The sequence below is a fragment of the Erpetoichthys calabaricus genome, chromosome 11, assembly GCF_900747795.2.
Source record: "Erpetoichthys calabaricus chromosome 11, fErpCal1.3, whole genome shotgun sequence".
NCBI lineage: Eukaryota > Metazoa > Chordata > Cladistia > Polypteriformes > Polypteridae > Erpetoichthys > Erpetoichthys calabaricus.
Window position 1 is genome coordinate 73,244,614 of NC_041404.2, and position 144,179 is coordinate 73,388,792.

General features: G+C 38.9%; 2 protein-coding genes and 1 long non-coding RNA gene across 8 annotated transcripts in view; 1 reads left to right on the forward strand and 2 right to left on the reverse strand.

Annotated features, from left to right (window-relative positions):
- Positions 1-19,885: 19,885 nt before the first annotated feature.
- On the forward strand, positions 19,886-20,421 carry LOC127529595 (uncharacterized). The gene is made up of 2 exons (XR_007936212.1): positions 19,886-20,032; positions 20,172-20,421. It is a non-coding gene; the product is annotated as an uncharacterized LOC127529595 (long non-coding RNA).
- Positions 20,422-22,482: 2,061 nt separating this feature from the next.
- Positions 22,483-104,329, reverse strand: fam120c (family with sequence similarity 120C). Its single transcript, XM_028813350.2, has 16 exons — positions 103,205-104,329; positions 72,717-72,963; positions 72,360-72,442; positions 71,897-72,025; positions 71,556-71,658; positions 69,979-70,061; positions 69,137-69,492; positions 61,951-62,209; positions 61,668-61,839; positions 49,391-49,640; positions 40,671-40,785; positions 40,231-40,440; positions 34,857-35,058; positions 30,989-31,124; positions 27,142-27,205; positions 22,483-24,807 (listed from the first exon to the last, which is right to left on the reverse strand). The coding sequence occupies exons 1-16, from the start codon at positions 103,715-103,717 to the stop codon at positions 24,523-24,525; spliced, it is 3,207 nt and encodes a 1,068-aa protein (XP_028669183.1). The 5' UTR covers positions 103,718-104,329; the 3' UTR covers positions 22,483-24,522.
- A 16,234-nt stretch (positions 104,330-120,563) lies between these two features.
- Positions 120,564-144,179, reverse strand: part of si:dkey-151g10.3 (serine/threonine-protein kinase WNK3) — a 343,184-nt gene continuing 319,568 nt past the window's right edge. For 5 of the 6 annotated variants that reach the window (XM_051933579.1, XM_051933582.1, XM_051933581.1 and 2 more), the window contains exons 24-26: positions 137,442-137,656; positions 128,817-129,016; positions 120,564-124,806 (exon numbers count right to left, since the gene is read on the reverse strand). In XM_051933579.1, the coding sequence (XP_051789539.1) occupies positions 124,447-124,806; positions 128,817-129,016; positions 137,442-137,656 (775 nt within the window). In that variant the 3' untranslated portion in view covers positions 120,564-124,446. Of the gene's footprint in view, positions 124,807-128,417; positions 128,474-128,816; positions 129,017-137,441; positions 137,657-144,179 lie in introns of all 6 variants that reach the window. The other variant, XM_051933583.1, reaches the window with a different exon arrangement.

Sequence of the window (144,179 nt, forward strand, 5' to 3'; positions counted from 1 at the left end):
GATAGCCTCCAGCTATGACTACATTGAAAAAGTGGAGGTGTAGTAAATATTACAATTTGAAAATGTACCTCCACCAAGTATTAAGCTGTCTGGTGTGCATGTAGTTTCTCTGAGGGAATAAATAATACTTCAAATGACACAACGTTTTCTATTTGTTTATTTTATAAATTATTTTTATTTAACACTGACAACTCACCTCCCACCTGCTATATGTAGATCTGTTAACAGGAGACATATATTAAACAAACAATGACAGATAACATATAAGAGAGCAGTACTGTACTGCGTTCTGGCAAAACAAAATTAAAATTGTAAAGAAAAGTGTGATCAACTAACATATTTACATGCGCTGTGATAGTGACTCGTAGGAAGAAGATCAGGTGCAGAATGCAATTACCGCAGTCCTGACTTAGAGCAAATCAAATGAGTCCATCACATGTCATCATGCCGCTGGGTAACTAGCCAGTGTTAAGTAATTAATATGACTCTGCTGCTATCTTAGAAAGCTAAACTATACATTCCAACAACCTTGAGTTTGTTTTATTGCTAACTGCTCTATATCAAAATAAAAAATACAGTATACTTACAGTAGAAATGTTTATCTGAGATGACTTACAATATTAGAATGCATCAGCAACCTCTCCAGGTCCTGCAGATATCTCCTTTACAACATTAGGAGAATCCGCCCCTTTCTCACTACAGAGGCTACTCAGCTTCTCGTCCAGACCTTGGTCATCTCTAAGCTGGACTACTGCAACTCTCTGCTGTCTGGACTTTCACTAAAGGCAACACGACCACTTCAACTGATCCAGAATGCAGCTGCAAGACTCGTTTTTGATATTCCCAAATTCTCGCACACTACACCTCTGCTGCGGAACCTGCACTGGCTCCCTGTGGCTGCCCGCATCAGGTTCAAAACCCTAACACTTGCCTTTAAGGCCAAAACTGGAGCTGCACCACCTTACATATCAGCACTGGTCAAGCAGCGTGTCACTTCTCGCTGTCTCAGAACATCAAGCACTGCACGTCTCGAACCACCCTTACTTAAAAGAAGAGGACGACATGCATCAAGACTCTTTGCAGTGTTGGCTCCTCAGTGGTGGAACGAACTTCCTCTTGCTGTACAAACAGCGGAGACCCTCACTGTCTTCAAACGTCGCCTGAAGACACACTTCTTTCAACAGCACTTGGACTAAAGTCCCCATACTCTTTTTTTTCTACCCTTTTTTTTCAAAAAAAAAAAAAAAAATTTTGTACTAACTTACTATTTTCTTCTAGCATGGTTTTGTGTACAACTTGGTCAGCGGTAACTTGTTTAATGACAGTAGATTTAATCCTAGCCTTAAAGACCGAAGAACAGTCGTAGACTACTAAGCACTGTTGTAAGTCGCTCTGGATAAGAGCGTCTGCTAAATGATGTAAATGTAAATGTAATGTAACTAGCTGCGTGTGGTCGTTGGGACAAAAAAACAACCTGAAGACTCCCTAGCAGTTTTACTATACTTTTGCAGAAGCGTCAGCTAAGTGGGCCGGGACAGGTCATATCTTGTTTGACATGGACGTGTAGTTGAGCACAGCTGTGGGACAAATTGAGCAGGAGAGGCTGGAACCTGCAAACGTATGGTAGCTCGTTGTGTGAATGTACAACATATACAGTATGTACCACAAAGCGGAGTTTGTCTGTTTGGGTTGAATGAGAAGTGAGGTGCATGCAAGCACTGAACACATGCGCCATCTAGTGGCTGTGGTTGAGCCTGAGGAGCACGGACTGCTTCATACAGACACACACACATACACACAGGTATTTCTTTTATATATGTCTGTAGTACTAGAGTGCTGTACCGTGTGTTAGCCACTATGAATGTAGAGAAAAGTCAAGCAAAATGACACCTTTTATTGGCTAACTAAAAAGATTACAATATGCAAGCTTTCGAGGCAACTCAGGTCAGGCCCCTTCTTCAGGCAAGATCAGGCAGAAGGGGCCTGACCTGAGTTGCCTCGAAAGCTTGCATATTGTAATCTTTTTAGTTAGCCAATAAAAGGTGTCATTTTGTTTATACAGTATATGTCTAATTATTTACATAGGTTAGTTTACAATTGGGACACAGGCAGGTTATGCAATTTACCCAAGATCACATAGTGAGGTGCTCGTAAGGATTAAACCAGCAAGCTTGTGGCTTAAACTCCAGTTTCCCGGCCATGAAATTAGCCCTCAAAGTATGTAATAATAATAATAATAATATTTGACAGCCAGTAAGGGGGTCAAAGTGAAGAAGTGTGTATAGACTCATGAAGTTAGTAGCTTCTGCAATGGTGCCTGTTATGTAAATTTTAAGTAGAAAGTTAACACATTTGTCTTGTTCTGAATATTTGTCATTTGTTTCTTTCTTTAAATTGTCATGCATTCATGTGTTGCTTAAATCTGATGCTACTTGTATAGCATCTGGAACCAAGATAGACAGTAAATAATCTATTAAAGTGTAGGTTTATATTCATGAATTGAACTTCAATGTCTGTTAAGTTGCTTCTCTCATATACCTTATTCAGGGCAGTAAATTGTAGTAGTCATCATAATACTTGGAAATCTGATATTGAGATATTTTCCACATTTTGATAGACCCTTTCTGTTTGGTCTTTTGCATCAGACAAATGAACTGAAAGGAAAATTAAGAGAACAGTTTTGAAGCATGGAGCCCAAGGTAAATAATGACCCACTGATACACCAGGTTGAATATTTTACTTTACTTGTGCCTGTATTGTGACCCTGAATTGGATTAGCAAATTTAAGAATATCATTTTATGTTAACAGCTTTATATTACTCTTGTCTGCATTTTACTAGCTGTAAGTTTAACTTCATTCAAATGAATTCGAAGCGACCTTCAGTAAACTAGATCTGTGAAAAGTTTTCTTTCTTTTACAAAAACAGCTGTAAATTGTAAAACCCAAGTCATTGACTCCAGTGAAGTAATCTTTTTACATTGTGTCTAGCCTTCTGATATTTTATGAAGTGTTTTGGACATTAACATTTTTGTCCCAAACGGACAGCCAGGGTGTCTTATACCAACCACTGTGGTTACCCATTTAAAGGCTTTCCCTGTATGTAGTAAAATAAAAGCAATTTGGTTTTGTGTGAAGACAAAGTAACAACAACAAACCTTATTTAGGAATTCCGTGCTAGAGTCTGTGTTAACAGACTTCTAGATGGCCAGAATGCCTTAGGTGGCCATTCTTCTTAACCTCTTTATATTATTTACTTTTATAATGGATACTTACTTACTTATGCCCTCCACCCCTTCCGGGGTATGGGCCGCCAAAGGTAGATCTCCAGAGGTTTCTGTCCTGAGCCGTTCTTTCTAGTTAACTCCAGGTGTAGCCCATCCTTGTGATGTCTGCCTCGAGGTTGTGTCGCCAGGTGTTTCTTGGATGGCTTCTCTTCCGCTTTCCTTGGGGGTTCCATCTGAGAGCCTGTCTGGTGATGCTGGTTTGCGGTTTGCGTAGGGTGTGCCCTATCCATCCCCATCTTCTCTTCCAGATTTCTGCTTCTACTGAATGTTGGCAGGTCCTTTCCCATAGATTAGTGTTACTGATGGTGTCTGGCCAGCGAATGTGGAGGATCTTTCTGAGACAGGTGTTGATGAAAGTCTGGATTCTTCGGGTGGTGTTTTTGGTTGTCCTCCAGATTTCGGCCCCGTACAACAGTACTGACTTCACATTTGTGTTGAACAGACGGATCTTGGTGGTCAATAATGGTGGTTTATAATGGATAGATTCCCCCAAAGTGTCTCTGAACAGGATGATTAGAGCTTTTAATTTGACAACATCTAAACCCATTGCAACATCAGGATTTATCGGCAAAATAAATTCTAATTCCTTGCTAATTCAACTTATAAATACAGCAGAGAAACATTTTTTTGCAAACTGCAATAAAAAATCATGTTTTTCCCATCTTGAATTAGCCACAAGAATTTTTAAACCAGTTATGAAGTCCGTAATGGATCTATTCCCTTGTACATTGATTACTTTGATTAACTGAGCATGCAATGGCTTTAGTTTGATTTTAGTTATTGTATATTGATTTTCAGAAGCAGCATAGTTTGTAACGCTGCTAAAGACTTACTGGACCTCTTTACAAATACCATGGGTAATACAGTAAGTTAGTACAACCTGCTCACAGGTCCAGTCATTGTCTGTGTGGCTTTTTCTCTTGTATTTACGAAGACATACAGGTTATGTTAACAGGCAATTATAAATTGGCCATGAGTGTGTGCACAAATGGTACTGTATTTGGGGTTATTTCCTGCCTTTTGCCCAGGGATGCTGGAATAGGCTTAGCCCTCTGGGGACCCTAACCTGGATTAGGCAAGTAAGTCTGAGAATGTTATATAGAGTATCTTAATGCTTACTGTTGCAGTGTTTGAATCCTGACATGTTGTTCTCATGTTGTTTTTCCTCAAGTCCTGGGGCTCCCCATTCTCCTCCTTGTACCATGTGCAGCAAAAATACGTTTTGGCTGCCTGAAACTCTGATTTGGATTGGTATTAGAGTTCAGAAAATGGATGGATGGTATGTATAGTTTCATACAGAGGAAACCAATCTCTTTTTTAAGCATTCTGCTCTCAAACTGACAGTTCTGTTCATTTTATATTTATTATCTGAATTTTATGATGTATCCAATGAGCAAATAGAAAGATGGAAATTTAGAACATTAATTATGCTGTGAATTACAGGACAACTGAAACATTTGCTGTATGCCTTATATTCAGAAACTTAAAAATCAAAGATCGCAAAAGTTTCTCATTTTGATTATGTATATTATACTAAACTAACCCCAATTCAATTACTGTTTATTTGGCTTTAACCGTATGGTACGTATGATGACAGAGGTCCATGGCAGTGTGAGTTTTGCTTAAAGCAATGTGCTCAGCCTCAGAGGGGTAGAGGTCCATGTAGTGGTAAGCATATACAGTAGCCCCAGGGAATTGACGTGTCTACATTGATATGCAAATGCACATGGTCCAGCCAAATTCTATATAATGCTCTGGGGTGTGGAATTAAAGCAACTGCATCCCTAGAAGTTTAAAAAGGAGCCTGAGTAGAGAGCCAGGGAGGACTGGAATCAGACTGGAAAAGAAGCAAAGGCAGAATTTGGGATGTGAGCCAGCATGGTGGAGAGGAGGTAGAGCAGCTGTTGGGCCTAGTTTCATCCCTGTGAGGGAGTGAGAGGAACGGTTCTCCAAGGGTGGGTCACTCATGCTGAGCACCACGGAGAAGTGGGGAGTGACTGAGTACTCCGAAGGATCCAACAGATACTGAGGCAGGCAAAGGGGAGACAGAGTCTGGCTCCAAGGGTCCCAGCAGACGCCAAAGGAGGCAGTCAGGGCAAGAGCAAGGAGTATGAGACCACAGCTGTCGGTGTCACTGCGCGGCTGCAAAATCTGATGGGTGAGCTAGGGGAGACAAATGAGGAAAGATGTGCTGGGCTGACAGGAGGTAAAAGAACATATTTAACACATTGTTATGAATTATTTAATAGTACATTTTGGCTTATCTTATATATATATGGATTGCAGCGTATTTAATTTTTGTGCACCACATGGCACTTTTTACATGTTAATGCACATATAGTATGTCTGTATGTGTACAATGTAATGTTGTAGTGCCGGTTTTGGGGACTGCACCTAAATAGGCTTGTAACTTCAAACAGAAAGTGCTTTAACCTTTTTTTGTGATTATTTATTTTTTTATTACATGGAATTTAAGAAAAACAACAATCCATTACCCAGAAAAACTAATTCGGTCCCAGCTTAAGCTGAGAGGTAAATATTATGGAATGACCCAACACCCAGAGAAAATCATGGGAAAGGAACCACAACAGTACTAGGCAAAATGAAAAAGAGGATCTGTTCCAGAAAACAGTATCAGGGGACTACAGCAAATCAGCCGTGGGCAGATGTAGTCCAATGTTGAACTGAATTGCTAGAAGCACCATTAATCTCACCATTAATAAAGATACAGTCAGGTCCATAAGTATTTGGAGAGTGACACAATTTTCATAATTTTGGCTCTGTACACCACCACAATGGATTTGAAATGAAGCAATCATTATGTGATTGAAGTGTAGACTTTCAGCTTTAATTAAATGGGTTTACCAAAAAAAATCATATGAGCCATTTAGGAATAGCAGACATTTTTATACACGGTCCCCCTATTTTCAGGGGCTCAAAAGTATTTGGACAAACTAAAATAATCATAAATATTGTATAATGATCATTTGCAATATTTGTTTGACTTCAATGACTGCCTGAAGTCAGGAACCCATGGCCATCTCCAAGTGCTGGGGTTCCACCCTAGTTATTCTTTGCCAGGCCTCTACCGCAGCCGTCTTCAGTTGATGTTTGTTCATTGGACTTTCTGCCATCAGTCTTGTCTTCAGCAAGTGAAATGCATGTCCAATTGGGTTGAGGTCCGTTGAATGACTTGGCCTTTGAAGAATATTCCACAACTTTGTGTTAAAAAGCACTTGGTTTGCTGTCACAGTAGGTTTTGGCTCATTGTCCATCTCAACTGTGAAGCATTGTCATATCATTTTTGCAGCATTTGTCTGAATCTGAGCAGTCAGTACAGCCTTATAAACTTCAGAATTCATCCTGCAATTTCTGTCAGCAGTCATATCATCAATAAACACTAGTGACTGACTTCACTGCCTTGCATGATCATGCCATAAAACTGCCTCCACCATGTTTCACAGATGATGTGGTATTCATCAGATCATGAGCCTTTTCTTTTCCATACTCTTCTCTTTCCAACATTCTGGTATATATTGATCTTAGTTTCCTTTGTCCAAAGAAAATCATTCCAGAACTGGACAGGCTTTTAAAAAATGTTTTCTGGTAAAGTCTAATCTGTCCTTCCTAGGTTTGAGGGTTATCAATGGTTTGCACCTTGTGGTAAACCCTCTGTATTTCCTTTCATGAAGTCTTCTCTTGATTGTAGACTTTGGCAATGATAGGTCTACCTCCTGGAGAGTGTTTTTTGCTTAGCTAAGTGCCATGAATTGTTTTTATTCACCAAGGAAATAATTCTGCAATCATCCGGAACAGTTTTCTCCCTTGATTGTCCAGGTGTTCTGGTGTTCCTGAGCTCACCAATGTGTTCCTTCTCTTTAAGAATGTACCAAATGGTTGACTTGACCACTCCTAGTGTTTCTGCTATCTCTCTCAGGGGTTTGTTTTGTTTTCTCTGTTTGGACCTCATATTGAGAGTTCACGACAGCTTCCAAATGCAAATTTGGCACTTGGAATCAATTCCAGACCTTCTACCTGCTTAATAGTTATTGAAATAATGTCCAAATACTTTTGAGACTCTGGAAATCAGGGGGCCATGTCTAAAAATGTCTGTCATTCCTAAACGGCTTATACAATATTTTTGGTAAATCTCTTAAATTATAAGATGAAAGTCTACACTTCAATTACATAATGATTACTTTATTTCAGATCCATTGTGGTGGCATATACAGCCAAAATTAAAAAAATTGAGTCACTGTCCAAATACGTATGGACCTGACTGTAATTGAAGTTGAATTAAATTATGGAAGGAGGACCACCAATTTTCCACAGTAACATGCTCCAGAGCCTTCCAGTGGGAGACAAAAATTTGTTTGCTACCAGAGTATTGAGACAGAATAATCTTTTTTGATGGGGGTTATGTGGAGGCATAGAGATATCTAAAAGATGAAAGGTTTGAATCAACAGTATTTAAAGAAAGAAAAGAAATAACAAGTGACATATGTGAAACTGAAAGGAAGAGATAGGTGGGCAGTGCCAGAGTATGTGGAGAAAAATACCAGAATTACCATGAGGATATAATTGGCACAGAGAATAAGGGGTGATGCCCTTCAGATGGCGCTTACAGGGAGTAGAGTATAATCTGTGCAGAATTCAGATTTGGACATGCTGGGAGTTGTGTTTTTTGGAGCAATATCCAACACTGTGGAATATACTGTAGTGGATTGGGGGTGTGGGGCTTGGTCCGTGGACACGCTGGAATGAAGGTCAGAGGTCTCCAGGGCTACCACTTGTATTAATAACTGTTTAGGAGTATTTTGATAACTTTCTTATTCCTGAGTTTTTGATCCTTTGAGGTGGAACAGTTAGGGATGCCAAGTCACAGCTTGAAGAGTTTGTGTTCAGATCCTGACTCAGTCACTTTCTGTGTGGAGTCTGCATGATTTTTCTACAAAAAGTAAAAATTGGTGTGAGAAAAGGAAAGAAACTGTTGGGATTTTATGAAAGAATGTAACGTAACCAGTTCTGATCAGGAGAGATTAGTAATTTTCAGTCTGATTTCTTTGGCGTTTTTTTTTTTTTTGTAAATAATTGTACTTTTCATTTTTGCTAAAATTATGACTTTAAATTTGCTTAGTGTTTGGGAAATCCTCATGTGTGCCATTTAAACAAGATTAAAATGAGAACTAAAGGTTGTTTGTGAAAGATGGGCTCCAGTTTACATAACAGACCTGTACTTCCATGTACTTTAATGTTGCCTTGACAGGCTCTGCCACCCAGCCCACCCATTAAGTTGGTTAAGGGATGGATGGATTGGTGGTGACGTTATTCCAGACTCTGGAATCACCAAGGGAGTGTCAACTACATGTTAGACATTTAACACAAATGAAGTATGCACCTTCTGAAGTATATACCTTTTCTTTCATTATTTTTATGGACAATCACAAATCTGCCTTTGTATGAAGAATAAATTGGCCTTTAGGCACCCAACTCAGCAGGAGTTTATATATTTGGAGAACAAAACTCCTCCAACTGAAAGGTGGGCTCTGTTGGTCACAAAGAATTTAAAACAGTGACAATAGATGGCAATAGTGGTTATTTAGACAAAAAACAGAAATAGGCTGTTTCTAGAAGTGAAGTTGCCAAACAAGATGGCAGTGTTACTTAGTGACATTCAGAGTAATGCAGCAGTGTTTGGAGACTTTTGAAAAGTTTACTTCTGCTTTGAATCAAATGCACCTTTGAAGTTAGGGTATGAATGTGACAGTTCTTTTCACGGCGTTATACAGGGGAGAGGGATTGTTCAAGGTTTAATTTATGAGCTGCATGATCTGCTCTTCCTTTTTGTATGGTAATCTTAGCAAAGGAGCAGGTGAAGCTCCTACGCTAGATCAGCTTCTTCTCCAGATTGCAGTGTGCTTTGAGTTTTTTTTTTTACCATTGATGATAGGATTAATATGGATTGACTATATTATTGTATACATGTCATCAGGTCAAATTCCGCTCATGTGGTAACTTAGTGTTCAGTCAGTGATGTCTTTACTTGTGCAGTATTGGCTGATGCCAGCAGATGAGGTGTGTTGAATTCAGTTGGGTGAAGGTCAAGAATAAAGATTTAAATGGCCTTGGACATGGCATAGTAATGGACACTAAATGGGTATGAATTTGTCAGAAACAGCAACCATGTTGACATTTCCAAACACAGTAGCATCATTAGAAGTATGAAGAATGGACAACTGCCACTTACCCAGACAATGCTATAAACAAATCGTTAATGAGAGGGCCTGACAGACATGACTAGAGTGATGCAATGTAATCTGACAACTAACAGTGGAGTGCACTCTGGCACTGAAAGAGGCATGTGAGAAGTTGTTGGACTTGGTCGTGTTTTAGGGTGTGGCATCTAATGAACCAGTGGGGGGCACTGATCTCAAACTCCTCTCTGATGTGAAAAAAAACACAGAGCAACAATCTGGTATTTTATTATAATGGCTATAATATTAGTGGATGTGTGAGGATGCCAGAAATATGAAGAGATCTGTACAATTTATAAACAAGGTTCATAAATTGAAGAAGTCTACAGTAAGTAACTTTCACTTTCTCTGTTGTGGTTAGGACATTATGATAGAGTACTTTTTAAACAAACTCAAACATGTTTGCTGCAATAAATCAAACAATATATTTTATTCATAACATAAGGATAACAGAAGATGGATATATGCAAGTATATATAAATACATGAAGTATTTAGATTTATAAATAAAGGACAAAAACAACACAAAACCTAAAAATTATAATAGCTTACTTCTGGGGTGTCCAACTCCGGTCCTGGTGGGCTGCAGTGGCTGCAGGTTTTCATTCTAACCATCTTCTTAATTAGTGAGTTGTTTTTGCTGCTGATTAACTTGATTTGCCTTAGTTTTAATTGATGTGACTCAGACCGCTTAGTTTTTTTCTTTTTCCTTAAAGAGCAACCAAACAATAATGAGACACAAAACAAGCCACCACTTGACCAGCTAACCTGAAAATAAAGAAAGCTGAAGGTCTCAGTCGTGTTGGTCTGCTCAGGTCACCAAAACATCTTGAACAGTCTGCTGTGGCAGAATGAGAGCAGCAACAAGTCTCGATATTCAATAGCGGCTTTAATTAACTTCAAGAATTGGCTTCTCATTAAGAAACTGTTTGAAGTGAAATTGGCTGGAGTTTGACTTTCCAATTTAGCTGGTCATCTGTTGGCTCGTTTTCACATCTCATTTCTGTTTGGCAGCCATTTAATGAAGAAACGAATCAAGAGGACTGAATCCTTAAAAACAGGGCTATAAAAGTGAAGGGAAAAGGAGTCAATTAGCAGTGAAACTGCTCGCTGATTAGGAAAAGGTTTACAGTGTTTCCCAACCTCGGTCCTGGGGACCCACTGTGGCTGCAGGTTTTTGTTCCAACCAGGTTCTGTTTTTAACTGGACTCCAGGGGGGTATTTTTCGTACGTGGATTAGTCGATTTGGCCTGATCCTGGACCTGTCGGTTTTTCGAAACTCTTGCTGGATGTGTTGTCATAGCAACACACCCTAATCCTCAAACCTGCTTGGAGCAGGTTTGTTCTACGTAAACAAGGATTAGCTCACACACTTAATCAGTGTCCATGCAAGGAATTCATTCAGTCATGGCTTTACCGTTCATGAATGAGCAACCAATTGATATCGGTGCGCAAATTATAAGATGAGAATTTCATATAGAGAGAGTTTTGCGTGATCGGCAAGATCCTTTATTGCTCCCGGAGGAAATTCTTTTCGAAAGATACCGCTTTAGCAGAGGGGGAATATTGTACCTCAAAGATTTATTAGCACCTTATATTCAAAGTCGGGCTCTCACAACCACACAGACAGTAGGCATTGCTTTGAGGTTTTTTGCAAGCGGCACTTTTTCTATATACTGTAGGCGATGCGGAAAATCTATCGAAAAATGCAGTTTGCCAGGCAATTCATAAATTCTGTTTGGCTCTGAAATATTTCCTTCGGGTTTTCATAGTGTTTCCTGGACACCTGCGTGTGCAGACAATAAAAGAGGCGTTTCATGCCATTGCAGGTAGGTAATACACAGGCTAAAACACCCACAGTTCCATGAAGAATCTCAATCAGCCTAACATTCTCATTACCAGGATTTCCAAATGTGATTGGGGCACATGGGACTGATCAGAGTGGAGTTTGATCCAACATTATTTGGAAAATGTACCTCTCCTGATGAATAATCAGACACAGTGTCTTCCTCAAATATTTGACCTTCGTCAATATCTCGTTGGTCAGATAAGTTATAGGGATATGACATTCCCTGCAACTGACCCAACAAAAAAAGAGGGCTATATGGAACAATGACCATCCTTAACTGAAATGAAGTGACCACTGCATCCTGCCACTGGTTCTGAGGAGGAGCTTCCCCCTGGAATGCCCTCAGAAACAGGGCGATGGGCATTTTGCTGGAGAGCCAACTCTTCTGCAGGGATTAGGTCTGGACCTCCACTTGTTTTTTGCTTGTCTGCCTCCTTATTAGCTTTAAAATTAATGTTTTTTTATATTATATATGATTCTTTAAATAGTTATATACCAATATTTACCAGTTTGAAGTATATTCTTGTACTTCACTTTAACCTGTTCCCATGTTTGATCTGGAATTATGACATATTAAATAATAATTAATATGACACATAGGAAATGAAACGCTGCATTCTGTAAGTACAATGCACACTACTTAGCGTTTAATTTGACGGCCACTTTTTGCCAGCCGTCTTTTCTGGTCTGGGCTGCTTTTGCAGTGTTACCCCTTGTGCATATTAAATCTTGAAATTCTTCGTGTCCTTCGAATAAAAGGTCTTGCGCCGCGTGTGTGAAAAAAAAATGCGCCCGTTCTTTCGTCATTTTGTTACAGTCTATCAAAGACTTGCTGATCATGTTTTCTAGACTCAATATATATGGGCTTTTCACTCAGCGCAGGCGTGCGCATTCATCTTGGATGATTAGATCCAGGTCGACTAATCTACTAGACCGCTGCGTTTGAAAAACCAACTTATCTGGATGAGTTTCACTGGCATGAACTCATCCAAGATGAGGCATCTGATCTCGGATGATTTAAGCGACGTACGGAAAATACCCCCCTGGGTTAATTAAGTGATGTGTTATTTCCCAAGTTCTGTGTTTTGGTAACAATATAGAAATTAGAAAACTAAGTTTGGCTAAAAAGAATTATATATATATATATATATATATATATATATATATATATATATATATTAAAATGTACCAAGCAGTTATATGGGAATAATGTATTTTTTTCTTTTTAACAGTATTTTCGTCTTGTTTTTCATTCTACTTTTCTAGGTGTTCTAATTGTTTAATTAATCCATTATTTACTGATTAGTGGGTCTGACGCTAAAGTAGTTGCAGCCTTTGATTATTCAGTGTGTTGTTTGCCTGCATGTCTGCTCTGCTCATTTTTAATTGTCATTAGTAAGATACAACAAAGGGGAAAAACTGCACAGAGAAAGGGCAAAATATAATGAAATCAACAAAAGAGAGTTAAGCATTTAAATCAATAGCAAAAGCAGAAATATTTCTAATGTCTTATAAATGTAAAAATAATGCTGCTGTGCTTTTCTGAATGTAGAATAAAAGAAAAATAATACCAGCTAATTAAATGAGATCAGTGTTATCAGGCGTTGTCACTGATTAGGAATCTGGTTGGAACAAAAACCTGCAGCCTCAGTGGGCCCCCAGGACCGAGGTTGAGAAACACTGGTTTAGAATGAAACCCTGCAGCCACTGCGGCCCACCAGGCCCAGAGCTGGATAACCCTGGCTTACTTGAACTTTTTTCCCCTATAGAAAAAAGGCACATAAATTATGAATTCTATCAATTCATTTGATCAAAATGTGGTAATCCGCCTGCCAGATATAACCAATTTAAAAAAACAAGTTTTTAGAATAGTGTAAAATGACTTACACTTAGTAAAATAAAGGCACTTACCTTTATTAACAGTCAAAGTGAAAGTGTGTGCTTCTGCAGGTGCTTTACTTTTGCTCGGGCAGGACCACGCTGTGAGATGCCAACAGCTTCACATACGTGATTCAGGAAAGGCCTACCGGACTTCATGTGTGCCTGGTCAAAACACGAGAGTTTTCATAGCTACCTGTCATGGCAGAATAAGAAACGTGGACTGTTAGTTTCAATGCATGCATGCAGTATATTCTTGAAGGGGATCCCAAGAGAAAAGTTACAAAAAATACAACTTACTAAAGCAAGTCCATAGGATAGAGCGACATGTTGTGGGTGTGCTCACTCATGCATGCAAGACCACCATGTAATTTAACACAGGCCTTGCAGGGGAGGGACATAACATGTAAGCAGAACCGCAATTGGAGGAAGGAGGCGGCGTGATGGAGGATTGGTTGTAAGTTACACTCCCTAGTATAAAAGGTACTTCCTGCCAGCAGGAGTCATCTTTTGACTCAGTCATGGTGGTGAGCGAGAGTTTGGTGTAGTTTATTCCTTATAGTACATCAAACATCACAGCTTGTGCCTGTTTTTGTATAAATTTACTTTTTGTATATATAGTTATAAATTTATAATATAGTTTTGATGGAGGTATTTATTATGATATAGGTTTGTGGTGCACTTTTCGGTCTTTCTGTATATTCACTGGTTTTTCTCTTTGTAAATATTTTTTTGTGGATCATATTATTGGAAGTACTGTGTTTTTGTGTAGGACCTTCCTGATTGTATTTTAATTTAGGAAGAGGGCCAAGTTTTTATATGTATGCATGTATTTTTTTTCTTGTTATTTATTCAAAGACTTGCTGCACTCACTGTAAATATTATAGTTTCACTGTGTTTTGTGTGTCAGTTGCAGTGAGGACTTTGTGAAAAAGTTTTCCATGCCCATGAAAATAAAAGCCACTTTTTTTTTTTTTTTTTTTTTTGGCAATACAATCTTTTTGAGTCTGTGTTTCCCTTTCTAACGCCTCTCTATTCTCATCCTGATATGTACTAAACTACAAGACGCAGTGTAGTCTGGTGCCATTCTTCCCTCTTTCCTTTGGTTTCTTAGGTGCACATAAGCCCGACCTTTCGGCTGACAACGTATGCAAAGTTTTGTCTGTCAAGGTTGCTAATCACGGAGATGTGGCTTAGATGGTGCATCAAGTAGATGTCTCAGGGTTCCTCCCCTGGCTGGGGCTCAAATTAATATTTTAGGTCTCAATTGTTCATTTTTGATACTTTGATTTATGTTGTTTATGTGTATCATTCTTTTTATTTTTCTATGTATTAAAGCTGCCTTTGTTCGGTTACATGTGTTTTGTAGGTGGTCCCCCAAGAAACAGTACCACCTGCCAATTACCACGAGGAACTGACATTCATCCTATAAAAGCAGAGGGTCTCCCGCAGTTCCTGTTGGTTCATTTTGAACATGCCTGGAAGTGGTGAATTTACTTGTGCCTTATTCCAAGTGTTTTGTGAATTGCTGGATTTTAGATCTATTGCTGTGTATTTGATTACATCTTTGAATTCCATTTTGGGACTTTGAGAGCTCAGACTACTTTGTGACCTCATAATGATTATTTATTCTTAGCAAAAAGAAATCCAAAGATTCAGTGTTTGACCTTATGGTTGGCCAGGGTTTGACAGGGATATCATTCTCTAGTGGACATTTTTGGGAGTGCTTCAGGAATTTACATGCTATGTGTTTCTAAGTTACAACAGTCGCTTTGTGATTGATGATTTATCAGATAAGGCGTAGAGACTGCATTCCAGAGAGACCTGGTAAGGAGAACTGACATTTGAGCTGGAAGGAAGGGTGTCTGACAGTTTGATTTTTAGAAAAAATGGGTAATGTCAGTCTGTTCCACAATATATGTGACATAATGCAGTTTGTACCCTAAAAAAAGGAGTGGTGATCGTGTAACCATATTATGTTGCATCAAGTCTACACATACCATATCCTAACAGAAAATAGTCAAGTCATGCGCACTGAAGCAAGAAAACAGTGAGAAAGAACTTATTACTTTACCTTCAGTTCTCCTCAGTTTGTTTTGCTTCAAGCCAGCCAATGAATTCAGCTGGTCAAAAATACAATGACAAAGGGCATTAAGAGGAGCAAAGTGATGAGGGGTAGAGAGACAGATCGTCCAAAGAATGTGGTGGGAAAATCACACAGAGTCAGGAACATACAACATGGGTGAATATTTATATATTCAAATCAATGTTTTCATCTCACTTTATTTTAGTTGACAATATAGTCACAGAAATGTTTAATTGGTGACTTAATTCAGCCTGAAACAAATTCTCTTCCATTTGGTATTTTCCCACATTTGACTGTCATCTCTATTCAATAACATGAAGCAGTGTGAAAAAGTGTTCAAGTACGTTTGCATTCTCAAGATCAATGTCACTAATCAAGCCACATGGAGTTGTATATTTAGAGACGTTAGTAATCTTAACAACGGCTTCTTGTCTGGCACTGCATCAACTTTTACTGCTTTAAACTTATTTTGGATACCAACAAAACTTCATTCAAGAACGCTCACTTTTTTTTCCTCCTTGAAAGTTTGTTCCCATCTTTAATTTGATGCTGTGCTTTTAAGATCACTGAAGCCAATGGTTCCAAATGTGATTGGTTTCTACTACAAACTCATTCCGACATTTTCTTTCATTTGCCTCAGCCCGTGGTCTCTTGATACTTTCAGCACCCCATTATACTGGAGGTATACAGATGGAGTTGACATAGTTTCCAAGTCCCCCAACTGACATTTCTGTCAATAATAAAGCGTTATTAGTTCCTGAAGTTTCATTTCGGCTACTTCATCTTTTACCTTCAGTTCTCCAGGCGTCAGTCAGCATCTTCTCTTCTAAGCCATCTTTTCTTACAATGTGAAGAAATATTTAGTCTCATAACGGCAATGTGTCCAAGTCAGGTTTGGTGTGATCTTAAGTGAGCTGATTTAGGTAATCTCCGCTAGATCCTTAACTTCAATGCAGTTGATTTTCTCCCTGCTAGTCTTTCTTGTTGGTCCAGCTGTTGCAGTAATGTTGAAAAGCAAAGATTGATTTATTTAAACCTTTCTATCCAGTGCAACAGCTCTGTATTTGATAAGCCTTTTGAGGCTTGAGACGGCTTTTCCTAGGTGTAAAAATAATGTGAAAAAAGTGTTTGCCCCCTTCCTGATTTCCTCAGTTATTGCAAGTTTTTGACTCTGAAAGAATTTTGTTTAGATCGTCAGTTATTTAATGAGCAAAGCTGTGCAACACCAGCTGGCACTGTGTGAAAAAAGTAATTGCCCACTTACACATAATTGGTTGTGCCATCTTTATCTGCAGTTACTAAAATGAAAGTGTTTGGTTTCCAGTATCAATCTTATAGATCACAATGGAAAAATCCAAGCCTATCTTTCTTTCAGATCTGCTTTAATTCATAAACTTTAGAATGTTCTGGAGCATGAACTTCACTTTTCAGGCCTTGCTACGAGATACTGATTGAGTTTAGGTGTAGACTTAAGAGTACTCCAAACTAAAAATGTAATTCTGCTTCTTTCTAACATTTTGATGTGGACTTGCTTGTGTGATTGAATCATTGGCTTGCTTATCTTTTCACACAGTGCCAGGTGGTAATAGATAAATGTGTTCATTAGACAAATTAAATAAAGTTCAAAATAAGTTATTTATTCACATAAGTGAACATCATTCAATATTAGATTTTTGTTGAAGACCTGTAAACATTCAGCATTAAACTGAGTAGTTACAGAAAAGTACAGGGAAAAGGATGAACCCTTCTTCACTGCACTGTACAGTCCATTGCTACAAAAAATTGATGCATTAAATTTAGTGTGTTTAAGAGTAAAGGGAACCCAAAAACTACGCACACAATTTTTTTTTTTTTTTACTAAAAGAATAGAATTTTAATAAGCACTGTAAGTCACTTTCCAACAGCAGAAACAAAACAGCAAACACATTTTGCTGAATCCAACAAGTTTAAAACATTCCTTAACAGTCATCTTCCTTCCACAGATATAAAATCAAATCTCTTGCATTCTGAGATTTCCCCAAAATTCATGAAGTTCCTTTCTTAACTTACATCAGTAATCTATCTACGGAGCTGTTGTGTGTGTGTGTATATGTGCTGGGGTGGGGAAAAGGATTTAATACAGTATCAATCCACTAAGAGGGAGTGGGGGGCACTGACAGCAAATAATAAGGGAACTTATTAAAACACAATAGAGAGAGATAGAGAGAGAAAAAACAGTAGAGACTTATCTTGGTTTATTTCTTAGGATTACAAGAAGGGAGCACTGCTAAGCGATAATCAAGAGAAAAACTGAATAATAATTATAATATTAATATTCTAAGAACTGTAAAATAAAATGCTTATCATTTCCAGGTGAAAGATTATAAACTACGTATTTCTTTTTCTTGCATTATTACTTTGCTAAAAAAAAAAAAACAAAACAAAAAAAAAAAAACATTGAGACGATTCAACACAAAGTTAAAAGAGAATCAATTTTCCAAAGTCTTTGCAGGTGCAGATGTGGTACAGGACAGGGTAATAGAAAGTCAAACAAACATCTTAAAAATCATTCCTGAATCAATCTTGTAGGGGTGTGTTTTTTTTTCCTTTTTTTTTTTTTTTTTTTTAATGCATTTCATTGAATAGATTTTTTTCACAATCACAAGTTTTAATAAAATTAAAAAGCAACACGGCTACAGTACTGACAAGTGCCACATATGCAGAGCCACGTTACAGGCAGTTGTTTAAGGGATACGTCTGGACTATTAACAGCTAACACTGCCAATCCTGTACCAAAGGCCACAAGTCCCACTTTCCAACTTATCAGCAGTGGTCTGAGGTGTTTACCAGGTGAGCTCCTCAAAGCAGCACTTCCTGCTGCTGCTTTACCTTTGATTCAGTAACGGCAGCTACCATGGCCATTGTTCAGCCTGTGTCATCACTGATCCTGGCCACATCCTACATGATTCTCGGCAAAATCCTGTCACCCTGGTAGAGCCAACAGGTGAGCAGGCACAATGAAAAACAATCAATGCAATTTGGGTTAGCAAACAGTAAATTATATTTCTTTGCTCACTAGTTTTATGATTAACAACAGTATTAATATTAATAAACTGGCTATTTTGAGTAGAAAGTTTAATAAGAAAAAAATGCTTGAAAACTATAGCAATTTAGAAAAAGTGATTTCTATTTAGTCCATTTTACTTACTCTGGTTTGGTTATGTGCCAGATGTAGCAAAACCAGAAATATATTTTGCCTCTCTGATCTGTGATGTTTGACACATGCACCTTGATCAAAGAAGAATGTCATCACATTTCTGTAATACCAAATATAGGAAAAAATATTACAGAAACAACTCCAAACTGAAATCTTAAATGTATTGATTCAAGCAACCAGCTGGATAATGAAGAGGGTTTTTAGAAGAAAGAACAACAAAATACCAGAAAAAAAAAAAAAGTCACATGATCAAGCCGGAAAAGGGCATTTGTAGCCTAAAATCAAAACTCTGGCAAACTCTAGTTAACATGGACTGTGGTGCTCTTCAAAATATTGCTTCCTTATAAAAATGAGCACAGGCAAAAGCTGAATAAGCAGGTTTCACTCCCAGGTGGAGCATGAACTTCTCTCCTTGGTCTGACTGCTGGTTTGTTAAGGAATTCTAAAAGTTTTCATTTTAAGAGTTTTGTTAAAATACAAATAGAATCAGATACCCAGCCCTCTGTTCACAGAATTTAAGGGGGAGGGGGACGGAAACAAATCGGGAGTAAATTCAAAGTTAGCCAACATGTAGGATCAGAGCTCTCCCTTATACAATACATTCAAGACAAAATAGACTCTTGAACATGAAAAACATTTTACTGACAAGTGTTAAGTATGTTAAGAGCTAAAGGGAGCCAATCTAAGTAATGACAAACACCGGGAATTCCTAATTCAGTGTAATACAGAACTGACGCAAGGTGGTAACTGCAGAGTTGAAGAGTGAACAGGGGGCAGAAAAGGGGATTGGAGAAAACTAAAACAAATGACACCAGCCAAAAACCAATAACAAAGAGTAGAACAAGCAAGCTTAGGAAGCAGTGCATCTCATTACTTTGACCCCAGCAGAGGTGTGACTAAAGAAACATTTACTTGTGTTTGAGTCTTAAAGTTATATACCAGGTCAATGGGCTATCAGTTCCCAGTAAGACAGAGAGACAATCTTTTCGAACTACATAGGACAAGTCGTGTGCAGCCAAATCAAGAGCCATCACAAAGATTAATGATTCATGAGGTGGACGGTTGGGGCACAGCCTGCAACTGGACTGTACTTTAACATGTGACTGCCCTTTGCACTTGAGCAACAGTCCTCACTACCTCATTTGTCACATTTTTAGAAACTGAAGACATGACCCTTTGTGTCACATATTGGTCATTCTTTGCTGCAATATGGAAGCACTGAAGTCTGGAGGATGAACACAGTTTGCACATTTTGGCTATTATGTGCACCACTGTGTCCTAAAGGACTTCCATATCTACCTACAGGGAGAGCCATCAAATCATTTATAAATGAGTGTTGCATCATGTGGCATATCATGTTTGTTCTTCCATTTTTTGTTTAATGTACAACTTCCTAGGAATGGTATTCTACTTGAGTATATACCACACAAACTGCGGGATTTTTGTTTTGGTCAGTTTGTTTTTCCAAGTGTTAGTCAACTGCAGGTGGGTTGGCACCCTGCTCGGGATTGGTTCCTGCCTTGTGCCCTGTGTTGGCTGGGATTGGCTCCAGCAGACCCCCGTGACCCTGTGTTCGGATTCAGCGGGTTGGAACATGGATGGATGGATGGATAGTCAACTGCAGAAAGCCTACAAAATGGAACTGCTGACATATTAAGTGAGCTTTAACATGATGATAATGTGACAGCATGGTATACAGGTGAATAACCAGTTAGTTCTCAAGTTACAACTGGAAACGTATTTAGATAAGTTAGTTGTTCTAGAGGAAACTGGAGTAGATGTACTTCTTTCAAAATCGAATAAAACAAAAAAAAAATCATCATGCTCCTTGAATCTCTGTTGCCTTTGATTAACTTGAAGTCTTTTAGACAATTTGCGGATTTCAAAAATGTACCACCTAGTATTTGGAGTACAAGGTCAACCACAAAAGCAGATGCCTCCTTTGGTACTTGGTAAGCAAAGCACATAATATGGCAGTATCATGGCACTGACATTCTGAAAGGGTGCAAACAATCTACAAAAAATAAAGCGCCTCTTTATTCACATATCACTCTTAGTTTCTGTGACATTTTAGTCAAAAAACAAATGCAACCCAAAAGGTTTATAAAATGTTCAATTTTCAGTCACAAGTTTTTAAGTTTATGTGTACATGTCTTACCACAATAAAATATAATACTTCACCATTATTTCATATAAATGAACTCTTACTGGGGAGAAATGTGTAAGAAAGGTGGTCAGTTAAATTGTTCAATCCTAAAATGAATCTCCTACTTTTACTGACTGGGTTGATTACTCTGTTGTTGCTGTTTAATGGTATTTTTATTTGCACACCTTGTTTTGAGTAAAGGAATGATTCTTCTTACAAGACAGTCCAAGAGAACATAAAATTAGGTCTCTAAAGTAAATGTTTAAAACTAAAATTAAGGCACACTCAATTGTGTATGTGTGTGCCATTTGTCCCTTTTACGTATCATGGATGTAACATTTCAGAGAATCTTCCCTGACTATGTGCTCGGTGCAAGAAGATTTCTACTTTTAAATAGCTGTTATAAATTTGCCCCAAGTGAAGTGCTTTCAACACAAAAATAAAATTGGGGAGGATGAGCAAAAAAGTTGGGTTTCCTATCACTACATGAACTTTTTTTCCCTTGCATTCATTGCTGAAACTCTTTTTATTTAAAAAACACAGTAGGCAAATACAGAGAGATGCCAATTAGAGACAACAAGATTTCCATATTGATTGTCAAGCAAATTACCAAGGCTCCTCACTGTAGTTGGCACAGAGGCAAATGTTTCAATATTTAATTAAGGGGTTAAAAACACTTTCCATAAGAAAGGATCTGAGTGCTCAGAAGACAGTAATTTAAATTAGAAGATCCATCCTTGAGAAGTCACAGGTAATCCAACAGAATCTGCAACCCAGTCCTCAAAGTGTGGACCAGTTTGGTGTCTAGTTTCATCAAAAAAGAAGACACTTGAACAATGACTGACTGACTGACAGACAGACAGACAGACAGACAGACAGAAGAAAGGAAGGAAGAGGTCTTTCTCTGGGAATCTAGTTATAATTTATCTCCAGGGTGTGAGATTTCTATCATGACCTGATAGATTACAACTCTAAAAACCTGTTTAATTTCTACCTATCCAGATTAAAGAGACAAATTCAAAGGCTCCAAATACTAATTAAACATACATATCTCTAGCTCATCTGCTACCTCTAGGTGCTTGGGCATCACACTTGCCTCCACATAATTAGTTTGTAAATATATACGTAAATTAAATAAAAGGTGCTTATAATGTGGTTTTACAATAAAACAGTACAGTTCTATTAAGGGAATCTCCCCTTCTTAGAAACCAGTGATTCAGTTGGGCTAAAGCTACTCTTGAAGAATGAGGGCTAAAACCGCCAAAACCCACTGGAGTTTTTAACAAGTGAAATAGCCTGATTAAAGATTATAAAGGTATGTCTTGATGCCCAGTAAAATCGGGAAAGATCTCATACACTGCTCTGCCACACATCCTGAACACTCAGAGAACTGCAGAATGCCTGGGAGGAGGCTGACTCCATCTTAAACATAAGCCATTTTTGTTTTGTTACCTAACTAGTGTGTGTGTTTTACTTTATATATACACACACACACACATCTATATTTCCTAACCAGTATTACTGCACTTGAAGCCAATCACATTTTTCTAACAGTGTTCATTTCAGTGATGGAGTGATCTTGGATTCTGCAGGTTTAAAACATTCTTGAGTTAAAATGTTACACAATAGAATGTCAGCGATAAGATCAAAACTGAGTGGAACAGGCGTCAGCAACCTGCAGAGCATTCACTCAAATCTCATTTGTCCAGGTGTTTAAAGCAGAGCATTATTTTTGTTTTTGTCCAGGTTTATATCTAGCTGTTGTAATTTATATATGTATATATATATATTTATATTTATATATAATCTTCTTTGAGATAAAACTTTTTCATACAAAAGAAAAGGTTAATCATTAAAAAAATTACCTCTCCATATGTTGTTTCAGATGTAAAATCTCTTAAATTTGATGTGCTAAGAACACATTCAGAAATTTTCAGTTCTTTTTAGAATGTTTCCTTAAAGAACAAAAGTCCAGAAATAGAGGCAATTCAGTTTTAAAGGAAATAAATCCAAATTTAAATAAAAAATGAAAAAGGGGAAACAAAACAAAGCATGTTTTTCCTTTGAGCCAGAGATGTAATAAGAAGCGACAGCACCATGGCCGGGGGTGACCCATGCCCACAATATTCTGTAACATCAGACAAGGCAAACGGAAGTCAGCCTGCCAAAGTGTTTGCTTCTCTTGCTCAAGGTACTGGAGCTTTTTGTTCTTTTTGGTTGTTGTTTCGTAAAGAGAACTTTAAATTTTGGACTAGTATACTAACAGTCACAAAAAGGTGCAAACAGGACATTTTCCAATTGTCTTCAATAGCCTGAAGCAAAAGTTGCCCAAGAAACCAGATTAACTTTAAAGACCGTTTAAAAAAAAAAACCAAAAAAACAAAACAAAAAAAACACCTGAAAATAGTACCAAAATACATTAACCACATGTGTACAGATTCTTAAAGCATATGCTCAGAGACCAAACCTACCACATATACACCTGTGCATTAATTCAAGTTCCTCTGGTTCTTTAAGAAAAGAAAGAAAGGAAATATTTTTAATAGGTTGTGTGCACTTTAAAGGACAGCAACAAGCCAGTGTTAGGAGGCTGTTAAATATACTAGATGGAAAAGAAGAACAAGAAAGTAAATCCTTGATAGTCATTTTGGTTTTCGTAATAGTAAGGCCGAGTTAAATTGTTTGGGTCTTTGTAATATTTCATGTAAATCAACAATACCTCGGCCCATCTGGTCACACGAAAAAGTCTGTTTTAATTGAACTGGATTCAAGACTAAATGATAAAGTTAGGAAAACCAAATCCATGGAGAAGGAACAAAAACATGTCCAGACCTTTGAAGGCTGAGGCAACAATGCATGCAGTTGCCTGCGGACTGAAACAGTCAGCTTTTCAGATTCAAAATGGATCCTCTTTACTGGGCTCAGTATGCTTAATATGTAGTAGGTTCATCTTTCAAGACTAAAACCTGGCCTGGAGTAACTTTTGCTAAAAGGCTGAAGCCTTCCCACCCACTCCCCCTAATTAATTCAATTCATTTAAAATTATCTTTATGATCCGTTTAATCTTTTTTTTTTTTCTTAATTTAAAGACTTGAGCTGCAGTTTCTAGTCCCTGAATAATGTGTTTTAGGTATTCGGTTTGATCCTGGGACTGGCCAGCAGCTGGAGAGTTAACACCAGCACACACTTCACCTTCATGTTACTCACATTCGAGAGCAAAGGCAGGAAAAATCTGCCCGTACAATCCATGTCCCGCTTAAAAACGCTGGACACCACATATCAGCCAGAGACAGAGGGGGACAAGAGCAGTTAAGGAGTGGGAACATAGACCTTCTGCATAGAAGTGCAGGGATCTACTAAATTATGAATGTCAGTAAAAACAAAATGGCAAGCATGAAAGAGTGAGCATTATGCCAGTTGAAGGAAATGCAGTAAGGCAGAGTGAGGTACAGGAGGCTGGAAGGCAGTATTTAACAGGCCAATATTTCATGGTCCTGACTGGCTTTGGATAGAACAGGGCACTGCTTTCATGGCTTAAGTTTAGTAAGCAAGAACTTGCCTAAGTGGGGAGGTGGCATAAGAAGAGAGATTAAAAGCAGTGCTTTGTTCCAAGGAATGTTTTATGGATATTTAAATGTCTCTCTTAACAAACCCTTTAAGCATCCAAAGCTCAACTCTGGCAAAGTATTCCAGTCATCCTGATCAGGCCCAAAAATATATGGAACAAGCCTTTAAAAACAGTAATATTCAGCACCTGTGTCTCACTATCCCCTCACTGCTCATACCCCCCACCAGACCCTGGCTGCATTGTGTATTTTTTGCAGTTTAATTACTCCTCTTTTTGCAGGGCCATCTTTGCCCCTCCAAGGCGACTGTCCTGACAGTCAGACAGGTCACCTTCATTGCTAGGCCCGTCAGCCCCAACTTCACTGTCTTTAGCTGTTAAGGCACGATTATGAGGGTGCGACTGTGGAGATTCTTCCTCTGTGACGGCAGGGGGCACTGTTGCCAATGTTGTATTCCCATTTAGCTGTTGAATTCCATCAGTGGAGCTTCGAACTTTGGAGCCATCTGTATTTTTTGGGGTTCCATTTGAGGGACCCGGAGAACCAAGCTGAAATCAGAAAGTGGGACACACTATCAAAATGAACGTAATGCAAAAGTAGCCTGCCCCTATAACATGACAAAGTGTTGATCTATGGAAAATATCCCTGCCTAACAACAAATGTCATATATAAAATATATAGAATATTTGTGAATTTAATTTTTATGTACAGTGATCAAAACGTTTTCAACCTGATCCATTAACAGAAAAACTAATAAATTCAAGTAATTTTTTTAACATAATCCAAAGGAACACAGATACACTTATTATACTATTCATAGAGCCTTCCCTCGTGATCACCTGTCCTGACGAAACAAGTGCAATCGTCAATACTTTTCCTTCCTGGTGAATCAAGCACGATTGTCAGAGTGGGTTGGGGATGTCGTCCAGGACCAGCTACGATCCACCTGCAATGCTGCTGCTGTGAATTGAGTGCAATCAGCACACCCATTATGCACAGACATTCCTCAAGTTTAGATGTTAATGAACAACGTAGCCAAATGACTTGACGACTAATTCCTGAATTGTCTGCAATCACAAATAATGTCATTCTTTGAGTCTTCATTATGACTTAAGAGACATTCTGCTAACATGACTTTCATACATCACACTTGACAGACATACTGCAGAAGATGGGTGGATGGTCCTGATAAAGATTAACTACGTATGAATTAACCCCTTATTCCCTTAAGAGTTTTTTGACATATTGCTCCTAAATTACATACTAGAAAGTAATTACAGTATATGATTAAAAACCTTTGTTTACATCAATATCAGCTAAACAAAAAAAAATGGCACTTTGTACAAACATACATTTTCAATGACCTTGCTGGCAGCCCTCGGTACAGGGCAAGAAACAGCCTTGGACAAGGCTCTATAGCTGCTCAACCAAATCACAAATATATCAAACCAGTGTTTCTCGGCCACTTTTGGGTCACAGGTGACTTATGCTTGGTTGCTAGCACATGCTTCAAAGTATAATCTGCTCCCACTATCCTCCCTCAAAACATCCCCACCCCCCAAGATATTACAGGGATTGACAGAACTATGTAAGGAAATTTTTTTTTTAAATCCCATATCTGACTGTCCTTGCTTCAACCCAGCGAGGCCACTCTTTGACTTTCTAATTGCATTTGTTTCTGCGGGGGCCTGTATATAGTAGAAAAGGCTCCACCCCCACCCGACCAAAAAAAAAAACGACTGACCAATTACAGACAATTAACCATCACTGGAATGCTGTGAACTTCGGCTATCCAATGGTTATGAGTAACTGTATGTGGCTCGACATTGGTGGGATCTTTGATAAAAGTACATTCACTCAGCTCTAATGTGCTGCTTACCTTGGCATATACATTTGCAAATCACATATGTTAGTAATGAAATAGAGCAGACAACATGGAAACTTACGATTTATTTGGAAGAAAACACTCTTGGGTATGTAAAAATAGCATTACTTTGATTAACTTGTGGGTTTTTGCAACATACACAAAATATGGTGTGTATATGTGGATAAGGTCTCTTTCTTCTCTAATGTTAGACATTGAATTATGCCAAAATGTTTAATTTTGCAGCTTTTGGCATCAGTGTTGACTTAGTTCTGAAACTAATAACATACACTACAAACAACACATGCTACAACTTTGTAGTTCACATATTTTATCATAATTGGCCACAAGATATAAAAAAAGAAAAATTACTGGTATGAAATGTCACTTTCAGTTTCAAGATCAAAACGTTTTGATCACTGCTCACATAAACCCTCAATACTCAAGTCAGAGTAGTTCCTAAACTGTATCAGCAAATGAGTTAGTTGACTAGCAAATGAGAATGCAGCTGTAACAGACAAATGGCAATTCAAAGGTATTCTAGTTTATCCTAGTGTAAGGTAGCTGGTTAAAGGTCTGTTCTTCTTGAATACTTGATTACAGCTTAGAGTGAATCTACAGCCTGCCATCAAATTGAAAAATGTAAAAAGCTACACCCTGGTACACTTACAGTCTGAATATTTCTCATAAACCTTAAAAATACTTAAAGATCTACAATGAAATAACATTTGTATTGTACATGTGTATTTAGTTTGCATGTAATTTGTCAAAATCTGGTTAATGATGGTTACTGTTAAAATAATTTCCCATGTCTTTCCCAAGACCAATTATATTGATATAATCTTGTTTCCTGAAATCAGGATGACAGCAAAATCCAATATTTGAATTGTAACTTAATAAATGACTATATCGGGGACCGATCCAGTGTGTGCTATATGCAGCTGTAGTCCATAGACAGAAACTTATAAATACAGAAAGAGTATTAAAGGTAAGAGAGAGGAAAAAAAGTTTATACTACCTGTGCTCTGACGGTGGGAACTTTTTTGCAGCCCCGTGATTTTCCAGTCATATCTTTTCCCCGTCTTTTTACAATACAAAAGAGAGAGAGAAAGGTTAAACATTGCAAAAATTGCATTTACAATACCTTATTTAGAAATATTTAAAGTTACAATTATTCAATCTAAGACAATGCATCCACATCATCAAATGAAGAGTTTGTAAGAGATAAAAATGTATGTATCACGCAAAAGATAAAAAACAAATTAATACAATCTCTGTAGACCTTTCTTTACAAACACTAGTTGTAGTTGACTTGTATTGAACCTGGCTCAAATGATTCTTCAGTAGAACCTGTCCTACATTCACTAAATAAGCCTGATTCCGTTGCAAATACACTGATGCATATTTTGTTCTTTAACAGATCTGCAAAATGGATATAAAAAAAAAAGAATCTTACCCAAGTTAACATCCAACTCAAGCATACTTGCTATAACCACAAAATCTGTCAAGATCTGTTTTGACATGCTTTTATCACAATGGTTCTCAAAGTGTGGAACAAAAGGGAAGGGTGACAGTGTGCTGTACAAAGGGACATGACTCCTAAGTATAGCAGTGGGATGTAACAGCGAACAGTGCATCAGTAGCACCTGGTCACTTTAATAATTTTATTCTGCCAATCTATAGAAGATGTTTCTTCAAATTCCACCATTTGCTTATTTTCACACCCATCATTAGTTGCATGCTTAGTACTTAATTTGGAAAAGTGACTCATTTAGAAATGACTCTGCATACCATGATCTAAAGTATTAAAATATTATTAACTCCAATACAGAAAAGGTAAAAAATAAACAAACAACCGGATCAGAAAACGCCCATGCAATTACAGTGAAACGTGCAACGATATGCTTTACAGTGTTAAGCCCAAACAAGTCACAGGACAGTATTTTATATTCTGCCATCTAGTGAATGAAATAACATCATGCCAAAAAAAAAAAAAAATCTATGCTTTCTGCCACTATATCATAACTCTAAGGTACCTCATCAATATTCATCAGTGGGACAAAGTCACCAACAAAAAACAATGGCAAATAAAGCCGTAAAGACAGTTTTAGCATGAACTTAAAATGAACGATTTATCAAATCAAGCATAAACAATGAACGTGTTTTGGTCATCAGACGCTGACATGGAAAGTGAAACTGATGCATGATATGACACTGTACGACCAAACCACAGTGATATGCCTGGTGAATTTAGTCCTGTGAAGCTTCACTGTGACAGTAGCTGTATGACAAAAAGGCAATCGGACTGCAAGGACAAGCAAGATGTTAGCTCCCAAAGCACTGCTCACAATGTTTTAACTGTCAATGTTCATGTCAAGGGAAATGTGGAAGTCATAAGTCTTGCGCTGTTGTAGCCTACAATAACAGAAGGAGCATGTCAGCCACTGACATTAATTTTACCCTCTTTTATGCAAGTAACAGGTAAAAATAAAGTGTGCAAAGAAACACGTTTTGTACTGTACCGACCACAACATCGGGCTGTATGTTGGTGGCTGTCTCAAAACATATCACATAAAGGACGTGTACTAAAAACCTGCATCAGTACAGCAGTGGACACTAGCTATACTATATTTTTATTGATGTTTTGATATTTACATGTTTCTGTTACACTTAACATTTTATGATGTAGAAACATTTTTTTCAAAAAATAATAACTTTTTGTTCTACTTTAATTAAGATAAAATTTCTTTATATAATTTGTTCAGGATGCTCCTGAACAGTACATTCTGTTTTTCTTCCTCACAAAAATATAATCCCATCTATGGCAAAGCTGACATATCAGTCAATAAATAGTGAAGGTTGAAAGAGGGGTCTAACAAGTATAACCTCTGTATGTACTAGCTTTACAAAAGAGACCGCTAAATTAGCTCAGCTAGGTAAACTGCACATTATTCACTATGTACAGCATACAGTATCTTAAGAAGCACTTTGCCTGAATCTAACCTTAAGACTTCCACTGCCCATGTAAGACAAGCAGATATTTTGTGCATTTTATCTACATTCATGCTTCCAAAATATTGTTGGTAACAAAAAATCTAAAGAAAACTGACACCCTTTGTGTAGAGTTAGTCTAAATGCCTTCTCCAAATGAACTGTATGTGTGTGCCATTAAATGAACAATCAGACTCACCCTTGCTTAAATCCTAAATAGCAACAGGCTTCCAGTATATCTACCACTAATAAAGCTTGTTCAGTGACTGGATACACAGACTACTATATCATAGAGGAGGCGACGGGTGTCTCTGGGTTACTTCTGTCATATCATGCTGTATGTTTAAGCCTGTGTTTTTTCTGATTACACTAAATTTATTGCACATCAGAACCATAACAGTAATAATGAGTTTAGCTGTTTTTTTCCTGTAGAACTGCCAACCAGCAATACATATATACAAAACAATGTCAGAATGTTCATGAAGACATCTGAAGTTTGTAATAGCCGTTTAATTGTCAGGCTTGCTGCACACTTCTCTTATTCAAATAACGTTCTCAGCCATTTCCCAGGTTTTTCTTGTTTGCATCATAATCATGTGCAAGCAAAGGACATTTTGCATATAGTAAGCCTATCACAATGCCTGGAGTGCCACAAGGTACTGTTTTTCTAAGGAGAACCATTGTAAAGGATTCACTCCTGGACTTATCCTGGGACTGAACACTGAAGCCTGCCTTTCACTCAAATGTTATTAGTGGAAATCTGTTTCCAGAGCTGTTATAACAAGAAATCATATACCAACTCCATTCACATCAACGTATTTAAAAAAAAAAAAAAATAATAAAATAAAATAAAATAAAATGTTTTGCCCTTGCTTGCTTGAAAAAACAAACAAACAAAAAAACACTCACATCTTGGAGTGGAGAACAATTTTCACACTGCAATTAACATTCTAGGCAGTATGAGGATGGGACAAGTAGAGAACTGCAACTTATATATTACAAGGGGTTGCAGGAGAAAAGATTTGAGACATTCTATTCTAGCACGTATGAATGTACATACATGCACAGCCAGTGCTCCATCCCCCAAGATGCCTCCAGTGTTCAAAAAACACAGATACAGGGTTTAGTTTCGGATGTAGGGAGGTTTAAATAAATAATAATAATTTTTTTTTAAGGATTTAAAGCCATAGAACGAAACAGTTACTAACGTAGCATATTCAATGTAGAATTAATTTGAATTAATGTTAAATACTGTTTTTAAAGCTGATGAATGCATATAGATTTTAAACATTCTTTTGTCTAGTAAAACTAACCATAAAGATTTATACCAATCACCATGAGGACTACAGCTCATACCAACAATGAATTTGTAACCCATCTATACCTAACCTATGAAAAGAACTTTAAGGACAACAGAATTCTAGTCCATCATATGTCACACTAACATTAGGTGGTAAGCTGTAGCCGTCAATTTAGAACAGAGCCTGTTTTAGCGCAAATGGGACTCTTTAAAGAAAAAGGACACAAACTTGACATACACATGTAATCATTTTTTTAAAATTCATTTTAAAACAAATGTGCATTTAATTAATTAGTCTTAGACAGAAAGTGATCAGATCATATAAGGAGTTATAGGTTTGCCAATACATAGATCCGAGCAAGGGCTACTGAGAGTGATCCTATGGTTAAGAAGTACAATTCCTTTTGTTTGATAGCTCTCCCCACACAGTCCCAGGTTTGGAATAAACTGATGTTGATATTTTATGAAAACAAGGAGCACAAGAAATGCCTTTATGTTTAGGAATTTTAGAAACTACTCAAATTAGGGATGCAGGAATATATACTTTTAATATGTTTCATAAAATGCTTCATACCCTTTGCCTCCTCCAACTGAAACAACTTGCATGTTGAATCCACCACGCCCTCTAATTGGTTTGTTCCCAGCCCACTGACCTACAACCATTCCAGCAATCTCTAGCTTCCCACCTTGAGGAGGAATAGCCTGAACCCCTGTGAAAGAAATAACAAAAAAAAAATTGAGCTAACATTTGTCCTTTTGTTTTGCATTCAGTAATGAAATAATCCTGAGAATATAAATGGTAGACACAGAATTTAATTAAAAGAGAAGCAGTGAACTTTGTCCAATGAGCCTCTGATGCCATGACCATTCGAAGAAAAAGAAAAAATATGGAATGGGTTTTGTTCTGTTTACATTTTTTTTTATATTTTAAGTTTCAGCCTAAATCACAGTTTTAACAACTTTATTCTATTATACTCAGTAAAATCTCAATTTGAAAGACAAGTACAGATAGTTTAAGATGTTGGGGTATTACATAAAAGTCCACTTATCCTAAAGTTTTTAGTAACATTAGTACTACATTTACAGACATTATGTGTTTCTGTAACAAACCCAAAAGTTAAGGGATCAGCCTTTATAACAAGAACACAGGACATTGTAGAAGACAGATGGAGAGAAAAAGGCTCTACAGATGCAAAATTAAGACACTACTCCTACATCAGGAAGTTCCTTCCTAACAGTGGTAGTTTGTAATGTGGGGCTCTGGGGCGCCACCCCCCCTTCCAAATATCTTAAAAACTCTACCTAAATTAATTAGGTAATGCAAAATAATCATTAATTTATTTATTTATTTTTTTAACACAACATGCCTGGTGTCAGCGCATGTCAACATCCAGTAAAAATTGCATCCGATTTGTTCTTGCTTAATTTTTTTGTGAATACCTAGATTTCCTGCGTGAAGGGTGTGGTATAGCGGGTCCGCGGCTTCCGAAAAAGAGTCTGTTTTTAAATCAGTATAGCCGCGCCGTTCTCCATGGGCGTGATGGCATGACCGCGGGGAGTTAATGAGGTGATCGGAGTGAGTCGCACCTGCACGTGTGGGTGCGGACATTCTTGTTTGCCTCATTGGCTTCCTGCGGCATGTAATTAAGGCGCTGCGCCCACGGAGGCACCTGTGGGTGTGTATATATAGACGGATGTATACGAGCGGAGAAGGAGATAAATCGGAGAGAGAAATCATGGGGGAGGAAAAGGAAGGAAAAAGGTTGATGGAGAAAGAAAAGCAGATGTGGTAACAGGTTCGGAAAAACAGCAGTCAGGTGGAGACGATCCGGCCACCTGGAAGGTGGAAACGCCATGAGCTGGGGCCTCACGAAGGAGCATTATGCTGATGCGCTCTGGGGGCTAGATCGCCCCACTGAATTTATGAGTGAGTGGGGTGAGCAGGAGGGGTGCCCTCCCGAAGGATCTGAGGAGCGACTGCGGGTGCGCGAAGGATCGAGGGAGGAGAGTTGACCTTGGCGGTCTGGCAGTGACATCCTGATAGGGGGCCAAGACGAAGGTTAACTGAAGGAGCTCGTGGTTGTTGGTTCTCCGTGGAGCAGAAGGTGCAATGGGAGGAGGGCTAGAGAGTAAGGAGAGACTGCGTTTTAATTACCGCATATATTAATCTTTTATTTTATGGATTTATTTATTGTTGGTTTTTATCCTCACTGGACCTTTGTTTTATGATTTATGGAATTTTGGACACTGCACTTTTTGATTGTTTTAATAAAAGCACATTTTCACTTTTGGAAATATCCCCTGGCTTCATGTGAGGTTTGTCCCCATTTGTCAGCTCAACTCGGTGACATTACTGATGGTGTTGGGTTCAGGGCTCCCATAAGGACGTTGGGAGCCTGAAGAGAACCCGCATTGTCACAAAGTGTGCTGGCGAAATGAGAGTGTAAGCAGATGACTTGAGGCTGCCCTTCAAATGGTTGCTTTCAGATTTTTCCAGGATGCAGTTCTCTGCGCCCTGGACACTCCCACATTTATTGGCAGTGTATTAGTATTTAAGTTTTTTTTTAATCTAATGTAATTGGACAATTGTCAACAGACTATTTCATGTTCACACCTGCCATTAATGTGGTGTAAGTAATGCCTTTTTTTGCTTTCCCTGTTTACAGCTTCAAAGCGTCAAAGAGTTGTGGACAATGATGGGGGTAACAAGACCTAAAACATCTTTCAAAAAATGCAAGCGGCACGAAAGTAGCCACAGTCATCCAGACCAGTATTTTTCAACCAGTGTGCTGCGGTACAGTGGTGTGCGCCATGGAAATAATAGTGTAGCGCACTTGGGTCTGAACATGAGAGAGTCAAGCTCTGCTGGTGGTAGATACCCGTCTGAGGAGAATACGACTACCTTGAGAAGTTGGCATAAAAGCAGCTCAGCAATCGCCATTTATAGAGCACTTCAGATGTGTCTACAGACTGCTAGAGTCCATCTGCCCTTAGAGTGTGGCTGCCAGCAAGAGAGAGGTGGGCAAAGCAGCTTTGAGATGCCACCAAAGTGCTCATTAAGTGTCAAGTCTGCGAACACTGATCTCAGAGCTTGTCTTTCACTGGCTTCTCCAGTAGTCCCATCCCTTCGGGCAACTGAGTACATGTATAAGATAGAATGTGTTTGTGGTGAGTAAAATAGTGATGTGCCTTTGGATGACTTTGGTTACAAAAAGTGTGCCACTATAGAAAAAAAGGTTGAAAAACACTGATCTAGACATTAGTATGTGGCTAAATTTTTAGCAGGCTTTGTGAAATGATTCAATTTGATCAGAAAGTAATCGTGAAATTTTCAAACCTGAAGGAAAGGAGGGCAAAATGTATGTTTAAGGAAACATCAGTATTCTGATCATAAATGCAGAATAAGATTTAGGTTGGACTTGTCCTATGGGTGTAGTGCAAGGCAGGTTGTCGGGACAAGTCATGTTTTAAGATGTGGTGGGTCTATGGATCTTACAATGTGAACTTGTGCCCAGGTGAGGTAAAGCCTGGCAAACCTGCATAGAACTGGGCTTACTGGCAGCAAGTGTAGAATAAAATTAGGGTGGGAATGACTCTGTAGGTGTGGTAAATAATAAACTGGGATGCAAGACTTGAGACAAATCTGAGGACTAGTGATTGTATAATGTGGATTTATGGAATACAGTGGAAATGCTCAAGGACTAGGCACTCTATTAGCAGAGGCAGGATAAGATTTGGACTGGACTTATGCTATGGATGTGGTATAGGACTGACGGAAGTCCATGCTATTGGAAGACTTTGGTGGTGGGTGTAGACATTATGGTGTGGGCTTTTACAGAATGGGGAACTGGGCAGGTTGGCAGATGACAGGGTAATTTAGAGACAGGTATAGTATAAAATGTGTGTGACAGGTGCATCTGTTCTTTTCCACATCGATAAGGCAAGTTATGGGACACATAACAGGACTGTGGATTTCACAGACTGACGTTTTGGAGCACGGGAAATAGGAAAGCTGGCATTTGACTGGGCAGCACAAGAAAGAGTATAATACATTTTAGCCTAAATTTGTCCTATGGGTCTGGTACTGGACAGGCCACGATGTGCATTGCCACTATGATGATGAAAACATGAGCATGTGGAATTACCAAATAAATGTAGATACATATGAAAGGCACTATATAATACAGATAGATGTGAAATGCACTATATAACAGATAAGTACTGCTTCAGTTTGAAGTTTGTTCCACACCGAAATTTTTTTTTTTTAACCAGCCGCCATTCTTTCCTAGTCTTGCAAAAACTCAAGCATATCTATCTCAACTATTTTTCCCATCCAATAAATTTCAATGGCAATCCATCAAAATATCTGCATAAAGCATGGAAATAGAACAGACTTTATCCATTTTAATTACAAGCAGATCTACACTTAAAAAAAATCTTACCTGGAAATGCACGACTGCGTTGGTGGTTAGGGGTTACATTACTTAGAGGTCGAGGATACAAAGGAACTGGGTAGAAAGGTGGCACCATTGTGGGCATAAAGGCTGGAGGTGGCAGTGGTGGTGGAGGTGGAGGTTGACGATTCAAGTTAAGCCCTTCCAATATTGCCTGCCTCATCTTCTCTACTTTGGCTGCTTGTTCAACCTGTGGACAGAGGAGAAAATGTTTATGCTCACAGCATTTAGCAGCATCTAAATTTTAACATCCATCCATCCATTATCCAACCCGCTATTTCCTAACTACAGGGTCACAGGGGTCTGTTGGAGCCAATCCCAGCCAACACAGGGCACAAGGCAGGAAACAAACCCACACACCAAGCACACACTAGGGACAATTCAGAATTACCAATACACCTAACCTGCATATCTTTGGACTGTGGGAGGAAACCCACGCAGACACGGGGAGAACATGCAAACTCCATGCAGGGAGGACCCAAATTTTAACATATGTAGGATATTAAATTATACACAACATTGAAATGTTAACTTTTTAAGAAATGTGCATCATATCAGATGGCGAGAAGTCAGGACACAGGTTTAATAAATTCTTAAAAAAAAAAAAAATAAAAAAAAAATTAAAAAAGTTTTCCAATTAACCATTTGGACTCTGTATATGTAAAGTAACGACATTTTCAAACTCACTTAATCTAGTTCTGGGTTGTTTAATATTCATACAGTGTCTCTGATATGTTGTCTTCACTTAACCTTCTTAGCATTAGACCCGAGTGTCACTCGGGCAACTGTATAGGTGAGTCTCACATAAAACCCAAGGATTACTCGGGCTGTAAAAGTGCTAACAGTGCTAGTGCCTAGTGTTACTCTGGAAACAATATACAGTGGATATAGAAAAGAATCACCCACTTCGAAATATTCCCATTTTTTTTTTTTGCTTTACAGCCTTAAATGAAAACACACAAACCAAAATTTTTCCAGCTTTACTTACTCAATGCAATCTATAATATCCAAGTGAAAGATATCATAGCTACAGTTCAGAAGAATTAGAAAAAAAATCAAAAACAAGAAATACTGAGATTAATAAAAGGATCACCCCCTCCTAAACTCAATCAGGTGTAAGTTACCACCATTTCCATTGCAGACCATGGTTACTGGCTTCCACCTGTGATCAGTTGTAATCAGTGTGATTAGTGAAACATGAAAACTGCTGTTCCTGGAGCATTCCCTTGCTTGGTAGTGCAACTGACAGCAAACAACTGACTATGGGTGGGAAGCCACTTTCAAAAAAAAGATCTCGGGGAAACAGTTGTGGACAGACATAAGGCAGGAGATGGATACAAAAAAATCTCAAAGGCTTTAACAATCCCAAGGAGCACAGTAAAGTCCATAATAAAGAAGTGGCAAGTGTTTGGTACTACTAGGACTCTCCCTGGATCCGGCCGTTCCTCCAAACTGGATGGAAGAGCAAGGAGGAAACTGGTAAGAGAGGCTACCATGAGGCCAATGGCTACTTTGAAGGAGGTACGGGATTTTACGGCAGACTGGTCATTGTGTGCATGTGACAACAATTTCACAAGCGCTCCATAATTGTGGCTTGTTTGGGAGGATCGCAAGGAAAAAGCCACTTCTCAAGAAAGGCCACATTAAGGTTCATTTGAGCTTTGCCAGAATGCACCTTGAAGATTCTGATGCCAAGTGGAAAAAGGTCTTATGGTCAGATGAGGCCAATTTCGAACTATCTGGCCTCGATGGCAAACGGTACACCTGGCGGAAATTCAATGCAGCTCACTATCCACAACACACCATACCTATAGTAAAGCATGGCGGTGGCAGCATCCTGTTGTGGGGGTGTTTCTCTGCCGAAGGGCCTGCGGCTCTTGTTAGGGTAGAAGGAAAAATGGATGGGGCAAAATACCGACAAATTCTTGAGGAAAACCTGCTACCCTCTGCCACAGAATTGAAGATAGCCAGAATGTTCACCTTTCAACACAACAATGACCCGAAGCACACAGCAAAATTGACCACACAGTGGCTGACGGAACAAAAAGTGAATGTCCTTGTGTGGCCCAGTCAGAGCCCAGACCTAAATCCCATTGAAAATCTGTGGAGAGATTTGAAGATGATAGTCCACCAAAGCTCACCATCCAATGTGACCGAACTTGAACAGTTCTGTAAAGAAGAGTGAATAAATATTGCTCAATCTAGATGCGCAAAGCTGATAGAGAAGTATCCCAACACACTCAAGGCTGTCATTAAAGCAAAAGGTGGTTCAATATTGACATTGGGGGTTGATCCTTTATTATTAATTTTTCTGACCTGTAGCTGTGATATCTTTCACATGGATGTTATGGGTTGTGTTGAGTAAGTAAAGCGGGGAAGAAATATTTTCTGTGTGTGATTTCATTTAAGGCTGCAAAGCAAAAAAAAAAAAAAAGGGAATATTTTGAAGGGGGTGATTCTTTTCTATACCCACTGTAGGTGTATCTTGTGAAAGTGACAGGCCTGAGTATTACCCAGGCAATGGTGCAGACATATCTTGTCCTAGACTCATAATGGTGCCTCAAAGAAACATTTTTTAGCAGCCCAGTTATTGCATGCTCTTGACAGCGATACGAGCAGTGATGACGAAGTGAATCTGTCCTCAGGAAGTAAAATTGAAACAGACAGTATTGAAACGGACAGTAAAATTGAATGTGATCCTGATGAATCCGAAAGTGACGCTAGTGCCACATGTTCAGTGTGCTGTTCAAAAGCTGATCAGTCTGGAAAGAAAATCCACAAGGAATTACACTACTATTGTTCCGACTGTGAAGCTGGATTTATGTCTTTCACCGTGCTTCAAGATACACCACACAAGCGACATATTGACAGTATATACGGTATTAGAATTATTTTTATTATTTGTATTATTATACTTTCTACTCTTCTGACTTGGTACCTTTAGTGTTGTGTATGTTTAATAGTAGAAAGATGAGACTTAATAATGTCATTTTTCAAGCAAAAAAATGTAACGCCAAGCTTAAAGGAATACTCTGCCCAAAGTATATTTTTAATACAGTACTTTCATTTTTGCTAAAATATTTAACACATGCCTCCAGAAAATAACTTGCACATCATAAACAAGAAACACATTCTTATAATACTGCACTTCTAAACTGAAAATCTGTCTCTTCTTCTCATTCACCAAGAGTCCTGTCTTCAGTTCAGAAATGCCATATTAATGGAATGCGTTCCTCATTTACAATGTGTGCCACTTTTCCATAGTATGCATTTAACAATATTTTAGCAAAAATGTGTATTTTGCATGTTTTAAGCATATGACTAGATAACTAATGCATGGATTATGTGGCACAAGTAACGAAAGATTTTTTTTCTATGGATGTTTTTCACATTATTTTCTGTTGTACAGCATTGGTCACGGTTGGGTCCTATTATAACGTAGATGTTATTCCTCCCACTTCCCCGCATGAAAACATCTTTTCAGCTATCACTATAAACTACATGCATTGACCCCTTACACCTTGAGGGCATGTCTCTGCAATCTCCACTTTCTGGGAGGATACCCCCAAAATAAAGCCCTATTATTCAAAAAATAAAGGCAGGACAGTCAAGTTTTCACTAAAACCTGACAGATACTTCACAAATGTTATCCATCCATCCATCCATTTTCCAACCCGCTGAATCCGAACACAGGGTCACGGGGGTCTGCTGGAGCCAATCCCAGCCAACACAGGGCACAAGGCAGGAACCAATCCCGGGCAGGGTGCCAACCCACCGCAGGACACACAAACACACCCACACACCAAGCACACACTAGGGCCAATTTAGAATCGCCAATCCACCTGACATTATACGGAGAAAAAAAAAATTAGGTGCTCAGTTAAATTTTTTTTCAAAGTTTTGTGACAAAATTCATTTCCATATACCAATTATGACATTAAGACAGCACAGTGACACCACACACACACAAAGTTGTGCTAGTTTGCCATTGGTTTACTATTTAACACAGTGCCAGCATGCAGCTGATGGATGTAGGCAAGATACTGTAAATATGCAGCAGAACAGCTACGAAGCTGTCTATGTGTGGCTGCTGCCGCCATCAGACGGCGATTTGGTCTTAACATTAGTCTCAATATATACATTTGTGTACACAAACACACACAAATAAAAACAGCTTTGCTTATACACATAAGCATGTAAAAACAAGAGTATTGCTCACGTATACCCACACACATAAACCTACATAAACAGTTTTATATAAATATAAATGCCTTTGTGTAGACAATTTCATGCAACACTAATAAATGGAGATGGAGCGGTGCATTGTAATATACATACACATTATATATATAATTTACATATTATGCATTATAAGTACATTTTTGGCTGCTTGATCCATCACTGTCAATATAACATTACATATAACACTTTCAAGTAACAACGATCTACACTGATCAAAAACAAAACTAAATACAAATTACACAGAGTAACTGCTTAGCAAGTTTAATTACTCAGGAAACTATTCTTCTGAACTGCTGTCTGTGTCAGACTCAAAACCAGCTAGATCTTTTCGCTGTCTACAGAGATAGCCTCCAAAACTTCGCTCAAAGTGCAATTTGGTCGACAAAGCTATTTTTTCTGAAAAATGATGCTCTTCAATGTTCTGTTTTCTGTTGATGGGCCATGCATCTTTGAGGGACCACATAGTTCCTTATGCACGACCCCAGCTGTATCTCATTATGTTCATATATAGACATCTATGTCTTGTTGGAGATGTCACAGTCGCTGCCATCCAGTGGTATGAACTTTGCCAGCGTGCGAGTCCATACTAATGACCTGGAAATATCAGGTACTGCTTGGGAAAGACGGCTTCGTGCCACCTCTTATTTGGAGGATTCTTCATACAGAATAATTATGATTTTGTCAAATATGTTTTGTGACAATTTAAAAAACACCCTAAGTATGATTTCATACCAAATTAAAAGTCAACTGTAAAAATTTGATTACTAGGAGTGTGAAGTTGACACCTGTGGCTTGGGAACAAGGTATTGTTTGTGTCGGTGTGTGGCATATTTCACATGTTATGATATACTGAAAGATTTTTAAACGATTGGTAACATAAAAAATATATATTTTTGACTGGAGTATTTCTTTAAAGAGCATATGATAATGAGAAGGTACTTTAAGGAGTTCATCACTTGGTATCTACAATAGACTAATTATTCACTTAAAACTCTGATGCAATTAATTTCTAATGGCACCTACATAAGGGTTAACAGTTTTATTTATTCTTGTTACTTGATTTAAACCTAAGAAAAATATGTGAAAGATAATGCCAAAAGAATATCACCAATTGACTTACTTGGCCATCACAAAGCTCAAGAAGAGGTAACCTTTCCCTACTTGCTCGGGAGAGTTTGCTCTGAAATAGTTTCCCATCAAAGTAGATCCATGGACAGCAGTGCTCCCAGGGAATGGGCTGCCCACAAGCATCATTTACAAACAGAGCAGTGTCAACTCCACTCATGAATAAAGCAGCTAGCTGCACTCCACGAGAATCCAGCTTATCAATCTGCAAAAGAAAAAAGGGACTCAGTTAAAACAAACATCCCTTTTGAACAACATACATGCTGTTACACTAAAGGTCTTCAAAGAGATTGAGAAGATGTATAATTAAGAAAAATTCTAGCTTACAATAAGCATTTCATAAATTAAAAAGAAATTTGTATGAGGGCAAAAATCATTACAAATGGGCTTAAATTGCTTGATTTTAAAAAAAGTCCAGCTGGAAGTGTTCCCCACCTTAAGCTCCTGCAACTGATCAAGTTCATACAGCTGGCTGGAGACGGCTTGAGCTAAAAAGGCATCAAGCTCATGTCGCTGTAGTATCCGACCTCCAGGCCACTGCATCATGTATCTGGACAAAAGAAAAAGAAATGGTTTCTTTGTGAAATTAAGGGAGGTTCAAAAACAAGAACAGCCCCCAATTACACAATCTCCATTAAACCCATTTAGCCCTCTTCTCAATCATTCACTTTAACGGAAATCTTACTCCAGTATTTGATGTCTAGTTTTAAACTGTTGCCCTCTTCCTTGACATTCCATGCGTTGACAGTACCTCCCTTGCAGTTGGGCCCATGTTGTACGCTACATTTCCTCTTCCTAGAATTTCACCGTACTCTGACACGTGACAGTAATCATCCTATAAATAAACCTTTAACAAGAAAGCTCTTGCATTATTCTCTCATCAGAACTGTTCAATAAGCATTTACCAGCGATCCTCCTGTGCAGTTCTCACTACCATCCATTTTTCTTAAGCTGCCTCTGATTCTACTACATCTGGCACCCTGTCAGGTATCAGCTCTTGATCGGGCTGCTCCCTCCAAGCCCAAAGCCATACTTATTATGTCTTGCTCTACCTGTCCTGAATTGCTCAAGATTCACTTGCTGCGCTTGGTAAATCCATTTTACTTTAGAGTTCTGCAGTTTGCTGTCTATGACAACAATATTTCCAACAAAAGCCTGGCCATTTATATCGTAAGTAAATGTTTCATTTCTGGAGAGAGGGGGCATACTGCAACAAGATGGTCCTCTTAAGTAATTTCCATTATATGTGGGGCATAACACTTTGCTACAGAACATGAAGCTTAGTTCCCAAAGCTGTTTCCTCATGCTGGCCATTGGCGGTTTAACCCATGTTTATGCATACGAGTATTTGGCCATAAAAAGGATTTAATTGCGACATCACAACTAGATATGTTAGGAATCTACTTTGTGTGCATTGACAAAAAATGACTTAACTTGAATCTTGCCCCTTATAAATAAATTGACATTGACATTATCTGTTCGCATGTGGCAAACCAGAATAAGAGCTTTTGTTCTCATGCACAAGATCTGAATGAAACTCTTTGCTGATGCAGAAAGCAGAATGTAAAGCTAATTGCACTTAGGCTTTACATTATATTCCTAGAGCCAATGCTAGCAAACCACTGGGTCCAAGATTATCAAAATGGGAAGCCTTTGAAATTACATCTTTTTAAAATAAATAAGGAATCCTTATTAATAATTAATAAAATAATTCCAAAATATAAAAAAAGTACAGTAATCCCTCCTCCATCGCGGGGGTTGCGTTCCAGAGCCACCCGCGAAATAAGAAAATCCGCAAAGTAGAAACCATATGTTTATATGGTTATTTTTATATTGTCATGCTTGGGTCACAGATTTGCGCATAAACACAGGAGGTTGTAGAGAGACAGGAACGTTATTCATACACTGCAAACAAACATTTGTCTCTTTTTCAAAAGTTTAAACTGTGCTCCATGACAAGACAGAGAGGACAGTTCTGTCTCACAATTAAAAGAATGGAAACATATCTTCCTCTTCAAAGGAGTGCGTGTCAGGAGCACAGAATGTCACATAGATAGAGAAAACAATCTCTAGCAAACAAATCAATAGGGCTGTTTGGCTTAAGTATGCGAAGCACCGCGGCACAAAGCTGTCGAAGGCGGCAGCTCACACCCCCTCTGTCAGGATCAGACAAAGAGAGAGAGAGAGAGAGAGACAGACAGAGTTTGTTTTTCAGTCAAAAATCAATACGTGCCCTTCGAGCTTTTAAGTATGCGAAGCACTGTGCAGCATGTCGTTTCAGGAAGCAGCTGCACAAAAGATAGCAACGTGAAGATAATCTTTCAGCATTTTTAGACGCTTCAGCATTTTTAGACGAGGGTCCGTATCATCTAGGTGTGCGAACAGCCCCCCTGCTCAATCCCCATACGTCAGGATCACAGCTAGACAGCGCAAGAGAGAGAGAAAAGTAAGCAATCTAGCTTCTCAGCCATCTGCCAATAGCGTCTCTTGTATGAAATCAACTGGGCAAACCAACTGAGGAAGCATGTACCAGAAATTAAAAGACCCATTGTCTGCAGAAATCCGCGAACCAGCAAAAAATCTGCGATATATATTTAAATATGCTTACATATAAAATCCGCGATGGAGTGAAGCTGCGAAAGGCGAAGCGCGATATAGCGAGGGATTACTGTATTTCACTTTATAACTTAATTCTTTTTAGCTACCTTGCTTCTCCCCAGGCTTTTGGTGGAGGATGTCACTATGTTGGTTTCCTTTATGATATTGTCAGAACTTAAAGGTTTGCCTCCTTAGGTCACTTCTGCATTTTGTAAACAATTATGACCCCCCATATATGCAGATGCTGAACTTTGCTACCTCCTCCTCCAAACTGAACCCACTTACTTAATTTGGAAATAATTGTCTTGTTTTAGAGTGATGGCAAAGAGTCATCTGAAGGCTCTATCTCTTGACTCAGAATAGTTTAAATTACTGTTCTTGGACACCTTCATTTTTCATTTTAATATGTCCAAACTAGATTGGTCCTTAAACCAAACAGTCTCCCAATATGCTCTCCATTATTTTGCCAACCCTTCTGTAACTTTTCATGTCTATTACCTCCAGAGTTAAATCCACTTATGTTTTTATGTAAAGTATCTGCCACATCTGTACCATTACTTTCAGTCTGGCAATGTGACATCCCTACTCCTCCACTTATCTTATGAAATTCTATACTTAACATCTCTTAAAAAACAAATATTCAGCATGTCCAATTTATAACCTTATATAGCTTGCACCTTACTTCTCACAAACGTTATGCTATTCTTTTGGCTGTTGATGCCATTTGTCATCCGTGTCCCTTTCTTCACATGTTGAGGGACTGTTAGTCAACTTATGCTTTTAAGCCTGCTCTCTCTAACTGCCTCTTTTCTATTATCTCTGCTATTAATTTATTTTTGCCTGGAATATTTGTTCTTCTTCTAAATCCCTCCTCTCTTACAGTCCATTCTCTGCAAAATTAAAATAGTGTCTTGATGAAAAGACCCATAATCTCTCAAAATAATTTTTTTTACATTCTCTTTCTTTAATCTAGCCTCATAAGAACTTTGAATAATGTGAAACAATGGATCACGAGGCTGCAGTCCACTGTGTGTCTGGAGGAAAGCTTGTTGCCCAGTGCTCTAAGCCAGGTTCTTAATCTTAATGTCTGATTTGTCTCCTTCCATGTATCTCGTCTGGTTTTAGTGCTGCCACATTTCTCATGCCTCTAACCCTCCCTGCATGGGCATCAATAAATAATGATCCTTTAGGGACTTTTTTACAGGATGATTGTAGGTAGAATAAGTGGGCAGTGAGTTACAATTTAAGTTGATTGTTAATATTTGACCTAAATTGGTTTTCATGTCTGATTTCTTCTTCAGCTCTGATACAAATTTTATCACAAAAAATGAAAAAGATTAGTGAGTAAGGGTCTTAAAAAAAGGGAGTCTTTCACAAAGACGACAAATGTTACGGTTAGGGTGCTAAGATTGCGGTTTTCCCATCATCTGTCAGGTGAAAGTACCAGTAAATTTCAATGAGGTGTTCAAACATTTTCTCAGATGATTTTGTATCTGCAGTTACTTTGTGTATTATCTTAGTGCAGGGTTGTTTCGCACCATGCTGAATTTGGAACTTCTAGAAACTGAACTCAACTTAAGGAAAGGGGATTCCGGTTTTTCTTACCTTCATTCTTATCTTGTTTTGTTTATGCGAGTCCATCCATCCATCCATCTATCCTCTTCCACTTATCCAAGATCGGGTCATGGGGGCAGCAGCTTGAGCAGAGATGCCCAGACTTCCCTCTTCCCAGCCACTTTTACTAGCTCTTCCGGGGGAATCCCGAGCCGTTCCCAGGCCAACCGAGAGACATAGTCCCTCCAGCGTGTCCTGGGTCTTCCCCGGAGCCTCCTCCCGGTTAGACATGCCCGGAACACCTCACCAGGGAGGTGTCCAGGAGGCATCCTGATCAGATGCCCGAACCACCTCATCGGACTCCTCTCGATGTGGAGGAGCAGTGGGTCTACTCTGAGCTCTTCCCAGATGACCGAGCTTTTCACCCTATCTTTAAGGGAAAGCCCAGACACTCTACGGATGAAACTCAATTCAGCTGCTTATATTCGTGATCTTGTTCTTTCAGTCACTACCCACAGCTCATGACCATAGGTAACTGGTAAACTGGTAAATTGAGAGCTTTGCCTTTATGCTCAGCTCCTTTTTCACCACAACAGATCGATGCAGAGCCCGCATCACTGTGGACACTGCACCAATCCGCCTGTCGATCACCCGCTCCATTCTTCCCTCACTCGTGAACAAGACCCCGACATACTTGAACTGCTCCACTTGGGGCAGGACCTCACCCCCAACCCTGAGAGGGCACTCCACCCTTTTCCGACTGAGGACCATGGTCTCGGATTTGGAGGTGCTGATTCCCATCCCAGCCACTTTACACTCAGCTGCGAACCGATCCAGAGAGAGCTGAAGATCATGGCCTGACGAAGCAATCAGGACAACATCATCTGCAAAAAGGAGTGACACAATCCTGAGCCCACCAAACCGGACCGGACCCCCTCTACGCCCTGGCTGCGCATAGAAATTTTCTCCATAAAAGTTATGAACAGAATTGGAGACAAAGGGCAGCCCTGGTGGAGTCCGACTCTCACTTAAAACGGGTTCAACTTACTGTCGGCAAAGCGGACCAAGCTCTGACACTGGATGTACAGGGACTGAACAGCCCTTATCAGGAAGTCTAGTACCCCATACTCTCGGAGCACTCCCCACAGGATTCCCCGAGGGACACGGTCTAACGCCTTTTCCAAGTCCACTAAACACATGTAGACTGGTTGGGCAAACTCCTAGTATTATGCGAGTCTTCAAGAGATATTGAACAAATAAGCCTCTTTTCTCTTTTTGCAGTATAAAACACCAGTTTGTTGTCTTAACTTGTCTACACGGTATGCACAGAGGGCATTTATTGGTTGTCAGCCCTAGTACATTCAAAAGACCATCTCTATGACTTAAGACAAATATCAAACCTCTCTTATTTTGGGTTGGGGGGGGGGGGGAATGGGGTTTCACATCAAACACTGTCTGACAGAGTCACCGGCAGCATGAAACTACTCAAATGACGGTCATGGAAGCATGCTGCAACTGCCACCAACTCCTTGAAAATTTTGTGAATAAAGTTTATAACTAAAAATCTCTGGAAAAGCCATACAGTGTGAAAGGGCATAAGTGTTCATAACTGCCATTTTATGGCTTTCTACAATAGTACGTATTAAAGTTTGGCCACCAGAGTAGTTGTACCGTTCAAACCGGCCTGCATGGTTTTTATTAACTGTTTCAAGTTTCCTTAACAGCAGTAGATTGTTTAATGAATTTTACTTCCTGCTTCCCTTCATATTTTAACGAAGGACTGAGTTGCTTTGTTTGTATCACACTAAATATCACCCTTAATCAGAGCTAGCTTCAGTTCACCTGTAACCCTATACAAGCCTCCCAATACAACCCTCTGCTTAATTCCTAAAATGACTAAGGTTCCCTTCTTGACAATTCACTATCAATATGTAGAAGGCGTTAAGAGGTTTATCAGGCTTTCAGTTTTTCCTGTCCTATTTAAAAATTACTGGTAGCATTTATTTTTTGACCATCTTTTTCCTTTTGGACATTATCATCAATGTCCTGCCTAAAAATACCATAAAACTGACAAAGTGCCTTTAGCTTACAACAGAGTCAGTCCTAAGTCATAAATTAGGCTGATGAAAAATTAAATGTAAAACAGATTCCAGTGCCTCTCCTCATGACACACTTTAATATTTTTATTGTGGTTTAGCTCATGTATAAAATACATGTTCTACAATTGGTTTCTCAGATCTTTTTTAGGTATTCTTTTAGACTCAGAGCTGCAACACATGCAGCCAAATGAAAATTTTCAAACCACAACTTCAAGCAGTCTTCAACTATTGGATAAAATTCCCAAGTCAAACACTGTCTAAATTTCTTTCTTTCTGAGATTCTTAAGCTTGTTTATTTATAGTCCCCATATTAACTTTAGAATTCTGAAATCTTTGAGATGTCTTCCATTTTAAATCTGTTTTTGTTAAGACCAGAGTAGAGGTGATCTATCAGATTACAACTGGTTTATTTTACCCTAAAGCTGAGCTTTATTTTTGATACTCTCCATTTTGATGGTCATCGGTATACATTAGACCTGGACAGATAACTTACATTATGTTGGCAACACAAGGCTTTTCTACATTGCCATTGCTGTTATTTTATTCACTAGAGGGCTTCGCCCCCTGCTCGCTTCGCTCGCCCACCCCCGTGTTTGGTTAATTGGATATACAATTTTACGTTTTTTTTTTTGGAATTGTTTCAATTTCATTATTTTGACTTTTACTTTAAAGCTTCATTAAAAACAATATTTTTGGAGACACATTGTGACAACGCAACGTATAAGTGCCCGTGAGTGAATATTGTTTCTGTTTCTGTAATAAATAATCCGAGCTTTTCTGTTTGTCCCTGTGATTTATTGATTGTCATAGCAAAAGTTATTCTCACGGTAAACTGTAAACATTTTATTACGAATGGCATATCACGATCTCCTTTGGTGTGTAAGGTTACTCGCGGAATATATACATCACCTTTCTTTTTGCCTGTTAAAATGTGCATCGCTTCTCTGAGAATATCAATATACAGCCGACCGAATTGTGTACTCTTTGAAATTTAACTTGTCATTCCTTTAACTGTTGTGGGACCACAGATTCTCATAGCATATGGTCCATTATTGTGTAAATCCACGTTTTGTCCATTGAATGATGCGTATGCGAAAAGACTTTGTTGTCTACTCTTTTTTTCAGACCTCAATTTGTCCTGGTATTTTTTCAATTACACCTGGTTCTGATGATTAATCACCTTTTGTTTGTGATAATGCAATCGTTTCTATCTTTTCTTTGATACTGTAGTGACTGACATGATAAAGTGTCAGAAAAGTTTTACCTGAACAATCGCTGACTTCCTAACCCCAAACACAACTTTCTAGCACCCTCTCCAACACCCCCCCCCCCCCCCCATTACCGCATCAAATCAATACCCCGCTATCAGTCCTCCGTGCTGTACTCCGCCTTCCCTCAATCGGACCTAACAGTCACTTAAAACCAAAAAGCCCTCAACCTGGGTGGGACGCTACAATACTTTCGAATTTTACTGCTTTCATATTCTGTACCTTTGTCTGCATGTGTATCGCGCCATCGTTTGTTTGAGCCTTTCGATTTCCACTGCTTTCATAATCTCTTATCTGCCTTTTTTTCTCTCCAATGCCTTTGGGTCTCTATTCTCCGTATTGTCCTTATACGCTTTCTATGCGCTGAGAGCACATGATTTGTGTGTACTATGTGCTTTTACACGATTGATTTTTTTTTGATCGGTGTGCTCTTATATATTCCGTACTCTCTTTGTGGACCTTCGCGGACCCCGTAGTGTCTCAACCCGTGCCTGCTTTGCTTCTGCAGTTTCAGACTGTAGGCGCCTGCGTTCATTGATCTTATCCAGGTGGGCTTGTGTGTGTATCATTGAGCTGTATTGCGTTTGAATTTGGTGTAAAGCGTTCAGCGGTTTGTACAATCCCAAGCAGCACATTATTCCTAACTTCACTCCGCAGTTGTGCCACTCACAATATGCCGGTTGTTTTATTTGCTATTTCCGTTAGTTGAGCTGTACGCGCCTGTGCAGTATGTCTCATGGTCCCATCACCGTGTACCTGCGTCCATGCCATCCGGTTTACCATTCTCGGTTAGTAATATGGATAACATTTACTTGTGTGCACTTTCTGGTTACAGTAGTGGGGTGTTTACAGTAGAAACTTTTAGTGGCCTAATTGTACGCTAACAATGGCAACAAACATTCAGCATCCCATTTTTCAGATGCATTACTGATACATTTCCAGATTCACAAAAAAGATGTATTACTGTATTTCTTTTCAAAATCTTATGCTCTTGCTTTTACACTATGCTTCTGTGATCCTTCTACAAAGTCACGGCAGGGCCTTTTAATGATGTCATCTTTGGTTATAATTCTCCTTATGATTAGACAACCAAACCTCAACCCACTTATATTTGATCTAACCTTCAGAACCCAGAGGTTTTGGGCAAACATTTTCAAGCATTACACGTGTTTATTATATGGAATTAAGAGCATGGTTCAAGAACAAAGCCAGTTTCAAATTACAAAATTTCTTTAATAGTAGAAGCCCTCTTGTACTTGTCGAAAGTTTTTCAGTATCCCTCCTACAACAACAGCCTCCACCTCTATAGTATCCTTATGGTATTGAATTATATTGAATGGAAAGATTGGAGCAGTGATCAGTGCCATCACTCCCCAGCAAACTACAGCAATCTGCAACTTGTTCAGACGAAGGAGTCTAATGCTTAAAAGAACACCCATTTGTAAAATTATTTTTAAGGTCTGTCTGTAGTTACTGAAATCTCGCTAATGAAATGAATCAAAACTCATAAAAGAATTTACCTTCCCTATATATCTTTTATAGCAAACTATATTCCAAAACATTCTCTTTAAAAGCGTAATGTATGTCAATAGATGCTTGTTTGCCTCTATCAATTGTTTCTGGCTCAGCTCCTTACCTCAATACACAGCACATCAAAAGTAAGTGTGTTGGCACATTGCTGGGGTTAAGCATTCCTGGTGTGTCAGATTTGAGGCAGGCCAGAAAAGCTCTCATACGACGGTTCTTGTCTTCAACGGCACGGCCCAACCAAAGCTTCTTAAGATTGGGGCAGGTCCACTCCCTGAATGTCAATGCAGGAACCAGCTCAGGTGTCAGTGGAGATTTTGCCTTACTGGCAGACCATTCTTTGATGAATACAGGAGGAACTGGGGACAAAAGGAAACATTTTGGTATTAATCAATAGAATTTAAAATGGTGGTAAATATTGACAGCAGTAGATTGTTCTATTAGATTTGCCACTTTTTCAATTAAGAAAAATGCTGCTTTAGTTCTGTTTTGCTAGGTAATTCACAAAGAGAGATTACTACAATTTTCTGTACACAATACATTAGTAGTGTTTTCAATCAGATTTTCTCTATACTTTCTTATAGTGATTTTTGACACTTGCTTTAATGCAACAATATACTTTAAAACACACTTAAATGACAGAAATATAAATTGACATGAGAAACATAACATAGATCTAATTTATAAGGGGTGAAAGCAAATCTAGAAAACATGTTTATCAAGCAAGGTCTGGGGAAAAAATATGATAAAATTCCTAAATCAAATGTCACACCGGATAGAAGGAGTTTACATTTGTTGTTAGACCACCACAGTTGCAGCACATCTTTAAAAATGTTTAGCTTAACCTCCCAGCTACACATTACTTTTACTATCTTCAAATTAGAAATTTTGTTAAACAGAACCTGCCCGATTTCCCACACCTTGCACCCTCCACAATGCTGGAAAAAATACTGCTCAATTTCGAGGAAATAAACACTATTTCCGCAATATATAAAATCTTATTAGAGTCCCTACCTTTCAAAGATCCAAGAGGACATTGGGAAGAAGATCTCTTAATCAATATATCAGAAAAGGAGTGGAAGGTAGCAAAGCAGAGAATTCACTCGAGTTCTATATGCGCAAAGCATACAATTATTCAACTAAAAATTATATGTCGAGCTCATCTGTCTCGCTTAAAACTGTCCAAAATGTTTCCAGAGCAGGATCCAACCTGCGAACGCTGCAGCCAAGCTCCTGCCTCACTGGGTCACATGTTTTGGGCCTGCACCAAACTAACATCATTTTGGACAAAAATTTTTAAGTGCCTCTCAGACAGCCTTGGTATCACAATCCCTCCTAACCCATTAACAGCTGTGTTCGGTGTTCTTCCAGATGGACTTGAATTGGAGAAGGACAAGCAAACGGTGATTGCATTCACTACACTTTTGGCACGCAGACTTATTTTGTTAAATTGGAAGAATCCTAATTCTCCTCTTATAAGTCAGTGGGAAACTGATGTTTTATATTATTTGAAATTGGAAAAAATCAAATTTTCAGTTAGAGGATCTGTACAAAATTTTTTCAAAACATGGCAGGATTTAATCAATATTATTTTAGAATAAGAGAAATAACTATTACCGCATTTAACTCCCTTCTCCATCTCTTATTTACATAGATATTTACTTCTCCCTTTCTTTTGTTTAATGTTGCCTTATTAAAAAGCCTTAAGCAATTTTCCTTTAGCTAAGCTCTCCTTCTCAGTGGTGGGGTTTGATTAGTCTTCAAATTTGTTGGGTTATAAATTGATCTGTTTGTATGGAATGATTACAATGAAAATTAATAAAATAAAAATATAAAAATGTTTAGCTTATTGGTAACATTACTGCTATGATTTAACTTTGGTGATCTTTAAGGAAAACGTTTAAGTCTCTCTTTCACTTAAAGAAAATAATAATACTCCGCCAAAGAGCAGAACTTGTGCTTATGTGATGAGGAACAGGTTTTCAGAGCAGGGTATATATGGCTCATGTCATCTTTAGTTAATGTGTTATCAGTTTCATCAGCAATGTCGTCATCTAAAGGGGCGCTTGCTTTAATTTGAAAAAGTCATGCTTCATGAAGCGGGTGCTGCTACTAGTTCAAGAAATTTAAACCACTGACAACAGACTCTAGTAATGTAAATACTGAACCTGACACTGGATTTCATTTTATTACAGCAGACAGAGACCCAGTTTGATATGCAAAAAAGACAGGAGGTGGACTGGTCATGTATGTTAATGAGGAATGTGTAAAAGGGAGAATATTACAGTTACAATTACAGTTAGTAATTCAGACATTGATATTCTGGCTGTCGGAATTCGTCCACATTGTTTGCCCAGGGAGGTAATTCTTATTACTATTTATATTCTTTCCTCTGCAAATGGCAACCTAGCAATGGAAATGATTCATTCTGTCACCAACACTTTAATAAGGACTCACTCCGATCCTGTAGCAAATACATTATGTGGTAACATGTGAATTTGGAAGGAGTATGACAAATTTCTATCAGTTTCTACCTGTAGCCACCAAAAGACTGAGGAAGTGAAGCCTGGAGGCTGAAATGACTGAATGACTGCTTCCAAATGACAGACTGGGAAATTATGTGCTAGTCACATGGGGACAATACTGAAGGACTCCATCACTGCATCCTGGACTATATTAACTATGTTGACACAGTGCTACCCAAAAAGACAGTGTATTGCTTTCCAAACAAGCAGCCCTGGATTTACTAAGGAGCTAAAAGGTCTCCAGAATCAGAAAAAAAAGCATTCAAATTCAGTGGCAAAGAGGCTCTGAAGGATGTGCAGCATATGCTAAAGTAAAAGCTGAGTGAAGGAAAAGAAAGTAAAACACACTCTCAATCAGAATAACATGAAAGATATCTGGAATGGATTGGGTATAATTACAGGACTTAAGCAATCCAGGGCAGAACAAAACTTTTAACACATTTTTCCATTTCACTGCCAACTTCTTCCAATGACCAGTCTCCCAACACCAATTCCTACCTCATCAACAATTCCAACCACTTCAGCTGGAATGGCCAGTGACAAGTCCACCTCTGCCTATCAGTATGGACTGTCCATAGCTGAAGACCAAGTACAGAGAAAACTGGCAACCAGGTACCCACAGGAAAAGCTGTGGGACCAGATGGAGTAAGTTTCAGTTCTTAAGGCATGTGCTGACTAACTTTGTGGTGTCCTCGGTCACCTTTTCAGTCCCATAAGGCTTCAAAAAGTAACACTGCTGTGGAAAACATCCTGCATCATTCTTGTTTCAGAGAAGGTATGTGCATCTTCACCCAACGACTTATGTGTCACTTATTTCTCATTAAGACCTTTGAGAGACTGGTCCTGGACTACACGAGTCCTGTTGTGGTCGACCACCTGCACCCACTAATATGCCTATCAGACAAAGATTGGCATGCAGGATGCAATTATCTATCTGCTCCACAAGGCATATTCTCACCTGCACAAAGCTGGCAGCACTGTTAGGATTATGTTTTTTGATTTCGCCAATGCCTTCATTACCATCTAACCATCCTTGTTAAGAGGTAATCTCAGAGATATGCAGGTGGATGAGCCTATGTTGTCTGGATAATGGACTGTTGGGCAGACTGCAGTTTGTGAGACTCAAGTTTGTGAGCACCATATGGAACAGTCCTGTCTCCTTTTCTCTTCACTCTGTACATTTCTGACTACAAATATAATATTAGATCATGCCATTTGCAGAATTTTTGAGATGATTCTGCACTTATGAGGTATATTGATAAAGGGAATGAGACAGATTATCAGGAGTCAGATGGTGAACTTGGTTTCTTGGTGCAATATGAACTGTCTGCATCCTATCAGCAAAAGTAAGTAACTGGTATTCACTTTTAGGGCATAAAAGAGCCTCCATATCCAGTCACTATTCAAGGAGTGGATGTAGAGGTGGTGCACTTGGGGGTTGGAATGGTCTTAGATCACAGAGGAACTACATAAGAAAGGGCCGGGCAGGCTCCTTTTCCTTAAGAGGCTATATTCTTTAATGTGGGAAGTGATGTCCCTCACTGCGATTTTCCACGCTGTGGTGTGCTGGGCTGTTAACATTATTTTAAGAGAGGCTTGTCAAATCAACAAGCTAATTAAAAGGTCAAGCTCAGTTACAGGTTACACTCTGGACCCCCTGGAGGCAGTAGTGAAGGAGCACATTAAAACCAAACCATCTGCCCATTATGAACAATGCTGCACATCCTCTCTCTGACACAATAACACTAAATACTTTCAGCTAACGAATTACTCAGCAGAAGTGCCTCAAAATGCTATTAGGGCTCCTTTATAGCAGCAATACAGCTGCATAATGCCTAACTGTGACTGGGCTTGCCTAGAAAGAACTTTTCTTTCTTTTTATTTTTCTTGCTTTATAGTGATTCTGGTGTGTGTTCAAGCCAAAGTGTGTCTATATATTTATTAATTTACTTATCTGCTTATGTGTTTATTTATTTAACGAGCTTATGTAAAAATCCAAATTTCTCCATGAGGACAAATACATTTATCTTTTTATATATTTATTTGTCTATATAAAACTATCTATACAGTAATTGCACAGACAGTAGCTACCTCAGTGCAATACATAGAAAACAATTTTTGATATATTAAAATATTTCTAAAGAAATTAGTAATGAAGCTTATACAATGTAAAACTTGCACTCTGTGACTGAATGCTGAAGAATTATTCAAAACAACGTATACTGAAATAAAATAATCGAAGGAAATCTCCTCTTAAGTCCGTTAACTAGATAGCTTGTACCCCAACACTGACACCAGCTAGGATTATACAAAATTTAACTTGAAGGCAGGAATTACACGTATCTCAGACCCATCATTCTTACAGAAACGTTTAACTAACTGCTTCCAATTAGTCATTGAGATATATCGTGATTATGATTCTTCTTTTGTGGCAAGCAGGACTAGGCAGCCTCAGGAGTCCACCTTTAAAACACCTGAAAAGGGATGCTGTAATGACAGGAAAATCAGTTACTATGAGAAATAATAGGCAGGTTAACAGCACTGAATGTGCAATGCTGCCTCCTCACTGAACAATAAAAGTGGTCAACTCTAAATACGATGATATCCTGATATTTGGGTAATGATATGATATGATTTTTAATGTTTTACAATATATTCAGCGGGTTGGAAAATGGATGGATGGATGGATGTAATTTAGTTCAGCAGTAGAATCCAAATCATTTTTTTATTTGACCGAGGTATAGTGGAAATTGGTTTGAAGTATCTTTGAATTCTCCAGATACTGGTAATGTTTCCTTTATCATTAGTGATAATGGAAAATAACTGCCATATTACCGATTTTGGTTTTATTATAATACTGGCTTTAAAATGATCATTTTAAAGACACTTTATTGTCAGCAGTCCTCATTTAGCTACCTCATTTTATGCATAATCTGAGGTAGCTGAAGAATTGATGCACATTGCTTAAAATAATGAGGTGCAATTTACATATAAAAAATGACATATGAAAATATATACTGTATAATCAGGTCGACTGTATTACTTTTTGCTTCCAGTATACAGTGGAGAAATGAGAGAAATGCAGTTGAGTTTAGTTATTCCCTGACCAACTGCTCCTGCCTGTAGCATCGAATTGGCATGCCATGCTGCACATTCTTCTTCTAACCTCCAAATGTGAAAAAGAACCACTATCATAAAGAATATTAACATGAAAAACTATAAACATATTTAAACTACATTGCTCTCCAAAATGTTTTGAGATGATGATACATTTTTCCTTGATTTACTCCTCTCTGCTCCATAGTTTAAAATTATAAATCAAACAATTCAGACATGATTAAAGCACACATTGCAGACTTTAAGGCGATTTTCATACATTTCGGTCACACCTTGTAGAAATGACCACTTTTTATACATGGTCTCCCCACTTCAGGCACCATAATGTTTGGGTCATGGCAATGGTAGCTATTTACACATTTAGTACATTGTTGCATAGCTCTTGCATACAATGACTGCTTAAAGTCTGCGATTCATAGACATCACCAAGTGCTGAGTATCTCCTCTAATAATGCTCTGCCAAGCAATCTTCAGCTCCTGCTTGTTGCTGGGGTGTGTCCACTTAAGCTTTCTCTTCAGCATATGGAAGGCATGCTCAATTTGATTTAAATGAATGGACTGGCTTGGCCATTCAAGAGGCGATACTCATGTGTATGAGATCATTATCTTGCAGTAGGATGAAGCGCCGTCCAATGAGTTTAAAGGCATTTACTGGGCCTTCACCAGATGTTTCTGTACACCTCAGAACTCCTGTCAGCAGTTACATCATTACTGAAGAGAAGTGTGTGTGTGTTCCTGTGGCAGCCATACATGCCTAAGCCATAACACCTCTACCTCCATGTTTAACAGATGAGGTGGAATGCTTTGGATCTTGGGCAGCTCCTTTTCATCTCCACACTTTGCTCTTGCCATCACTCTGATACAGGTTTATCTTTGTCTCATCTGCCCACAAGACCTTTTTCCAGAATTCTGCAGTTCTTTTAAGTACTTTTTCATAAACTGTTAACTGGCCATCCTCTTTTGTGGCTAGTGGTTTGCATCTTGCAGTGTGGCCTCTGTATCTCTGTTAATGAAGACTTCGGTGGATAGTCGTCTGTGACACACACATCTGCCTGATCTGTCAGAGAGGCAATTGGGGCTTTTTCTTTACCACAGTGAGGATTCTTCTGTCTTCAACAGTGGAGGTCTTCCTTGACCAACCAGTCTCTTTGCAATTACTGTGCACACCTATGCATTCTTTCTTCATAATGGTATTCCAGACATTTGATTTAGTCTCAAATGGTTTTATTGATGTTTTTTAGTGTATCAATTACTTCTTTGTCTTTCATTGGCACAGCTCTTGTTCTCATGTTGAGAAATGGCATCTAAAAACTCCAAATGTAGTCTGTATGTTGAAGCAAGCCTACATATCTTATGCCTGCACTAATGAAGCAATGAAACACTTGAATAATCACAAGCATCTATGACACCAATTGTCCAAAACATTATAGTGCCCTGACATGGGGAGACCATGTAGAAAAGTTGTTAGCATTTCTACAAGAAGTGACCAAAATAGATGAAAATATCCTTAAAGTCTACACTTTAATCAAATTTGAATTGTTTGATTTGTAATTTTAAACGGTGGAGCAGAGGGTTAACTATGGCACTATATTTCTGAACATTACTCAAATATTTCCTTACTTTTAATCTAAATATCCAAACCTTAACCTTTTGGCTGATTTAAGAACCCTAGGCAACACTAATTTTACATGGAATACATTTTTATGTATATAATAAAAACCACAACAACAGAAAGGTGATATACCATGACAAAAACTACAGCAGCATATATCAATTTTTCCGCCCATCAATAAGATAGACTAGTGTTTATGTTAAGACAGACCACAAAAACTTGGTTGTCATTCTTCAAATTGGAACAAAAGGTAAAGTTAATGGAAATTGACAAGATCATTTTCTAAGAGACTCTGCTTGTGCCACATGCTAATACAAGACAAGATAACAATTTTTGGGGGCACTAAACACCTTTATTACAGATAGAACCTGTATTGCTGGGATTCCCTTAAATCTAAATTGAAACTCACTAACATACTGGAAAACCACATGTGAAGGTTGTTGTACAGTAATCCCTCGCTATATCGCGCTTCACCTTTCGCGGCTTCACTCCATCGCAGATTTTATATGTAAGCATATTTAAATATATATCGCGGATTTTTCACTGCTTCGCGGGTTTCTGCGGACAATGGGTCTTTTAATTTCTGGTACATGCTTCCTCAGTTGGTTTGCCCAGTTGATTTCATACAAGGGACGCTATTGGCAGATGGCTGAGAAGCTACCCAGCTTACTTTTCTCTTTCTCTTGCGCTGACTTTCTCTGATCTTGACGTAGGGGGATTGAGCAGGGGGGCTGTTCGCACACCTAGACGATACGGATGCTAGTCTAAAAATGCTGAAAGATTATCTTCACGTTGCTATCTTTTGTGCAGCTGCTTCCTGAAACGACATGCTGCACCGTGCTTCACATACTTAAAAGCTCGAAGGGCACGTATTGATTTTTGCTTGCTTGTTTTTCTCTGTCTCTCTCTCTCTTTCTGTGCTCTTGACGGAGGGGGTGTGAGCTGCCACCTTCAACAGCTTTGTGCCGCGGTGCTTCGCATACTTAAAAGCCAAACAGCCCTATTGATTTTCCTCTGCCTTTATGACATTCTCTGCTCCTGACTCCTTTGAAGAGGAAGATATGTTTGCATTCTTTTAATTGTGAGACTGAACTGTCATCTCTGTCTTGTCATGGAGCACAGTTTAAACTTTTGAAAAAGAGACAAATGTTTGTTTGCAGTGTTTGAATAACGTTCCTGTCTCTCTACAACCTCCTGTGTTTCTGCGCAAATCTGTGACCCAAGCATGACAATATAAAAATAACCATATAAACATATGGTTTCTACTTCGCGATTTTCTTATTTCGCGGGTGGCTCTGGAACGCAACCCTCGCGATGGAGGAGGGATTACTGTATAATGGTTTAAAGAAGGGAACGGTAGTTTAAGGCAAGAATGCTTAATACAAGAAATTAAAAAAATAAAACAGCAGAACTGTTTGTGAATGTATGGATGACACTGCAAGAATAACAGAAACTTGAATAAATCCAGGAATTAAAATTAAAATGGAAGACTGAAAAAAGTGAAGGTGAGATTGAAAGGCCAGATACTTAGATGAGTTGTTCTATTTCACAATTGCTATTTTTTCTGTCTGTTGCATGTTTATATGCAATATTTATAACTTTTTAATTTGATATGGTTGCACAAGTGCTGATATTTATTTCTGCTATATCATCATTGTGTTGGTTAGTAATTTATGTCGTCGTCTTCTTTAGCCATTTCCTTTTCTTCTGAGGTCACTATTTTTGACTAAACTCCAACTGTGTCACTATACCTTGTACTGTATTGCTATAGTTTTGTTTAAGAGGAACAATCTTTTCATTATACTGATATGGCCTAGTGAGAAAGTGAACTCAATAAATCGAGGGATTTTAAGTGCAAAAATCTGTAAAAATAAAAGGAATTACACTGAAATACTGATACAGAACACTGTGCATACACACAGTAATGGCAAGGTTTTAAAGCAGCTCTGAATAGGAAGGGCTCGCAGTGTATGCAGGTGGCATGGGGTAGTGTTATATCCTGGTGCTGTGTTCAGCCCAGTTTTGCCTAGAGATACTTTTCATCTCCTTGTTGCAGTTGTTACTTGGACATAATTTTAATATAGCATATGGGTGTATTACATATAGGCAAATCCTGCATTAAGATTAAAATTAACTCATCCATGTCCAATGAGCTACATCTCAATTTACCACGTAAATATAGGATGGTCCAGATCTAACTATGCAACTTTTAATGCAATGCAATAATTGCATAATTAGATCTGGACCACCCTGTATAAACTCTGAAATCTAAATTCATATGAGGAAAATGAGAAGTCATGAAATTATGAAATGTCTGACATCCTGACATAAAAACAACCAACCATACAAAAAGAGTTAAAGTTGACAAGAACAAAGGTCTTATAGTATTCAGGTAAGTTGGTGAGAAAGCACAGTTGTCAGTGTTGCTGCCCCATAGCTCCAAAAACCTGTCTTCTAATCTGAGTCAGTCACAGCAGAGAGAGCAAAGTTTGAAGTGTGAGTTTGTGCATAAGCGTGCACTGAAATGGACAAGTGCAGCATTGACAGATTATCTCTCTATTGGGTGTAATGCTGTCAGGATAAGCTCTACGACTATAAATTGGTCTGTCTGTGCTATATATCAAGGATGGATTTTCTGTCTCTGAAATCAGCAAAAACTAAAACAATTTAGCTTAAAATGTTGGCTTTGAGGAGATGTAAAATGTGTAAATACAATTATGGTTTAGCAGAGATGGGTCAGGCAGGAAAAGAAACTTTCACAAAATACAGGTATCCCAAAATAAGAGGGTTCACATTTTATGAGATGTATCACCTAACAAAGCTTTTTGCATTATACTGTAAGTCATTTTCTTTAATGTTATGAGAATCAATGTGGCAGATTATTTTCAGAGTGGCAGACAGCTATGTAAGGAAAAGACACAAGAAACCAAGGACACCAGCATCTTATTCTTTCAAGCAAGTAATCCACATGCTGTTTCCACTGCTGCTATTACATCTGGGACCATTGCAATGGAAGGGAAAAAGGCAGAAGACACAGAAAATCCAGCAATGGAGTTAGAAGAAATCTATGCCTCTTTCTCTACGCATTTTCCTTCTCCAAAAGCCCCTGACCTGCTGCCAATCTGCCCGCAACAATGATGCCGCCACCACCACCCCTTCCTCTATTTGTTATCAAATGGCTTATTGAGAAGGATAGTGATGGCTTTTTTATTGTTTATAATGTATAGAAACTCTGTTGTTGTCGGCCATTCTAATTAAATCACAAATGCTCTACACAAATACCCTAAGTTCTTGTCTATAAGCCGCGGCTTATCTAAGGAAAAAAGTTGTGAAAATGAAAAAATAGAATAATCGGCTTATACATAAGTCTGGCTTATACAGTAATCCCTCCTCCATCGCGGGGGTTGCGTTCCAGAGCCACCTGCGAAATAAGAAAATCCGCAAAGTAGAAACCATATGTTTATATGGTTATTTTTATATTGTCATGCTTGGGTCACAGATTTGCGCAGAAACACAGGAGGTTGTAGAGAGACAGGAACGTTATTCAAACACTGCAAACGAACATTTGTCTCTTTTTCAAAAGTTTAAACTGTGCTCCATGACAAGACAGATGACAGTTCTGTTTCACAATTAAAAGAGTGCAAACATATCTTCCTCTTCAAAGGTGTGTGTGTCACATAGATAGAGAAAACAATCTCTAGCAAACAAATCAATGGTGCTGTTTGGCTTTTAGGTATTCGAAGCACCGCGGCACAAAGCTGTTGAAGGCGGCAGCTCATACCCCCTCCGTCAGGAGCAGACAAAGAGAGATAGAGAGAGACAGAGTTTGTTTTTCAGTCAAAAATCAATACGTGTCCTTCGAGCTTTTAAGTATGCGAAGCACTGTGCAGCATGTCTTTTCAGGAATCAGCTTTACAAAAGATAGCAACGTGAAGATAATCTTTCAGCATTTTTAGACGAGCGTCTGTATCGTCTAGGTGTGCGAACAGCCCCCCTGCTCAATCCCCATACGTCTGGATCACAGATAGTCAGCACAAAAGTGAGAGAAAAGTAAGCAATCTAGCTTCTCAGCCATCTGCCAATAGCGTCCCTTGTATGAAATCAACTGGGCAAACCAACTGAGGAAGCATGTACCAGAAATTAAAAGACCCATTGTCCGCAGAAATCCGCGAACCAGCAAAAAATCCGCGATATATATTTAAATATGCTTACATATAAAATCACAATTTAAAATGACCGCTACGCGCGCGTGTTGACTCAGCGACACCCAGAGCAGAAAGAACGCACTCCGGCCGCTCCAACCGCGCCATGCGGGGAGTGAGAGAGACGCCAATATCTCACACTCTCTCCCCCCTTAAAGAAATTAAATGGGTGCGAGTGAGACCACTGACCTCCCTCCCTTCTATTAGTTATAGGTTATAGTACGTTCGGCTTATCCATGAGTCTGGCTTATCTATGATACGATTTTATTTTAAAAATTCGTATGATTTTTGGTCTCCAGCTTATACATGAGTCCGGCTTATAGACAAGAACCTAGGGTACAATGAGTATCAAACAGTCTGTTTGATTTGCTGACAAATTAGTGTATACTACAATGCAGTAGCTCCAAATGGGCCAAAAGGGAGCCAGTGAACGGCAGTATTACCGAGTCATTAAAAAAAGGAACATGCTTATTTTTAGAGTTTGTTGAATACTAATATTAAATTAGTTAATTCAGTGGTTAATTTGGTGTCATGTGAGGAAAAGAGAGTACCAGTTTTTTGGACTTGGAAATGCATACATTTTTCCCTGTTGATTAATGACAACCATAGTGTCTGTGAAATTACACAACTTTGCCTTATGAGGGTTTACTCAGGTAAACATTATTCTCATATAGAGGGCAGGACTGTATTGGACATGTTACTCTAGAAATTAGAAACGGTACAACAATTCACACCTTTGACTAAGAGACTTTAATAAGAAAATGGAAACAGCACCGACTTCGTTTACGAATATGAACACTTGAGAGCAATTGATGAAAGAAAACAAGTAAAGGAAAAGATTTCTGCTAACCCAAAATATGACACTTAAAAGCACTTTCAGTATTCGCAAAACCACACATTTTATAAAGTATTAAAAAAGTAAATATGTACCATCAAGTGGAACCCTCTTTCGTAGAGACAATCTCTCCATTCTTCTCTGGGTCTCTGCTAAACTGAAGAGAACACCATACACATATTGACGTGCTGATCGAAACAGTGCAGCAGCAGGTGGAAGATCAGGATTGCACTCATCTTCTATACACACTGCAATCTTAATTTCCCCCTATGAAAAACATGCAAAATATGTTAAAAAAAGAAACAAGCACAACACCATATATGTCCAAACCTCTAGACAAGAGAGCTATTGTTAAGCTGCTTACTTTCACAATCTCACCTTTGTAAGAACATGGTAAATGTAGGGATACATAAGCCCCCTCCTGTGTCGATGCTCTGCTACGCGCAATACTTCTGCACCAACCTCGGGCAGTGGAGGCGTAGTGATGTCCATATGATTGCGGGTTGCCATGGAGAGGAGGGAAGGGATCTGAGGGCTGCCATTCCCATGATGACATTCGCTACTACCACCTACTTTGCCCCGGTCACTCCCAGAATCATCCCAACCTCCTTTTGATTGTGATTTATCTGGGATATGGCTTAAAAAAAAAAAAAAAAACACATGAGAAAGCACGTTATTAGTAATTCTAAGATGTTGGCATAGACCGCATCCTAATTCCTGATGAAAAATATTGCCACTGCATACTACTATATTCAATGAACTGTAAACTAAATAAAAAAAATGTAGCAATAACAAATACTGCATCGCTGTGGCATGTAATTCAGCATAGTATTAAGTGCATAAAATACACTGTAGCAGTGGTGGCGGGGACTGGACATGGGCCACTGGAATTAAATGCAGTTATATCAACTACTCACTTAAATGGATATCTATGTTCAGCCAGTTGACGATCTGACTGCTAGCTTGGAGGATCTTCTTGTGTCAACAGTTCCTCTCTCATCAGCTTTGTGGTGCACGACTAACTGGTTAGCTGTCCCCACAAATACATGCCATTGTACCAATTGTATCCATCAAGTAATTCTCATAGGGTGTCCACCAGATATTGTGACGGCATTTCTACAATATACTTACATCACCAAAATCTTGGTTTGCTTTACTGATGTTGGCCAGTCATTTTCGATTGCTTTTCATCTGACACCAACCTCCATTTCAGAAAGAGAAATGCAGAGCTGGCTAGATTTAAATTAGGAGGTTTAGTTCACCAGTCCAAGGCTTTTTACTTGTTTCCCTACTGAAATTCTTAGCCACACACATTTTTCTTTAACATTATACAAGAATAATCTATACACATAAAAAGATACAATTTTTTTTAAATCACATTTCACAATAGAAAACAATTTTGTCCAAAGCAGAAAGTTAACAAAACAATTTTATGCCACATAGTAATATTCCAAATATTAATTAAATTTTGGTATTTTTATTTTAACTTCAATATACGTATATTAAAAATATAAAGTTGCTGGTGACCGCTATAACAGACAATCAACGACCAAATAAAGAACAATATACTTGGCCATCCTATGCTAGCAAGGGTGAACCCAAACACCTGGAACAATTTTTTAATTTGTAAAGCCCTTCTGTAGCAGAATCACTATAAAAGATGGCAGTAAGACATCCAGGCTTTGCCCCCAGCTGGGAGTGTAACAGTACATTGCCCTTCGTCGTCCCCTGTAACATGTTCTCAGACCCAAAGCTGTGCAGACAATAGCACATTTACTTTCTACTCTTAAGTCGCCCACGCTTAAACCACACATTGTCTCTGGTCTTAACATAAATGAAAGTTTAACAGCTATACAGAGAGCAAACAAAAGCAGCACCCTAGAGTTGTCTTTTTACTGTTGGAGAGGACACTGATATTTCAGAGCACTATTTAAGGAAGCAGCCAACTGAGGATTTGTAATGCATTTGGTTTTCAAACTATAGAATCTGATGTACATATCCTTTTGTTCAGGTGCATATCTAAGATTCTGCTTCTTTTTCTATCCTGATTAGATCCAGATTTCTCTTTTCTCTCAAGAATGCAGTGTGTAATTTTCACTCACTTCATAGTCTTTCACATTACTTCTAGTACCGAAAATACCAAAACGCTGGTACCACATGGTTTTAAAAATCAGGTTTTTTCAGTACCAGTATACCGCGCAACCCTATCATCTGATTTCTCTAATCATATGCACATTCCAAATGTTTTCTCTCATATTTCCTATCCAGTAACTGAAAAGAACTGCTTAATATCAATAATAAAAATTCAAACATTTTTATACTTGTAGTGTTGAGTTAGTGATTTCCAAGATAATTGAGAATATTTTCATTTAAACAAAGGTTTTGTAAAAACATGCTTTTAAAATTTGGTTTGTCAGAGGATCACTCTGGAAAAAATTGGTACATTTGTAACATTTGCTATTTTAAGATCAAAATCCTAATCATTAGCTGGTAAAAAAAAAGAAAGGAGTAATATTTAAAGGATAATCAAATTTTTTCAAATTTAAAATATTTCAGACTCTAGGTGCTTTGATGTTACAAATCTCTCCCCGCCGTTAAAAAAAAAAAAAAAAAAAAACAACATCTCCCAATTTTAAGGCTTCCTATGTGAAATCAATCTGGTCAGTTTTACATGAATCCATCATTTCAGAATTCTTGTATTTAAAAAGGTGGGTTTTTTTTTTGTTTTTTTTAACATGAGTGGTCAGACCTTGTTATTGCTTAGCCTATAAATCCAGAATTAAAAAAATTAACTGGACTGACATAAATTTATTCAATTAACTGTAATTGAGACTGCAGTACATTCACCACATAGCATGTTATTTGTAATTTTACTACGTTATGTTATATTTTAAGGGGTTATACCCATGAATTTAGATTGCATTTAAAAAACAAACAAAATTTAGTATTTGCAGATTCATATTCAGCAATAAAGTATGTTGTTCTGCTAATTATGTCTCTCTTCATGGGTCTCTAACACAGAACATTTCATATTAATTAACACTAAATACATTTTGGTATTAATAAATGAAGCAGGTCTTTTCATCACCAGTGAACACAAGCCCAATAGTGCTTGGCAAGATGGCAAGGATGGCACTGATGCACAATCTCACTAAGAGCGCAGTGCTTGTCTGTCTGCAACATTAGCGCGACATTCACTCCACTTGTATAACTATTTTGATTATAATTGTTCTCATGTTATTTTCTACCCTTTGAAGAGATAGTGTATATGTGTAAAGGTGTGTATGAAAATATAGGTCAAATAGTGTCCTTTACTGATTCAATATGGTATGCAGTACTTTATATTCCAATACAGGACAATTCTGTATTACAAGGAATGTGTGGCGATACTACTGGTGTGTATAGATGATGAGCATTATCAACAAACAACACAGGAAATGATCAAGTGTTATTAGCAAACTTGGATTCATCTGGTGTGGTTTCATTAATTGTGAAGTGCAGTCAAATTTTAGGGTTTGTGTTAAAAAAAAAACAAAAAACTTAATCATAGAGATTCTTAAAGTGTTAACTGCACACACTAACAGTGATTAATCAGCAGCTCTAATAAATATATGCACATATTCACATGTACTTAAACTTTTGTAATCAATGCGCTTGGATTATCTTTTTTCTTTCACATATTTTGTATTTAAGTTACTGTCCTTTTTTACATTATACAGTGTGTGTATATATAGAGTGGAACCTCGGTTTGCGAGTAACTTGGTTTACGAGTGTTTTGCAAGACGAGCAAAAAGTTTTGATAAATTTTTACTTGATAAACGAGCGAGGTCTTACAGTACGAGTAGTATGTATACGCTTTGTCTGCTGAGCGTCATGTGATCACAACTGAGCTGATGGTTCTTCTCTCTCTTGCTACGGGATTGTGGGCAATCATCTCCTATTCTCTGTCCGAGTCGCGTGCCTCACTCATATAGTCAACATCCGTACGAGCGTATACTGTTTACTACAGCATTAGCATTGTGACTGTGTGCACGCGCGCGCTTGTGTGTGTGTGTGTGTGTATGTGTGTGTGTGTGCGTGTCTCTAATGATCTAATGATTTTGTTTCATTACATTTTTTTCTGTTGCTCATATTGTTGGCTATTTGTTATAGTTTGTGATGATCACCGCCGCCAAGGAGATACTTTTTTTTTGTTTAAAAATATATTTTGCCATTTCCCACTTGTCCTCTACATCCTCCTTGTGTTCATGAACTGTATACACCATTCAGAGAACAGACTGATGCTTGGATCGACTTGTGTTGATGTGCTCAATACAATCAGAGAATGAATGCAAAGCCCCTGTTCTGTTTAATCTGCTCCTACAAATGCATGACACAAAATAAAGGTATTACAACTCACATTTGATTGGCCACATCGTTTTTCTTTCATAGCACTCATAAATCAATTTCTAAAGTAACTCAATAATATGATAAAAGTCTATGTTATTTTTTAAATTATTCATGAGTTCTGCTGTTGTGGACTGAAATTCTACCTCGAACACAAAGCACAAATTGCTCCTAGTATGTGTGATCACCCTGCAATGGGTTGGTGCCCTGTCTAGGGGTTGTTCCTGCCTGTGCCTGTTGCTTGCTGAGATAGGCTCCCGCTGCCTCATGATCCTGCCTTGAATAAGCAGGTTTGGAAAACAGATGGGTATATGGATATATCATCACCACTGGGAGCCACTTTGAAGTAATTTGTCTACTTGTCATGCAAGAATGAAGTACTAACTTTCACTCTATACTACCAATACTGTAAAAAACCTAGTGTCATTATGTTTTTGGAATTTTGGTATTGACTTGATACCAAAGCATTGGTTTCCAAGCATTGTGTGGGTATATCTGTATGATGACTTAAGGTAATGAAGCAACTATTTATGTATATTTTAAAAGTTTGCCCTTTTGTCATTGTTGGTTGAAATGCTAGTATGCTTCCATCAACTACACTACATCTCTTATTTTTATGCATGATTGGAACTATGAAAGTTGCCACTGTGGCAGGCGGCCGGGTCCCACACCCAGCTGGGACGCCCCTTCTGCGTATGTTCCGGGGGAGCAACCATGGGCTACTCAGTACCTCCCCCGGGACGCTTGGTGGCAGCCTCCCTGGCTGACGATGGTGCCTCAGTTTCCCACTGGGCTCCATGGGAGATGGAGTTCTCCACAGCCCTGTTGGGATCTGGGGTGGCTGCCAGGGGGTGTTGCATGGGTTGAGACTGCATGGACGGCTCTGCAGCTCCGCACGGAAGTGCAATTGGAAACAGGTGATCAAGTGCCTGGAGCACTTCTGGGTGGGCTATAAAAGGGGCCAGAAACCACCACTCAGGAGCCAGAGTTGGGAGGAGGAGGACGAAGCTAGATGGGAGGAGTGGTGGTGCCAGAAGGAGGTGTTGTGATACTTGTAAATTATTTGGAATGTGTTGTGTCTGAGGGGTTCACGGGGAAGACGTGCCCCTCAGGTGCTTTTAAACGTGCCTCAGTGTGAGTCTGTGCTGGGTCTGGCGTAATATAGCGTCTTATTTACACTACTTTATATTTTTTTTGTTCAAAAATACTTTTTCAATACCACAGTAAACTGGACGGCTGGCTCAATAATAGAATCCATTGACCACAGAATGCACCTACAGTGTTGGTGTGAGTGGGTGGGGAAGTGGTTTTCACAAACATCACTACAGGAGACAGCTGTATTCGATAAAGCTATAAAAATTATTCAAATTTGATTCTTGTAAAATTCCTGCAAATTACAAGGCTGTACTAGAATTGAAGCCTACAATTAAAACTGCCTCATCATAAAATGAACTTGAACAAATGTCTATCCTCAAGAAACAGTAATGCCATCGTCAGTCATTCTCATTCTACCATATGCTGAATAGCAACTCAACATACAATAATGTTCTGTTCCATCACAACTTCTCTCTATTGTATTTACTAACAATATGCAGGTGTACAATGCTGTTGGATCTGTGATAAAACCATACTGTCATCAACTGATTTCAGAGATTCAGTGATGCATAATTTAATCCGGTGTTATAACGTCCATCCATCCATTTTATCAACCCGCTTATAACATCACAAAATATAGACAGTGGTGAGCAAAACAGACAAGTTTTCGTTTGCATACATCCATTCATATTCCAAACTTGATTATCCAGAACAAGGTTGGGGTGGAGCTGGAACCATCCCAGCAAGTTTCAAGAGAAAGGCTGAAACAATCCCCATGTGGAACATCCATCCATCCCAGAATGAGTGTGCGCACACATACACACTATTGACAATTTAGCATTGCATACAGCTTTGCAAAACTTATGGTAAACTTCATTTCACATGCGATTATGCAACGGTGAAACTCATTACTAAGGGTGTTTTGGAGTTTTATAAGTTTTTTTGGGGGGGTTGAAAGAAAGTAACACTGGGTTCGACAACACTGTATACCCCTATTTGACCTATACAGCTACAGAACAGGATCTAGATGAAAATAAACTGGCACAAACTGTATTTCAGAAACGCAACATGGTCAAACAACACACGATGAGACAAAATGATGCATGCTTAGACGCTAAAATTGTTATCCAAGTTTGATGAAATAAAAAAAAAAAAAACACTGTACTTGTGGTCTTAGATATGTGCAGATAACAATGCCCCAGTTTACTTCTGCTGCCTGTTGGGAATTGTAGTACCCATGTCAATTATGGTTTTTAGGTTACAGTGCCCCTCCCTCTCCCTGCCATATAGCCCATATTTTCTGTTAGACTAATCACATGTGCAAAATTGCGTGTAAATTGGTTTAGCTGGTTTGATGCAAAATGGCAAACAGACAAACAAGCAGCTTACAATTTTATTACACACATTGATGCAAGTGGAGAAAGAAAAATTTAATATTCTGTTACACCCTCAGCCCCCCATGACGTGACAACATGACAGGCTTTTGAACTAGTAATAGCGGTTGCCCATCCCGATATTGTTGTAGACTATGATGGTATAATATGCACATCTGTTGTTCTAAGTCACATCAATAAACACCCCTAAAAGAATGGTGTCAACTGCAGTATTTGGTTGCATTATCCAAGTATATATTGTTCTCAATTTAAAGAAATATATCCTCAATTTTAAGCAAAATTTACCCTAAACAAGAATTTATCTATTATGTTAAGACTTAAAATCACAAGGTGTAAATGAACATAAAAGTAATTTTAGTTGGTGGAGTTCACATCCCACATCAGTCTGCCACTGTTCTAAGTTTAACTTGAAAACAGTAAAAGTGTCAAAGCCATTTGAAGAACATAAACATCAACCAGACATTTGCACATAGCTCTGTGTATAGTTGACAGCCAAGACAACAAGGCAGAATCATCTACACTGCTCAAAGTTTAGAATTTTTCTCAGCACTGTAGTATTTTATTAGTAATAGTATTTATTTTACAGAAACCATTGCAAATATAGCAAATTAAATTTTTTAAAGAAAACAACAGTGTAAACCAATTGCATAAAAATCACCTTTGCATTTACAGTCAAAAAAATCTCTTACTTTACGCCTGCACTATTGTGGTCTTCTCCATCTGAAGACGATGATGGCGATGAAGCAGGCCCCGAGGAAGGAGATGGTTTAGTGGCTAAATGATGATTAGGATACTTGTTTCCCATGTTCCCAGATGATGTGTTAGCCATTGTGGAGCCAGAAATACGACCAGCAGTATTATCATAGGGAGCAGACCACTCTGTGAAGGGAATCTTGGATAAACCATCATTACATTCCTGCACAGGCAAATGACCTCCGGGTGCTGAGGATGGGTGTGAAAACATCAGAGCTGGGTTTGGATGGGGACCACTTAGGAAAGATCCTCCATGATAAGGTAGCTTTCCAGACATATTTGGGGCCACAAACTAAAATAAATATAAAAAATAAATAATCATGAAAAACAATGCAACAAGAACATTTTTCACCCAAAGTCAAGTCCCTTTAAATTTAAAGCACTAGTAAAATAGTTACTCTTAAATACACAGAAAGGAATGCACCAAGAAAAAACAATTACAGGAACACTGTTATTATTTCTCTCTCTGTCTCAGGCAGCATACAAGTTTGATGTATTGTGTCATAACTGTCAAGAGTATTTCAATACTGCACAGTCCACCAATTTGAATAATGCTTTTTCTTTTGAAAGAAGATATTTAATAACACACACGCACACATTTAATAAAGTAATAAGACATACAGAATAAAGATTTTTTTATTTAAAATCTGTCAGTCTAACAAACCTCAGGATGAGAGCCAACGAAGCACGATGCACATAAAGTGCCTTCTATTTTAAGTATAAAACATATGCATTTGTCAAAACACAAGTGTTACTTTTTTAATCAGAAGTTTCTCACCAAAGATTTGCCGGGTTGCAATGCTCCAATGTGACCATGAGGTGGTGCTGGTCCTCCAAATTGACCTGGACCAAATCCAGAAACTGCAGAAAACAAAGGAAAACATCCTTTGGATCAACCAACTTATCACACAAAGACTCTGACTACTTTAGTCTAAACAATGTGGGAAATATTCAGCCTTCAGAAAAACTGTTCTAAAAAGGCTAAGGTTTTAACTACACTTTACTATTTTTTATTATTAATTTCTATAAAAAACTTTATAGGACTCAAATGATTTCTTGACAGGTGTCCTAGTCATTTACTTACTATGTGACAGTATAACATTCACACTTTCATAGTCTACATTGATCTTCATTACATTGACTGTGAGGAGCATATTTTGCATGGGAAGTACTAGAAAACTCAAATCTCTTGTAACATCCCTTATTGAAAGGAAACCTTATGTCACTGACAGGATTATATTTAATAGACTCCACTTGCAGAACCAGTGATCCTTTTTGTGTGTTATTGTGTGATTATTTGCAAAACTGTTGATACATAATGAGTCCCACGAGTTGTCTATTAAGTAAAACGTAGAATTACTATAATAAATGAATAATAACACACATAAAATTTGTGATTTGATAAAGGCTATTCTTGGCTGGTTTGAAGATCATGATTATTTGTATTACTTTCTGTTAAAATAAATAAGCCTTGGATTTTACCATTAAAACCATAAATAAATGATGCTGTGTCATGTCTCTCCAAAGTCATTTCCCTCCTATTAGTTCTAAATATGTATATACTATACATCTATATTGTACCTGGTGTTAAGGATGTGAGATAATGTGCTTGGGAGTAAACGTCAATGTAAGGTTACATAAACGTTTCAACAGTCTATAAGAATATAATGTACTCAAATTACATTGAGAGCAGAAACCTAGTTATCCATGATCTATTACCTGCACATAAAATAAGTTGTTTATAACAGTGAATTTAACCTACTATACATCAAAAATGTTAACAAATATGAATCTAGTATCTAAACATATTATGCAAAGCAGCAGTAAATTAATTTAGATATGGGTGACATAGGCAATCGCCCAGGGTGGCATCTTGCCAACAGTGGTAAAGGGCGCCACAAAAAAAGATCCAAAATGGTGATTAGAGCCAGTCAATACATTAGTGGTGCCATTTATGAAATATAAGGGAAGTGAAGGGTAAGTGGCACGCACACACACTGTAAATTCCACAATATGTAAACAGAGGGACACGATTTATGCAAGTCTAATATTGACTATCCATTATGGACGCTGATGAATGCTGCCACCTCTCCCTTCCTTGGGCTCCAAATGTCACTATGGCAAACAACATAATAAGAGACCCAAAAAAATCAAGTATTAAAAGGCTGTTCATAACTATTTTTTTATTTGAGTTAATGGAAAAAATAATGGCCGTATTGCACTGCAATAAGCATATTGCAAATCGATAAATTAAGATGTAGTACTTCATCCCTTAACTAATGCCAAAGTCAGTCAATAATATTTATTTTTGTATTTGATAACCTCACATAAAATACTAACAAAGTAATTACTCACAGATAAATGGTGAAGGACCCATGGCCAATGGTCTTGGTTTGCTAGCAGCAGAGAAATATTCAACTGCTTTTTTAAAGCGTTCAACCTTGTCTTCAGTTCTAGACTAAAGAAATGGCAGAGAAACAATACTAAGCTTTCCATTGGATATGACAGACCAGAAACAAAACCCATAAAGTACAATAAATCTAAGGCGAAATATCCATTAGACACCACATTAATTTCAGCTCAAGTTAACAGCTATCAGAAACATCAGGATGAAACATTCAGACAATCCAAACATAAAGATTACATATAAACAGTGTGAAAAACTTTAAAGATAGTTCTAAATTTCAGGTACATACCTGAGACTGCCGAAACACATCACGTGCGATTGCTTCTAAATTATTAAGGTCCTTAATGGCAGCCACATACTCTGAGACAGCTTTAATGACTACCTCACAAGGGGGCAGAACAAGTTGATGGGCACGCACCTAAAGTGTTTAAAAAAATCAACAATATATTTGTTCTTTATAGTAGAGGTAGATGGAGACACTAGGATTTAATCTCACAAGTGCCTAGCTCTACACAAAGAAGCAAGGGTAAGACAAAAGGAGAATCTTTACAGCCATAGAACTTACAAAAGATCTGGAGAAAAACAAAATGGCGAACTGTCTGCAGTTTTAAATGGAGGAAAGACAGCTATACCATCTAGTATCACAGCAAGAAGACTAAAAGTAAAACCTCGACACAGCTGACAATTTCAAATGATATATTGTCTTTGCTTTCTAAAATCTATAAAATTACACATATATTATCTAGATGTACCTTTAGTGATGCCAGAGGATGCTCTGGCCCCAGAAGACTCCAGTGAAATGCTGCCAGATCTTCATCTGGAAGAATGTGATTACCTGTAATAAATTCATTTTCAATATAAGCATGTTCTTATGAATATGACAAACAGTAGTCGGGAAAAACAGGACATCTTTGTGTGTTAATATGGTCTGAAAGGAAAGAAACTGTTCTGCTTTCACTAACTAGCTTTATTATGTTAACACAGATAAGATCACATTCATTCATCCAGCCAGGTTAAATGTGTTAACATCAGACTAATCAGATTATACATGAACCAATGAAGGGTAAAAAAAAAAAATGGCACAGGTCTGGCAGTTTTTAAACTCTTACCCAAGAGTGCTGCAAAGGTAGGAAATTGTGAAGGTTTCAGTCCCAATTGCTTGGCCACCTCTGCCATTAGATACTGGTTTGTAGTTAGGTTCTTGCCATTCCAGCTGAGTTTGAGAGCATGTGAACTGAAGTAAGCAGGGATATTACAAAGGGCATATTCCGAATCATGAGCAATGAGTCCCTGGAAACCATAGTCCCTGTAAAAAGAGATCACTTCCTGGTGGTGATCCTCCAAACTCTGTACAACCTGAAATAAAAAAAATCAGTTGTAAGAAAAATCAACAAGAGAACACATGAAGAAACAATGCTACACTCTAACACATTAGTAAACCATCATCAGTCTCCAAAAAGACCTGGTTGAATACAAAGAATACCAAAAGAGAGAGATCGGGGAAGAGACAGTCAGAGGCATGTTGTGGATTCAATGGCTTACTTAACAGGGTTCCTTGGTAACCTTTTTGCCTAGGAGCACCTGGTGTTCCTGACTTGAAAACAAGTGAAGCTTGTAGAAACGTTTTCCAGCAAAAATTTGAAAACTTTTTTTTTTTATCCACAAACATGTAATATGCATTCAGTGAGCACACCTAGCACAAATTAGCCTTTTTTTTAGTGACTGAATGATAATAAGTACAACTTTAGTTAACTACGCTATCTCACTTAAGCAGCGAGTGCCTGGTTAAAAATATTGAATTTCCTGAACGTGTACTCTTGGCTCAATCACATTATTTGCAGAAAATAAGCTTTTTTACAAGGGTTAAACTCAAGGCAGAAAAAAGTAAACCACTGTACCTTTAAAAGCAGAATGTCTCCTTGATCCTGTGCACTTTGGCAGTCTCCTCACCCGAATTGCAGTATCATTCTTTAAACCTCTAGCCATTTACTCCATGTCAACTTCATTGTGTCAGTACTCTTGAACATGCGCTGATTTTTGTGGAGGAAGCTCATGGCTCTGCGTCCGATTCCACTGGATTAAAATATCTTTCAATGCTCACCACTGTGGAACTAGCTACCAATTTTGCAAGTCATATTATGCTAGAGTTAAACTAGTAAACCCAGCTGTAGGTTGACTGAGACACATGAAGCCAGGTAACACTCCTCCTGCCTTACAGAGAGTATTGCTTGATTTTTCTCATGCTACATTTTAATGTTTGTGTTTACACATCTCTGGTACAGCTTTTTTCATTACAGGAAAAATGTATAATCACTAAGCTCTAAAATAATGTACAAAAATAAATTTTACCATATTTCATTTTTCTGAGTTAACATCTTTAGGCTTACTATAAAGGTTATTTAAATTTCAACAGACAGATTGAGATATGTTATAAATTCTATTCCTTAACACAGATGTTCACATTTAATCCATTCTGTTGTTGATTTGCTACTGTGTTTCTGGTCATTGTGTAATATTACCAATTAAACTTCATTTGATTTGTCACTGCCCTGACACTCTACTGTAAAAATTGATACAATTTTGCCTTCATTGCACAATTTGTAACAATAAGCTCATCAGAACCTGGGGCAGCCTACAACTATGAGGCTTTAGCCACTATGTTGTACGTAAGGTTGAATTAAGGATTATGTATTGGTGTGCAGTACAATATTCACCCCTCTGCCTAAACCCCTCATGCATAGCATTGTGGTTTTTTTTTTTTTTTTTTGGAAAAACTAGGATGCTGCTTGCTTGCTAGATTTGCTCACCAACCCTCAGGCCTGCGATACACACTAGCCTCTTTGCGTTTCTCCAGCTCACATATGGGGATGCAGATGTACAATTTAAACAAATTTTTATTTTCATGGGAATTGTTACATATGCATAATTGAACTATTTTACATTACAGCAAGTAATTAATCATATTAAAAAATAGCAAAACATAATTCAAAAGTAAATTAGGTTTCATTTTACGTTAAGAGTTATTCAGTGCGTTAATACGATTTTGTTCTGTTTGGCTTTGAAATTAACATGCAAATACTTTTTAAACTTACACCTTTACTGTAAAACTTCAGTAAAAAAATTTTTTTTATTAAATTTTCATCAATATCACATTGAATTTTGATTCTGTGTTTGGAATTTCATTGTAACAACGCAACATATAACTGCCCATGAGTGAATTTCGTTTCTCTCTATTAAATAAAACGACTTTTTTTGAATGTTTGGCTCTGAGATTTGTTAATTTTCTTTATAAAAGCTATTCTAACGTGAAATATATATGGCATACTGTATATATGGAATAGCATATCAAGATCTCCTTTGGTGTCTAATGTTATCCGCGGAAGATTAACTACATTATCTTTCTTGGATACATCCTTCTTTCTACAGTAATTCGTGCAGTGGAAGAACCGACGGTACTAATGTTTGTAGATATTCTTTGACGTTTTCATGTTCCACACGATCACCACCAACTGTTTCAGCACTGATTGTTTGCATTTAACCAATTTGCTGTGTAACCGATCGACATTTTTGGTGTTAATTCGTTTGACTTCATCGTTTCTCTGAGCTAGGATTGCCTGTTTTTACGGTTGAAACCCCTTCGTGAAACAAATTTTTTTTAAAACCTGGCAGGATCTAATCAATATTATTTTAGAATAAGAGAAATAACTATTACCACATTTAATTCCCTTCTCCATTTCTTATTTACCTATATATTTATTTCTCCCTTTGTTTTGTTTATTGTTGCCTTATTAAAAAGCCCTAAGCAATTCTCCTTTGGCTAAGCTCTCCTTCTCAGGGGTGGGGTTTGATTTGTCTTCAATTTTGTTTGGTTATAAATTGATCTATTTGTATGGAATCATTAATAAAAATTAATAAATAAATAAAAAAAAAGAAAACCCTTCGTGAAGAAATTCTTTAATAAGATTTGGACAGAATACGTCGTCTTTAATTGGGAACATAGAGTGAGGAAAACGTTAAAATTTATAAGAGCTGAGAAAGCAGGAACTGTGTCTGTCAAAAGCATTCACACGAATGAGAGGCGAGAGTACCGTGTGCGTGGTTGAATATGGTTGAGAGGAGGGCGTGACTTTAAAAAATCTCATGGGACCTGAAAAAATCTCTTGAAAAAAGTCTTGCCTCATCCCAAGATTTTTTTTATATAATAGATTATTCAAAGTTTTGTCTCATCCACCCACAACACACTGTTTCAGGAGCATTAGGGAATATACAAGATTTCCTCTCAAGACAAAGTTCTATCTATAAAGGGGTCTTATGCAAACTGAAGACTTAAAGCAATGATTCTTTTGTAGTTCAATGGTTTTGCCAGAGGGCTCATTCTATGAACACAGTTCTTGGTCAAACCTATAGTGAACACAAACTTTGCCCATTACAAGAATTTTATGCAGGGCATTTGCCTCCATCATTGCATAGTGTGCTGTTGTTGTGATCTTTGTGGGATACTGACACGTTAGAAGTATAGTACCCTGTACTATTTTTTTGGTTACAATAGGACTTACTGTAGACTTTTCCAGATGTATGCATCTCTACAATTCTTTTTCTAAGGAACTCAGATATTTCATGGTTTACACAAATAGATCTATCATGAGAAGTCCTTGTGTGCCCTTATTTCAAGAGTAAGGCAACTCCAACCCACACTCTTAGTCTCAGCTCAATGTTTGGCATAACTGACTCAAATTAGCTTTTGGAGCAGATACACAAGCTTTTTCTATCCCAGACTGAACATTTAAAATGTTTATTCAGTACTGATAAGAGGAAGAACAAGTGTTGCGTGTTGTTAGTTTAGGCAGACTGGATTTGAGTTTTAAACCAAGTCTTTTCATTTCCTGTGATTTGGTTTAGCTCAGAGCGGATGCATTAGACATCTTTTATCCCTGTTCACAATTTGGACCGAAAACCACCCTGTACATTTGTATATTTTTGTACACCTTGTATGATGGTACTCTATTTGTACTATACTCTTAATTACTGTATGGGATTCTACACTCAATTAATGGTCATTAAAAAAGGTATGTTGCAGTTTAGTAGATTGCATAAACTACATTCAAGATTGCTTCCTTTAGCCACTGCTTAATGTTTTCCAATTGTTACAGCTTTTGTTGTTAAATGAAAGTTGACAAAGCTCCTCTTTATAATTCAGCTTCTGCACACCTCTTTTATAATTTAAAAATGTGGTGAAAAATGACTATGACAGCAATGGTTTGAGCTCTGAATGATATCAGTGACACTAACTTGGTACTATTTTGTTTTTAGTTAAGCAGTTGATATCCGAGACATCACCACATGTTTCATAAGTGCATAGCAAATGCTCAATGTACTGAACACACACACACTATTACTATCTATCATTTACTTGACACTTATACTTTTTAATTGTTTTGATAATAGATCATTTTCATTAATACGAATAAATTTAAAGTAGCAAGAATGCACATTTCAGCCATATCAGTAGTGGCATAACAAAGTGACAGGGGGCAGGTGATCTGTACTGAGATCTTTTAATTTCGACCTAATATCTCTGTTTTAAAAAGACGGATTTCTTCTTAGAAGTGGTTATTTGAATGCTTTATTTTAGAAGTGATCGAGGAAGACCAACTGTAGAATTTTACAATATATCTGAAGATGATTCCAGGCGGGTGCATCAACTGTGTCGTTGATTGTGAATCTATTTGTAAATAAACTTTCAGCAGATGATGCTCAGCACTTCAAGTACAGAAGAACTACAGAAAGACTCCAGGAATTTGACTGTGAATGCAGTACTGAACATTCAAAAAACTGAGCTAGATGATTTGTAAAAACAACTGAAGCTAACACCAGCTTGGGTTAAAATCCATGTGCCTCATTTCAGAAACTTGAGGCCTGGTTCTTTTTCAATGCTTGATTGTTTCAACTAGTAAAGTGACCACTTAATGTATGCCAGCAGGTATGTTAACGAGGAGAATATGGCACAGCCAGATCATTGCAAATACAAAGACACTTCTCCAAAACTAAACGCCAGGCAAAGAGAAGACTCTTCATGACAGCTACCACCCTGAGCACAACAAAAGCCTTAAGGGAGCTGTTATTTCCCTTAAAAAAGTGAACCTACCAGCCTGTATAAATCTAGCAGCAATACATATTTACAGCAGAAAACAAACTTGGTGGTGGCATCTTTATTTTATAGGTCAGAACCTCTGACTAGAGCAAGGGATCGAAGTCAAAATAGAGTGTAAATGAAGAGCTCCAAAGAAGAAGAAGGAGAAGTTTGGTGCAAACCTTTTTGCCCCTTTACTAGAAAACACAGGTTAAGGACTCTTCTTACAACACAGGAACAAGCTGGAGGACACAGCCAAATCAACCAATAAAGATCACTGTTCTGAAACAGCTCAAATTTCAATTTTATAGAAATTCTTCTTTTTGGTGAGGAGCCTCTAACAATTTACCTGACTTCGATCTTTCCCGCAAATTTGTGCATCATTCTTTTTTGTGTTCTGCCTGTTTGCATAGTGTTTAATTTTCTCAAGTTTAATTATGGTACGCTCAGCTAATTTGGAGGCACTGGGATCAGTAGATATCAGGTAAGTCTTTTAGAACAACAGGCCATCACTACCTATTTGTTCCCTACAAAATCCAAAGTTAAATATTCACATTTAAGAAGCATTTAAAATTTCTTTTAGGCACAGAAATCTCAGACAACTTGCATAAACTGTTTTCAAGTAAAATAAATTAAATATTCACTTTTTATTTCATTTACACTTTGGACGACCAAAAGGACTAACTTCAAGTATGAAAAGAAATATTCAACACTGCAAATGATGAGCCATTTTGAATAAATGGCACATAACCACAGTGTGCCTTCTGCAGTTATTAAAAATACTTCAACTTAGCTGAAAAAGACCGGAGTAAAAACCACCAGGCTTTTAAATTTGCAAAGAATCACACTTCCAATTTTGAGTTTTTTTTTCTTGTAATTAAATACTGTACATATTTGTTTCCTTTTATTAATTTATATTTTCTGTTTACTGAAAGAACATTCTACTCACATTTGTTTATGCTAATTTCCTCCTGGTCGCAACAAACTAGACCATTTTATATATTTTTTTTCTTTCCAAATGCATTCATGAACCTGTTTATATGGAAATAGTATTCATCTTAATATATCATTAATCATCCTACAAAGTGAACTCTAACTTTTAACAGTTTATGTAACTCTTTAGACTCCACTCCCATTATTCACAGCTTCTTTCATTCACCAATATTAAGATAATTTGTTAATGATCTTTCTAAAAAAAGCTACTAGCGTTCATTTGTTTACAAAGTGCTATACTAAACGTTCATTACTTTGTGGTCAAACTGGTACACTGCATAAGTCTGTACTCCCCTGCATTGTTTTTCTATATGTGAAGACACCCAAACTTGTCTGTCAGAGCTGGGAGACCCCAGTGCCCATTTGTGACCATATATCTTCAGACAGATTTCGTTTGAACGTTAGGCTTCTACTGTTACAAAGAGGAATGCTTTAGCACTTAAATACTACCAATCATTCTCTCTTATGACGTGAAGATCATGAGATAAGATGAGTATGAAACATTCAAGGTACCCCTAATGATAATCATTTTTAATATCATAGTGACTGGCTAAACCCAACCCAAATCAGATTTCTAGATTCTCCAGGTTATGCCTTTTCAAACGTGGTACAGCTTGTCTAACAACCACCACCTAGTCACGAAATACTCAGAGAACAAGAAGCAGGAAGAGCATGGCTGTGTTTACAAACTTCCACTGAGACAGACAGGCAGACAAAGGAATATCTTCACATGTGTGTGGCAGTGTCTGGAGGAGAATGACAAGAAAGAAAAACCCCCATGATCGAGCCAAGAAGCTTTGAATGTTGTAATAGAGGATAGTGAAAGATGTCTATATCAACTTTTATATCTAAGATACTTTAGTTTGAGGGTTGGGTGGATGTTTTGGGTATATAGTGTAGGTGAGTTCCTGCTTTTCCCAAGTTAATAGGTAGTAAGACTCTGCATCTACTTCCAGTGTTTTTTACAGTGTACATGATCCAAATTACTCAACACTTATAATAATGTTACAAATAAGTAATTTGTGCAATGTGTGTGTGTGTGTGTATACTGTATATTAGTGCCACAAATCTTCATCAGGTTCATAAAAACATTTTATATTGGGAGGTTGAAATTGGATTTTGCACAACTGTTTATAATAAAGTTTTATTTCTCTTGATCAACTTTGGCATATATTGTTACCTCTTCACAGGACATTATTTTAATAATTTTAAAAGCTGTTTAACCTATACAATGCCACTACAAAAAAAAAATATAAACCATGTCATGATGATAATGTTTTTATATTTTAAAAATTTGTTTTTTTTTTCAGTAAAGGCATTTTTCAACTGTGTGCGCCATAATTTAGGAACACAGTGTAAATCTTTCTCCATATGTACAGTCTGAAAGAACAAGATCTATACTTACATTACAAAACATGTGGTTTTATTTTAATTGATCAATAAATTAGAACCCTACAAATTGGTTGCTAACATTCCATAATTTTTTCCAGTAGTGCATTTTGCTTCGTCTTTGTGCCGTTTAGAAGTATATTCCAACAGTTATGACAATAAAAGTAACATTCAATGTGCATTGTTAAGTAAAATGTAATTTCTTCCACACACATAGTTCCTTCACCAGATGCATAAATTCGGAAAGGGCAATGCATTTAAAAAAATCTAGTAATTATGCGGGCGGCACAGTGGCGCAGTGGGTAGTGCTGCTGCCTCACAGTTGGGAGACCTGGGTTCGCTTCCCAGGTCCTCCCTGTGTGGAGTTTTCATGTTCTCCCCGTGTCTGCGTGGGTTTCCTCCGGGCGCTCCGGTTTCCTCCCACAGTCCAAAGACATGCAGGTTAGGTGGATTGGCGATTCTAAATTGGCCCTGGTGTGTGTTTGTGTGTGTCCTGCGGAGGGTTGGCACCCTGCCTGGGATTGGTTCCTGCCTTGTGCCCTGTGTTGGCTGGGATTGGCTCCAGCAGACCTCCGTGACCCTGTGTTCGGATTCAGCGGGTTGGAAAATAGATGGATGGATAGTAATTATGCTTTTAGTAAAATATGATCATAATATAATCATTTAAAGATATAAAGTATTCTTTTGGTGTACAAAAAAAAAAAGTGAATTTTGAAAATCCGCTGTAATATATATACAGGTACTCGTCGACATACGACCTATGCAAGTTACGACTGTTCGACTTTACGACGCGTTTGACTGTTTCCCCCGCCAGCTGTTGGCAGCGCCAGTTTCCCGCACTCTCAAGTCTCGCTACGCAGCAGTAAAAATATACGCAGCAGTGTTGCCCCACGTGTGTTTGTGTCTTGTTGTTTTGGCAATTTTCGATAATAATATAACCCTAACATATAACCCTATAATATTAACACTAATAGCAGCTTTCTACTCAAAACGGCAAACTTGAGAAGCTGCCAGCATCAAACTCAGAAGCTCTTGATTGGGCAGTTCTTAGGATTGCACTACGCAAGCAGTCGCATCAACTGCTTACCGCAACCTGCTTTCTTTTTTCTTCTTGAATAAAAGCGCACTTGTTCTGTTATACTTGTACTTGTGAAAGTGTTTATTTGATATTTGGACTTCAGGCTTCACACCAGTCATTCTCAGTCACACACACCACTCACATCCACATCCACAGTTATCCCAGTCTCGTTCGTGCACAAGTTTTATATACAATCATCACATTCAAATGTTAACAGTTCCCACACACAACTGCTGACTCCCAATCAAGAGCTTCTGGGTTCGATGCTAGCAGCTTCTCGAGTTTACCGCTTTGAGTAGAGAGCTGCTGTTATTGTTAATATTATACAATAAAAACATACATTTGATTTACGTCTGTAACAACCGCTGTAAATTTATAGTGCTTGTCAAAGTTAGCGTTCACACTCGCCCCGATATGACACTGCTCTTTTCAAATAAAGACGCGCTATAACAGAGGTGAACTCAGATCAGAGAAAACAGAAGCCCTCCCCGCAAGAAATGTCGACTCACAGTGTATGAATGGCGTATGGAAGAAGTGTGTTAAGCGTTATGTAAATACTTTTGCTGGATTTAACAGTGAACAAGAACTTGATGAGATTCGTGAAGAAATAGTGAAACTGTCAAAAGACCTTTCATTGGAATGTGAAATGGAAGATGTCGAGGAGTTGCTAGACCGGGAATCAGGTGAACTTATAAATGAAGAGCTGATAGAATTGGAAGAAGAAAGAGTGGCGGAAGAAGAAACAAGAGAATTGGAGTAAGATGAAGAGGAGGAGGTGCCACAAAGAATGTTCACCACAAAGGGATTGTCAGAAGATTTATCTCTACTGAATAAACTCCTCGCTCATTTTGAAAAAATGGACCCAAATATTGAACGATTTGCGAGGATTGAACGGATGGCACGCAACACATTTCGTCCTTATTGCGAAATTTATGAAGAGAAAAAAAAACAAACAATTCAGACGAAGCTCACTATGTTTATGAAAAGAGCAACTCCTCCCATCACCCCATCCGCAGCCTCGCCTGATCCGATGAAGGCGATATCGACAACCCGCAGCCAAGCACCAGTGGTGCCAGGAATTAAATGTACAGTACAGTATTTCTTGTTTTGTACGTTTTCCACATATTAAACAAATTGTACTGTAGTATGCTGTGTTTGTCTTAGAAAGTAAGAAAATGTTGATAAAATATTACTTTAAGATGATTACAATATTATTACCCAGTCTAATATTCTTACCTTAAATTAACATAGGCCAACTTACGTCCAGATCAACTTACAACCAGTCAGTCGGAACCAATCGCGGTCGTAAGTCGACAAGTACCTGTATATATATATATATATATATATATATATACATATATATATACATATATATATATACACACACACACACACATATATACATACACACACACACACACAAATAACATTCTCCAGATGTAAACATTCTGAAAGAAAAATGTCTGTACTTCACTTTGATGCAAGGAACTTGCATATTGAGCTAAGTATGAAGAATCTGTGGCCAGTTAAATCAAAGTAGCAGAAAATAATCAAACTTGAGGCAGAGTTTAAAGGGTTATGTGACAGTCATGTAATAGATCATGTAAAGGATGTTTTACTTAAAACAGACAGCTCTCTAAAGTCTCAGTTGGTTCTTCAGTTTGTCTGATCTGTGCAAATAAATTAGCAAAATAATCGCCACAGACATGAATGTTTCTTGTATAATACAGTGTAAAAACGATTTATAAGAAAAAAGTTTTTTTTTTTTTTTTTTTAAATACAAAATTGTGATTTTAGTAGTAACATGAATCCACATAAATACTTTTTCTAAGGGGACATCAGGTTGTCATCCATTCTATGTGACTGGAAGCGTATGGCAGATAAGCCACAGGACAGAGCTCCATAATAAAAACCTACAGGCTTTGTTCCTGATATTTAACTGAAGTGTTTAATTATTTACAATGCACCAACAGTGAACATGTGGAGTTTGCATATTCTTATTCTAGAGATGCACTAAGTAAACCAGTGACTCTAAATTTGTAATTTGTGATGGATAATATGTCACATGAGGTTGGTTTCTGCTGTGAGTCCAGGGCTCACAGAATAAGCCCCAGCTTTCAGTGACCCTGAACTGGGAAAGAGATTAGAAAATAAATGGGCCAAAAAAGTGGGTGAACACTTGGAAAATGCACTTTGATGTTAAAGCGATACATACAGACAAAAGATATGTTAATTACAAATACAAAATGGACGACACTATTTTATAAGAAGCAATCTCTGAAAATGGTTTGGGGTTTACATTGGCACCATATTCTCATCATCAAATTAATGTGCAGAAAAAAAAAACTAACAAATAAAATGACAGGTTATAGCATTAAAACTGTAGATTATGATGCACAGACTTCTTAATGCACTAGTGAGACTTATACTGAAGTACTGTGTGCAGTTATGGCCACCGTACTACACAAAAAAAAAAAAAAAAGACGAGCACTAGAATCTGTGCAGGGGGCAGCAACCCATCATATCTCAGAACTAAAGGGCACTTCCTACTTGATAGCCTAAGGGAATAAAACCTCCTTAGTGTTGAGCAGAAGGCAGCACGTAATCCAAGGACTTAAAATTCACAAAGACACATTGATAAATTTGATCCACAAGAATTACGCACTTGATGACACTGCTGGAAATCTAAAAGGGAATTCAATTAGGGTTTAAATCATAAAACTCTTAATTTAAGATTCAAACAACTATTTTTGTAAAGAACTACTGAATCAAATAATTGAAGTAGAAACCTTGACTACTTTTAGCTTATTAGCTGACCCAGCAAGCTTGACATACTAAATGGCCTCCTCTTGTTTGTCAAACTCCTTATGCTCTTATTTCTGGGATAGTTAATGTATTTGCCAATTTCAATTCCATTATTGACACTTTATATTTCTTTTATTTATTACTTTTATGCATGCTATTTATATGCAAGTTGCATCCAACGGTTCAACTTGATGAGTGCGGACTACTTAATTGAGGCCAACTTTATTTCCCAGAAAAGTTTTTGACTTTTGCCAATTAGTCTACTTTCAGAAGCAAATCAAATTAAATACATTAATTATTATGTGCATATTATTTATTGCCTGTTTTACATTGAAAAAGGATGTACTTTAACCATTAATTTCAGAGGACTACTGGGTTATGCTCTCAAGCCACTATGCTTGAATGTCTTAGCTTTTTAGAAACAGTAGCTAATTAGGAAAAGGAAAAGCTGCTTGTGATGTAAACGATACAGGATTTTCATCTTTAGCATAGACGTAAGCATCTTACCTGTCCAGGTACGGTTCATTTTAGAGGATTAATTCTTGTGTCAGGATGTGACAATGTGGGTTTGCTGCATGCTCCCATCTTCTGTACGGGAGCCCTTGAACCCGTCACCGTCTGTAATGCTACCGATGAGATAGGCAGTGAGGCAACAACATAGCAAAACAAACAAAGGGGATGGTGTATAAAAGTGCCAAGCGCTTTTATTTAAAAACAACAACAAAACAATGTCCAAATAAATAAGTGCAGTGCTTCAAATCTTCAATAAATAAATACAGTAATCCCTCGCTATATCGCGATTCGACTTTCGCGACTTCACTCTATCGCGGATTTTATATGTAAGCATATCTAAATATATAACGCAGATTTTTCGCTGCTTCGCGGGTTTCTGCGGACAATGGGTCTTTTTACTTCTGGTACTTGCTTCCTCAGTTGGTTTGCCCAGTTGATTTCATACAAGAGATGCTATTGGCGGATGGCTGAGAAGCTACCCAATCAGAGCACGCAGTTAAGTTCCTGTGTGCTGCTGATTGGCTCAGTGACGGAGTGCTGCATTAACCAGGAAGTCTCATCTCACTCATTCAGCATTAACGTGCTTCTGCTACTGCTTCAGGGGCCGTGTCCAAGCGCCAACAGAAGATGCAAATGATTGCAGAAAAGGTAAAAGTTTTGGATATGCTGAAGGAAGGGAACAGCTACACCGCTGCAGGACACCATTACGGCATCAATGAGTCCATGATTCTTTTTATTTAAAAAGGAGGAAAACCATATAAGATCTACGGCCGCAGTGTCCTTTAACCATGGCGCAAAACGAGTTGCAAGTGGATGTGATAAGGCAGTAGTCTGGATGGAATCTGCTTTAGGGATTTGGATTGAAGACTGCCAGAAGAAGAACAACGGTGGTGCTACACAGTCGCCTGAAGAGGCTCCTTTAGAAGAGCTGTAACGCTATCCTAGTGCTGGGCGGTATACCGGTTCATACCGAAAACCGTTTTTTATTTTTTTTATGAAATGGATTTTTCTTATACCGCAACACCGGTTTAAATTGCCTAAACGACGTTCGGAACATGGCGCAGCAGGAAACTGTTCAAGTGGGGACCTTTTTCACTGCTACACCGCTAAACACAGATTTGTTGCACTAGGGCTCTTTTTCACTGCTACACCACCAAATAGTGGGCTGTAGCATAGGTATGCTGCGCGGTGAAAATGGACAGAGCGCATTCCGAAACGGAACTAAAAGTAAAGCTGAACATGATGAACAGAAGAACTTTTGCTGAAAAAAAGGAGTCACATCCGTCGCCTGGAAATACTTTAGTTTTAAAAGGTCAGATGTGTAAATACTGTTTCTATACTACTGGATAATACTGCAAGCCAAGTTGTACTTGTTTTATTTGTTTTCAATACAGTGTAATGTACCTGGGTACTGTGTAATAGTGTGACGACATGTTGACTTTATTCTCGTAATTTGTCATTAAAGTAGAACATCGTAAACTAAACTTCATCGTAAAATGAATATTTAATTGACTAGATTTTCTCAAACCCCATCATAAGTTATATAGCACATTAAATGCTTTGTGTTAAGTGATTCTTAAACTGACTTCTTCTTGCACTAAGAGGAGGCGCCAGCAGCGATTGCCACACAGAATACATTCACTTCATGATCTTCCTGCTCTCTGAACATTTAGAATGCTAAGATAAATACTTAATATAATTTTCATGGTGAAATGCATTAAAGCATGCATTAATCATATGGGGGCACGGCGGCATTCCTGCCTTGCATTTGCATGTTTTTCTGGTGGGTTTACTCGGCGTGCTTCAGTTTCCTTTCAAAGTCATGTACGATGTGGGGTTTTGTTGTGCTATATTGACCCTGCTAGTGTATGTTTTGCTCGTATTCACCCTGAGATGTGCTAGCGACTCGTACAGAGATGGGCGCAACTCTGAATGGATGGCATAATTAACCATGTATAACGAACATATTTTTAAAGTTCTGAACACTCCGTGGGCTAAGTTTATAACTAGTTTTAATTTCACAAAGACGTTTATCGTGTGGTGATTGGTTATGTGGTGAAAGAAAAAGGAAGGATAGGAACTGGGGTTTTGGTACTTCAGATAGAGACAGCATGCATGTAATAAAGATAGCCCGCTCAGAAGAACATGCATTGAATTCTGTGTTCGTGTCTCCGACCAGCAGATCACAAACCCAACATTTACACAATATTTAAGTTAAACCTGTGCGATAGCTATTCATACATCCAGTTTTTTGGAGCCTCGTCACATCTGCCATAAAGTTCTCTACACTGAACATACACCTGGGTACCCCCTTACTGCGAGGGAGCAGCACTACCGCCTCACTACCGTGCATGTGTAATACCTGCTTTAATGCATTTCATCATGAAAATGATATCAAGTATTTATCTTTTTAGCATTCTAAATTTTCAGAAAGCAGGAATATCATGAAGTGAATGGATTCTGTATGGTGATCGCTGTCTTCTCAGTGCGGAGGAAGTCAGTTTAAGAAGCGTAGTGATTAACCACTGGGTCGGGGAATGTAACACAAAGCATTTAATGTGCTGCATTAATTTATGACGGGGTAAATTAAGTAATTGATTAAACATTGATTTTAGGAAGAAGTTTAGTTTCCGACATTCTACTTTAATTATGAAGTAAACTATGAGAATAAAGTGGAAATGTCGACTTTAATCTCAACATAAACGGCGAGAATAAAGTGGAAATGTTGACTTTGTTCTCGACATATAGTTTTTTTTTCTCTTCCCAGTATAGCTTAGCTTGAAGCAAGGTCCATATTAATGCAGTTTGCCTAAATGATGGTTCAGTTGGTAAAGATGTCATCACCAAGTTGCACTTGTTGTATTTTATTTTAATTTGGTGAATACTGTGTAATGCACCTGGGCTTGAAGTCTTGAAGTAATAGTGCAACTATCAGTAATAATACTATTATTTATTTTATTGTTATTATTTATTAGTTTAAATATTATGCAGTTTAATGATGATAAAGTTGTTTAAAAAGGTCACTTTAACGTGTCAGTGGACAGAGATTGTTAACATTAACAGAAAGTGTAGTTGGTTTACAAAAAATATTTACTATTTATTCCTTTTCTAAGACATATTTGGTGCAATACAATTTTTGACGAGCAGTTCTGGATATTTTACTAAGTCTAAATGCCTCTTTGTATGTTTGAAAATATGTTGTCAAAATTATAGTTTGTTTTTGCAAAATTTGTTCAATAAAAAGGTTCTATACTTTGACTGCATCTGTCATGCAATGTGATACCTTCTCCATCAGTGCCACCCCCTTGAAAACTATCACTTTATGGGGCAATGCAAAACTGTATTAATACTTGTGTGCACATTAAAATGCTTTTTTTGTACAATGTGCAATACTTGACAGTGGAATAGGTTATTCTTAGCCAGTAATTGCAGTGGAAAATGTGGTTAACATCCACTCATGCATGGGGAAAAAAATACCGTCGAATACCGTGAAACCGGGATAATTTAGAAAAATACCGTGATATAGAATTTTGGTCATACCGCCCACCCCTACGCTATCCTTTGTTGTGCAGTAAAATTAAACTCATCACTATCGGACAAGTCGTCGTGTCATTGTTGGTGAGTAACCATAATTATCTACGTACAGTACTTATTACATGTACATAGTTTAGTGTCACTGTACACACATTTTACTGTATACAATTTTTCTTGCATTGTACGTATTTATTGCTGGTGGCCTGTCTGTCGTAATGGCTGTAACATGTGATATCGGAGACACTCGATATCTTTAAAATAACATTTAGGTTTTACTGTATATAAACTGTGTTTACATACATAATTTCAACGAATCTTACCTAATATCTAAGAGAATACAAAGGGTTTATGCTGTATAATTGTGCGGGAAATGTTTATAATAGTGTGGGAGAGTTTATAAGGGCTTAAAATATATAAAAATAACTATATGAACATATGGTTTCTACTTCGCGCGATTTTCACCTTTCGCGGGGGGTTCTGGAACGCAACCCCCGCGATGGAGGAGGGATTACTGTAATCCATAAAAACAGATGTGAAACGTGGAAGTTAAAAACAATAGAAAAAAAAATCTTCTAAAAACAACGAAGTTAAAATAATGCAGAAAGCTGTCCTTTTAAAAATCCGGTGCATCCTTCTACTACTGGTGGCCCCCCTGCTTCCCCCGTCTGGGCTTCTCAACAGGGGAGTCACCCTACTTGCAGCTGTCCTTCACTCTGCCTACTTCAGCTGTTCAGTTCGCCTCTCCGATACCTGGCTCCGGTAGGCTCCTCCTGACAGCGACTTGGGTTCCACAGCGACCAGGGCACCCACGCTGGGGAATACACACCCCAAGTCCCGACTCTCGCAGCCTTACGCGTCCGGTCACTCCCGCCCTTCAGAATCAACTCTGCGGGAGCAACCACTACTGCTACTCCTCGGGTGTCGGCCTAACACCCAAGCTACCTTTACAGCTGCACGCAAGTCTGCACTTGCTCGGCCTCCTGCACCGACTTTCTCCTCCTGCTGCTTCCTGCCTTCTCCTGCAACCTCCGTTCCGTTCAATCTTTCATTTTTCCTTTTCCTCCCCCTTAGCCGCGTCGTGCTTCTATTTATCAAGAGGGCATGGCAGTTGTGGCAAATTAGCAGCCCCAGGAACAATCACGGATGCAGACGATTTCTCACCTGTGCACTTCGGTGAGAAACGCCCACACCGCAAATCGCCCTGAGAACCTCTTCAGCCACACTACCACCACGCTCCCTCACCAAACCGCGAGCGTGGTGATTATTTATTTTAAAAACTGGCCTTAGAACGGGAGCTGTGGACCCGCTATACCACACAGGATTCCTCTTATTCCTAACATGCAACACATTTGCATAACAAGTGCCACAAACCATGAATTGTGGTTGCCGATATTCACAGTGAAAAGCTGCAAGCTGTCTGTGAAAAGTCTTACTTCTATGGCCTAAAATTAATGAGTCGTTACATTAGTATATCATAAACTAGCCATGTGCACCAAACTACGTTGCGTGTGTTAAAGTTGTCTGTGAAGGGCTCCCTGTTTAAACGCGGCTGCCAGTCGTGAACTGGGCCCTTCGTCGCACAGCATTATGATTTTTTATAAGGGAAACAAAATTACAAAACAAAACCCTTGGACATTGATTCGATAGGAACGGCCTACTCGGAATCACTGTCCAAATAGTAATTATGTGGTGGTGGAGGAGCATTTCTGCTTCTCTTCGTTCACAGTCCGTCTCATTTTCATTACGCTGTCGTTTCCTCTCACGATCTCTTCTCAACCTTTCTCCAATCTCGCAGGTTGCTTTGTGGCAATCCAAAGAGTAAGGAAGAACCAGTGCTTCTTTCTTGAACTCCAAACGCCGACTGATGGAAATCACAGAAGTGTGTCCGACTTATACAGGTGCTGGTCATAAAATTAGAATATCATGACAAAGTTGATTTATTTCAGTAATTCCATTCAAAAAGTGAAACTTGTATATTAGATTCATTCATTACACACAGACTGATGTATTTCAAATGTTTATTTCTTTTAATGTTGATGATTATAACTGACAACTAATGAAAGTCCCAAATTCAGTATCTCGGAAAATCAGAATATCAATTAAGACCAATGCAAAAAAAGGATTTTTAGAAATGTTGGCCAACTGAAAGGTATGAATACGGAAAGTATGAGCATGTACAGCACTCAATATTTAGTTGGGGCTCCTTTGGCCTGGATTACTGCAGCAATGTGGCGTGGCATGGAGTCGATCAGTCTGTGGCACTGCACAGGTGTTATGAGAGCCCATGTTGCTCTGATAGTGGCCTTCAGCTCATCTGAATTGTTGGGTCTGGCGTATTGCATCTTCCTCTTCACAATACCCCATAGATTTTCTATGGGGTTAAGGTCAGGCAAGTTTGCTGGCCAATCAAGAACAGGGATACCATGGTCCTTAAACCAGGTACTGGTAGCTTTGGCACTGTGTGCAGGTGCCAGGTCCTGTTGGAAAATGAAATCTGCATCTCCATAAAGTTCGTCAGCAGCAGGAAGCATGAAGTGCTCTAAAACTTCCTGGGAGACGGCTGCATTGACCTTGGACCTCAGAAAACACAATGGACCAACACCAGCAGATGACATGGCACCCCAAACCATCATTGACTGTGGAAACTTTACACTGGACCTCACGCAACGTGGATTCTGTGCCTCTCCTCTCTTTCTCTAGACTCTGGGACCTTGATTTCCAAAGGAAATGCAAAATTTACTTTCATCAGAGAACATAACTTTGGACCACTCAGCAGCAGTCCGGTCCTTTTTGTCTTTAGCCCAGGCGAGATGCTTCTGACGCTGTCTCTTGTTCAAGAGTGGCTTGACACAAGGAATGCGACAGCTGAAACCCATGTCTTGCATACGTCTGTGCGTGGTGTTTCTTGAAGCATTGACTCCAGCTGCAGTCCACTCTTTGTGAATCTCCCCCACATTTTTGAATGGGTTTTGTTTCACAATCCTCTCCAGGGTGCGGTTATCCCTATTGCTTGTACACTTTCTACCACATCTTGTCCTTCCCTTCGCCTCTCTATTAATGTGCTTGGACACAGAGCTCTGTGAACAGCCAGCCTCTTTAGCAATGACCTTTTGTGTCTTGCCCTCCATGTGCAAGGTGTCAATGGTCGTCTTTTGGACAACTGTCAAGTCAGCAGTCTTCCCCATGATTGTGTAGCCTACAGAACTAGACTGAGAGACAATTTCAAGGCTTTTGCAGGTGTTTTGAGTTAATTAGCTGATTAGAGTGTGGCACCAGGTGTCTTCAATATTGAACCTTTTCACAATATTCTAATTTTCCGAGATACTGAATTTGGGACTTTCATTAGTTGTCAGTTATAATCATCAACATTAAAAGAAATAAACATTTGAAATACATCAGTTTGTGCGTAATGAATGAATCTAATATACAAGTTTCACTTTTTGAATGAAATTACTGAAATAAATCAACTTTGTCATGATATTCTAATTTTATGACCAGCACCTGTATACTCTGACTGCCGACTCCAAGAAGTGGGTGAACATTCGATTTGGATGAAGTGCTGCCAACGACGGTCGATAGAAACACAAAAAACCACAGTCTCGACAATGAAGCAGGTGTCGACGCCAGATCTAAACACAAAGCACGGTGTCGACGCCAGATCTAAACACAAAGAGTGGCATCGACAGTGTTTGTAAACAAAAGTAACAACCAAGGTGTTGTGTATTCAGCCAGTACAAACAGCACGTAGTCTCCTTTAGTTCAATCCTCTTTAATCACCACACTCCAACCTCATCCAACGATTCTCCCCCTCCATCACTACTGCCCTCTACTGAATACAGCAGGAACACCACACAAGGCAGTGAATTCATGGACAAACAAAGATCAAGATCCAAATGAAGATTAAATATAAAGATTAAATGCTCATGATATTCTAGCCAGTTCAGCCCTTGGTTTCCGGACTTCAGGCAGTCATTGACTGTAAAGAATGTTCAGCCAAATACTGAAAATGATCCAATATATTTATGATTATGTTAGTTTGTCCAAATAGTTTTGAGACCCTGGAAATCGTCAGGGGCGTTGAGATGGGGTTTATGCAGAAAAATGGCTGTCATTCCTTAACGGCTCATATGTTTTTGTTAAACCCCTTAAAGCTGAAAATCTACGCTTCATATAGCAAGATGTCAACACACAACATCTAACACAAAAAAAGACTGTGCCTGTAACTTTTTTTACTTAACAATTTACGAAAATAAACTATGATCGCCTTCAAAATAGTTCCTTTCTGAGCTTACACAAAGTTGCATACAATGCTGTCAACGTTCAAAGCAATTATACAGATCATTTCTGAAAGGCTGTTGAGGATCTCTGTAGTTTTTGCCTTCAAATCTTCTACTGACTCTTGCACTCCAACCTTTTCCAAATGAAGGCAAGAAAACATCTAAGTCTGAATGTGTGTCCACATGTAGTGAGTGATCAAGTTGAGCTTTTTCTCACTGTGACAAATTAGAGCATATTCTATAACCATCTCTTTGTTTCTCCCCTCCCACTTTTGGTTCCCAACGTATAAGGTTAGTCTCAATTTTTTTGTGTCGGACCTCATGTATAAATATAGTAGATAAGGTATGTCTAGTGTCCACTGCTCTACTGATACACTTCCTTTGTGTGATATATTTTCAGACAGTTACCAAAGCACAGCCTGATGTTGCAATCAGGACAGAAGGAGCAGATTTCTTTGCACACTTTTCTTATATTTTTTCTGTTGCTTGCATAAAGGAGGGTAAAATGTCAGTGCCAGACATGCATGATCGAAGGGTTGCTGCAGGCTACCACTACACAAGGCTTAGTGACTTCCACATTTCCCCTGTAACAAACATGACATTTACCACATTGTGAACAGTACTTAAGGGGACTAAAGTCTTGCTTGTCCTTACACTTAACTGCAGTTATTTTGACTTTTTGTTACACAGGTAATGTCACACCACGGTGAAACTTCAGGTGACCAAATTTACCAGGCATACCTTGGTGGTACGGTCATACTGGACCACATCATGTGTCAGTTTCACTTTCCAGGTCAACGTTTGATGACCAAATCACATGCTCATCATTAATGCTTGATTTGATATATGGTTCCTTTTAAGTTGATGCTAAAATTGCCTTTATGGATTTTCATTTGCCATTGTATTTTTTATTGGTGGCTTTGCTCCACTGATGAAAATTGATGAGGCACCTAAGAGTTATGATAAAGTGGCAGAAAGCATTTTTCTTTTGGCATGATGTTATTTCATTCACTCACATTTTCATTTTTATTTCTTGATCTGATCAACAGTTCAGCTTCAGTTCAATCTAAAAGTGCCTTTATGGCTGTTCATTTGCCATTGTGATTTACATTGAAGACCCTGCCCAACTTATGAACATCAAGGAGTTACCATAAATAGGCAGATCGCAAAGAAATAATTTTTTTTTTTTTTTTTTTTTTTTTTTTTTGCAGCATGATGTTATTTAATTCACTACATAGTAGCAGACTTACTGGACCCAAGAGTTATTTTGGCTTAACACTATAAAATGTTTCGTTAAACATTACTCCAAGCCTGACTTGGGTTTAATTGGAATTGCGCAGAATTCTGAGCTACAGTCACACTTGTGTTTAATTCCAAGGAGGTTAACGAAAAGCAAAGTCTACCACATTGAAAAAAACCTTAATAAAGGCATGAAGTTAGAACCCCAGAAGCCACCATACAAGAATCGAATACATACTGTACATTCAAGCCACAACTTTCTTGTTAGCACCACCTATAGGCTGTTTCACATTGACTCTAAACTGAGCTTTATCTTACATTTTTCACCCGTGTATAACATTAAACAGTCTGTCCAGAGGAAAACTGATTATTACCAACTCATTTAGCCTTTCCCAAGGTTTCTTCCATTTTTTCCCTACTACGTTTTTTTTGGGAGTTTTCCTTGTCTTCTTAAGAGAGTCAAGGCTGGGGGGCTGTCAAGAGGCAGGGCCTGTTAAAGCCCATTGCGGCACTTCCTGTATGATTTGGGCTATACAAAAATAAACTATTGTATTGTATTATGGACTAACACAAAGCACAATATATTCATGTTTCTCTCTCTCTTTTTTTTTTTTTGCTCTGAAAGTCACTGTGAAATCATCACGTTACTATTACTAGTTTTTACTTACTTGCATTTGTTAAAAAGTAAACTAAAATGCTTTTTATTTTCTAATTTCACAAGTCAAAGTTACTCATTTACAATGAAAGTTGACAAGAGCCTTGATCTACTTCTTACATCTCTCCTTTGAAAACCAATACCAACAGATTAAGTTAAATATCACTGTTTAAATGTTTCTTTATTTCATAGTCTCCTACAAGGCAGTCCACTATGAGTATGGAATGACCAGCCTTTCGTTTCACAATCCAAAGCCTTATGCAGGTGGGTGCAGCAAGTAGAAATAATGTTTAGCCAGTGCAGATGGGGTACTTCTTTTGGCTGTTCCCAATAGGGGCCGCTACAGTGAATCATCTACTGTATTTCCATATCTTTCTGTCCTCTGTATCTTGATCTGCCACACCCACCACCTGCATGTCCTCTCTCACCACATCCATAAATCTCCTCTTAGGCCATTCTCTTTTCTTCTTGCCAGACAGCTCCATCCCTAGCATTCTTCTCATGATATACCCAGCGTCTCTTCTCTGCACATATCCAAAACAACGCAATCTTGTCTCTCTGGTTTTGTCTCCAAATTGTACAACCTGAGCGGACACTCTAATGTACTTGTTCCTACTCCTGTCCATCCTGGTCACACCCAATGCTAATCTTGACATCTTTAACTCTTGTCAGCCTCCAGCTCTGTCTTCTGTCAGTGCCACCGTCTCCAAACCATATAACATAGCTGGTCTCCCTACTGTCTTCTAGACCTTCCCTTCCACTCCTGCTGGTACCTGTCTATCACAAATCACTCCTGACACTTTTCTCCAGCCATTCCACCCTACCTGCACTCTCTTTTTCACCTGTCTTTCACACTCCCCGTTATTCTGTACTGTTGATCACAAGTATTTAAACTCATCCACCTTCTCCAACTCTACTCCCTGCATATCCTCAATCTCCATTTCTCTGACCTTCCTCTAATTCACACACACGTATTCTGTCTTGGTCCTATTGACATTAATTCCTCTCCTCTCTAGAGCATATCTCAACTTCTCTTGGGACTCCTCAACCTGCTCCCTACTGACTCACTCATCATGAAATCTCACAAACAATGAGAACTTGGGACTTGAAATTTGTAATGTACCCTTGGCCCATAGATGCTCGCTAAGAAACGGTTTTAAAAATTTCGTAGTCCAAGTGCAAAATTTCTTATAGTTTTTTTAGACCAGTTTGTATGCTTGTCTGCTTTTCACAAAAGAACTACTTAACGGATTTAGATCAGGTTTTTTTTTCTATAATTTGCTTGAACATTCTGTTGATTTTGTGACTTTCTCATCGCGCTAAGTATCATAGTTCGCTTGCGGTACAGATTTATTAGCGCAAATCCGAGAGAGACTCATCAGGCTGAAGGGAGGGGGGCAGGGCTTTCCTCACTCACGCGTCTGCCTTGGGGCGTAACCTTAACTCTGCTTAGTCAGCGAACGAGAGAACTACTTAACTGATTTACATTTTTTTTTTTGCTTGAACATTCTGGTTGATTTTGCAACTTCTCTCATTGCACTAAGAATCATACTTCACTTGAAGAAGCGATATATTTGTGCTAATCCGAGACAGAAGCTGCAGGCTAAGGGGAGGTGGAAGAGTGACGTCAGGAGTAGAGAGCTGGGCAGGACCCTCCTCACTGTCCTGTTTCACTAATGGGCAGGTGAAGCCATGAGGGTTGGCTAGTATTTTAGAAATTATATATATTCATTGCATTCGTAGTCTGAGTTCCGACCCGATTGTATGGGTGGTTACCTAACAGGTAACGCATGTGGTTGGTCTGCCATTCGGCAAACATCTGCCACGGGGCCAAGGTTCGATCCCCGCAAGGGGAGCAGTAGAGTGTGTACGCCTGATGAGGCCAAATAAGGGCAAAACCCGTGTTGCGCACACTCTGCATTATTCGACAGTAAACTATGCAATATTATAATATATATATATACTAGCCAACCCGCGGCGTACCATACGCTGCATAATCAGGCCGCTTTTTTAATGATTTTTAAGCACAGGGAAAAAAATTAACATTTGAAAAATCCGGAGGAGAGGGGAAGGACGCCCATTACGCCCATTCGTCATGCTAGTCTGCCGATTTCTCGTTCAGTAACTTGTGAGTAGTGATGGGTGGGGTGAAGCCTTGAGAAGCATCAACACGTTTGAAGCAATTGTGTCGGAAATCGTATAGAAGCTTCGAAACATTTGACACTCACCTGTCACGTGACACCTTCTGGCCATTTTCATTAACGTTACAGAAACTTATGATACACTTCAATGACGTCTGTTAAAAGTCGTATTGCTTTTATTTTTTCGTAGCTACAGACTGACAACGAAGAGAAGGGTTCGTCAGTAGCTGCTAGTGTCTGATGTCTAAAAAATATAAATATAACTAATGCCGACAGGCAGAATGCACTATACGATAGCAAGAGTTAAACAAAATAAGACGCCTCACCTCATGCATTCCCGGCTCTTTCAATTAGTATTTACTTTTGCACTGTATCATTATAATCGCTCCTGTTATTAGTATTATAATTAACCCTGATCTTTTGTTGAGATCACATTTAATAGCCTTAAATGTTTTCTTTGGTCTGTCTTAATTAAAACGGAGTAGACAGAAAATAAAGGTTTATCCCTGTACTTTGCCATGATATAGGTAAGAACATTTGAGAAAGAAAATGTGAAATCCTTAAATCACAGATGTCATTATTCGATCAAGTATTAAAATCTGAAGTGCTTGGAAAGCTCGACACAGTGTCGAAACCTGAGTATCGAGCGGCCCATCACTACCTGAGTGTCACGTAGAGTTTTGATTGTTGTTTGCGATTCTGGCCGCTTTTCGCGTACTGAGTTGTTCGGGAGTCACAGTTGAGAAACAGTTTAATGTCTTTTAAGCACAGGGGAAAAAATGAACATGTGGCCCGGTGCATTGTTTAACTGCCTTGTGGCGGTGTAGTAGTACGGCTGCTTTGCAGTAAGGAGACAGTGGAAGATTGTGGGTTCACTTCCCGGTTCGTCCCTGTGTGGATAGCAAATTATCCGTGACAAACAAACTGTTTTACACGCTGCAAACCAATCCGCGCCGCTTTTTCAAAGTTTTTTAATCCTTCGAGTTGCTAATTAACTAACTAACACCCACTCACTCAGCTTGTGTGAAAAAAAATGCGCCCGTTCTTTCATCATTTTGTTGCAGCCTATCAAAGACTTGGTGATCATGTTTTGTAGACTCAATATATATTGGCTTTTTCACTCAGCGCGAGGGCGCGCATTCATCTCGGATTATTACATCTTGCTAGACTAATCTGCTACACGGCTGCGTTTGAAAAACCGACTTATCCCGGATGAGTTTCACCGGCATTAATGATTAGGAATCTGGTTGGAACAAAACCCTGCAGCCACAGGGGTTCACCAGGACCGAGTTTGGCAAACACTGCTGAACAGAGACGAAACCGACTCAGGTGAGGAGTGGGGGCGGGCAAAGTAGTTGCAGCTATTGATTATTCAGTGTTGTTTGCCTGGGTGTCTGATCTGCTCAACAGGATTATAAATAAAAAGGAAAACAATGTGAAGGCAATGTCACAGGTGATCCTGTGGTATAGCGGGTCCACAGCTCCCCTTCAAAAGCCCATTTTTAAATAAATAATCATCACACTCACAGTGTAGACTCGTGCTTTGGGCATTTCTCCCCTGTGCAGTGTGTGAGCGAGTGAGGAGAGAGAGAGAAAGCCGGTACGTTACAGTGAGCGAGAGCAGGCTCGAAGGCAATGTGTTCCTGTGGTATAGCGGGTCCATAGCTCACATTCAAAAGGCCATTTTTAATCAGGCGACTGACAGTAGTGGAGTCAGGCACAGAGAAGGTCAGCTGCAGAGAGAGCGTCTCGACTGTTGCAGGGCCTGAAGCAGGTGAGACGCTAATGAAAAAGAGGCACAGGGCTTATTGATTTTTAAAGACTGCTTCCTTCATTGTGTTTTAACTTCAGTTTTAAAGGATTACGCGGCTCTCTCTTGCGCTGCCTGTGTGTGCCTCTGTCTCTCTGTGGTGCTGCCTCTGTGTGTGTGTGCGTGGCTCTCTCTCACGCGCTGCCTGTGTATGCTTCTGTCTCTCACTCGGCGTTGCCTCTGTGTGTGTGTGTGTGTGTGCGTGCGTGCGTGCGTGCGCACGGCTCTGTCTCTCGCGCTGCCTCTGTGTGAACCAAGATTCCACTGAGGTGGACTAATGAAAAGTCAACGTGGCTCAGAGCTGCAAGTGGAATGTGGCACAGACAAACAGAAATGACGGCATGTTTTTCGAGGCATCGCGTCCGAGTTGGTGGGCGTGACTGATTTTTTCGTCGTATCCAATGGCCTAAGAGTTGGTGGGCGTGGCTCCTTCCTGCGTGCGCCATTGGCGTCTTACTTGTCGGCGGTTTAGTGAATCCACGCCCCTTCCGGCGTGCTTTCCATGGTCGGCTACTTGTCTCCACGCCCCTTCCGGCGTGCTTTCCATGGTCGGCTACTTGTCTCCTGGCTTAGTGAATTATATATATAGATAAAATAAAATAAATAAAATCCAACGTGTGTCTGATTTATTTGCGCAAATCTGAGAGAGTGACTGCAGGCCGAGGCCCTCCTCACTCACTCGCCATCCTCTGTTCGAGTCGGTCTACCATGTGTTGGAGCATACCTTGTCTTCACTCAGCTAGCAATACTTGTTTGTGAAACAGACATTATCATCTACAGATTGTTAAGGAGTAATGTTTGACTTTTTGGGAGAGATATCAGAACTGTGTGTGTTTTAGAAAGTAGCTGCCGACTGCCACAGATATCACAGTCACATGCTATTCTCTCCATGCGGAGGTCGCTGTCAGAGCTGAACACGACCAGATACAGTGCCAGTGTACCTACTTTCCGCTTGGCCAGAATTACATTTTTTTTTCCCCCCATTTTTAAAGACTGTTCTGTTTCACTACTACATTGGTGGAGCCGAGGGGGACAGCTAGTTAACGTATAAAATGTGCGTTTATCGTATTTTGACAATGTTTTTCCTTAATTTTAAATGTTAATGATACATACTAAATTAACTGTAACCAAAGAGCTGATCATGTCATTCTGCCCCCATTTATGCTGCACAAGTATAGACAGCTGAAAGTTTGAAAATTGTAAATTCTACATTATAGATAAAAGTGCTTCGGTATCACTTTAGTAACACAAAGGACAAGCATGTCAGGCATAATTTCCACCTGAATTTTCAAGACTATGACATTTCTTGAATTAAATTACAGTATTTAGATGTGTTGAAGAGCCAAGAGTTTACAACAATAAAGTAACAACACTTAAGGGCGATAATTGTTTCATTCAATAATTCAGACTAAAAGGCTACAGCAGTGGAATACTGTAGACTACAAACGTCTTAGCACTTGATTGCAACCGTTGAAAATTCAGCAGCAACTCCTCTTAAAAATCTGTTTATATTTAACAAAAATCAATATGTTTGTGTGACCTGGGTGAAGACAAGAGAGCAGTCGGTTTACAATGAGTCTTCCTGTAAAAAAATGTTTCTTCTGAAGGCACAGATATAGCAGATGTACCCATGCCAGTTGTGGCAGCCCCAGATACTTATTTGTCTTCAACCAATCTATAAGATTCACGTGAAGTGGTATGTACTTGTCCTCACTACAGTAGTAGTGAAAATCTGCTTCTGTTGGTTCTGTTATTTCCATGTTGTTTTCTCTCACCAAACGAAATTGCAATGGCAGACTTATTGTCTATTTGTGGTTTCTTGGCTATCACTTATGCTATACAATATTAGCAACAGCGTTTACATTTGAAAGGAGGTCACACACTTTTGCTTTTAAAGTGCATTTACCTACATTTGCCTTAAACTTCAGGTGTTTGAGTTGATATAAGTATCACCTCCACAGAGAAATATTCATGGTGCACTTTCTTTAGATGGCTGTCCTTGCATTTCGTTCAGATGTTTTGAAAGTACAATTGCTGAAAAGGGATATACAATTGAGACAGGTACTGCAGACTGCACAACCCTGTGGTGGCATATTTCAGAGAGTGTAGCACAGATGACACCTCCTGCCCTCACTATCATCAGATTGTTTAACGGTCCATGTAGCGGTCCTCTAATGGATGCTGCTGCTGCACATTGGTCCTGGATCTAGTAATGCTTTAATTTATTCAACAGTGACTCAAAGCAAAATTATACAAGTACTTTACATGGAGCCTCTGGCTGCTCCACAGGAAATACAAGCTTCCCAGGAAAATCAAGTAAATGCTCTTATAATTGTAGTAATTTGGCAAAACTCGTATCATGCAAGTTAGCAGAACTGCACATCTCTCACTTCAATTGAACATATTAAATAAAAAATAACCAACTCTTTGTCATTGTGCTGTATTTAATGCAATACATACCCAATGAATTTAGCTTTCCCGTTATATTAACAAATTACATCTACCATTTAATTACTTTCTGCGTAAAACAAAGAACAAATCACCAGTTACTTCAATGTGACTGTAAAATAATTTTGATCAAATCTCCAAAACACACCATTAATGACAGCCCTCATTTTTATTTGGTTGGTTTTCTTCTCTATAATAGATTGAATACATTAAATCACCGCGTAATATTTATTAGTCATTCATGGATGAGACCATGGTGCAGATGGTGCTTTGTTACTACTGGGGAGAGTTTACATGACTACGCCAAGAGACAAACACATTATCTGAACAGCTCTCCCAGTATCTTCATGTGAAGTCTGGCAATAGCTTTCATGGCCAGAAACAGAATCATGCACCTCGAAGTGCCAGTCCAGGAAAAAATTAACATGAAGCTATCAATGTAGGGAGAGCTGAAGTTTTCAATTTAATTTTGAACCTACAGAATGTTAAAGAATTTCAAGTGAATTCTAAATTCAAATCTGAATATGACACTCCTACTTAAAGCAAACTGGTGTTCTCAGAATAAGTCTGCATGAAGCACTAGGCTGATATACTTAGAAAAATCAAATTGGTATGCAAAAGTCCAACAGCAATTGATCTGAACAACCAGCACCCTCATCACTCCCAGTCTAAACCTGAATGCTGGCTTGTGTGCTGTCCCTGCTCTGTGGACTCTGAACACCAGTCATCTTAGATATAACTTATAGCTCCTCATTATGCCACAAAAGGCATTCTGCTAGGACAGACAAGTGTATCTTCCAATCAAATTAAGTCATTCTTGTTAAGTGAAATCCCACTTATGAACCCAGTACACTATACAATAACTACAATATGAAAAATAAATGCAGCAAATATAAAACAATTAAAATTACTCTCTGTTCTGTATCTGTTTCTACCCTTTAATTTCCTGCCAGTCACCTCATACTAGCCTAAGTTGTCCAATTCTACAGCCAGACTCTTTTTTTAACATCTGCAGGTTCAGGTTCAGTTTGGAGTCACGGACTTGTCTTTGACTGGAAGATATTATATGACTATCTATCTATCTAATAACACAAATACTGAGTACTTGGGGGGGGGGGGGGGGGGGGGGGGGTATTAGCATGATATGAGCAGCAGTTTATAATAAACCGACTTTCTAACATCATGGACTCTGGAATGACCAAAATTACTGACCTTTGCTAGACAAGTTGTTTAAAACCTTTGGTAATTCTGCACAATTCACCCTTCAGACTCAAAATAGTTAGAATGCATTAATGGATCCTTATTGCTCTTTTTGGAAGCCTTTCTATGGCAAAGCAAAAAAACACGAGTGCAAGCTTTAAAATAATTTGCTAAATCCAACTGAGAAAGGAGCTCAAAGAACAGTAAAGACATTTCTAACTGAAGAGTATCCATTTAGAAATGGATCATAGAACACCACTCTAAAAAAATCTTGCTGTGGCACAATGGCACATAACTGGGTGAGAGAAAAACACACAGAGCTGCTGAGATGGTGTCCTATGAGACAGATTTTCCAGTGAGAAAACACATTTGAATGCTCATCTGAATAGTAGTGCCCCCTGCAACAATTCGAAGGGAACTGTTATCTGAATTAATGGCACTGTAACATAATGCTGACCTCTGAACTCATTTCTTTATAATAAAGAAACCAAATATTTAGCTTCTCTTTCATTGTAATTGTTTTCTTAGTATGTTTTGTCAATTTGAAAAATTTAGAAATAAAAAAAAAACCAAAAAAAAAAAAAAAACCTCTGGTCATCCAAGAATTTCACCATATGGTTCTTTTTGTATGTAGTCTGCTTCTTCTATTCATAAAAAAAGTAAGAGCTAATCTTTAACTGTTTTTCAACTGGACTGAGCCACAAATCAACAGATCTCACATTCCCTCCAAGACACCGGCTGAAAGTGCACTTGAACTGAACGAGGTGGGATAGGGAGATGTCACAAGTGGTTAACTCCAAAAATTCCCACAGCACGTGAACGCAGCATGTGTGATTTGAGGCTCAGTGTGATCATTAAACACACCTCCGAGACAAGTCAGGAATGACAAAGGTTGGAGGCTAGCCTACCAAAGGCACCAACTGAACCACAGTTAGGAATGCTTATGAGAAGTGTAGTTTGGCCACATTCTGCACAAGGCTGACCCTGTTCTGGACCGTCTAATAAATACTAAAGATGTGACATTAGGACTTGAGAAGTACGGTAGGTTGAAGGATAGGCCCTGTTCTACACATTTCTGTCTACCAGTACCCTGTGTTTGGTCAGCTGTCGGTACAGTTTCTCTAGAACCACGCTAGGCCACATCTCTGGCACAGATTTTAACAGTCGCTTTGGACTCAATCGGATGGTCCTAACTGTACAGAACAAGTAGTAGTTATGGTGTCATAATTGCAAAATGAACACTTGTATCCTACCCCTGCCAAGTGGCTCAGGATCTTGGTACTGTATGTCCAGTCTAATCCAAACATCCATCACATCTCACACTCTCGAAACTCTTAAACTGTACCCACCACCCTCCCAAAAATAAACACCTCCTTTTTTCTTACCCGCACTCGAAATCGAACCATCGCCAGCCTGATGCAGTGGCTGAGACAAGCGGGGGGTAAAAACCAAGCTCGAGGTGGCGGGGTGCCCTTGTTGGCGATGTGGTTGACGATGAGCTGAGCGGTCTGGCGCTCCCCTTGCGCCCGGCGCGCCCACTCGGGCCAGCGCTCCTTACCCAATGTCCCGTTGAACATGACCACCAACTCCAGGCCCCCCTGATAGAGGCAGGCCTGCGACAGCGCGGCCAGATATCCGAGCATGGCATTCCACTGGCCGCCGCAGGCCCAGTCCGTTTGGTAGCCTCCATAGAGCCGCTGCAAGCCGGAGTCCGCATCGATGAGCACTCTAGCAGGTGGTGGTGGCGGCGGGGCCAGCGGAGGAGGGTGTGGGTGCGGGTGCGGTGGCGGCTGCTGCTGCTGACGGGCCACTGTCCGGGCGAGCTTGAGCAGGTCGACGGGCACTGCGGCGCCCGGGCATCGTTTTTCCACGTACTCCTGAAAGCCTTGCACTCCCATGGCAGCCTCCCGTACCCGAAAGGAACGAAGCGGAACTTGGCGTTTCTCAGAACTGCTGGGAAAAGTAATTAATAGATCGGGGGGTGTTATTCTTAATGATTAAGCCCCCCCTCCGCCTACTGATTTTTTTTCTGTAAGGTTGCGATGTTGTCAACTCTGGGATAGGGAGAGATAAATCCAAATACGTGGATGTAAAATACAGCTTTAGATTTGTTCGGTTGTGAGGGGGGTAAAATTGGTCTCTCCCAAGCCCCTCTCTCAGAGATACATGTTGAAGTTCTTCATGCAATGTCCGCCATGTTGTGGTCTCTCGGCGAAGGGGGAAGAGTGCGCTCGCAGGATTCTGGGAGTTTGAGTCCTCAGTGCAAGGAATTAACGGAGTTGAGGACTGTAACAAGCGGAGGCACTGAACTACAACTCCCAAGATATCTCCAAGGCCTCGTTTTTCACGCCGAAAAAGAACCCAGAGAATTTCCCTGCTTGCTAGTTATTTTAAAGACACAATTTGATGCGTCTGCAACTTAAAGGATATATTGTTGAGCGGAAGATATCTCCTTAGACTCCCATTCTCAACATACAGCAACAAAATCGCGTACGAAAGAAGCATTGTGGGTCTCAGTAGTCCTTGCTTTTATCTTCACCGAAGCTTTTTGCAGAAGTTTCAGAGTTGGAGAACTTCAGGTCCCATAAGACCTTGCGACTTTAGGAAATACTATTTTGAAAAATTGCATCCTTTTCCTTGCTTGATCTATAATAGAATGTATGTGTATATTATGCCTTAAAAATGTATATTAACTATACTAAATAATTCTTATGTCGTTGTTGGCGAGGCGTAGATTCGTATGTCTCTACCCCGAATTTGCGAAGTTAGTTGGTACGGTCCAGCCTCCGTCCAAGTTTTGTCGGCGTTTCACGTGACTGCGCTTTCTGCCACGGGTACAAGACGTGGACAAGCAAGCTGAGGGAGAAGGGGTGGGGGGTTGTTAGGAGTGTAAAGCCTCACGGGGTGACAATTTGGTCGACGTTTTATGATTGTAAGCTTAAAAGACAGCTGTATTGTTAAATATATCTGTAGCAGCATGAATATCAAAAACGTGTCGGCATTTAGAAGGTATGCGGATCGGGTATTTAAGTTAACGTACCAAACGAGTTCGATGGATGCCTGGTCTCCACTCAGTCGGTTACTTTCTGCATTTCAAATTTGATCTTTGTGTCTAGTAGGTGTAATATCGTTTGTTGAACCTACGTCTGGAGACCCTGGTTAGGGCCATTTGGAGCAAAACAGCGCTTTATTTAGTTTTAGACTTGAGTCAACTTGAGAAACGGACCAGGAGCCTTATGCACAACGCCATGTGTAGAATTCACACTAAAACATGGTGTACAGACAAATGTCGAAATCTGAGTATGCTCAAAAAAAATTCAGACGTACAAAACTATGCGTAAGCCAACTTGCACGCACATCTGCTACATAAATCCCAGACAGCGTGAAATGTAACGCTTGTGCATGCACCTGCTGCCCCACCCCGTCTCCTCCCAGAATTACACCTGTTTGAAAATGCAAATCAATATAAATACTCCTTTAAGTAGTGTGTTCTGTGAAGAGACAATGACAAAAGCACGGGGGAAAAAAGAAGAATTTCAGCGAATGTCAAGTGGAAGTAATGAAAAAGTACTGTTTGTTGGTTTAAGCAATTGTATAAACAACAAAAGGAAGCTGATCGAAAATTCAAGTTCAGAAAGTCGCACAGTACCCAAAATAAAAAAAGTTGTCAGATATCAAAGTCGCCGTGAAAAGGCAAGTCTTTGCCCACCATCTGGGTGTCAAATGGAAGCTTATTAGGGTACAGAGAAAAGAAAAAAAAAATAGGGACACTGGAAAAAAAGCTTGAAATGTCAACTTTAATTTCAAAATTTACACTTTAATCACATAGTTTATTTTGTCATTAAAGTAGAACGTCATAAACTTCATCTTAAAATCGTTTTACTAGTTTCTCAAATCCCATTATAACTGAAGTAGCATGTTAAATGCTTCACATTCTATGTGTTCTTCTATGTGCTCTATGTGTGTGAGTCACTACTTGCTTCTTAAACGGGCTTTCTCTTACGCCAACAGGACACAGAATACATTACATTCATGATATTACAGTTCTCTGAACAATTTCAATACCATATATATATATACAGTATATATATATATATATATATATATATACAGTATATATATATATATATATATATATATATATATATATATATATATATATACACAGTATATACACAGTATATATATATATATATATATATATATATATATATATATATACACAGTATATATATATATATATATATATATATATATATATACACAGTATATATATATACACAGTGTATATATATATATATATATATATATATATATATATACACCCCTAAGTTCTTGTCAATAAGCCGCGGCTTATCTAAGGAAAAAAGTTGTGAAAATGAAAAAATAGAATATCGGCTTATACATCCATCGCGGGGGTTGCGTTCCAGAGCCACCCGCGAAATAAGAATATCCGCGAAGTAGAAACCATATGTTTATATGGTCATGCTTGGGTCACAGATTTGCGCAGAAACACAGGAGGTTGTAGAGAGACAGGAACGTTATTCAAACACTGCAAACAAACATTTGTCTCTTTTTCAAAAGTTTAAACTGTGCTCCATGACAAGACAGAGATGACAGTTCCGTCTCACAATTAAAAGAATGCAAACATATCTTCCTCTTCAAAGCAGTGAAGCAAACAAATCAATATGTCTGTTTGGCTTTTAAGTATGCGAAGCACCGCGGCACAAAGCTGTTGAAGGCGGCAGCTCACACCCCCTCCGTCAGGAGCAGACAAAGAGAGAGAGAGGGAGAGTTTGTTTTTCAGTCAAAAATCAATACGTGCCCTTCGAGCTTTTAAGTATGCGAAGCACTGTGCAGCATGTCTTTTCAGGAATCAGCTTTACAAAAGATAGCAACGTGAAGATAATCTTTCAGCATTTTTAGACGAGCGTCCGTATAGTCTAGGTGTGCAAACAGCCCCCCTGCTCAATCCCCATACGTCAGGATCACAGATAGTCAGCGCAAGAGAGAGAGAACAGTAAGCCGGGTAGCTTCTCAGCCATCTGCCAATAGCGTCCCTTGTATGAAATCAACTGGGCAAACCAACTGAGGAAGCATGTACCAGAAATTAAAAGACCCATTGTCCGCAGAAATCCGCGATATATATTTAAATATGCTTACATATAAAATCACAATTTAAATGACCGCTACGCGCTCGTGTTGACTCGGCGACGCCCAGAGCAGAAAGAACGCGCTCCGGCCGCTCCAACCGCGCCATGCGGGGAGTGAGAGAGGCGGCAATATCTCACACTCTCTCCCCCCTTAAAGAAATTAAATGGGCGCAAGTGAGACCACTGACCTCCCTCCCTTCTATTAGTTATAGGTTATAGTACGTTCGGCTTATCCATGAGTCCGGCTTATCTATGATACGATTTTATTTTAAAAATTCGTATGATTTTTGGTCTCCGGCTAATACATGAGTCCGGCTTATAGACAAGAACTTAGGGTATATACAGTGCATCCGAAAAGTATTCACAGCGCATCACTTTTTCCACATTTTGTTATGTTACAGCCTTATTCCAAAATGGATTAAATTCATTTTTTTCCTCAGAATTCTACACATAACACCCCATAATGACAACGTGAAAAAAGTTTACTTGAGGTTTTTGCAAATTTATTAAAAATAAAAAAACTGAGAAAGCACATGTACATAAGTATTCACAGCCTTTGCCATGAAGCTCAAAATTGAGCTCAGGTGCATCCGGTTTCCCCTGATCATCCTTGAGATGTTTCTGCAGCTTAATTGGAGTCCACCTGTGGTAAATTCAGTTGACTGGACATGATTTGGAAAGGCACACACCTGTCTATATAAGGTCCCACAGTTGACAGTTCATGTCAGAGCAAAAACCAAGCATGAAGTCAAAGGAATTGTCTGTAGACCTCCGAGACAGGATTGTCTCAAGGCACATATCTGGGGAAGGTTACAGAAAAATTACTGCTGCTTTGAAGGTCCCAGTGAGCACAGTGGCCTTCATCATCCATAAGTGGAAGAAGTTCGAAACCACCAGGACTCTTCCTAGAGCTGGCCGGTTTATCTAAACTGAGAGATCGGGGGAGAAGGGCCTTAGTCAGGGAGGTGACCAAGAACCCGATGGTCACTCTGTCAGTGCTCCAGAGGTCCTCTGTGGAGAGAGGAGAACCTTCCAGAAGGACAATCATCTCTGCAGCAATCCACCAATCAGGTCTGTATGGTAGAGTGGCCAGACGGAAGCTACTCCTTAGTAAAAGGCACATGGCAGCCCGCCTAGAGTTTGCCAAAAGGCACCTGAAGGACTCTCAGACCATGAGAAAGAAAATTCTCTGGTCTGATGAGACAAAGATTGAACTCTTTGGTGTGAATGCCAGGCGTCAAGTTTGGAGGAAACCTGGCACCATCCCTACAGTGAAGCATGGTGGTGGCAGCATCATGCTGTGCGGATGTTTTTCAGCGGCAGGAACTGGGAGACTAGTCAGGATAAAGGGAAAGATGACTGCAGCAATGTACAGAGACATCCTGGATGAAAACCTGCTCCACAGTGCTCTTGACCTCAGACTGGGGCGACGGTTCATCTTTCAGCAGGACAACGACCCTAAGCACACAGCCAAGATATCAAAGGAGTGGCTTCAGGACAACTCTGTGAATGTCCTCGAGTGGCCCAGACTTGAATCCAATTGAACATCTCTGGAGAGATCTTAAAATGGCTGTGCACAGACGCTTCCCATCCAACCTGATGGAGCTTGAGAGGTGCTGCAAAGAGGAATGGGCGAAACTGGCCAAGGACAGGTGTGCCAAGCTTGTGGCATCATATTCAACAAGACTTGAGGCTGTAATTGCTGCCAAAGGTGCATCGACAAAGTATTGAGCAAAGGCTGTGAATACTTATGTACATGTGATTTCTCAGTTTTTTTATTTTTAATAAATTTGCAAAAACGTCAAGTAAACTTTTTTCATGTTGTCATTATGGGGTGTTGTGTGTAGAATTCTGAGGAAAAAAATGAATTTAATCCATTTTGGAATAAGGCTGTAACATAACAAAATGTGGAAAAAGTGATGCGCTGTGAATACTTTCTGGATGCACTGTATATATATATATATATATATATATATATACACTCATGGATAAGTTCTCCCACGGATAAGTAGGGAATTGATTTCACCGTATAATTTCTGGTATTTTATAATATCGTTCGTATAAGTCAAATGTGGAAAAATCACTATTGGTACAAGAGATTATGATATGTTAACGTCCACCTGAGAGGGTAACCACGGAGCACACTGCCTTTTTTTTCTATGTGGATGCGGCAATGCGCTGTATCAGCGTGTGCTCCTAACCTCTCTCTCTCTCTCTCTCTATTGTGCCTACATGAGCACACGGTAATACCCGCACTATTCTGAAGCAATGTTTGAACTGATTTGTGTTTTTTGTATCTCACATCCTCATACACCCTTATTGTAAGAGCATCCCTTATCTACGATGAAGTGTTTGATGAGGAGAAAATATGTAGCTGGTTTTAAATTAAATGTCGTTGAAGTAGCAAAAGAAATTGGTAACTGGAAAATTGGTAAAATTTGATGGATCTGAGAAACTGATGTGAGATTGGAGGAGGCAAGAAGATGTTAAAAAAAAAAAAAAAAATTTAAGTGTCGCATTTTTGAATGGTCGTATAAGTCGCGGTCTGATTTTATGATTGCTTTTTACTTATACGTGAGTATATATGTTGTATGTATGTATATATATATATATATATATATATATATATATACTGTATATAAAATCGGGAATGGTCTCCTCTAGACTTTCTTGTATACTCAGATATAGGAATGGATATATATGTATGCTTGATATCATTTTCATGATGAAATGAATTAAAGCATGTGTTAAACATGGGGCCACAGTTGTACTGGGAGCACTTGATGGACGGATTGAGTGCGTTTAGAGCTCTTGGGATGAAACTGTTTCTGAACCGCGATGTCTGTACAGGAAAAGCTCTGAAGCATTTGCCAAATGGCCGAAGTTCAAATAGACTGTACCCATGGCTGAGGCAGCATGTGCTAGATGCTGTACCCTGATAATTCTCTCTGCTCTTGACACAATCTGTCATAGAGCTTTCCGATCAACTGCTGTATAGCTGTGATTCCACATTCTGATACAATGGGTTAAAATACTCTGAGTGGTGCACTGAGAGAAACAAAAGCAGCTATATTCTGTGCATCATTATATTGTTACAGGTTGATTACAATCAGATGCCTTAAACTAAAAAACGATATGCGGTTCATTTCAGTGTATTTGATAAAGCCAATCAGGGATGTGAATCAAATAAATAAAGGGAAACAATACAGGAACAGTAGCACTGTTTTGACACTGGATGTCGCCAGTTTGCAAAACTGAGCCGAAAATGTGTGTATGCTATGGTTTGACCTGGTGTGAGAATGTGCGTGGCTTTACGGCAAGTTTAGTTTTTATATATTGCAATGTGAGCGTGGAAACGGGCGTACGTAACATTTTTGTGAGTACACACCGTTTATACATGAGACCCCAGGTGTTAAAGTAAGGGACTTCGCACACTTGACCAAGATGATTACCTTGCTGGTCGGCCCTTGCCTTGTCCGGCTTGGGTATCCCTACAGAAGTATTCATTTATATGTATACAGATGCCAGATTTTAAAGTTATGAGAAAAAAAATAGAGGGAAGTTCTAGTGTGTTCACTGATATGCCGGTGAGATGCATATAGTAATTTATCTGGATTTCCAGAATTCTTCTGATAAGGTACAATGTGAAAAGTCAGTGATCAAACTAAAAGAAAAGGGAATTCAAGGCACAGCATATAGGTGGGCACAAAATTGGCTCAAACACAGGAAAAAGGGTTATGGTGAATGAAACGTTTTCAGAATTAGATGATGTTAAATAGTGGTGTCTGTCAGCGATAAGTGCTAGCAGGGGCCACTGCCTATTCATCTTAATAAAAGGACAAGTGTCTGTCCAGTTGCTATATCTCAGTTATATGCTATTTAGTATGGGATTTGTAAAAGTTGCTAATGTTTGTGTGGCCCCATCTGTTGGAATGAAAAATGCAATGTATTTTATCACAATATGTATTACAAAATGTATTCCAAGAGATATGGTGCACTGCAAACATTAAGGCTGAATATGCTGAGGTTAATGTTTATTAATTAGATTTCAACCTGTCCAGTCCCGTCTTACATGGGTAGCATATAAATGTTCTAGGTAAAAATATATTCCAGCTGGTTAAGTCTGAAGGTGGTACCAAGATAGAGAGGCAGTAAAAAGAGAAGTCCAGGAATTAAGCAGACGAATAAGACAGAGAGAGAGTGTATCCTAAATAACTTGGAATTAAACTTCCAAGAAGACAAATGCATTGATGGAGAATTGGAAGTGTGGTGCAAGATCTCCTCTTTCAATATCAATGGCAGAACTGTTGAAACTTTCCAGGGGCTTCATTTATAAAACCTGGTGTAGACTCGAGTGTGAATATATTCACATGACAAAAAGTCTGATATATAAAAACTGGGGTATGCACATTTCTAGGTGTTTTACTGGTTTATGAATCACAATCTCCTTATACATATGTGTATGTGATTGTACCTTAAACCAGGCATGTCAAACTCACTACCATTGGTGGGCTGCTTCGATTGCCATATGTGCGTTAGCGGGCTGCACTGTAACATACTGAAAACTTGAAAAAATGTAACACTGAAAGTTTAAAGAAAAGCAATTTATTTCCATACAGTCTCCATACAACAGTGTAGAATTAGAGTCTTAGCCTCTTAGCTAGGTCCTTATTATATTATATTCATTATATTATATTCACTGCTTACATAGGAGTCTTACAGTGTGAGATCTATTTCTTTTGTCCTGACACTTGGCATCTCTTGTTAGTAACCAGTTCGTCAATATCAGGCTTGAAATCTTGTGCACCTGCAACTGTTATGAGGAATGAAAGGTGCTCAATGGTAAGTCTTGAGCGATGTGGGGTTTTGGTAGCTTTCATTATCGAAAACAATTGCTCACAAAGGTAAGTGCTTCCAAACATTGACAGTACTCTCGATGCCAACTTACGGATCTGCACATACAAGGGTGGCAGGTAAGCATACAAGCCTGGCAAACCAACTTCGTTGTATTTTGCCTTCAGAGTAGAATCTGACTGCACTTCAATCAATTCCATGTGGATATTCTCAGGCGCATTCTCAACGTTGTAAGAGAACAGCGCAATGCCCTGTTTGTGTGAACTGAAATTACAAAAACGCTCACTGAATTCATTGCCCAGTAATTCAAGTTGGAAAACAAATCCTCCAAAAATCTAATTTTACTTTACTAAGTTTACTTCAAAGTTTATATTGTAAAATAAGCCGATATGCAAAAAGCCCCCTGACCTACAATAATTTTACAATCTCAAAATCACAAAAATTTGTTAATGAACAACTCACCAACTTCTCGAATCCATTTCAGATCTTCAGCTGTAGTCTGCACTAACTGTTCGTTATAATACTAGCACAAAATTACATGAAACTAGAGCAAAAAAACGTGAAAATATGCGAGCTATTACTACTCGTGATGGTCAGTTCTGCCCAGTGGCCAGTCTCAGCAGCCCAGCCTGTAGTGTAGCCTGCCAGGGGTGGCTCTAGGCTCGTGGCGGCCCTGGGCACAGAAAGAATCGGTGGCCGCTTCGCCCGCCAATGTCAATATGGTATCTTATGCACGGTGGATGGCCACGTCCGTTGCGGACACTGCATAGTCGCCTCCTGCTCATGACATGCTTCTATATGCGCGTGTCCGTAACTTGAAAACCAAGTGCCGGCCCATGATATTCTCATTAGATAGATAGATAGATAGATAGATAGATAGATAGATACTTTATTAATCCCAAGGGGAAATTCACAATTCATTACGGGAGAATGTTATAATACTACATATAGCTTACTGCTCCAACTCGAGCGACATTAGTAAATACAGCGTACTGATTAACAAGAAACACAATGTTTTTGGGCCACATTGCCATCAGCTGTGTCGTTATTTTCTCTTTCTGTTTTATATTCAATATATATTGGCGTGGCGGCACTGGGCAGGTGCACAGTTTGCACATGCCCAAGGCCGTCCCTGCTGCAGCCTAGCACTTCAGTTACGATGTTGTGGCTCATTAACTTTGGACAAGGCTCGTGGCTATACTAGCTGATGACATTTCCAGTACCGTAATGCCATGGGAAAACGCAGTTTTGTCAGAAGGCAGAAGTAAGAAAAGTCAATAAGTAACACCAAAGATGCAGAATGATTCAATCACAAATGACAGTAATCATTTTGTACAAGCTTAGTGCTAACTAGGATCTGTCATGCGGGCCGCACAGATTTCTGTTGCAGGCCGCATGTGGCCTGGGGGCCATGTGTTTAACATGCCTGCCTTAAACGCCGCTGTGAAGCATCTATATGCAAAGCATGCTAATCAGACTCATACTTATGCAATCACGATGCTGCAGAACTTCATTGGCTGGTAGTGCAGCTCCCTCCTGATACCACAAGACCCCATCACCTGCATTCAAGAGTATTTGGCTGTGCTTCACAACTGAGAGCACAATATCATGTGCATCGTGGGGGTCAGCAACATTACATCTCTCAAAGCTACTTTGCCTCATAATAAATGAATTACAGGTTGATCCAGGCCACTGAGACACAATGGATGGCAGTCACATCTTGGATGACTTGTGCATTAACGGAATGTAACTGTTTACAGTTAACAAAAGCAACTTCATTCTCGCTGGGTCCCCCTTATTGCAGTAAAGTGCTCCAATTACGTTAGGCCATTAGGAGAGCTGGACTCTGCTACAAATTGTCTTTTTATATTAGCAAAAATGTGTTTTTGGTTTTTTTGGTGTATGTACACCCACACTGTTTAAAAACTGGATGTAGTGCTCTGTCGGTCACAGGAGGCGTGGCAGAGAGAAACGTGGCAGAGATATCCCTGAAAAGTGACAACTGGCCACCAATTTAACTGATGAAAGTTCTTCAGTGCAAATACACAGCATTGACACTCTTCAAAGGGAACTAAAACACGGGCTGTGATTCATTTTCATTGTTTTTGAGGTGTAATATGTTTGTCACATCAACGCACATTATAATAACAGCTCAGTGATATGAATTATTATACATGTGAGTTATCATTTAGTTGGCTGCCTTTCAGTCATCATTTCCCTGTTTCTCCGAAATGTTGCGTAGGCATGGAGCCGAGTTGCCGTAAATACACGCACTTTTCCCCATCAAACTTCAATTTTATAAATCCTGATGTTTGAAAGTGAAGTTCTGTATGCACATTTCGCTCCCCTTTTTGCGTGCATGCTAGTTTTTAATGTCAGTTATTGTCACACCCGCCTTATGCTGTTGCACAAAAAGGGTCATTGGGCTGATCCAAGTAACTACCGGCTAGTAAGCTTATAACATGCATCACAGGCAAATTAATGGAGGCAATTTTTAAGGAAAAAATTGAGCAATGAACGACTAGATCAAGAGTATTTATAAATACTCAACATGGGCATAGACACGAAAGGTCGTCTTTCACTAATATGCTGGAATTCTGTGAGAAAACAACATAAGCGTATGCTAAGAGAGGGGCATATTATATTATTTATCTTGATTTTCAGAAAGCTTTTGATAAGATACCATGTGAAAGGTTAGCAATCAAACTAAATAAAAGTGGGAATTCAGGACGCAGTCTGCCGGTGGGTACAAAATTGCCTCAAACCCCAGAAACAAAGGGCTATGGTGAGGGGAACTTTTCCAATGCTGGGGCTGCCACAATTTTTAGGATCAATGATAGAAATAAAAATGTAAACAACAAGCAGGCCAAGTTTGCAAATGATGTAGAATGAGCTAGAACAGGGGTGTCCAAACTACAGCCCGCAGACCAACTGTGGTCTGTGGTCCATTTTTAATTGGCCCACAGCAAATTCTAAAAATACTAGGGGGCTTTGCCCCCTGCTTGCTTCGCTCGCTAGCCTCTTTGTGGTTCCGCCGCTCGCGTATGGGGATGTACAATTTAAACAGATTTTAATTTTCATGTGAAGTGTTACATTTGCATCCACATGACGTATAACTGCGTATTGAATTTCGTTTCTTTCTCTCTATTAAATAAAACGACTTTTTCGAACGGGTAAGGACATTTCTGAAGCTGTGTCAGATGCACTTGACAAGATGGGACTTAAATGGGACAAGCTATGTGGAGTTACAATAGATGGGGCTCCAGCAATGAAAGGCGAGCACAAAGGAATGGCATCAGTGGTGCAAGAGAGTGGAGGTGAGGCGATTAAAATGCACTGTATCATCCACCAAGAAGCCCTATGTGCAAAGACAGTCCAGCTTGGTAATGTGATGAACACTGCTGTCATCACAACTCGAACATGAGGGCTCTACCACCGAGAATTTCAAGCTTTCCTATATGATATCGATGCTGAATACGGGGACCTCCTCTACCATTCTGAGGTGTGCTGGCTAAGCCACGGCTCCGTGCTGCAGCGGTTCTATTTCCTGCAATCAGAAATCGACCAGTTTTTGAAAGAGAAGGACCGACCTCTTCATGAGCTGAGAGATCCTCTATGATTAGCAGACCTAGCTGCGCCACCCTGCATCTCTTCAGAAGTCAAGGAACAGGTGGAGAGCCTGGTGCACACAGCTTCACAAAAAATCGTCTGTCGTCATCCCCTCACTGTGGATTCACTCTGCTTTGCCAGACTCAAAGGTACAGCCATTAAGATCTTATCTGAGCCATCACACCCTACTCCCCCTCTGGTCGCTCTTCTTCTGTCTGTTGTGCCTAAGAGGTCATTAAAGGCCTGGATCTTGGTTTTTATCCAGGACACTTGCAAGCCCAGACACTCAGACTCCTCGCTCAGTCTCTCGAGAGCTCTGATCAGAGCCTTTGTCAACTCCGTGAAGATCACAGCATTGTCAGCAAAGTCAAGATCCGTGAATCTCACTTCACCAACAGATGCCCCCACAGCCGCTGGACCCCACGACCTTGCCCAACACCCAGTCCATACAAGCATTGAACTGAGTGGGAGCAAGAACACACCCCTGACGAACCCCAGAATCAACTGGGGAAAAACGCAGAGGTCCTGCCTCCACTCTGCACAGCACTCACAGTACCAGTGTACAGGCCGGCCATGATATCCAGCAACTTTTTTTTTTTTTTTTTTGTTCTTTATTTCGTCTTATACGATTTCTCGTATTAGAAATTTGTTAGTTTTCGCATACCCCTTGGGGTCAGAGCGCAGGGTCAGCCATTGTACAGCGCCCCTGGAGCAATTACAGGTTAAGGGTCTTGCTCAAGGGCCCAGCAGAGTAGGATCTCTTTTGGCAGTGACAGGTATTCGAACCGGCAACCTTCTGGATACCAGCGCAGATCCTTAGCCTAAGAGCCACCACTCAAAAGTCTCAAGATATCCCACAGGGCAGCTCAATCAAATGAGTCGAACGCTTTACAAAAATCAACAAAGGCTGCAAAGAAACTGCTGATATACGAATTTGTGCTCCATGAGAACCCTCAGTGCCAGGATGCGGTTGATGGAAGACGTCTTAACCCAAAAATCTGGTGAATTTACTCAGAGACCACACCTGCTCTTTGTTACAGCCCGGACAGCACAGAGTACCCTGACTACTGTCATAGATATATTGATGCCAGGGGGGCATCACGCACAAGAAGAGACCATCTGGGTTAAGTTTTATCCTATATATGGTGGAAACTTGGGTTTGTGCCTGTCTCAGCCCCAGGTGTGGGGGCTGAGTTCTGGCCTTGGACCCCACACATGATTCATATTCTAACATGTGTAGAGTGAACTGAAATTCCTTGTTTCATGTCCAGCCAACATGCGACACGCATGTCTCCAGTCTCCGACGTCAAGATAAACAAGAATGTACAGGTATTAAAAGGCATAACCATGTAATGTAACAGAAAACAGAAAACCGCCTCACCTGATGTACTCCTCACACTACTTCAAGTCATCCAAGAGCCTATAACAAAAAAAAACAAAATTCTTAGAGGTGCAAAAATATAGCAGTTTGATGAAATTTAAAACTGTCCTCGCATATTCAGCACACGTGTGTCACGCGGCACTCAGACACGGCAATGTGCGCTTGTACTGCTCCAGAAACACCAGTTGGGCTCTGTCACACCAAGTCTTACCCCAGTAGGAATCACTCGTTTGGGTTTCAAACCAGTTTCCCTGCCTGAAATGTGTTACTTGTGCTTTTGACATTGTGCACCAATTCAAGCAGATGCAGTCAGGTTTATGTAGGGTAGGAATCCTCCATAAAATGTGTCATAACATGAGGCAGCATTACGTCATGTATGCAGCTTAATTCTGTTCAGGGTCACAAGGGCTGGAGCTTATCCACTGCAAGGCACCCTCATAATTCAGCAGCAGTCAGCTTGGAATCACCGATTAAATCAACCTGCTCACCTTAGGATATGTGGAAAGAGAACCTGCACAGCCGTGGCAAGACTTGAAAACAACGTGGTGGTCTTTTTATAATGAAAACATGATTTTATAAAGATTTGAAATTGAAAAATCCAAAACTTAAATCTTTCATTCACATAAGCATGCAGATCCTTAATTCAGTACTTTGTGGCAGCAATTGAGTCTTCTTTGCGAAGTCTACAAGCTTTGCTCACCAGGATATGGCCAGTTTTATCCGATTCTTCCTGGCAGATCTTCCCAAGCTCCGTTACATTGGATGGGAAGTGTCTGTAAACTGCCATCTTCAGGTTTCCTCACTTTTGTTCTATGAGATTTCAGTCTGGACTTTGGCTGAGCCACTCAAGAACACTGAAGACACTTGTCCCAAAGCCATTCCAGTGTTGTCTTGGCTGTAAGGTTTGGGTCATTGTCATGCTGAAAGGTCAACGGATGTCCCAGTCTGAGGTCTCGTGCTCTCCAGGTTTTCTTCTCTTATTTCTGACTAACCTCCTTGACCCCCTTGCTGAGAAGCTCCCCAAAGCATGATGTTGCCACCACCATGCTTCACTGTAAGGATGGTATTCAGCAGGTGATGAGCAGTGCCTTGTCTTCATCAGACCTAGTGTTTGGAGTTCTGCCCAAAGAGTTCAATTTTTGTTTCATCAGACCAGAGATCAAGTCGCTTATGCTCGCAGTGTCCTTTAAATTTAATTTACTCAAGAATGGCTCCTGTCTAGCCACTCTACCATAAACATCTGATCAATGAAGTGCTGCTGAGCAACAGGTTCTCCTATTCTCACCATTAGACTTTATGGATTGGTTTATGTTCTGATATGCTGTGTGAACTGAGGGATATCACACACAGGCATCTGCCTTTCTAAATGATGTCCAGCCAATTCAGTTTGCCGCAGGTGGACTCCACTCAAGTTCCAGACGCTTCTCAAGGAGAAATAAAGCAAATAGGATGCACCCGACCACATTTTGGGAACCTTTGCCATGATGCAATGTCCCAATTTCTAGAGTATTGTCACGTGACATCATTGATGCAACCATATTTAAACCGGCACAACAACTGACCCATTGCCCAAATTTGTGAATACTCTCTGGAAGTCTTTATTGTGTTAAAATAAAAATGTAGCACAAAAAACAGAAAAGGTTGAGGAGAAGAGTCATAGATGGGAGGCAGGCAAAAATTGCTACTTAAAGGTTAAAAAAAAAAAATGCAAACACCTAAGCCGATATATGTGAAGTCAAAAGGTGGAGTCAAAAATTCGTAAACATTTATTCGATGACTTTGTAAATTGTACCGTTGTGGAAATTTCAAGGATCCCAACACATACAAAGAGATTCCAACAATCGGTCTGTTGTATAGTTTGTAGTTATTGCAGCTCCCACATGTCCACAATCAAAGTCCATCACACATGAACAGGTTTACGCTCACAATCTGGAGGATCCTGATTCTCCAAATTGTGGATCTTGCAGAAAATGAGACTTCAAAATAAACAAAAGCAAAAAAGGTTCAACTTATTGTAATACCTTGTGCATTATTTTTTAGTTTGAAAACTAAAAGAATAAATTCCATCTTGTTCTGAAGATGCTCCCTTCATTGACAATGCTGATCTCTCATTGGCTATCAGTCATTCACATCTGACGTCAAGATGCATTGCACATAGTAAGCTTAATCGAGATAATATCCTATACTGGACTTCTTTGGATTAGACGCCCAAGTACCGTTTACTTTTCTTAACCACGGGTTTTAAGGGAGATTCAAATCAACACTCAATGTTGGCTACCACCCGCAGCAATTTTAGGTGCTTCGAAATCAACACTTAGAATTCTTACCTTACAGGAGGACAACACACCTTTAATGGAGACCCAGTTTATACTCCAGAAGGTTTATTTAGGAATTCCATGCAAACTTTCATGACCTTCAGTAAATGGGGCAGCAAAGCAGCGCCACCGGATTACCGGACCGTCATGATTATAGAAATGGGTTCTGTTTTGCAGGTCTCATTTTTGCTGTCAAAAAAAGGGGGAATCACATTGATTTGTCTTCAGTGTTTTTTGTTTATAAGTCAATTTTTGTAAGGTTATGTCAAATATATAACATCTTCATGTAGTGTCCATTGAACAATATGGGCCTCAAACCAGTGTCGTGGATGGCGCTCTTTTAATATTTATCCTCATCGACTGGCAAACTCTCAAGTCAGTTTTCCTCTTGTACCCACTTCCTAGGACAATTCCATTGTCTCTTCAAATAACTTGGCAAACAGGAATGCCAAAGATCTGATAAATTGATTTATAAATCATCATACATTTTAGTTGATTTTATTTTAATCATTCGAAGGAGCTGCCTATCATCAAAATCAGCTCCTTAGGAGATGCCATTGATTTTGTGCAAGCCTTTATTTGCTAAGCAAAGTGCAAAATATGAAAAAGAAAACAATTTATAAGTAAAAGAAACAAATAAAAGTGAGGTTGCCATTGTATTTGTTTCTATTTATAATAAAAGACATGCTTAAAGTTGCTAGAGTGCCAACAACCGCTGAGCTTACTTGAATGTCACTAGAGTAGCACAGAATCCATTCAATGTGACACGTAGGAGTTAAAAAATGTGCCAAATAAGCATGGAATTACAAAACCTTGACATTGTTTGCCTCCAGAACAGCTTGAATTCATCAAGGCAAGGATCCAACAAGGAGATGATCAATCAGTGGACGTTTGGTCCATTCAGAGTCGGTGGCGCAGAGCAGATCCTAGGATTTCTTTTTTTCACATTCAAGCTCTGAATCCCCAGCTCCACTTCATCCTAATGACGCTTTACTGAATCGAGATCTGGAGACTGTGTAGGCCAATGGTGTAAACTGTCATCACCGTTACGTTCAGGGCAGCAGCCTGAGGTGATGCGTATAATGCGACACGGCACAATAGCCTTTGAAAAATGGCCAGAAAAGGATGTACACTGTCAACAATACTTAGGTAGGCTGAGACACTCGACAGACACTCAGCTAATATCAAGAAGTTGTGTGTGTGTGTCAATATGACAATCAAAGTCACCAAGGTCATGCATCTCATCTAAATAATTAGTAACAGCCTCATAATTGGCTATTTGTTAACAAGCAGTTATTTCTAATGATGTGGACGGTGAGTTTCAGTACGTACACAACACAAACACAGTACACATCACGGGCACCATTAAAGGTCACCCATGAGTGGAAAAAGAAAGACTGCAAAATAAAAGAAACACCGAAGAGCAGTAAGATGTAGAAACAAACAAGGGTACAGTTTTACTTCATAAACTGAGAACTTGGTGAAACAAGTAAAAGAAAATAGAAATGGAATATATTTTACATAACCTGCAAATTACATGAAACGGAAACAAATCTTGCACAACTTTACAAGTGCTTAAGCATTTGTTACATAACCGTTGAAGAATGAAGCCAGCTGTTCTTGGTCTAAAGGCAAGGTTAACACACAGCTGAAGAAAAAATAAAGACTTTTTATTATTCTTTGACTGTAGTCATCCTTTATATTACACAAAAGTAACCAACTGTTATTATCATTTACACTTAAAATGTTTTACATTGTGTGTTCCACAAAGGCAAACCACCAAATAATGTTTTGGCTATAAGACTGAAAATAAAATGTAGAAAGGGGTCCACAATAGGCACTCTGACCATGTGCAAGGCTTGATGGTGTGGATTACCTGTTCTGTCTCTTCCACTTTTAATTTTTGAAATTCTGTGCTTCTTAATGCAGCAATTGTAGCAATCTTAGGTGTACCTTTGGACTTACATTAAAATGTATTATTTCAAATACACTCAAAGAGATTTTGTTTTGTTTTAAATGAACAAACCATCAAATGCACGTCCAGATTTGCCAGACTTGCACACTTCAGATAATTGTCAGTTTGAACACAAACACATACTGTGCTCTTTCAATCCAGTTGGCTTCTACCAAAAATGCATTTTAGCAATCTGCAGTATCATTTATATATTAAGTCACCATTTCTATTGGTAAATACTCCGGGGTCTGTCAGCTCCTGAACTTTCACAATTCACTCCACTCCACTGTGGTAGAATGAAGGAAAGGCAAGTGAGATTGTTTTAAAGTAGGTTTTCCCAAAAAAACCCAAAACTTTTTAACAAATTTAAAAGGATTAAAATGTAGATGGATGTGAAAAATCACAAAGGACCCCAGACTGTTTCTTCCTTTATCTATCTGGAGGAGAAGCCAACTGGTTTAATCTCCTACTTCACCAAAGACCCATTAATGATGTTTAAATAAAAGGAAAAGAGTAATTAAAGTCTGTCCAAATTTAATTTTTGAACTGTCTAATTTTATGGTGGCATATTTGTTACAGATTTAGCTTACTCTCTTAGATTTGTTTTCTATGGAGAAAACAAAATACAAAAAAAAAATAAAAATAAAAAAAAAAATAAACCACCAAGCCCGTTTTCATAAACTAACAATTACAATATAAAAAACTTTCACATTATGCCTTGTCACCAACTTATGTACAGATCATTAATGAAAATGGTTACAACAAAATCCTTTCATTTATTTACAATATCATTTTGCTTTTTAAGCTTTAAGAAATAAAAGTACTCTCTTTCCAGTACAAATCTGAAAAGAATTTAAAATACCAAAAGGCACAGCATCAACAACTCTTGCAAGCATTACAGGGATTAAGAGTTATGTATGAAGTAAGAAAGCTAAAAACTTTCATTCATTTTCAGCTGCAATATTCACATTTATAAACTTTAAGTGATGGATTGATGGGGTTCATCTTTAGTCAGTCACAGTTCTATAACTACCTAAAACAATAAACCAAGCACATACATATTCTTGCCACTGAAATTTAAAGGCATAAAAATAGTACATCAAATAAGGGCAGAAAACATAAGGAACTGCAACATCTGTTTGCACCTACCCTGCGTGGCTCAGACATAACGTGTGCAATTTAGTTGCTATACAGGTGTAGGAGGAGATGCAGGAAATTAAAAGTCGCAGGTTTGAAATCTTCAGGATGACAAGTGAATCAAACCCCTAAAAAGGTGCACTTCTGGGAGACAGAGAGCAAAAAACCGGACTAGCATACAGCACAGTTCCAGGACACTTTAGAAGATCAATCACTGCAAAAAATCTCACTTCAGTGCTGTTAAGGATGAAAGAAGTGCATTTTGAAACAATGAGAGGACTGCCAAAATCTTAAATCAACTGGAAAATGTTTACCAGACTTGACTGATTTTATAAGGAAGTATCCATCAAGCGTGCTGGTGTAGGCAAAGAGTGAACTTGCATGCACATTGACACAGATGATTGGGGCCTTCAATAGTGGTGGGGGGAACCATATTGAAAGATCCAAGCCTGTCAGGTCAAATTTCACTAAAGACATTTCTACAGTGAACCAACAGGCTCTTAATTCAAACATAACTCCTAACACCCATAACTGTTTGTCTCTCAAGTATATATTAACATTACAAATCAAGTAGAGATGGATCTTAGCACCCACCTGCCTCACAAGAAACAGTAAGAATAAAAAATGCAATGCTGCAAATAAATCACAAACTAAAATGTCTTCATTTTATTCTTAAATTCACATTTTCATCCAGTTGTCGGTGACTAGAAAGGAAAACAAAAGTGCCTTGCTATGGTATCGCTAAGGGAAACTACAGGCTTGTTTTGTAACCAGCTTCACCCGGTTACTTTAGGTTAAGCATTTTACCGTCTAACATTATTTAAACCAAGGGCTACAAAATTTCTCTTGTGCCTGACTAGTGTAGAACCTGTCATATGTAGTTAATGGACAGGAATACTTTGTAAACAAAGTCAGGATCTATAAATTATCACCTCTTCATTTAACAAAAAGGTGCAGCCAATAAGCTCTTCAGTAGGACTCAAAATACAAAGTTGGTAGCTTTGAAAATGAAATGTGAATTAAAAATAATTAGACAGGCATTTTTAAGAATACAAATATCAAAGAAATACCATAGGAAGGCAAAGAAAGATACACATTTATTCACATTGGCACACTGGTGTGATGTGCGTTTTCTCAAGCCATAAAGTCAAAGCAAGAAATAGAACAATACCAATAGCTGCCAAAGACTGATAAATATATGCTTCATCACAAGTGTAGACAATGGGATGAAGAACAGAGGCAATCCAATGTTAAGCATCTGAAGGATGTTAACATTACAGTACACAATTTCTGTCAGCTAAATGCCTCCTACTATATACCTGCCTTCAAACCTGTAATAATCTCTCAAAGTAAAACAAAGTAAATGGCCCTCAAACCACACCACTTAGTTTTCGACAAAAACTGGATTACCATGCACGAAAGCCGAGAGACGCTGTTCTTTATAAACTACTAATATTACTGTAGCTATATTGGAGGCAATCATGCTGATGGGAGCTACCTTACAATTTTACAGTTTAGACTTGGTCTCATCCTTAACTTGCCACTTGAGCAAAGCAACTCAAAGTGAAGATACTGAAATATGATGAATCTAACAAATTTAGTATTTGATGAGCAACCCAATATGAACATCTGTTTTGCACAAACCACCTTTCACCACTTGTGTTGTCTCACATCTGGACCAATGTTGACATTTTGTGAGGTTAGCATTAGAGGGCAGTCATCTTAAAAGGTATTCTGATTAATTTTACACAGTATTTTATTCATGTAAATCCACAATAATTAAATCTCTTACAAAGATCTGACTGGCAAGGTCTAAGGCTGGCTCTACAGCAGATACAAAACAGGGGCCACTGTGTCTCATAATATACTTTAAATGAGGATAAAACTATCCTAAAACTACTTTGGAAAAGGCAAGTGGGTAGTTGGGGAATACTTTGCATTTATCTCTGCCTTTTGTTTTTGATGGAATATTTGTAAGGTAGTCAAACAGGTTTCCATTTTTTTGTAGAGAACAATGAGATAAAACTGGAAACAGTAATCCATATGCTTTCACCTCAAACCCATGCACAACCATGGTGGTCACATACATGGTTTATACATTGACTCCACAAAGGCTCCCCAAAATGTAATAGGCAGCACTTCTTTCGACTGCTCAAGACAGTCAAATTTCTTTCCCCCCCCAAGAAACCCATTAGAGGCCAGGATCCTTAAAGGCGAGAATATCTTATTTTGGTCCAGGAGGAGCTCCAGAAGTTTTCTGAATTACTGAAGCAGGGTGCATTACATTCCCAGGTGTTGTGAAGTGGCCCAGAGCCTGAGATGGAGAAGGAACTGAAGAGGAGTGTTGTGGCAGTGCAGAGGAAGGCAATCCAGACCACTGTGCAGAATAAGTGGAGCCTGCAACAACACTATAAGGACAGAGTTGTGGTACTGCATATGCAGAAACGGAAGGTGTTGTGGCGACTGGGGCCCCCTGGAAAGTAGGTGTAGAGGATGCAGAGGATACAGCCACTGGTGCAGTTTGTACGGAGACTGTTCCAACATTAACAGGTGTTACAGATGAAAACCATCCTGGGGAAGGACCCTGTAAATAAGGAAAAAAGATAACATATTAAGACACACAGTCAAATGTGTTTTACACACTTTAAAACTTTACAACCTCCTTCATTCTGTTGGATGTAAAAATACGGCTTAAGCAGATTCTGCATTTCAAGGACACACTGTGTAGGCTTCTCAATAATCAATATGTTCAGCATTCTAATTCCTCTGTGTTCCAAAGAAATGCAGTGATAGTGGCACACATTCAAGCAGATAAACCACCACTGGCACAGAGTTCAACCATCTTCTTTGAAGTATGAAACATGAGCACTTCAAGAAAAACACAGTATTAAAGTGTGGTTAATCATACTAAAATTTTAGTTCAGTTGTTAACATTTCACAAAAAAGCAATGTAGCCAAAAAGTGATTATTAACAAATGCCCTTCAATACTCAGCTACGCAGTAACTCTAAAGACAGAAAATGTCAAAGAACACTCAATTTTGACACCTTTCTAAACAAATTACCTACAGGAACACATGACAATGGACACAAAGTGGAGGCTTCACCTGATCAACTTTGTTCTGTTAGAAAAATAAAGTGTTAGGCACCTTTCAAAAAACTTGAGGTGCCTAGTGATTACTGACAAGGCAGTTTCAAAAGACACTATGTGAATCCAATTTTGTAAATAGAATTAGGAGTGGAAACCATAGCTGAAACTTAAAGTTATATTCAATTTCACTCAGCTACAGATGAATCAAGAATTGCTCCTAGGTCTCTAGACTCTAAAATTAGAAAGGAGGTTAAGAAAATTCATGGATTCATTATTTTAAAAGGAAACTACATGGTTTGACAATTTGAATTATCTAATAAGACACTACATATCTTCATGAAGCAATTCTAAAAACAGATGGCCTTCCAACCAATTACTAACAGGTCAAGTTTTTTCTTTGTAATGAGCAAACGACATATCTTACATTATCAATTTTAGTGTGACTAACACTCAAGCATCCATATTTGAGAACAAGGTACCTTGCATTTGCATGCATTTTCACAAAATATGCACCAAGGAAGAAAAAGACTGGAAACTTCAGTTTTGATAATGAACTGAAATATTTTCAAATATGTATATATGTAAATATGTACAGTATTATTAATTTTAAAAAGAAAATGCCAAAGTATGAGCTGATATACTGTACATTCTAAATGATGGGTCATAGTACAGGTTGAGCAGGGGTGGGCTCCCCAAATGCTTTGTAGCGAAAAACAAAATTAATTTGTTGACTAAGTATGACCCAACTCATATGTTAATCTTAAAGTAAGATGTTAACTGGCTACCTCCTGCAGTACAAATACAAGAAAGATGGCAACAGACTTGCCACCTAGGAGAGTGTCTGAAAGTAATTGCCTAACAAATAGCTGGAAATGCTGAAAACTACAATAAAAAAAATGCAATATTGCTGTAAAAGCAGGCGTTCTACTGTCCATTGTGGATGACAAATACAAGCAGGAGGATGCGGATGAACTATAGCAGCTATAGAGGCTGACAACAAGTAAATGCCACATCTTACACAACAGATGCCTGCCAAGCTGGTGTAAAAGAAAGACAGGCTATCATCTGAACTGTGCTTGGATGAATATTTTGCTTGGTTTATCTTTGATTTCATAAGAGGTACTGTAGATGTCTTATTATTCATATTGTTTATATGGAAATTAATGTACTGAAGGCGAGGGTCATTTTTTTTTTAAAAACTAATTCTGTTACTGTTAAATTATGAATATCCATGTACATTTGAGGGAAAAAAAAGAGTTACAATTGAAAGATAACCTTTGAACTATACGTATGTTGTCAAGGATTATCTCCATCCTGAATGGGCAGTGGTTGTCTTTCTGCAGCAATGAATGATTACATTGACTCACGCTTATATACAAGTTTTTGCTTAATTGGTAATTTAATGTGATGGTGTTTTCAATTTGCCTTTCTTTTGGTACTTTTATTTTATTATATATAGCACTAATGATGGCACTTTGCATTTAAAATGTACTGTCCATTATTTATAATTGACTTGCTTGTTACAGGGTGGAGCTTCCAATGTTGTACTTTATTTATAGTCATGGCCAAAAGTTTTGAGAATGACACAAGTATTTGTTTTCACAACGTTTGCTGCTTCAGTGTTTTTAGAACTTTTTGTCAGATGTTTCTATGGTATACTGAAGTATAATTGCAAGCATTTCGAAAGTTTCAAAGACTTTTATTGACAATTACATTAAGTTTATGCACAGAGTCAATATTTGCAGTGTTGGCCCTTCTTTTTCAAGACCTCTGAAATTCACCCTGGCATGCTGTCAATCAACTTCTGGGCCAAATCCTGACTGATGATAGACCATTCTTGCATAATGCTTAGAGTTTCTCAGAATTTGTGGGGTTTTGTTTGTCCACCCCCCTCTTGAGGATTAACCACAAGTTCTCAATGAGATTAAGGTTTGGGGAGTTTCCTGGCCATGGAGCCAAAATTTCTGTTTTGTTCCCCAAGCCACTTAGTTATCACTTTTGTCTTAAGGCACAGTGCTCCATCATGCTGGAAGAGGCATTGTTGATCACCAAACTGTTCTTTGATGGTGGGGAGAAGTTGGGAGTTGGGAGGATGTTTTGGTACCATTCTTCATTTATGGCTTGGGATCAGGACACCACCAGTGCAGAGCTTGCTGAGGAATGGCAGCAGGCAGGTGTGAGTGCATCTGCACGCACAGTGATGCAAAAGCTTTCGGAGGATGGCCTGGTGTCAAGAAGGGTAGCAAAGAAGCCATTTCTCTCCAAGAAAAACATCAGGGACAGACTAATATTCTGCTAAAGGTACAGGGCTTGGACCGCTGAGGACTGGGGGAAAAGTCATTTTCTCTGATGAATCCCCTTTACGATTGTTTGGGGCATCCAGAATAAAGAAAAGGTGAGTACTACCATCAGTCCTGTGTCACACCAACAGAAGCATCCTGAGACCATTCATGTGAGGGGTTGCTTCTAAGCCAAGGGAGTGGGCTCACTCACAATTTTGCCTAAGAACAGAGCCATGAATAAAGAATGATACCAAAACACCCTCTGAGAGCAACTTTTCCCTACCATCCAAGAACAGTTTAGTGACGAACAATGCCTTTTCCAGCACGATGGAGCACTGTGGCATAAGGCAAAAAAAACCCAAAAAAAAACCAACAACTCTGAAAAACTCCAAGAACTGATTATGCAAGAATGGTCTGCCATCCAGTCAGGATTTGGCCCAGAAGTTGATTGACAGCATGCCAGGGTGAAATAATTGCAGAGGTCTTGAAAAAGAAGGGTCAACACTGCAAATATTGACTCTACAAATAAATTTAATGTAATTGTCAATAAAAACATTTGAAACTTACGAAATGCTTGTAAGTATACTTCAGTATACCACAGGAACATCTGACAAAAAGATCTCAAAACACTGAAGCAGCAAACTTTGTGAAAACCAATACTTGTGTCATTCTCAAAACTTTTCGCCACGACTATACTTTTGAGCATAGGATTTCTGTCTTAAGAAGCCAATCAGAAATGGGAGTGAAAGTTGCTTGTTAGTTACCTATGTACTTCTTTAAGTCGTTCGTTATTTGCTAAGTACGAACGCTTTCGGGAAACTCACCCCTGAACAGTTCATGGATTTAACATGTTTTCTCCAATGCTTCCATGAGTTTCATCCTGAAATCAAAGGATCATTTCATTGTTCAAACACATCTTGTCAATATAACAGCTCAGTGCTATTGTGTGTCTCTGTCTTTGTAACCTGGCCATCTAAATAAGGTTCTGATTACCTACTACTGTTAATAGCATATGATGGGGAGACAAAGAAAGTATTACAGAGGTCTACATTAGTTTAAAGAAAACAAAATGTACTAACTCAATAAGATACCAGTACAAAGTAAATGGAAAGAATGATTACATCCTACAACAGACTATGGATTTGTTAAGAGTATCTGACTAATACAGCTGCACAAAACAAAATCTTAAAAGCTTTCACAACAGTTGTAAACCTTTATGTTACCTCAGATGGTGAATTCCAAAAAGCAAATTCCTGTTTTTGCTGGATTTGCTTAATCTGATTCAAACTGGGCTTTAAATGGGCAAATCCAACTGCTTCTCTCTTCCAGTCATCTACTAACTTATGCAGCTCATCAGTAAACATGGTCTTCTTGCTAGACGACTCCTGAAGGCAAAAGTTAGCACTGTTGCACATCATGGAACCTAAAATGAAGGGGAACAGATGACAGTGGGAGGGAAAAAAGGATAAAACATTTACATAATTACATTCTTAAAAACAAAAGTATATCTCATTCTCCTACTAGAATAGCACATTTAACCTTAAAAAAAGCCTCATCAATATTCATTTACTCATTCCTCTGATAAAAATGCTTAAAATGATGTGTACTGAAATGGCAATATCTGTACCTGGTTTAATAAATGAAATATATCTAAAAACTGCTTGTGGAGCTTTTTATAAACCACTTAAACCTTTAAAGCAGTGGTTCATGCTAAAACATTCCCAGGAATATTTCAGCATCAGGAAAAAATATGCATGTGGTTGTATGTGGTTGGTATGTAATTTGGTTATGTCTTTTGAACACAGACACTCTACTAGCGATTAAAAGTTTTAGAACACATCAGTTTTTCTTCAAATTTAATCAGGTGAAATGCAACATATGACCTAAAATGTTGAAAAGGTAAGCAGTAAACTGCCAGATGTATAAATTTGAAGTTTGTTAGCAAAAACAGAAAAAAGGAAATATCAGAATATTACAAATGGGCCTTGCTCAGGGAACCACTAATAGGTTACAACCTACAGATGTTCTGCAGCAACTAAAGTAAATTTGTAACGGGGCTACATAGTAATAGTGTATTCAATGTATGTGCTGAGTGCGTGTTTGTTTCCATCGTCCCGTTTACTGTTCGTTATGTGTACGTCAGTGAATGTTGTCAATGTAAGTGCAGAGGGGACAGATGAGGAAGAGAGACCACAGCCCCAGGATGGAAAGCACCTGTTCACATTTAGTTACATCTGATTCATTACTATTTAAACGATCAGGAGGGAAAGAGGAAGAGAGAGGAGGAAGGAGAAAGACGGAGATTTCACTTAATGACAACTGACCATCATTTCCTGCTATTTTTCACATCGCGCCTGGTACCCTGTTTGTTTCTCAATCTGCCGGATTCATGACAGCTCAAACATCGCCAAAAACCCCGGGGTTGGACTTCATTATCCACCATATGCCGAGGAAACACGGCAAGATTGTTCCATTTATTCGGGAGATTCAAACGCATCCATATTTTCTTGATCAGTCATCCGTATTCAGGACAGTAATATACCCGGACTCAAGTTCACGTTCATTGTCATTTCAGTATTCATTCATTATTGTTATTGTGTTTTGTGTTTGTTATATGCATTACAGGGGCAAAGGAGGGTTTGTTATCGTATATATATGGTGCTTTCACATTGCTGCTTTGGTGGAGGGATATACATGTATATATATATTTTTTCTTCGTGGGGAATTTGCAGTATTGTTTTTGTTATTGTGTTTCATTTAATACATTTATACACCTATTTTACATATCTGCTTTTGTGTGCTTGTGTTTAACCGTCAATTGAGGGGAAAATATTATTTGTTAGAGGTACGGCTTAGTATATGAATGTTCGTCTCGGTAATTAATCCAGGCCAAAGGTCTTGGTAGTGTAGCTGCCGGCTGGGTAAGGGGTCGGCCGTTACAAATTAAACCTTTCAAGTTGAAGTAAACAATTAGAGCTGGTGTCCCAACTTCTACTGATTACTTAAAAGTCTGTCTAAAAGCAGAGTTGAAACAGGCTGTGTTACTACACACCCTTAAGTAGTACTTATAATGGCAAAAAAATGGCAATTAACAAATGAAATGAGACAGCATTGTTACCATTAAAAGTGTAGGCCTGTCATTTAGAGAAATTGCCAAAAAAAGAAAAATCAAAGTGTCAAGTGATTATGGTGTCCTTCACAATCCAAAGGCAATTGGAAACTAGAAGAAACTAATAGGAAGAGATATGGTAGACCCAAAGTCACAACCCCAATCATAAAAAGAATTGGGATTGGCTGCAGCTTCCCCATGGCCCTGCTCTGGATAAACAGGTTTGGAAGAAAGATGGATTGGGGTATTTATGTTTTATATATGAACTTGTTAATACTGATCTGAGCCTGCATTTAGTGAAGAGAGCTATACAATAATAAACTGAATTGAACTGAATCTGAATTGTAAATAGTTTCAAAAGGTGCAGGCCTCACTAGCTAATATGTTCTATCTACACTTGGAATACTTCAGTTTACAATCTTTGAAACTAGAATCAACCCCAACCAACAGCAATATGTGGAGTAACACTTAATTCAATAAAATTAAACAATGAAAAATTATTTTGATGCCAGTTGAAGTACCTGCTGTTTCTTGGATACATTAGTATAATGGGTTAAGGTAAGAAAGGTAATATTTGTGTGTGCTAATGAGTCAAGAATTTGATCATTTTATACATAATTGGATCCTATTCTTGCTAACTCTTTGTTAGCTTGGAACCATGAATGCTACTTTCGTTTGAATATCCTGGTTTATAATCTGGTGTCTTGAATGGTGGTAGTGCTGTGGCCTCATAGTAAGAAGACCAGAGTTTGGGTCACGGATGCTTCCTAAATGGATTCTATATGTTCTTCTCCTGTCCATGTTGGTTTCAACATATATTTTAAAGACATGCTGGTGAAGAGAGTTGGGAATGTAAAATTGACCTCTGTGTATATATGTTCACTCTGAAATGGGCTGGTACTCAGTCCTGGGACTTTTCCTGCCATGCGCCTGAACCTTGCTGGGATTACCTCTGGCTGCACCACAACCCTGGTCTGGGTAAGTGGGTTTGGAAGATGGATAGCTGTTTAATCACACATAAACTGTATGGCTTATTGAATAATCATATCTCTAGATCTGCATAAAGTCTACAGTAGCGGGGCTGGATAGTGTTGGGGCTTATAGACATCCTAGCAGGTTTCTGTATTATAAAGGAGACCACAGCAGTGGCAGAATTCCATAATGCTATAAATATGATTGGAAGTTTAAATCCTTCAATGTTGATTTAAAATTGGTACAAATCACAATACTTTATTGGGATTCAAACCAAAAATTAGGACTGCTTAATAATAACATGACTTGAATAAATGTCTCCCCATCAAGAAATAGGTTACGAATGCTGTCCTCAGTCATTCTCTTTCTACCATATTCTGAACAGCAACTCAGCATGCTCTAATAAAAACACTTTCATTTTAGCTTATTTCTGCTGCACTTAATAACAATATGTTTGTGTTTGATAGTGTTGGATTTTTAAAAATGTAAAGTTATGCTTTCATAAAAATATAGTGTGATCATTTAATTTCAGAGGTACTGTCAAATGACGTCAGAATTCATCATTGACACCATACTTGATATACTGTGTTTAACGGAGACTTGGCAAAAACCAAATGAATTTACGTCTCTCACGAAGGCAACACCTCCTGGATTCACTTTCCACACAGAGCCTCGCAGCTCAAGACAAAGCGGTGGACTTGCAGTAATTGTCAGAATGGATTTAGACATCAAAAGAATCCCAATTAATTGTCCATTGTCTTTCGAGTGCCTGGCTCTTAAACTAATAACGGAATCTGGTCCTGTCTCACTCATTGTTCATTATCGTCCTCCAAAATACAATGCATCCTTCTTATCTGATCTGACTGAATTTTTAACCCACTTAAGTTCCTTTTCCCAGACAGTCATTCTTCTTGGTGATTTCAACATCCATATTGATATCTCCACATCTAAACTGAGAAATGAATTCCTATCCTTACTGGACTGTTTTGACTTGACACAACATGTTGATTTTCCCACCCACTCTGGTGGTCATATATTGGATCTGATCTGTACATCTGGACTATCTGTTGCCAACATTTACAGCACTGATTTGGGACTCTCTGACCATAAAGCAGTACTTTTCACTGTCTCATTATCTCTACCTCCTCTTACCTGTAAACGACAAATTTCTTACAGAAACCTTGAAAATATCTGTCCCTCTGTTCTCTCTGGATCCATTTCTGATCTTTTACTGTCTTCACCTATTCCATCAACACTAGATAGTCTTGCTGACCACTATAACTCAGCCCTTCATTCAGCATTAGATAAAACAGCTCTTTTAAAACATAAGGAGGTTTTTCTTTAAGCGATCAGCTCCTTGGTATAACTCAGAATTGCGATCTATGAAAGCAGCTGGCCAACACCTTGAGAGAATATCACGTAAGTCTGGCCTCACTGTGCACATCCAGGCTTTCTCTGACCACCAAAGAGCTTACAGAGAAGCACTAACTGCTGCCAAGAACACCCATTTTGGCAGAATATCAGAAAGTGCCCACGATAACCCAAGGGTTTTATTTTCTATAGTTAATGAACTACTCAAACCCGCATCTGGTCCAACTACCTCTTCTACTGATGTCTGTGAGAAATTCCTCCACTTTTTCCGTAACAAAATTCAACTAACATAAATACATCATCTGTCTATATCTTTCCCTGCTTTCCCACTCCATCCAGCTAGTTCTCTAAGTTCTCACCAGTCACATCTGCATTTGTTAATAACCTGCTTTGTAAGATGAGGCAGACTACTTGTGTACTGGACCCCATCCCCAGCACAATACTTAAATCCTGCTTTCATGCCATAATCCCGACTGTTACAACAATAATAAACTCATCCCTTGACACTGGCTCTGTGCCGCTCACTTTTAAAATCGCTTCTGTAACCCCAGTGTTAAAAAAGGCTGGTCTTGATGCTGACAATCTTATCAATTTTCTGCCTATCTCCCTCTTACCTTTTCTGTCAAAAGTTCTTGAGTGTGTTGTAGCCTCCCAACTCACCAATTACTTAACCTCTAATAATTTGATGGAACCCTTTCAGTCTGGTTTCAGGGCCCAGCACAGCTGTGAAACTGCTCTGCTATGGGTAACCAATGATTTGCTTATGGCAGCAGACTCTGGACAAACCAGCATATTAATTCTGTTAGACCTCAGTGCAGCATTTGACACTGTCAGACATGACATTCTACTGTCCAGAATGAAGAACATGTTGGGTATCTCTGGCACTGCCCTCCAGTGGTTCAAGTCCTATCTAACTGATAGGCAAGAGTTTGTTAGTCTTGGCAACAGCAGATCCAGCTCAGTGCCAGTCACACAAGGAGTTCCTCTGGGCTCTGTCCTCGGCCCTCTTCTCTTCTGTATTTATATGCTTCCCCTTGGCCATATTATTCGTAGCTTTGGACTGGGATATACAATACAATATAATACAATTTATTTTTGTATAGCCAGACGATACTCAACTCTATTTCAATGTTAAAAGTGGAACTTCATCAGAGCTTTCTCAGCTCACAACCTGCCTCAATGAAATTAATACCTGGATGGAACAGAACTCTTTAAAATTAAATTGCAACAAATCTGAACTCCTGCAAATTGAGACTAAAGTGCAACTTAATAAAATTAGCTCTTTCCCAGTCTACCTTGGCGGTGATCTCATCAGACCTGCCTCTACTGCAAAGAATCTTGGTGTCATTTTTGATTCCTCCCTTTCTTATTCTGCCCACATAAATCACATTAAGAAACTTTCTTACTTTCACCTCCATAACATATCCTGTGTTTGCTCCTTCCTCTCCTTTTCTAATGCTGAGAAACTTGTGCATGCTTTTGTCACATCCCGTATCGATTATCGTAATTCCCTACTGGCAGGTGCCCCTTCTAATCTTCTATCACAGCTCCAGCTTATTCAAAACTTGGCTGCAAGAGTCCTTACATGGACCAGCAACAGCGAACACATAACACCCATCCTGCTCCGCCTTCACTGACTCCCTGTGTCTTACAGAATCGAATATAAAATCCTGCTAATAACCTACAAAGCCTTAAATGACCTTGGGCCAAACTACATCAGTGACCTTCTCCATCACTATGTGCCTGTCCGCCCACTAAGGTCCTCTGATTCTGGAAATCTTGTTGTGCCCCACACTAATCTACACTCCATGGGTGACAAGGCCTTCAGCTGTATAGTGCCCAGACTCTGGAATGACCAACCGGAATTAATTAGATCGGCTGACTCCATGAGTTCTTTTAAAAAACAACTCAAAACTTATCTGTCCAGGAAGGCTTTTAGCTCTACTTGACTTTATCACCCTTCTCTCAGTTTACCTCTCTGTAAAGATGCTCATGTAACCTGTGTGTGCTATGCCATCAATTATGTTGTCTGTTAGACATTTTTTCTCTGAATTTACTGTCTTAATCTTCTTTATTTATTTATCTGGTTTAGTGCAATGCTATATGCTGTATACCCTGCCGTTCTTTCTTAAATTCTGTGAAGTGCCTTGAACATGGGAAAGGCACTATATAAATAAAATGTATTATTATTATTATTATTATTAAATGAACACAGCACATTAAAATACCTATCTGAATGTTTGACCAGCATGGTGCATGCTGCCACTGTACTTGTCCAGTGTTCCATATCTCGCTCCCTTGGTTATGTACAATATAACATCACAAAATAATAGGTAGAGTTGGGAAAAACAACTGAGCTTCCTTTTGCATACAGTTTCTGAAAACTGATACTAGGCTTTGTTTGGTATGTGATTTATGCAACTGCAAAAATTCCAATAAAGGGTGTTTTAAAGTTTTTTTAGGGGTAGAAAGAAAGGTAAATTGCTTGTAAAGGGTTTGGCAACACTGTACACTCCTTTTGGACCCATATAATTCTCAGAAATGGGTCCAGATGACAATACATCAGGAAAAACTGTATTTTTAAAATTTAACAAGGCTAAGCAAAACCCATAAATCACAAACAAAAGCTGTAGTCCAGCGAGACAATAAAAATGTAAACAAATGCCTTAATATTTACTGGATACTAAAAATATTACATTACTGATCTGCATCTTGAGATTACACACATACTACAAAACAGCATATCCACTTTGTTTAAGGAGGAGGAAACAAGAAAAACAAAAAACAAAACGGTTGCTATATTTAGGCACTGTAAAAGGAGAATGGCTGTGCTCTTCATTTTGCTTTCGTCTTTATCCATGGCACCCTTCAGCACCAGTGGGGTGGGCTGACCTCGTAAAGTCATCACCAAGCACAGTTAATGACATTACTGAATGTTGATGCCCAGACATGAATTGCTATTTCTATTCTGTTGACATCTGGACAAAAATAACTGTCAAAGATCACTTGGTATCGCTTATATACATTCAGCATACAGAAGCTTATTTTGTTATTTCACAAGATATTGTGGTGACTTGACCTATGACAGAACAAAAAGGTGAGGTTCTGCAGTGGAGATGTGGGAGCCATGTGTGCTGCAGCGGCTTAAAGGGAGGTGCACTGAACTGCAGAAGAGGTCAGACATGGCAAAGAAAAGAAGCTGGCTGGTATGACATGAAGACTTCAGAGGACAGTGATTTTCTAGAACTGAGTTACCCAAGACCAAATGTGGGATGTGAGTAGGGTCCTTTCTTACAGGAACAATAAAGGACCAGTAAACAGCTGCATGTATCTGTTTGCAAATCCTTCCTCTGCTCTACCTCAGGTTGTTACAATAATTCCTGCTGCAACTGGATTGACAATGTACACCTTATTACAGACTCGATGAGAGAGAACATTGAGTACACATTTAGCATGCAATCAAGCATCCATCCATTCATCACCAGCCCGTGGCTTAAGTGACCTAAGCATTTGCCTAGGCCCCAAGCATCCTGCTGGGCTCCGCACCACCTGTTGGTGTTTTTTTCTTACTTGTAGATGGGTGGAACAATTGAAGTGTCTATTTTAGACGGGAGGTGTTTGATATGTTCACTTTCATAGAGTGACATTTTGTAGCTTACATGTTCATTATGGGTTGGCATGGGTTTCTGTTGCAAATTATTTTAATCCAAGAGCTGCAAACTGACCCATTAGGGACTTTGAGACTAGAAACAAATGCACCTATACTTCTTAGAGACCATGAAAATAGTCCAAACCACTCAAAGCATATGACAGCTTGGAAGGTTTCAGAAATGCCTCTTAAACCTGACTCAACACCCACAAGGGCACCGTCATTACACCTATGTAAGTAATACTTTGGTATTTCCTTTTTGTTCCACTTTTTGCTAAGCTAAACTTTAAATTTAAACCTCTGGTACTTTACTGCTTACCTTTTCACCATTTTAGGTCATTTATTGCATTTCAACTGATTGAATTTGAAAAACTTTTGACCAGTATTGTGTATATTATCTTAAACTTGTCTTAATTGTACATTATCTTAAAACTCTCAGATCAAGCATTTTATAAAATGTGTCAGAATTCATAAATGATACAAGTTTGCCAGGTCACTGTCTAACCTTGGCTGTTGGTCTAACATATACGAGAGACCACCTTTCTGGCTCTTTTGTCATATGCCTCTCTCTATTTTGGGCAGTGGAAGGAGTTTGTGTTTGTATAATTTATGGATTTTTTTTTTCTTTTTTGGAAGCCCAATGACTTTACTGATATAATGTTTATGCAAGTGCCTCTGACTAAACTTTGTGTTGTTGCACGTACTTTGTTTACTTAAATAAAAACTTTGTTATTTTCTACTACTTACCATTGCTGATAAAGCCATTGTCCGTTTGGGTGAAGGATTGTGGTCTGCTCCGCAGTTTGCCCTTGCCTGACCTTTGTCGCCTGGGTGACAAGCTTTGATTGGAGCACTGATGAACCGGTGTGTACTTATGTTCCTTCAGCTGACGCAGTTGCTCATACAGTTCATTTAGCTCTCGACTCTGTTGTGCTTGAAGTGTTACAACTTCCTGAATGTGTCTATAAGAAAACAAAACTTCATTAGAACAGCTTGTAGAATACAAAAAAAGTCTCAGATTTGCACAGGAAATATTTAATTTGAATACTGCAATTAGTTACTAGCAACCAAAAAAAACACACACAACATGTAACGATTTTGTTCTACTTGGTAGTAGTAGTTAGGAAGGCTTAGTCAATGGGGCAGTTACTAATGCATTGATAACTAAGGCAAGACTGATACTTAAAACTTCAAATATTAACACTTCAAAATAATTATTTTGCATATATACTTTCCTGCTGTAGATAATTCAAAAGACAGTCAGCTGAAGAAAGGCAGTCTCAGATCTCAAGCATTCAAATACTTAGAAGTTTTATAAAGGACCAATGATTGACAGTCTGGTGGCAGATAAATGTCAGAGCTAAAAGCTTTACAGTACATTTTGCTGCAGCCAGACGATAAAATTTAGAGAGCAAGAACAATATAATTTGCTCCATTTTGTATGTGGTACTGTTCCACACTAGTATATATGGAAGTACTTTAGACATGGCCATTTTCATGCAGCCTACTATATTATTTCTTTGATAAATGTTATGAATAACCAAAACCACCCCAACATAAGAGTCAGACAATGCTGTTTGAAATATGATTATTTATGGCTAGTAGAGACACACCAATATCGATTTATCACAGCTGCTATTTATCCGTGAAACTCAAGTTTTGTCTTCTTGTATGGAGTACAGATAACAAATCCTACACAGGAAAGTAACCTTCAATGAGGTGTACTTGCTAAAATGACTTATTAAAGTGAAACAGTTTAACCTACACCACAAACGTCCACAGTTTAATCAATGACATGATAACGGTGTCGACTTTTTAAAAAATTTTATTATAATGAACCTTTGGAAAGCCACATTAAGGATCACTAAATACTTAGTTAAATTTTCCGTCTCTTAAGAGAAAAATACTACAACACAAATATTTTAGAGTTCCAATAATAGTATCTGCAATGACTAAAAAAATTAAATAGTTATCAGAAAAACAAAAAGAATTACAAAAGAAGCGAAGACATGACAAGTCCCAATGACCCCAGTGACAGATTGTTTCCTGTACATGACAGGCTACAGTTCCCTACTATCCTGAGTTAGTATAATTGAGGAAGCTTATAGCAAAGAAGTTTTCCTAGTTCTACAATACAAGAAAAAATAATATAAAAATAATCATCAACTTAAAACAGCAAATCAACTGAATAAATATACTTTATTTGCAAGTTTAAAAATGTAAAAGACTTGATTACAAGTACTAGGGACCATATATAGGAAGTGTTGTTATTTCTACATGATGAGACCGAAATGTATTAAATACCTTTGAATGAAAGTCTGCAATGTGCAGTTTAATCACTTCTGAATTTTTAGACTTGTAATTTAAAACTGTGGAGCAAAGGGTTAAAATAAGGAAAATGTGTCTTTGTCTCAAACAATATGGAAGTCAAAGTACATACATACATATTTTATATATTTAATATTTTTCTTTGACAAACGATGGCTAGCATGGAGGCACGCATGGATGCAGTGGCCAGGAGCTCTCCGTTTAGGTGTCGCTTTTTTCTTTATTTTATCATTGCTATTGTACTTTTAAGCACAGTGAGCAACTGTGCTCCATCTAGTATAGTTCACATAACATATAGCCTGCAAGAAATACTGGATATTAGAATTAAGCATTTTATTTCACCACCACCGCCTGATATCTTGGACGAGCTTCTCCCCACATTGGTGTCCACCTGGATAACCACTCCTGCAAGGCGGTGGCACAGGTGGAGATGGTAGAGGAAGTAGTAGTGGTGTAAGAGAGCTGGCGTTCATGCAACACTAAAGAACTCTCCAAACAAGCCAGCTCTACCCATCCTGTTCGTCGCAAACACCCAGTCTATAGTCAACAAAATAAACAAGCTGAGACTGTGGATTACATCCCACAGATTGAACAGCTGTACCTCTTTTTTTATCAAAAACCTGGCTGAACGCTAACATCTCTGATGCGGCTATTGAGCTTGCAGACCGAACTGTTTACCGCTTGGATTGGACTAAATCCAGGTAAGGACAAAGGCGGCAGGGTGGGCATATCTTTATATATAATACGCTACCGTGGCTGTTCATTTGTCTGTTCTGGATTTTAAATCACCTGTAGCTTGCAAACTGTTTGACCTATTGACCTGAAATTTGGTATACATATACTATGTGACGTCTACCATCCGCTTTTGGGGTGATGATTAACCTCCAAGGTTATTCCTCTTTTTATTTTATTGTGGAATCAACTCTCGGCAGGGCAGCCATTCGGCGCATCCCTACCACCTTCGCTGTCACTTCCCCTACCTCTTCATATCTTAAATCATTCTTGAGGCAGATTGAAGACTTAAGTGCCAACTTAAGTGAAAAATTAAAGAAAAAATACTAAGTAATTGCAACACAAACACGGACTTAATTAGTTTTAACGTGAAAAGATTCCAACGAAAGAGGGTGGAGAAAAGAAGAGCTGCTCAGGAAGCAGCAAGCACATCAACCTCTGAGCAAATGAATGCTAAACGTACAGAGAAAGAGGATGAAAACTATGAATGCTCAAGTCAAGTGTATTTACTCCACCTTATCGTGTAGTGCACCATTACTGGTTGTAAACAGAACATAAGTTTAATATGCCACTGTCCTCTGTGCAAATATATTTTATAAATCTACTTTTCCTTCTACTCACATTTAGCACAGGGGTTCATCATTTAGAACTGCTAAGCAAAGCATAAGAAAGACAGATAAAGACAGCTGGGGAAACGTGCACTATTTGTCATCTGTCAGAGTCAGCATGAAATTGTATCCTCTTTGCTTCTGGAATTGTATTATTCACCTAAGTGGAGGTCTACACATGAAGAAAGAGTATAAAGCCTTGGAAAATTACCTGGCACACCTTTGAAGCCGACGGACTGATGGGAGATAACGTCATCCGATCCTGAAAATCCTTCCAACACAGCCGCGAAAATGGCAGACTCTACACTCCCACACTCTACGGGCCCACACTCCCAAACTGGGTTCTTGCCATTGGCTTCCTTCGTCTGTTATGCAACATAAGCCATCATTAAGGAAAGCTAAGTTATTTCTTACTGCCATATCACTAAGGGAGTGGTATCGCCTTTTTATATTATATCTATATAGATTCCGGTTATGTAACACACCGCAATTACAAAAGAACTAATTCCAACAAGGGAGCTAACGCTCCCTACTAGATACACTGGTATGTAAATAATGCTTGGTGCACCTCCACTGTCATTGTTAAACAATATTGCTCTCCGGACTTAGAATTCATAATGCTTAAGTGAAGACCTTTTGATCTACCGAGAGAATTTACAGTTGTGTTCCTCACCATAGTTTATATTCCTCCTAGTCAAGCTAGCATTGACTAAACTGCACGATGCTAACCACAGTCTGCAAAATATTCATCCAGATGGCGTGTTTGTCTTAGTGGGCGATTTTAATCACACTAACCTTAAAACTGTGCTCCCCAAGTTTGATCAGTTTGTTGATTTCCCAACAAGAGGGAATACTACGCTGGATCACATATACTGCAAAATAGTGAATGCTTACTCAGCATCACCCTCCCCCCACCTCAGCCGATGTGAACATATTTCTTTGTTCTTGACTCCTGACAAACCCCTTATCGCCAGGACAAAGCCTAATGTGCAAACAGTCAGAATCTGGCCTGAAGGAGCCATAAGTGAATTATAGGACTGCTTTGATGATACTAACTTGGAGCTGTTCAAACAGACAGCTACAAAGGACAGTCACATGGACTTAGCTGCCTATGTCTCCTCTGTTTTATCCTACATTAACTTCTGTATGGACAATGTCACTATTACTAAGAGGATCCATACTTTCCCTAATAGGAAACCCAGGATGAAAAGGGATGTCCAAGACCTATTGAAGGCATGTAACATTGCTTTCCATATGGAAGACCCAGATGGCTACAAATCAGCTAGGTCCAATTTGAGGAAAGACAATGAGGTGAAGTGCTGCTACAAAGTAAAAATAGAGGAGCATTTTAACAGCTCTGACTCCAGATGCATGTGGCAGGGAATTAGGTCCATCACAGACTACAAGGGTAACACCTCCCCAACCAACATTGGAAAATCATTTCTTCCTGATGACCCCTATCACCTCTTTGTATGGTTTAACAAGAAGAGCAACCAACTCATCACCAAACTAACCCAGATAGAGGACCCATTATGCACATGAGGTGAAACGGGCTCTATAAGCCACATTAACCCTAATAAGAAGCTGGCCCTGATGGGGTTCCTGGGTGAGTCCTGAAGGATTATGAAAGAAAGCTGAAAGCAGTGTTCAGCAGCTTGTTTAATATCTCTTTAGAATAGACCACTGTCCCCACTTGCCTCAAGTCCACTACAATTTTCCCTATTTCTTTTTTTTAAAATTTTATTGAAATCACATAACATTCCTTACAACTAGATCAATCTTTACAAAAATAGGATCGAAAACAAATCAACCCCCAACCCTGAGAAAGCGAGCATGGCTGGCAGAGTAAAACTTAAAGCTAGTAAAAATAAGTAGATAGATGAATTAATAAGTGAATAAAGATAAATGGAGAAGAAAAAGAAAAGGGGAGAGAATCTGCCTCTTCAGTGCTTTAAAAGCTTATTCTAAAATGTTACTGATTAGATCCTGTCAGGTTTTGAAAATGTTCTGCACAGATCCTCTAAGTGAGAATTTGATTTTTTCAAATTTCAAATCAGTTACACACTGACTTAAAAGAGGAGAGTTAGGATTCTTCCAGTTGAGCAAGATAAGTCTATGTGCCAGTAGTATAGTAAAGGCAATTACAGTTTGTTTGTCCTTCTCCACTTTAAGCCCATCTGGAAGTTCAGTAATCCCTCCTCCATCGCGGGGGTTGCGTTCCAGACCGCCCCGCGAAAGGTGAAAATCCGCGAAGTAGAAACCATATGTTTATATGGTTATTTTTATATTGTCATGCTTGGGTCACAGATTTGCGCAGAAACACAGGAAGATGTAGAGAGACAGGAACGTTATTCAAACACTGCAAACAAACATTTGTCTCTTTTTCAAAAGTTTAAACTGTGCTCCATAACAAGACAGAGATGACAGTTCTGTCTCACAATTAAAAGAATGCAAACATATCTTCCTCTTCAAAGGAGTGCTCGTCAGGAGCAGAGACTGTCATAAAGACAGAGGAAAGCAAACAAATCAATAGGGCTGTTTGGCTTTTAAGTATGCGAAGCACAGCGGCACAAAGCTGTTGAAGGCAGCAGCTCACACCCCCACCGTCAGGAGCAGAGAAAGGGAGAGAGAGAGAGAGAGAGATAGAGAGAGAGAGACAGAGAAAAACAAAGTCAAAAATCAATACGTGCCCTTCGAGCTTTTAAGAGAGCGAAGCACCGTGCAGCATGTCGCTTCACGAAGCAGCTGCACAGAAGGTAGCAACGTGAAGATAATCTTTCGCATTTTTAGACAAGCGTCCATATCGTCTAGGTGTGCGAACAGCCCCCCTGCTCAATCTCCCTACGTCAGGATCAGAGAAAGTCAGCGCAAGAGTGAGAGAAAAGTAAGTTGGGTAGCTTCTCAGCCATCTGCCAATAGCGTCCCTTGTATGAAATCAACTGGGCAAACCAACTGAGGAAGCATGTACCAGAAATTAAAAGACCCATTGTCCGCAGAAATCCGCGAACCAGCAAAAAATCCGCGATATATATTTAAATATGCTTACATATAAAATCCGCGATAGAGTGAAGCCGCGAAAGGCGAAGCGCGATATAGCGAGGGATTACTGTACACCAAACATAGTTGTTAGTGGATTAGGAGGGATTGTGACCCCAAGGCTGTCTGATAGGCATTTAAAAAGTTTGGTCCAGAATGATGTTAATTTGGTCCAGGCCCAAAACATGTGACCCAGTGTGGCTGGAACTTTATTGCAGCGTTCGCAGGTTGGATCTCAATTGTCCCTAGTTCTGAGGTCCGTGAGTGATTATTGTCCTGTGGCCCTGACATCTGTTGTTATGAAGTGCTTTAAATGACTTGTCCTTACACACATTAAGAGCAACATCCCCACCTCTGTGGACCAATACCAGTTTACTTACAGGGCAAACAGGTCAACTGAGTATGCTGTCTCACTTGCCCTTCAAATTGCCCTATCACACCTGGAGCAGAGGGACAGCTATGTGTGGATACTGTTCATCGACTACAGCTCTGCCTTCAACACCACCCCACTAACAAAATTGCTGTCAAACTAAACAATGTGGGTCTCTACTTACACCTATTTAACTGGATTTTAGATTTTCTCACTAACAGACCACAAACTGTGTGCATGGGTAAGCACTTCTCTTCATTAGTAACACTGAACACTGAGGTACCGCTGGGCTGTGTACTAAGCCCTTTCATTTACTCCCTTCTTCACAAATGACTGCAAACATACCCATGACACTAACATCATAATAAAGTTTGCAGATGGCACAACAGTGATAGGTTTGATCTCCAATAA

Coding starts and splice junctions, on each gene's coding strand:
- fam120c (XM_028813350.2), bottom strand. CDS start 103,717: ATGGGAGTGCAAGGCTTTCAGGAGTACGTGGAAAAACGATGCCCGGGC. Junction 72,443..72,716: donor TACCTTTGCAGCACTCTTGG/GTAAGAGTTTAA, acceptor AATTTATTACAG/GTAATCACATTCTTCCAGAT. Junction 49,641..61,667: donor AAAGAGGGTTCCACTTGATG/GTACATATTTAC, acceptor TTTTGTCCCCAG/TTCCTCCTGTATTCATCAAA.